The 132,089-nt window shown below is 40.7% G+C and overlaps 3 protein-coding genes, 1 long non-coding RNA gene and 1 pseudogene across 10 annotated transcripts in view; 3 read left to right on the forward strand and 2 right to left on the reverse strand.

Annotated features, from left to right (window-relative positions):
* Positions 1-24,127: 24,127 nt before the first annotated feature.
* On the forward strand, positions 24,128-37,383 carry LOC143862292 (tRNA (met) cytidine acetyltransferase, putative (DUF616)). Of its 2 annotated transcripts, XM_077373312.1 has the most exons (11): positions 24,128-24,902; positions 26,543-26,647; positions 26,726-26,836; positions 26,934-27,147; positions 27,279-27,388; positions 27,481-27,680; positions 30,008-30,111; positions 30,203-30,268; positions 35,865-36,052; positions 36,174-36,373; positions 36,954-37,383. In XM_077373312.1, exons 1-11 carry the CDS (start codon positions 24,653-24,655, stop codon positions 37,158-37,160), a joined length of 1,755 nt encoding a protein of 584 aa, XP_077229427.1. In that variant the 5' UTR covers positions 24,128-24,652; the 3' UTR covers positions 37,161-37,383. The 2 variants fall into 2 exon arrangements, with proteins under 2 accessions (XP_077229427.1, XP_077229428.1); XM_077373313.1 differs by lacking the exon at positions 30,203-30,268 and having other exon boundaries at positions 24,132-24,902.
* Positions 37,384-40,030: 2,647 nt separating this feature from the next.
* LOC143862114 (uncharacterized) lies at positions 40,031-43,238 on the reverse strand. Its single transcript, XR_013240167.1, has 3 exons — positions 43,083-43,238; positions 40,906-40,953; positions 40,031-40,346 (listed from the first exon to the last, which is right to left on the reverse strand). It is a non-coding gene; the product is annotated as an uncharacterized LOC143862114 (long non-coding RNA).
* A 6,554-nt stretch (positions 43,239-49,792) lies between these two features.
* Positions 49,793-101,336, reverse strand: NSF (AAA-type ATPase family protein). 2 transcript variants are annotated; one of them, XM_077373613.1, is made up of 22 exons: positions 100,991-101,336; positions 97,598-97,693; positions 97,413-97,494; positions 97,114-97,164; positions 95,999-96,169; positions 95,669-95,823; positions 95,451-95,559; positions 94,872-94,971; positions 94,741-94,796; positions 93,328-93,393; positions 93,140-93,222; positions 61,306-61,439; positions 59,116-59,326; positions 57,641-57,772; positions 57,493-57,553; positions 57,351-57,410; positions 56,712-56,770; positions 56,529-56,616; positions 55,230-55,352; positions 51,589-51,657; positions 50,135-50,339; positions 49,793-49,985 (listed from the first exon to the last, which is right to left on the reverse strand). In XM_077373613.1, the coding sequence occupies exons 1-21, from the start codon at positions 101,179-101,181 to the stop codon at positions 50,172-50,174; spliced, it is 2,265 nt and encodes a 754-aa protein (XP_077229728.1). In that variant the 5' UTR covers positions 101,182-101,336; the 3' UTR covers positions 49,793-49,985; positions 50,135-50,171. The 2 variants fall into 2 exon arrangements, with proteins under 2 accessions (XP_077229728.1, XP_077229727.1); XM_077373612.1 differs by lacking the exon at positions 49,793-49,985 and having other exon boundaries at positions 49,989-50,339.
* A 6,652-nt stretch (positions 101,337-107,988) lies between these two features.
* On the forward strand, positions 107,989-120,710 carry LOC143860355 (large ribosomal subunit protein bL21m-like; annotated as a pseudogene).
* A 9,248-nt stretch (positions 120,711-129,958) lies between these two features.
* LOC143862505 (putative ubiquitin-conjugating enzyme E2 24) overlaps positions 129,959-132,089 on the forward strand; it is an 11,293-nt gene continuing 9,162 nt past the window's right edge. For all 5 annotated transcript variants that reach the window (XM_077373561.1, XM_077373563.1, XM_077373564.1 and 2 more), the window contains exons 1-2: positions 129,959-130,266; positions 131,631-132,089. The exon at positions 131,631-132,089 is cut by the window's right edge. The gene's annotated coding sequence lies outside the window, so the exon portion shown is untranslated. The remainder of the gene's footprint in view (positions 130,267-131,630) is intronic.

A 132,089-nucleotide genomic window follows, 5' to 3' on the forward strand; every position in this document is an offset into this window, starting at 1 on the left:
TTTAGCCTATAAATTCTGCCCATTTCAGCCCCTGAATCTGTCCCTTTTGTCTCGCCCAGTTAAGCACTTAAACCTGTCCCAGTTCTGCCCCTATTTGGCAGACATATTTCATCCCCTGTTTCAGCACAGTGCTGCCTTGTTTTAACACATTTCACTCTCATGTTTAAGCACAATTTTTGCCTTAAATGCTCATACATTCTACTGTCATAATCTTGAACGTGTGCGTGAATTGAAATGATCACAGATTTTTGTGTGAGTGTACATGAGCTGAAAGGATCACGGATTTTTGTGTGAGTGTACATGAGCTGAAATGATCGCAGATTTTTGTGTGAGTGTACATGAACTGAAATGAACATAGATTTGTGTGCGCAGGTTTTTGTGTGAACAAGGTTATATTTGATTTAGTTTGGAATGATTCTATAGGGTGAATGCTCGTGAATTATCAGGTTGTCGCGCTTTAAATGTCTTGATTCATTTATATCTTTATTATGTTCATATAGTGATTATGAAGAAATGTTGACATTATAACCAATCATATGTTGTAGATGCGTGTGCTCTTTGTGTTTACCTTCTTTGCTAATAGCAGGTAGAGGTCCTTTTATGTACTTTATAAGAAATAATATCAGCAATGTGCAGTACTTTAACCTCTCGTTTGTTCATTTTAAAAATGATATCAGTCTTGCCATGATCTTTGTTGTTATATGGATATTTGCTGTCCATTGGGGGATAATTGCTGTCCCATCGTTTCATTACTCTGCAATTGTAATAGTTGGGTTTAAAAGAGTATCCACTGTTCATCTTAGTGGTGGGGTTTAAAAGCGCATCTGCTGTCCTATAATTGCATTGCTTTGAAATTGCAATTTTAGTTGAGCTAAAAGCACATATCTGATACCATCAATCCATAGCTGCTGTTCTATAGTCTCTAATGCTTTATATAATTGTTATTTTAGGTGAGTTAGAAAGCATATCTTTACTGCCCAATAATGCATAGCTGCTGTCCTACAACTTTGTGTTTTATAATCGTGATTTTAGTTAAGCTAAAATGCATATCTACTATCCATCAATGCACAATTACTGTCCTGCAAGTTTATAGTCTTTGTAATTGTAATTTAGTTAAGTTTTTAGGCTACCCAGCGGCTGGTCTGGGCTAATTAATTTTATTTTAAATAAATTGATTAATAGGAAGGAGGAAATCAGATGACTACTCTATTCGATATTATCGACATGAGTACTGTCTGATTTCAAGGCGGTTTGTAGGAATATTATATGTGTATTGAAATCAGATGATTACTTTGGCATCATCTGATTTCGCTGAGTCCCCGTATTGGGGTTTGTGGTTGGCTTTGAAGTGTCTGAGTGTTTGATATTGTTTTTACTTCATTAGGCTACATGCTATGATTGCTATTATTACAGGTTGTGCACTCTTTAGTCGTAAATCATATCTTGCTAACACTTGATTTGTTTATATAAGGATTGAATGGAAATTTGAGTTTGTCTAGTAGCTCTTTTCTGCTCTCTTGGTGGACTGTCCAAGTCTTTTAGACACCTTTAGATAGATCCTTTCCTTCGTTTAGAGGACCATTGTGGTCTCATTAGTAAGGTCCTTCATAAGGAGACGCGCTTCGTCTCGTTAGGCAGCTCCCATCGAGGAGCAAGCCTCGTTGCTTAGAGCCCGCCTTTTCCCATTGGAGGCATATAATGCCTCATTTAGGGAGCATCCATGGTTTGTCTTTTTTTTGAGCTAAAAGACATGTTATGTCTTATTTGTCCCCTTTTTTTAGAGTATGAGAAAGTCTCTGAATCGTTTATTTTTTTTAGTGGCGGTATTAGAGAGTCTTTGACTCATTCTTCCTTTAAGTGTAGTATTAGAGAGCCTTTGGCTCACTCGTCCTTTAGGTAGCGCTGTTAGGGAGTCTTTGATTCATTCATCCTTTAGATGGTGTTATTAGAGTGCGCCGTTTGGTTTTGGAAGAACACCCTACTCGGCTTGGCTTCATACCCCTACCCTTATGGGTATTGGGTTGCACATTTGTTGCACCCTGATGGCTAGGTAGCTGTCCGGCCCGGTTGGGTGTTTTACCTTTGCCAAATGTGCACAAGGTCTCTTATTCTTTTTGCTTGTGAGTCTCTCCTTATTCGGTAGTCCTTTCGCATAGGAGTCAGCCCTTGATTAGAGAGTCTTTGACTCATTCGCCTTTTAGGTGGTGTTATTAGGAGAGTCTTTGACTCATTTGTCTTTAATGTAGTGTTATTAGAGAGTCTTTGACTCATTTATCCTTTAATTAGCATTAGTGGAGTCTTTGACTCGTGTTTCCATCTCTTAGAGAGTCTTTGACTCGTATATCCTTTAGTTGTTGTCAATGGAGTCCTTGACTCGTGTTTTCGTCTCTCTTAGAGAGTCTTTGAATCGTGTTTCCATTTCTTTCAGAGAATCTTTGGTTCATTTATTCCTTTGGTGATGTTATTAGAGAGTCTTTGACTCATTTATCTCTTTCGCAGTTTTTCTAGAGAGTCTTCGACTCATTTTGTTCTTTCAGTTGGATTTATTGGAGAGTCTTTGACTCGCCTTTCCTTTTGCAGTATCTTTAGAGAGTTTTTGACTCTTTTATCCTCTAGTTGCTTTTATTAGAGAGTCTTCGACTCGGTTGCTTCCTTTGTGTTGTTATTAGTAGAGTCTTTGACTCGTGTTTCATTCTCTTTCTTGCTAGTCTTTGACTCATTCGTCTTTGACGCTTTCATCTCTTAGTTGGTGTTATTAGGAGTCTTTGACTCATTTGTTCTTGTTAGGGAGTCTTTAACTCATTTGTCTTCTTTGGAGAGCTGTGCTCGCTTGTGATCTTAGATCATTCCTTCGCCTTTGGCGTTAATTTACTTGGTTTAGGGGTTTCCCCTGTTGGCTCTAGGGTTTGGCCCTAGGGTTTTGCTTTGTGTATTCCCTTAGGTCTTTGACCAAAAGGGTGGAAAACTCTTTAAATTCCAAAAACATTGGAAAAAGTTTTAAAATCCAAAAGCATTGAATATTTTAAAAATTCAAAAACATTAAAAATTTAAAACATCAAAAACATCTGAAAAAACCTTAAAAAGCCTAAAGTGTTGAGTGTTTTAAAATTAGTAATTAGAGAGTTCGTTTCGAACTACGTTGGCTTGATCCTCTTCCACGAGGTACGTAGTGCAGCTTGGGATTTATATCCCAAGTCCAGCCAAACTTTTGTAGATAGCATTTTAAATCTTTTCGAATAAGCAGCTTTTAAAACCTTCATTTTCAAAAGATCTTCCTCTAGAGTTAGGAGTTTCTCCTAGATAGAGAGTTTTAGAGTTAGGTTGTGTCTTTTTATAGGTTGTTTGTTTGTTTGTTTGTTTGTTGTGTGCTTGTTTTTAGAGTTAGGGGTCTGTCCTAGAGTTATAGGAGCGCCTCCGTCCGGTCAGTCGGCGATCCACATCGCTGAGTGATGACTAGAGTAGGATACGCTAGTCCACCCTTGGTTTTCCTTAGGAAATACAGCCTAGTTACACATAGGTTGTAGGAACCACCTGCATTAGCCTAGGGCTAATCTGCATTTAGTTAGGGCATATAGGGTGTCCTAAAAATCCACAATTCACTGGAATTTAAATAATTGTACAATAAACTTTAATAATTGGTCTGGTCTTTTAGATCGAGTTTAGGATAGAGGGCTAGGTGTCTTAGGCATCATAGCTTAGAATAGGCGCGAAGAACTACGTTGCCTTGATTCTCGTGGAGGCGGGGATACGTAGGCTTCTTTGGATGAATACCAGACCATCCGAGGACTCGGGCTAATAATTTAGAGTCTTAGGATTTATTATGTTGTTATTATATGTTTTGATGTGTTTTCTTACTTTCTCGTACTGATCCTATACCTTTTGCTGTGGCTTGCATGTGTTTGCACATCAGAACTTAGACACCCTTTAGGTTTGTCACTCATAACCTAGCTGTGCTTAGGTGGCACATTTTTCATTTTATTTTATGTGTTTATTATCTTTATCCTCAGGAAATGCATGCTTAGGTAGACGATTCTTGAGGATTGTTCCCATTTCAGATGATTTTTATCCAAACTTCTTTGAAGTTAATAATAAATGGCATAAGAGACCAAGTGCTTGCACTCGGACGAATCGGGGGTGCTCTCAGACCTTCCCCATTCGTAGCCAGGCACGAACCCATATATATTTCTGGTTATCCATTGCACAGAGGATTTGATTTTAGGGTTCCATGGCATATCCATGGATGGCGACTCTGAGTTTATTTCAGGTATGTCTCGGTTTCGAACCTCGGTTCCGGATCGAGACATATCTCTTTCTTTTATATCGCTACTCGTGCTATGCTATGAGGGTGGCATCCGTTTTGAGAGTTCCTTGGTAGAGCTCTCCTTCACACGTGGATGATCCGGATGGTGTTAGGGACCCGTTCCCTCGCACGCCTATCCCGGATCGGGGTCCACACAGGTCCTCCACTTCCCGTTGGACTTTTTTACCATTACCACATTCGCGAGCCAGTCCGGATACTGGATCTCACGAATGAAATCGGCCTTCAAAAGCCTCTCCACCTCTTCTCTGATGGCTCTCCGTCTCTCCGGTGCAAAGTGTCTACGCTTCTGCTTCACGGGCTTGCAGGTCTGATCGACACCGAGCTCGTGGGTGCTAATCGACGGGTCAATGCCGGGCATGTCTGAAGGAGTCCAGGCAAAGACATCTGCATTGGCCCTGAGGAACTGAGCGAGATCCTGCTGCGCGGCCTCTGGCAGGGCAGAGCCGATCTGGACAACCCTCTGTTCATCATCGATGTTCAATTGAATAGAGATGAGGTCCTCTGCGGGCTGGTTGACTGTGACCTGCGCTTCGTCTCTCAGATCGTACAGCTCGATTGGAAGAGACTCAGACGCATTCTTCCCTCTCAGTGCTGCCGCATAGCATTGTCTTGATTGGGGCTGATCCCCTCTGACTTCACCTACGCCTCCTGGCGTAATGAACTTCATCTTCTGGTGATAAGCGGAGGGAATCGCTCGGAGGAGGTTCTGGCCGGGGCGTCCTAGAATGGCGTTATAGGCCGACTTGGCCTTAACCACCAGGAAGGTCACCATTGCGAAGGACTGGCGGGGCGGCTCCCCGATCAGAACTGGAAGCTCAATCTGCCCTTCGACCTTGACAACTTCTCCCGAGAACCCGAACAGATCTGAGTTGGCCGGCTTCAGACGGTCAGCTCCGATCATCATCTGTTCGAAGGCGTGGTAGTAGAGGATGTCGGCGGAGCTCCCGTTGTCGACCAGGATCTTCTTCATTTCCCAGTTCGCCACTAGCATTGTGACGACCAGGGCATCATCGTGCAGGAGGATCAGACCGTCAAGATCTGCCTCCGAAAAGGATATCTCATTTTCTGGCTCGGCCCTCTTGCTGCAGGCATGGACGGCGTTGACCTGCCGGGCATAGGTTCTGCGGGCCGATGAAGAGGTCCCTCCCGCGGTCGGCCCTCCTGAAATGGTACCAATAACACCATGAGGTTGGAGTTGAGGTTGAGGTACCTGAGGAGGGAGAACGGCCGGGGCTGGAGCCTGGATGCGGTCGCCCAGGGGTTGGGCGTCTCGAGGACTTCTGTCTCTGGGTCTCGGGTTGTCCTGGCGCTCCCTTCTGTTGTCGTTATTTTTTAAGTACCTCCCGAGGTACCCTCTGCTTATCAGCTGCTCGATTTCCTCCTTGAGATGAATGCAGGCGTTGGTGTCGTGGCCGTGGCTCTTATGGAACCGGCAATACCTGGACATGTCTTGGGTGCCTGCCTCCGACGTCTGCTTCTTCGGCCACCGGATGAAGTCTTCTTTCCAGATGGCTGCCAAAATTTGAGCCCTAGACGCGGTGAGGGGCGTGTAGCGCTCCCTCGTTGGGGGGCTCCTCTCCTTTCGAGGCCGGGGGGAGCTCCTTTCCTTCCGGGACGGACTGCTCTCCTTCCTCTGGGGTCTGTCATCCCTACGCTGCTTGGCGGGGTTCTTCTCCTCTGGTCTTCTCTTGCTGACGGAATCCAGGGCAGCGAGAGTCTCCTCGACGGAGATGTACTCTTCCGCCCCGGTCATCAGATCTGCCAAGGACTGCGGATTTCGCCGGGCGACTGCTCTTCGGAAGTCGGTGGACCGGGCTCCGGCCAGAAGAGCATTCGTTGCCGCGGAGGGATCCAGGTTGGGTACCTGAAGGGCCTCCCTGTTGAACCGGCCAACGAACGCTTTTAAGGCCTCACCGTCTTCCTGCCTCAGGGCCATCAGTGAAGCCGTCGTCTTTCGAGGCCTTCTGCTGCTCATGAAATGCCGGGCCAAGTCGTCCCCGAAGTCGTCGAAATTGTCAACGGACTTGGGCTTGAGCCGTGAGTACCAATCTCTCGCGGCTCCGGTTAATGTGGTGGGGAGTGCCCTGCAAAGGAACCCGTCCGACGCCCCGTGGAGAAGCATCGTGGTCCTGAAGGTCTGCAGATGATCCACGGGATCGGTGGTCCCATCATACTGCAGGATCTGCGGCATCTTGAAGCCCAAGGGGACTGCCGCACCGAGTACCCGATCTGTGAAAGGGGGATTGCTACTAAAGATCCTTGAAGCAGGGCGGCCATGATCTCTAGCCAGCTCCTCGATTCTGTTATCGATCTTCTGGATTCTTAGCAACATCGGATCATCCCTCTGTTCGGCCAGACGGGCAGGTCTACTCCTTACGGCTGATGGGCTCCTTGCGGATCCGGACTGGCTGAGGGGACTCCTTCGCCGGTGCCGCGATCCCTCTCCGTGCATAGGGTCTCTCTTGCTGCCCCGCTTCTGCACGGAGGGAGATCGTGACCGGTGATGCTGTCGACGAGTGTGGTACCCTGATCCCGCGAGAGGGGTGTGGGGCGCGAGCCGCCGCGCGCTCTCTCTTTTGGTCTCTCGTATCCACGCGATTGGCGTGTGCATTTTAATGTTGATTTGAATTAATCTTTCCTGTGAACTTGGGATCACTAAGGCAATCCGAATTCCACACGAAAGAGACTGACAGAGTCGCCACCTAGATGTGGGATCTAGGACCCGTAATTAACCAGAAATCTAGACTCGCTACCTGGTTACGAGAATGGAAGGTATGGGGAGTTATCCGCCACATGCACCATTCCTGCCCGATAATCGGTCTTCGATTCCAAAAGCTAACTCTTTTAAATTTATTTTAAATGGCTCATTCAACTCTATGTTAATGTGCGAACTAAGTGACATGCATCCTAGAATCTAATTTCAATGTGAATCCTAGATGTGTATCTTGATTTATTAATTTGTCTGGATTCAATCTAAGTGACAGTTCTCCTAGAATTCTAATTTCATGGAAAATCCTAAGTGATTTGATTAAGCATTTACAAGAAAATTAATATACAAAACACCACAATTTGTTTGTGGTGCCGACTCGCGGGTGGTATGCCATCAGACATCCAAGCTGCCTACGTACCCAAGCCTCACTGGGATCAGAGTCGACGTAGTTCGGTGCACCTAAGCTAAGCTACTTATGCCTAACTCAACTAGGACACCGACCTAGACGGGATTGACTGTTTCAACAGTTTTAGGAGAAGTTATTTAATTCAAGTTGAGGATTTTATTATCTTAAGATTTCATCTAAGATGCTATATGATTCTCATCTAAATGCAAATGGTCCCTTAGACTAATGCAGGTTTGCCTACATCCTAGTTTACTAGGCTTGTCCTAGGGAAAGATTGGGTGACTAGTGTAACTAGACCTATGGCACGGTTGCTATACATAGCAAACGTCCGTGATGAGGCTGGACTCCTAACTCTAGGACTCCCTAAAACCTAAGACTCCCTAAAACTTAGGACACGACACGACACCGGTGTTCCTAAATTGGGCTCTAAGGGTTCCTAAAGGAATTTTGAATCCACCGGCTCTTGGAAATCTCGAATTCTTTTGGGCTTGTGGAAACTTTTAGAGTTTTCTTGAAGCTTTTATTATCTGAAGGTATTTAGTGTGTTTGGTAGCTTTTAAAGTTGTTTATTTAGAAGGTTTTAGTTTCACTTGAAATTTTTAGTGGTCTTTTGGTTAATGGCTTTTAACGGATTTTTATCAGTGGATTTTAAATGGGTGAATTTTAGTTTTGTTAATTTTAGGTTGGATGTACTTTAGATTAATGTCTTTCGATTTTGGTTTGGAAAATGACGTTAACACAACCAAGTTTTGACAATTGCACAAATTCGACAAACCATTGACCATTAAAAGATCTAACAAATGCAGCCCACTAAAACTGTCGTAACTCTTTAACCGCTTGGCCAAATTCAACGTACGAACATGCGTTGGAAAGATCTTTTATAGGGCTACAACTTTTTAGTTCTCCATTGTTTGTAAATCTGTGATTTAGAGGTTCGAATTTGTGTTGCAAACAAAAGGACAGCAACATTAAACTGGAAATGCCTAAAGGTGTGCCGCAACCATTTTGGACTTAACTTTTTAACCACTCGCCGTCTGATCTAGCACGAATACTCGTTGGAAACGGCACGAAAATATCTACGACTTTGTAGTTAACCATTTCCCACGATTCTGTTGTTTAGAGGTCGAAAAATCTGTTTAAAGTCTAACAGCTAGCACTATGACGGGAATGATATTGGCACCCCCATGTTTTCTTTTGATAGTTCTTATTTTTTTTAGTGATTAAAAGACGGTGAATATGAAAAATGGCTTGAATGGGCCTGAGATTAGATTCAAATGGGATGTTTGAAAAAGGGGTTGTTTTTATCTACTTGACAAGGTGGGGTATGGATATTGGGTTCTTGAGATTGAGTGGGGGCTGTTGTTATCAAATTGGAGTGGGGGCTGTTGTTATCAATTGAAAGATGGAGATTTTGTAAGCCAAATTAAATGGGTTTTGATAATTCACGTAAAATTCAAGTTTTCTTTCTTGTAAATGTTCAAAATTTTTAATGAATTGTTTTCCCAAAAGAAATCTAAATTCCCTAACAAGCCAATGATTTCAACATCCATTGCAAATAGGTTCTAATGACCCTAACACATTAATCATATTTAGCATAAGTGAGAACATGACCAAGGCCAAACTAGTACAAAATTAAACATGACATCAACCAAAATATACGCAAAACAACACTCAATCCTACAAATATAGAAAAGAAAATAAAATTCCAAAAGACATACCTTTTTGTAGACGATATTCCATGCAAACTTATGGAGAAGAGGGATTTGGTCTAGAGAGAGGGCTTGAATTTTCTAAGAGAGGGGTTCTCTCCTCTTTTCTTTTTTTTCCTTCCCTTTCTTTGGTGAGATGAGAGGGTATTTATAGGAGAATGGGATAGGAGGTTAGGTGAGGTTAGGTGAGGTTAGGTAAGGTTAGGTGAGGTTAGGTGATGTTAGGTGAGGTTAGGTGAGGTTAGGTGAGGTTTGGATGGTTATGATGGGAGGAGAGGTTAGGTGAGGTTAGGTGAGGTTTGAATGGTTAGGATGAGAGGAGAGGTTAGGTGGTTTTGGATGGTTAGACCTAGGTCATGATCTGCCATTGATCTAACGATTTACGGAAATCGGGTCTCGGAATGGAATCAGGGTCCGGGCTATGAAGTGACCCTAGCTTATTTTGTCCCGATTGATGATCCGTAAAGTCAGATCAAGATATTAATGACCTAAAACATATAAATCAATGATAGAGGGGGTTCTCACATGGATTTAACACACTAATTTATTTGTTGATTAAAACAAAACAAAATGGGGTGTCTACAGATGCCCCTCTTTGGTAGAGATGACGTAGTCATTGAATACCAAAGTTAAAAATGACAGAACCATTTTGCGTAGTTTTAATCGACAAAGGACTCTCTAGACACAACGCACCTTAACATAATGCAAAACCTTAGATGAAACCCTAGAACTTGAATAATAATAAAAACTCGATGCGGCGCCGTTCACAAACGGGCAATTAGAGAATGAGATATCATTTTCGAATGGATTCTGAAGGGAAAGGACAAAGATCGCTCTCAAACAGTTTTTAGAAGGAGATGAGACGCCGCTCACAAGCGGGTTCAACGAGGATAAGAAGCATTCCCAAATGGACTTGGATAATGAGGCACCGTTCACAAACGGCCTCAAGGAGGATAGAAAACCATTCACAAATGGACTCGAGAAAAGAGGCACCGTTCACAAACGGGCTCAAGGAGAAGACAAGACCATTCACAAATGGACTCGAGAAATGAGGCACCGTTCACAAACGGGCTCAAGGAGGACGATACCATTCACAAATGGATTCGAGAAAAGAGGCACCGTTCACAAACGGGCTCAAGGAGAAGACAAGACCATTCACAAATGGACTCGAGAAATGAGGCACCGTTCACAAACGGGCTCAAGGAGGACGATACCATTCACAAATGGATTCGAGAAAAGAGGCACCATTCACAAACGGGCTCAAGGATAAGACAAGACCATTCACAAATGGACTCGAGAAATGAGGCACCATTCACAAACAGGCTCAAGGAGAAGACGAGACCATTCACAAATGGACTCGAGAAATGAGGCACCGTTCACAAACGGGCTCAAGGAGAAGACGAGACCATTCACAAATGGATTCGAGAAATGAGGCACCGTTCACAAACGGGCTCAAGGAGAAGACAAGACTATTCACAAATGGACTCGAGAAATGAGGCACCGTTCACAAACGGGCTCAAAGAGGACACGAGACCATTCACAAATGGGTTCGAAGAGAAGACGAGACCATTCACAAATGGACTCGAGAAATGAGGCACCGTTCACAAACGGGCTCGAAGAATTTAGGGATTTTTTTATGAACTTGAATTTGACGTAGGAATGGATTTTTATTTTTATTTTTTAATTAAGGATTTGGATTTGATAAATTTTTTTATTTTTGGAAAATGAGGTACCGTCCGCAAACGGGCTCAAGGAGAAGATGAGACCATTCACAAATGGCCTCGAGAAAAGAGGCACCGTTCACAAACGGGCTCAAAGAGGACATGAGACCATTCACAAATGGACTCAGAGAATGAGAAACATGTTCACAAACGGGTTCAAGGAGAAGACGAGACCATCCCCAAATGGCCTCGAGAAAAGAGGCACCGTTCACAAACGGGCTCAAAGAGGGCATGAGATTTTTCATGAACTTGAATTTGACGTAAGATTGGATTTGTTTGAATCGGGGATTGGTTTTGATGAATTTTTTTATTTTTGGGAAATGAGGTACCGTCCGCAAACGGGCTCAAGGAGAAGACGAGACCATTCACAAACGGCCTCGAGAAATGAGGCACCTTTCACAGAAGGGCTCAAAGAGGACATGAGATTTTTCATGAACTTGAATTTGACGTAAGATTGGATTTGTTTGAATCGGGGATTGGATTTGATGAATTTTTATTTTTGGGAAATGAGGTACCGTCCGCAAACGGGCTCAAAGAGAAGACGAGACCATTCACAAATGGGCTCGAGAAATGAGGCACCGTTCACAAACGGGCTCGACGACACAAGATAGCTTTGATTGATGAATTCAACAATGAAAAATTTAGAGATTTTTATGAATTTGAATTTGACGTAGGATTGGATTTTTTGAATTGGGGATTGGATTTGATGAATTTTTGATTTTTTGAGAAATGAGGCACCGTCCACAAACGGGCTCAAGGAGGACATGAGACCATTCATAAATGAACTCAGAAAATGAGGCACCGTTCACAAATGGGCTCAAGGAGAAGACGAAACCATTCACAAATGGACTCGAGAGATGAGGCACCGTTCACAAACGGGCTCAAGGAGAAGACGAGGCCATTTGCAAATGGGCTCGAGAAAAGAGGTACCGTTCACAAACGGGCTCGAAGAATTTAGAGATTTTCCATGAACTTGAATTTGACGTAAGATTGGATTTGATGAATTTTTTATTTTTTTGAACTCAATGAAATCGGGGATATTATGGATCGTGCCCGACAAAGATGTTGGAAACTAGGACTTTGACGAATGATGAAACGGCAAACCTTTGGAACGAAGAACCATTACTAGCAAGAATGGATTAGGAACATTTTTATGAAACTTCAACAAGATTTTTCTCAAAGAGACTGTTGGTCTTGTCTTCTGGGGATTTTGATAACTGAAACCTTGAACAAGATACTTGAAATTGGTAATTTAGAACAACGGCTCTCTAACATGGAAAAGCGGGATCTGTTTTTTGACAGGTGCTTAGATGAACATTTCTTGACCAGGATAGTATTTAACTAACCGGAAGGAAATTCTGAATTTTAATGGTTCATCTTTCTGAGAAATTGGCTCAACCACCATTGCATCTGGGGCTCTTCCAAGCTTAAGGTGCCTTCCTGGGGTATGATCTTTTTACGGAAGCTGGGCTTTCTGATGTTTCTACTTCTGAACTCTTCTGAGTTGATCTTCTTTGAAATGTAGCTGTTTGACTAGATTCTCGAACCCTTTCAGGTATAATTGCAGGGAGCTGCCTAGGCCGGGCCTCCTTCACCAAGACAGTTACATCATTTGGACATAGGAACGACGATTGACTCTTTCTAAAGAGAAAACTTAGATGAAAGGCACTACTCAAAGGATTGAGCAGCCCTGAAGGAGTGAACTTAGAATAACAAAGATTGACTGACTATACTGACAAACACAGTGATGCTTCTGACTTAGTTAATATTTTGTTTGGTAAGTCTATCCTTTCGAGGAATAGTTTTTCAATTGGTAAACACTGGACTTTTTCCTTAAAACAGTAATGCCTCAAGGATTTAATTACGCCCCCTAAGATTGCTTAGCTTCAATGCCCCCAGTTTTGAGGATATCACTTGAATTTGCTTGAACTTCAGTTGATCTTCAGTCTTGATACCAGCTGTAGCCTTCTTGTAATGATTCTCTTACCGTGACCAAGTCACCTCTTCGGGGTTTTTAACTTGGCGGACCGCGCTAACCTTAACTTTTGCCTGAACCACCTTTCTAGGTTTTCGATCCAGCAGGCTATCCCCTTAGCTTTTGCCTAAGCCGCCCTTTCGGGTTTTCAACTTAGCAGGGGAATGATCTTAAATTTTGCCTAGACCGCCCTTTCAGGTTTTCAGTCTAGCAGATCTTCAAACTCCGTTATTTTTCTTATTCATCATCATTTCATTTTTTTATTGTATCTCAGGACCTAGCTCATTAGTTCTGAACACCAGAAGGACTTTTATAGGTAGGATAGGGCTTTTCAAAGAATGGCTTAAGGCTCAACAAAGATTTCGACCGAACCTGTGAACAGGTCGCCTACATATCCCAAGGTAGGAATCAGGTCGTGTGTAGTTCAGGGCGAATGCCCCTAGTTTGAAGATAAATTGTTTGATTTTTTTTTCCTTTTTTCTTTTCTTTCTGGAACAATTAACTTCTCTTCTTTTGGAACTTGTCCCTCCCTTTTTTTTTTTTTGAAAGGATTGAATTTCTTTTCCTTTTTGAATCGACCGAACTCGGTTCAACCGAGTTGCCTACGTACCCCAGTATAGGGATCAGGTCTCGCGTAGTTCGGGGGAATGCCCCAAGTTTGATGGGTTTTCAAGAAAATTTGATTTAGGCTCGAAGGGTTTGCAAATCGGTATTCCTTTGACATTGGGCTTTGATTTTGGGATTTAATCGGCCAAAGGAGGCCTTTCGATGTTCAGATTGGGAATCGATCTAGGTTACTAGAGTCCCTCTGGTACTGATTTTTTTTTTTTTCTCTTTTGTTTTTTTTTTTCGCGGAGTTTGACGGCATTTCCAGGTAAGAGATAATGGATCTTCTTCTTTCAAGATTCTAATACGTGCTTTTGACTTTCATAGAGCGAAACTTGTTCTTTGACATCCTCCATCTATGGATTCGTACTCTCGATATCTGATGATCACTTTTCATTGTTTGCTCTTGAACTTTTCATCTTGAATTTGTTGGCTTTATGAATTTGAGAACCAAGGTCATTGATTGGAAATATGAAAGTTGTTTCCACTCTATGCCCCTTGTATAGCATATATCTTCTCACTTTCTTCATTTTCTTTGAGCTTTCCATCTATGTCTTGCCCCTGGTATCGGTTGTAGCTTTTCTAGACAATCTTCTTATTCTTGAAATAATTTTATCAATTCTTCACACTCTTTAGAGGGTAATGTATTTTCAATCGGCATTCACTGAATCAAAGTTTCAGTGCCAGTGTTTATCATTTCAATTTCATCTTTGAAAGGTTGGGATTGGCGCTCCTCCTCTCGTTCAAGTAATTGCTGTGACTCAAGTGGAGTTTCGTCAATTTTGTCCTCATTTGAGGAGGGAGTCTTATTTTAAGATCAGAAGCACACTTAAGAACAGACACAAGTGAACTTTTTGGAACTGACTGAAATTTTATTTAAAGAAAAGCTATTACATCAGACGACCTATCCTGAACATGCTCACGATTCACAACTCTAAATAAGAAAGAGAAACAGAAGATAACTTGCCTGGACTAGGCATTGACCTTTAACTGTAAGACCGGACTCAACAATTATACTGACCATGATGACTGACTCAACATAAAATAGTAAGTGACTAAAACTTTAACTGCTGCAACTGTTTGGCGTTGAAGGCTCGGCGAAGGCTGGTTCGTTCTGAACATCATCATGGCTGATACTTTCAATTTTGGACAATGATGACTGATTCGCATAGGGAAATGCCCCTAGCTCAATGATTCTGAGAGTGAACTCTGAAGGACTTAGCAAAATAATCTTGAAAAAGGTAGCCCCTAGAGGAGGAACAGACCAGGGGTACAAGCAAGATTGGATTATCTGGACCAGGCATGATCAGATCATGAGAACGCATAATCGAAAGATTGTGAGATTCTGCATCTGCCAGTTAGGGGATGGCATGAAGATACGATCGAATCGTATGACAGAAGAACGAAAGACGCACGATCAAAAGATTAGATGAGATAGCATAAGATTGCTTTCAACGGATAGATCATGAATGACTAATCCTATGAGATCTTTGAAAATTATGGGATTTATATCCTAACCCAAAGGGAAATTTTTTTTTTTTTTTTTTTTCACATTTTATCAGTGTTACCTGAAGGCATCAACCCTAATCCTAATCTATCGGAGTGGAGAGAGAATCTCGACTCATGACTTTGTTCGTGTATCTAAGGACCGATCGTGACCATTGGAAGATGGACCACGGCCTAATCTAGACACCAATGGGTAGGATATCCTAAACTAGGCTCACACACATGATGCACATGTGTTCGTATACTACATGCATGTGTGGGTTAATCTAGGGGTAAGGCCAAGAGTTCCCTTAGCGCGAATCCCTGTTCGATATACTGTACCAGTGTCCGGCGTATCAGTACGTGAACAAGAGATCCGTTTACGTACCATAAAGGTACTAGGCTAAGGGTGGAATGCTTCTCTAGCACAGAGGCACCAGGTGATGAAATCCCAGTCAACCATGCTAGATAACACTCCGGGTTCCTAAAATAGGACGTGTGTGCACGTGAGATGCAAGAGTTTAGATGCAAGTGATGTAAGTGTGTGCAATATGTTTGCGCAATCTATGATGCCCTCAGGTTTTGTTAGGTTAAGTTCGAGTAAAATGTGATGAGAAAATAAAACAAGACAAACTAATCTAACAAGTATAGAGTTTTTATGAGCCAGTTAAATTAAATTCAAATGAATTATCTTTTGAAATTTTAATGAAGTTAGGTGGTCCCCAGCAGAGTCGCCAAACTGTGGTACCCTGATCCCGCGAGAGGGGTGTGGGGCGCGAGCCGCCGCGCGCTCTCTCTTTTGGTCTCTCGTATCCACGCGATTGGCGTGTGCATTTTAATGTTGATTTGAATTAATCTTTCCTGTGAACTTGGGATCACTAAGGCAATCCGAATTCCACACGAAAGAGACTGACAGAGTCGCCACCTAGATGTGGGATCTAGGACCCGTAATTAACCAGAAATCTAGACTCGCTACCTGGTTACGAGAATGGAAGGTATGGGGAGTTATCCGCCACATGCACCATTCCTGCCCGATAATCGGTCTTCGATTCCAAAAGCTAACTCTTTTAAATTTATTTTAAATGGCTCATTCAACTCTATGTTAATGTGCGAACTAAGTGACATGCATCCTAGAATCTAATTTCAATGTGAATCCTAGATGTGTATCTTGATTTATTAATTTGTCTGGATTCAATCTAAGTGACAGTTCTCCTAGAATTCTAATTTCATGGAAAATCCTAAGTGATTTGATTAAGCATTTACAAGAAAATTAATATACAAAACACCACAATTTGTTTGTGGTGCCGACTCGCGGGTGGTATGCCATCAGACATCCAAGCTGCCTACGTACCCAAGCCTCACTGGGATCAGAGTCGACGTAGTTCGGTGCACCTAAGCTAAGCTACTTATGCCTAACTCAACTAGGACACCGACCTAGACGGGATTGACTGTTTCAACAGTTTTAGGAGAAGTTATTTAATTCAAGTTGAGGATTTTATTATCTTAAGATTTCATCTAAGATGCTATATGATTCTCATCTAAATGCAAATGGTCCCTTAGACTAATGCAGGTTTGCCTACATCCTAGTTTACTAGGCTTGTCCTAGGGAAAGATTGGGTGACTAGTGTAACTAGACCTATGGCACGGTTGCTATACATAGCAAACGTCCGTGATGAGGCTGGACTCCTAACTCTAGGACTCCCTAAAACCTAAGACTCCCTAAAACTTAGGACACGACACGACACCGGTGTTCCTAAATTGGGCTCTAAGGGTTCCTAAAGGAATTTTGAATCCACCGGCTCTTGGAAATCTCGAATTCTTTTGGGCTTGTGGAAACTTTTAGAGTTTTCTTGAAGCTTTTATTATCTGAAGGTATTTAGTGTGTTTGGTAGCTTTTAAAGTTGTTTATTTAGAAGGTTTTAGTTTCACTTGAAATTTTTAGTGGTCTTTTGGTTAATGGCTTTTAACGGATTTTTATCAGTGGATTTTAAATGGGTGAATTTTAGTTTTGTTAATTTTAGGTTGGATGTACTTTAGATTAATGTCTTTCGATTTTGGTTTGGAAAATGACGTTAACACAACCAAGTTTTGACAATTGCACAAATTCGACAAACCATTGACCATTAAAAGATCTAACAAATGCAGCCCACTAAAACTGTCGTAACTCTTTAACCGCTTGGCCAAATTCAACGTACGAACATGCGTTGGAAAGATCTTTTATAGGGCTACAACTTTTTAGTTCTCCATTGTTTGTAAATCTGTGATTTAGAGGTTCGAATTTGTGTTGCAAACAAAAGGACAGCAACATTAAACTGGAAATGCCTAAAGGTGTGCCGCAACCATTTTGGACTTAACTTTTTAACCACTCGCCGTCTGATCTAGCACGAATACTCGTTGGAAACGGCACGAAAATATCTACGACTTTGTAGTTAACCATTTCCCACGATTCTGTTGTTTAGAGGTCGAAAAATCTGTTTAAAGTCTAACAGCTAGCACTATGACGGGAATGATATTGGCACCCCCATGTTTTCTTTTGATAGTTCTTATTTTTTTTAGTGATTAAAAGACGGTGAATATGAAAAATGGCTTGAATGGGCCTGAGATTAGATTCAAATGGGATGTTTGAAAAAGGGGTTGTTTTTATCTACTTGACAAGGTGGGGTATGGATATTGGGTTCTTGAGATTGAGTGGGGGCTGTTGTTATCAAATTGGAGTGGGGGCTGTTGTTATCAATTGAAAGATGGAGATTTTGTAAGCCAAATTAAATGGGTTTTGATAATTCACGTAAAATTCAAGTTTTCTTTCTTGTAAATGTTCAAAATTTTTAATGAATTGTTTTCCCAAAAGAAATCTAAATTCCCTAACAAGCCAATGATTTCAACATCCATTGCAAATAGGTTCTAATGACCCTAACACATTAATCATATTTAGCATAAGTGAGAACATGACCAAGGCCAAACTAGTACAAAATTAAACATGACATCAACCAAAATATACGCAAAACAACACTCAATCCTACAAATATAGAAAAGAAAATAAAATTCCAAAAGACATACCTTTTTGTAGACGATATTCCATGCAAACTTATGGAGAAGAGGGATTTGGTCTAGAGAGAGGGCTTGAATTTTCTAAGAGAGGGGTTCTCTCCTCTTTTCTTTTTTTTTCTTCCCTTTCTTTGGTGAGATGAGAGGGTATTTATAGGAGAATGGGATAGGAGGTTAGGTGAGGTTAGGTGAGGTTAGGTAAGGTTAGGTGAGGTTAGGTGATGTTAGGTGAGGTTAGGTGAGGTTAGGTGAGGTTTGGAGGGTTATGATGGGAGGAGAGGTTAGGTGAGGTTAGGTGAGGTTTGAATGGTTAGGATGAGAGGAGAGGTTAGGTGGTTTTGGATGGTTAGACCTAGGTCATGATCTGCCATTGATCTAACGATTTACGGAAATCGGGTCTCGGAATGGAATCAGGGTCCGGGCTATGAAGTGACCCTAGCTTATTTTGTCCCGATTGATGATCCGTAAAGTCAGATCAAGATATTAATGACCTAAAACATATAAATCAATGATAGAGGGGGTTCTCACATGGATTTAACACACTAATTTATTTGTTGATTAAAACAAAACAAAATGGGGTGTCTACAACGAGGCTCAGGACGCACGCTCCTGTCCCGCGACTGGTGGTCTCTTCGGGTGGAGTGACGAGTTTGGTCGCGGGGTGGAGACGCGCGTTCTCTGCGGGAGCTTTCTCCCCTCTGAACAGGTCGAGAAACCTCGACGGGGTGTTGCTGGAGTGCGGGAGCCGCATTCCTGAACTGTGCAACTACCGCGGTCATTTCCTGAAAAAGAGCCCTCATTTCCCTCGGGGTCGGGGTGGGATCTGAACGGTCCGAGTGGGGCGAAGTCCGCTCCACGGCCGCCCCGACCTCCACCTGTGAGGCCAGACGCTCACTTCGTCCTTCACGGGGGGCCGTAGCCCGGGTAGCCCGAGAAGTCGGAGGTGCTCGCTTGCCGGTCTGTCCTACCATTTTTATCTGGGTGAGATTTCGAACAGCTTTTTGTTGCGTGGTCCCACGGATGGCGCCAAATCTGTTAGGCCTAAAATCGGTAACAGGTTATGGTAGGGCTGGGTGGTCCGGGCTAACGAGCCACGGCTGAATGGCTGGTTGAGTCCTGCGCTGCACAGAGTACAGACAAGAAAGAAAAGGGTCAGAGGACCAACCCGGAGTGATACTCCGGACGGGCGCTTCGACACTCAAGTCAGTATGAGCAGGAGTGTAGAGCAATGTCAGAGCAAAAAGCTTAGAGTTTTGGTTCTCAGATTTTCAGGACCCTCACCTTAGCACAAGTGAAGGCTATTTATAGTGATTCTGAGCCACCTGTCTAGGACAGGTGGTAGTTGTGAGCCAGGTGGTGGCCTCTGTATGGACCAGGTTTCATACCTAAGAAGGGCAGGTGGAGGTCCCTGATTGGTCCAGGTGTCACACCTAGTGGAGACAGGTGTTGGCCTTCCAACGGTCCTTGTGAGGGCCACGTGCCAGAAGCTAATTGGATGCTGAGTTTGGACCCCTCAGTGCTGAGTCCAGATTGCTGAGTCCGGATTGCTGAATCCGGATTCCCTCAGTGCTGAGTCCGGACCCTATCAGGGACCATCGCAGAAGGCTTTTTGCGGGCGGGCTGTTGAACGAGAGATCAGCCACCTCTGACGAATTAAGTGTAAGGGTGTCAATTTTGGCTCGGGCTCGAAGCCGAGCCCGATTTAGGCCAGGCTCGGCTCGTTAAGAATTTAATATATTTAAATATATATATTATATATTAATATATACACTAAAAAGGTTGTCCGGAGAGTGAAAGGGGGAGGCAAAATATGTCACTTCATTTTTGCAACCCCATTTGTTACTTGGACCACCCCCCATAGTGTAAAAAAAGTAGTCAAATTACACTAGATAGGGCTGTCGAGGGAAGATGAGGGGTGTGAACTTAATATAACCCGAGCTCGGGAAGGCTCGCGCGGCTCGCGAGCCTGGCCGAGCCTAGTTCGAGCCCGAGCCGAGCTTTTGAGCTTAACGAGCTGAGCCGAGCCTGGCCAAGCTCGGCTCTGCTCGGCTCGTTTACCCCCCTAATTAAGTGAATAGGATGAAATTTTGAGATGAATTAAGTGAATAAGACGAAATTTTGAGCCTATGTGACTAATCTCTAATGCAACAGCCCGTCCGCGAAATCCCGTCTGCGATGGTCCATAGCAGATCCCATATTAATATGAGGAATGATAAATTGAAGGGCGCCCTTGTAAAAACCCTTAGAAAAGGTTGCCCCATTAGATACGCGCATTTCAAGTTATCAAAAAAGACCGGCCCAGCCCAACCCACAAAAGGCAATAGCCCATGGGGGCCCCTCAACCAGGCATGGCTCCCTCACGGGCCGGGCTGGCACGGCTCATGAATTCTGGGGTGGGCATGGCACGGCCCACAACCCACTTGGATCGTGTTGTGCAGGGTAAGGCCGGCCCGCTTTTCTAACTAATTTTTTTTATAAATCATTAATGGTTAATTTGACTCTAAAAATTTTAATAATTAAATTGAGTCCAACAATTTTGACAGTAAAAAGGAGAAAAATAATAAAACTATTATACTTGAGTTATACAGTGTACAAAATTACAAATAAAATCAACTGAGAGGAGATACGACTGGAAGATGATTTCGTGTCCTCGCTTAAGTCTTGTGTGTGTGTGAGAGAGAGAGAGAGAGAGAGAGAGAGAGAGAGAGAGGAGGATACGTTTGGAAAGGAGTCCTGGCTAAAACATGAATTGGAAACAACCCAAGCCCGGCCTGATTTTATTGTAAAAGCTTAACCCGAATTCCTAAAAAATTGGCACGATTTGCACCCCTATTCAGAGAGAGAGACAGAGAGGAGATATGTTTGAGAAGGAGCCCTCTTTAGTGAAGCCTTTGAGAGAAAGGGAAAGAGAGATGGGATATGTTTGGAAAGGAGGTGTTGTTGGGGGTTCCACGTGAAAGCAAAAGATCCTGCATCGGAAGCATTAGTGGATGTCGATGGGCTTATAAGAGAATGGGCACTCTCCCCTTAATAGCTAGCTTTTGAGGGTGAGTTCTGCCCGACGTCCCAACAAAGTGGCATCAGAGTTGGGGCGTGGTTTGTGACTCCAAGGAAAATCCCTTGGGAAAGATCTCGATAACCCAGATATGTCTTCGGGGACGGAAAAAATCCCTTGGGGAAGATCTCGTAGTTCCCACGTTCCTACCGTGTGGAGGGCGAGATTGTCCACGTTGCTTCCACATAGAGCAGGAGACTGTCAGGGGTTCCACGTGAAAGCAAAAAATCCTACATAAAAAATATTAGTGGATCCTATTCCTCCCCTTAACAGCTAGTTTTTGAGGATGAGTTCTACCTGAGGTCCCAAGATGCGTTACATGTAGAGAGAATACGTCGTTTTTGTTTCATTCTTGACTTAGTGGGTTTGGATTTTTAAAATGGGAAATGTTGTCAGCACAACCATTTTTTTATGATCACACTCCTCACATTATTAAAAAGTAAGATATGGCCCGCACCATAGGATGATCCAAACCGTCCACTAGATGGACCACAACCTAAATAGGTTATGCCCCAAAAATCATTTCCATAGGTTGATCCGGATCGAGGGTTAGGATCAACCTAAGGAAATGATTTTTGGGGCACAACCTATTTAGACTGTGACCCATCTAGTGGACGGATTGGATCATCCTATGGTGTGGGTCATCAAGTACTTTTTAATAAAGTGAGGAATGCAATCATCAAAATATGGTAGTGCTGATAACATTTTCCTTTTAAAACACCCGTGCCATGTTGGATGAAAAAACTAAATGGGGGAGAATAAAGCTTATTAGCTTAGAAGTGTGCCAAAAACTGAATTAAAAAAACTGAGAAGTTCCACAATGATGCCATGAACGACAATGACAAAAAAAAGGTTCTTTAATAAACGAAGAGGAATGCTAGACTCACAGGTGCTCTGAGAAAAAAACAGGGAAAGGGCGCCGTCATTGGTCAAAACCAATTTAGGATGCGCAGAAAATCACGGTCATAACTGCCATAAAGCAGTTTTGACCAATGAGGGCACCCTTTCCCTTATTTTTTGCAAGGGCTCCTGTGAGTCTAGCATTCCTCTTAAACTAAAAAAATAATGACAAATGAAAATAAACATGTTTATTTGTTCATACGGAGGGTTCAAATAGTTTTTGGTTTAGATCTTTGAAGAAGGTGGACACTATAAAAAGTGTATATTTTTTTGAAGCAAATCACTTGGGCCCACTCAGTTCAAAGTTCTATACGGTTCATTTATTGGGCCCAGGGTTAATAGGCCTTGGCCATAAAATAATCTCTGTGGGATGATCAAAATCCTCTGATCAGCCTATATATATATATATATATATATATATATATATATATATATATATATATATATATATATTTTTTTTTGTTTTTTTGAGTAAGTCGATCAACCTCTGGTTATCAGTGAGTTATGATCATCCCATTGAGTGTTTTTTGGGGAAAGTCAAATTCACATTAGGGCCTAACAAATGAACTGTCTGGATATTAGAATAAGAGTGGTCCCAATGAATTTTCTAATAAATATGCAATATATTGAGTCTGGATATTAGAATAAGAGGGGTCCCAATGAATTTTCTAATTAATATGTGATATATTGTGTTTGTACGTAGGTCATAATTTTTTTTTAAAAAAAATAGTGGGGCGCACTTGTTGAATGATCTAAACTATTAAATCGTTAGGCCCCGACGTAAATACGTCGTACCGTGACCCTAGCTGTTCGATCCATAGAGATTTTTGTATTGTGTAGTTAATCGGCACATTAGAGGGTTAGTATCATCCAATGGAGATGATTTATGGGGCACGGTCAAACAACATCGGGGCCCATCAAATGAATGGTTTGGAGCTTCAAACAAGGTGGGCTTAATTATATTTTTCCAAACACGGATGCAATATACAGTGTGGCCACCTATGCGTTTACATCATGTAGTGCATATTGTTTTAGAAAATTCATTGGGGCCACTTTGTTCAGAGATCCTAACTGATCATTTGTTGAGGCTCAACATGCTCAACATGAATGGGTCATGCCCCAAAATTCATCTCCATCGGATGATCTTAACCGTCCGATCTAATCCTTTTTTTTAATCATCTAAATCATTCATCCGCTGGCCCCATGCACGGGGAGAGAGAGGGAACCGGTTGTCAAGTTACAAGCGGTACAAGGGGGTTCAATTTATTCTTGAAGGGGCGAATCTCTCACTTATCAGCCCCCTAATGTTATTGATGGGAGGGGCCACCATCTCTATCCTAACCACTGCATTAGGGCAGGGAACACCAATTTAAACATTTTTTTATTGGGTGTGGCTCACAATGTTAGACATCCATGGGCTTGGAATGACTAGCGCCCTTGCAAAAACCGTTGGAAAAGGACTCCTCCGTTTATCAACCTCATTGCCCGTAGGTAATTCGTTGTTTACCTACTTGCCCGTTTTCTAATTTCCAAAATTAGATATGAGTTTTTAAGAATAAAATAAAGGGGTTTCTGCAAAAGAAGTCTTGTATTTTGCTTTATTTGAAGAATGAGTACTCGAGAATTTGCAAATAGAGCATCATGTTTGAGCAAATTTTGCAAATCAGGTCTTGCCATCAATTTTTGGCCAAAATACCCATGTTAGATTTTTGTTGACTTTTGAGAAAACCAAAATATCAAGGGTGTGGGAATATCATTTTTAGATATACTAGCATTCTTATGCATGGGTCCAACCCATCAAAGTAAAGTTGTGGGGCCCACCATGTATATGACTGTACTGTACAACCTACCCCATCAAAGCATGAGGCAACATGGTGGGCCTAGCTTGATGCATGGATTTAAATTGGGTTAGTGGGACCCACCTATCAAATCAAATGAGTGAGCTTCATGGGTATGTTGGTCCTTTTACTAGGTGTCCAGGTAATATTCATCGTTTTATATAGAAGTAATTTTTGGTCTTTTGCGATTGAAAAAGACCATGGGCATTTTGGTCACAAATAGATGGCATGACCTGATTTGCAAAATTTACTCAAAGTGATGGCTCTATTTGCAAATTGTAAAACTACAAGCTCTGTGCAAATAAAACAAAGTTTTTTAAAAACATGCTTTCTACGAATGGGGAGCTATCTCTAAGGCGCCCTTAAGTTTATGATTTATATTATATAGATTAAGCAAATTCATAGAAATCTAGATTCTACAAATTCAGGGGAATTGGGAGTGGGTTACAGGTTTTTTAGGGTTTTATTTTTTGGGGGGCATTTTGGCGGGGGATCTTTGCAGTGAGATCGGGTAGTGGTTTTTGTTAGGTTTTTATTTTTCCCGTTCTGTAGTCCACGTTAGGGCCAGATTTAGGGACATTCATTTGTTTCCGAGGTTTAATTGGGTTTCGCATAGATTGATTTGTGGTAGTTTTGATTTATTTGATTCTCTCGTACTGACTGATTTGAGAAGAGGAATTCTTTTTTGAATCTAGTGAAAATTGCGGGGATAGGTTCTGTGATTTTTGAGTTTAAAGAATAATTCAGTGCTAGTTTTGGTGTAGAGGGATTTCAAATCTTGATTTGGAGGGTCTCAGATTGTGAATTAAGGGGATTGTGAATGAGAGTTTATTGGAGGGGAAAAGGGAAATGAAAGGAAAACGTGTGGCTTTGAAGGGACGATGACTGGAGGGTCATTGGGACTACGTACAGGGAGTTATGGATCATTGCAGAACAATGCTGTTTTACCTATTCAGACAACACCCATTTTTGCGCGTAAGCCCTCAAAAATGCTTCTCTCTGGCTCGAGAGACAAGGAAAAGTTTCTCCCTTGGATCCGCAAAATAGTCGGTCGGAGGAGGGTTGTGTTGAGTTTCTTGCTGCTTTTTCCTGTTGCCGTTTATTTGTTACTTATGTCCGCCATTACTAAAGGTTTGATTTCCCAATCCATTTTTCGTTTCTATTTATAATCATGCTTTGTAGATTGTGCATTCTTTTATCCTAGCTGGTGTTACTGATATGATCATAGAAGATTGCATGACTAAGGTTTTAAATTTTGGTTTCGGTCATTAGTTTAGGTACGGAATTTTGGCTGAAATCTTGTAAAATGAAGGAAACATTTTGGTATGAAATCACGGACGGAATGATTTTTCTTTTAATTTTTTAACTTTTTAGAAATATCTTAAGGCTCTGTTTGGCTGCAGGTAGTTTACCTTGTAGATTAGAGGTATAAGTAGTCATGGGGAGGAGACAAACATTTGATTTACCTAGAATTTACCTCATAGAATAGTGATAAGTAATATTTGGTTGCCAACCTCATAGAGTAGTGGGAGGGGGTGTCATTATATATATGTGTGTGCGTGCGCGCGCAGATAAAGGTTTCAGGGTGAAACCTCAGATAGCTTATCTGAGTAAGGTCATATAAATAGGGTAGGTAGCTATGTTGTTTGGGTTATGTTACATGTTGATTCTATTGGACCTAACATAGATAGGGTGTTCCTAAGAAATCATCTCCATAGGATCATGGCAAGCGTTGATTAGTGGAGGTTTAAAATGGACGTCTAGAAAATGGGTCCATTTTGTGCTTGTACAGATCGAATGGTTAGGATGATTGTATGGAGATGGTTTGTTAGGAACACCCTATTTATGTCAGGTTCTATGGAATGAATGGGTTGGATGTGTCAAACAACATGGGAGATGTTGTATTTATAGTGCACTGCTCAGATAAGCTATCTGAGCTATAGCTCAGAAACCTCGCCCCGATATATATATATATATATATATATATATATATATATATATATAGAGAGAGAGAGAGAGAGAGAGAGAGAGAGAGAGAGAGAGCATCATTCTCCAAGCCAAATTCCACCTATTTTGAGAAATTTGGCTTGAAAGGTATGACGAAGAGACATGGATGCCACGCCACAGATATGCAATAATTACCTATGAAACTTGTCTGGTAGTTTCCAGGGATTTTGATGCTACATTGGCAACAAAGCAAGACATTTTATTGACGTGGCACCCAAATGCAAACCAAAACCCTAAAATATCCTGGTTTTGGTGCAACCGAACATACCCTAAAGGAATCTCGCGGTTTTTCCCTTTTTGCGAGTGGAGTTGATTTTTGTCAATTTTTTTGTCGAAATGTCTCTGTTTTTTTTTATCTGAAAAGTTGTATGTTTCGCATATTTCGACCAAAACATTAATGAAATCTCAAAATTTCGTGCTAAATCTTGAAATTTTGGACGAAATATTGTATTTGTCCGAATCTAAGTGGCCGGAATCAAAATATTTCGGCCGAAACGAAATGTTTTGGCCAAAATTTAAAACCGCGTCATGAAATCTTAAGTTATAGCATTGATAGTCAAGACACAAAACTATTTTGTTATAACCCTTTCTGAATTAACATGGTTCTTAGTGGATCATGCATCAAGGCTTATGTAGATCTAGTGGGGATAAGGAACAAGTGACAGTGAACCATTAATAGCAGTATCTAAGTTTTGAATATCATTTCTTTATTCTACTTTAATTCATTTAAACAAGTATCCCTGTCCATAATGACACATTTTCAGATGTATATGCACCAAGGCCTTCTCGACCTGTCCATACTATCAGGCCCAACTGGACCATGCTGCCGGGCTATGATTTATCTCGGGTGAATCATAGAGAACAAGATAGTAAGTGGGATCATAAGTCTTCTTTATTTAGAATTCACTCAGTAATTGGTAATAATAAAACTCAGCCTCTTCTACCAGTTGTGTTTCCTCCTCCTGTCGTCCGTGCCGGTGCCCTTCCTCCAGGACATCCTTGTAAATCTTTCGCAGTTCCGCCCCCACCTGCTGATAAAAAACGGATTGGCCCACGTTGTAAGTTTGTGTCTTTAAAATGTTCAGATTTTAGACGCTTCAATTATTATAATTTTCTTTTCTGATGGTCTCGATTTATCTTTTTCCTCCCTTTCAGCATGCCCAGTTTGCTACCTTCCTGTTGAGCAGGCCGTAGCACTTATGCCCACTGTCTCATCATTGTCTCCTGTTCTGAAGAATTTAACATATGTTTCGGAGGAAAACCCAATTCCCACTGAGCCATATGGAGGCTCTGCCTTTGGTGGATATCCATCTCTGAAGCAGCGGAATGATTCTTTCGATATTAAAGAATCGATGAATGTGTATTGTGGGTATGATTTATTGATTATTAAAGTTTTTTTCCCTTCATTGTACCAATCCATTATATTATGCAAGTGTTATTTTCTTTGACATTGATGAATGATGATTGTTTTCAACTAATTACACTACCTGTCATATTCAGATTTGTTAAAGGAAATAGACCCGGTCGGCAGACTGGCTTTGACATTGATGATGCCGATCTCTTTGAGATGGAACAATGCCATGGGATAGTTGTTGCATCAGCCATATTTGGTATTGATGAACATTACAACTACTTTTTGTTTATTTTGCTTAGGTTCAAGCAGGTGCATACTTTTATTTCTCACGAATCTGCTGTTGACCAGGAAACTATGATATAATACAACAGCCAAAAAACATTAGTGAGGCTGCGAAAAGAAACATTTGCTTTTATATGTTTGTGGATGAAGATACCGGAGCATATATAAAGAATTCTAGTACTATAGACAGCACAATGAAGTTTGGACTATGGAGAGTAGTTGTTGTTCGCAACCTTCCTTATACCGATGCAAGGCGCAATGGAAAGGTGAGGCATCTTTTAAATGGTTTGGTTTGTTTAGAGTTTAGACTAATGTGGCAAAGAAGCATTGCCATTCAAAAAAATGTGGGAAAGAAGCATTCACATAGTTGTTGGATATAGTAAATAATTAAATCTTTATTTGGAGTTTTTATATGGTGTAAGCCCTTATTGTCTCGTGCTTTTCAAAAAGTACTGTACGGACCACACTATAGGATGATCGAAACCGCCCATGTGATGGGCCACAACGTAAATAGGTTCTCAACTCAACTCAACTCAACAAAGCCTTTGTCCCAAACTAGTTGGGGTCCGCTACATGAATCCTTTAGAAAAATTTCATGAAGAAGGTGAAAGGAATCTATCCGGCTCTAATCCCGGCTCTAGTTGGGTTCTTCTACGTGGATCATTTTCTTCCATTCTATCTTATCCAAGGTCATGTTCTCTGTTATGTTCCTAGCTATCAAGTCTTTCCTCACTGTTTCTACCCAAGTTGTTTTCGGTCTGCCCCTACCTCTTTTTACTCCATCAATTTGGCACGAGTCGCCTCTTCTCACCGGAGCATCCAAAGGCCTACGTTGGATATGTGCCCAAAAAATAATTTCTATTGGATGATCCCAACTCTCCGATCTATAGAGGAACTGCATATTATGGAAACCTCTATAGATCGGAGGGCTAGGATCATCTTGTGGAAATGATTTTTGTGGCACAACCTATTTACGTTGTGTTCCATCACATGGAAGGTTTGGATCATCCTATGATTTGGTCCGTACAGTACTTTATGAAAAATACCGGACTATAAGGGCTTACACCATATAAAATCTCCTTTATTTGATAGAATAACTAAATAAGATAGGATGGGTATGTGGTATACTGGTATGTGCATATACTTGGGGGTCTATTATATTCATGTATGCCTGCAGACACATAAATCGGATTCTATTCACATACTAAAGTACAGGAATAATGTTTATGTTACTGGCCAATACTTACAGATTTGCTGCCGATACCATTTGCAGAATGTAGAAGTCTGGTAGTACTCTAGTAAAACAGTCCCTTTTCCATTGGAATAAAAAATTGCTTAACATCTTGTCTGTGTGGTACTTACTCAATTTGGTGCTCAATGATACTGATAAGGCACCCATACCAATATTTCAAACTATGAAGCATATACATGCATAGAGACAAACAAATACACCCAGCTAACACCTTACAAAGGCACCCCACCAAACTTATGGACCAAAAATCCACCACATTAGATGCTCCTTTCACCTTGGGAATAAAGGCGATGAAAGTCGCACATGTTCCCTTATGTAATTGCAGTCCTTTATGAAATTCTTTGAAAATCTTTTAGATACCCTCCCAAACGAAATCCCAACAGCTCTGAAAGAGGGCTATATCAAAGCCATCCGGACCTGGAGCTCTATCTTTGGCCAAGGCAAAAACTCCCCTTTCTATTTCCTCATCAGAGAACGGAATTTCCATACTATTATTATCCTCCTACCTCAGATGGCTAAATTCCACCTCTTTTGGAATAGGGCGGATGATACTTTCTAATGAGTAAAGTCCTCTATAGAACTCTACTATTGCTTTCATTATTTCTTTTTTACTCCCATTCACTTGCAGCCCGCCAATCTGATATCCATGCCTTCTTGCCCTGGCTATGCCATGGAAATAGGCCGTGTTTTTATCGCCTTCTTTTAGCCACTGCACTCACAATTTTTACCTCCTTGATATTTCCTCCTACAATACCATCTTGTTATACTCCTCTTTTAGGCTTCCCCTTTCTTCCACCTCCTCAACACCGGCTGACCCTCCTCCTCATCTAGCTCTCTCTTCTATTCTTGCTATCAGCCACATCTTCCTTTCTAAACTCAACATTTGTCTTTCTTGATTCCATTCTTTTAGTTTCTTCTTGTCATAACAAAGCTTCTTTCCGATCACCACATCTGCCGGCCCATACACCTTTGGTTCCGCCCACCACACGCCCAATTTCTCCTCCATATGGGGATCCTCTAGCCAAGCTATCTCGAACCTTAATGGAATGTGGCCCCGGGACTCTAATCTCAGGTCCCCACGACTCCAATCTCGACCACCACGCCCCCAATTTCTCCTCCCTTTTTTTACTTAGTAGTGTTATTAGAGATTGATATTGTACATTATAATATCATGTCCATTTAAATTAGGTTTCATAAAATGGACCGAATACATCAATAAATTGCTAATACTCTATTCACACGGTGTCTGCCTTGCAGTTGTTATATATTGGTTTCCTGTTAGAAATGGCTTCCTGAAGCTAGTACATTGGGTGGTTTATAATCTGACATATCGTTTGGCAGGTTCCAAAGCTTTTACTACACAGGATTTTCCCTAATGTGAGGTTTTCGATATGGATTGATGGAAAGCTAGAGCTTGTTGTGGATCCATATCAAATTTTGGAGAGGTACATTTACTGTAGCAGATTTAGTTTTTGTTCCATTGATCTTTCCATAATTTGAATATTTTATACATTGTATTGTATTTTAATGATGTAGAGGGAAAACTTTGATGAGTAGGATCCAAAAGCTTGAGTACTTGATCATATGGTATTTAAAATGCATGTAAGTAATTTTGTACAATTGTAATTGGATTTTATAAGTAGACTTTCCTGTTTGTTTCATGTGAATTGATAAAGACAAATGATGGACTAAAGCAAGAAGTCTTACTGAAAACAGTGTGCCAGTTGCAAACGAAAAGGTCATCACTATATGGGCTTCCTGTGGGAACCTGAAACCACATAACCGGTCTTAATGCTGTTTGAAGTTACAAACTTATAGTGAATGTTAAACTATAAAAGATAAATAACACCTTTCTCCAACAGCTTAAGCTTTTGGAGAAGTCGTTAAGTTAACATGGTATCAGAGCCAAAGGTCTCGAGTTCAAACCTCCCGGATAGCAAAAATTCACATGTGATGGTCGGTCCAAAGTGGGACCACATGTGCCACGTGTTTGCCAAGTGGGCCACACTGAGTGTTAAAGTACAAAAGATAAATAACACCTTTCTCCAACAGCTTAAGCTTTTGGAGAAGTTGGTAAGTTAGCAGTGGAAAACTTTGATTATCCTTTTGTCTGAGATAGATCGCATCACTGTTGATCTGCAGCAGTCCAAATTTGAAATTTCAAGCAACCTTGACAGGCACGGCAACATTCCATGACTGTGTGTGTCATTTTTTCAAGTTTTAGATCAGAAATCAGTTAAATGCTGTTTTTATGCTCACAGATTCATTCCTTGCTGTTGAGTTTCCTTCAACTATCTTCTACTTATCCTACCAGTCACTGGCTTTAACAGATCTATCTATATTTCTCTGTTGCAGAAACGCTAAGAGCTTTCCAATTAAACTAATTATTTTTTGATAAGTAAAGTTTTTTTATTGATTTAGGATGTACATTTAAAGTGCAGAGTGAAAACATAGATTACAAGAGAACTTACAGGAGTACTCCAACCAAGGAGTTACATGAACGTTAAGGAGTCGCTCATAGTATGAGACTACCAAAAGACTTCATATTTTGACCAAGATTCAGTGATCTCTGTTATATTCACATGGTGGCGGTGAAAAGAGATTTGGAGGTCTGTTCGTATGTTTTGATATATCTGATCTGTTCCTAGACACTCATCTTATAGCATTGAGAGAGACCTTCCACTCTTTAGGGGACTATTGAAGTAAGCTGAAGAAACTTTAATTCCCTTTAGAGAAGCATATGATCCTGCCATCTGGGAATTACTGATACATATTTGCTCTGGTTAACCAGTATCATTGTTTCCAATTTGAAAAAAAAAACCAATATCATTGTTCTTGATAAGCCCCAATGCTAACCAAACCTTGGTTGCCCAATGAGCTACAGTCAAAGTTTAATCATATGATTTATCAGGCAACTTCTTCCACCTTCCAACAGCCTTGAAAGACTAGACCTGGTTAGACTGCCATTTCATATCTATAATTAGGCTGTTACTCCTAAACCTTCACATTCCTCACAAGTTTAGTGCCAACAGGTTACATGTCTTCTAGCCTGCTTTCTGACTTTTTTTTAATGGGAAAAAAAATGGACCGATACCTCCTAAACCTTTATATTCCCTACAAGTTTAGTGCCAACGGGTTACATGTCTTCTAGCCTGCTGTCTGACTTCTATAGAGATTTAGCTCATCTTTGAAAGTCTCTCATTCCTTTTTTGAAAGTCTCTCATTCCTCCTTGCACTTACCCGCATGATTGCTAATGGATCGATTCATCAACAGATGCAACCCTTAAGGGGTGAGGCTCTAGACCCTTAAGGCAAATTCTGTGTGTAAACAAGATGAACTAATATTTCTTGACATCCCTACACATTAACTTGGAAATGGGAACTGCTGTGAAGAAATTGATTGCCTGGTGAGTCTTGTCCAAAGTCACGACACAGCTAAAGGTTGCCTCTTTAGGTAAAGCATGGGCAATCTAATGTGGTCGCTATTTTTGGGATCAGCAGCTGTAATTGGGTTATGGGATGCCTCATCCCCCCTCCTATCAGTTATAGCTTCTGTTTTTAATAAATAAAATTGGTACCTTTTTTTTTTTTTTTCAAAAAAAGGGTTTAAGCAGCAAATTTACTACAACTGATCGAATTGGTTGATGCATAACTATATTTGCTTATTGAACATGCATTGTTCTATGGGTTGTCAATTAAACACAGCTGTTAAGTTTTGTTTGAGAATAAATTCTACTTTGTTAACATGCTGGAACGAATCAAGAAATTGCTAAAATATTTCTTGGTTTTTTCCCTGCAACATTAAAGGAATAGAAAGGGACATAGAAAAGTGTTTTAAACTCTATCAGCCGACCGGTCTACGAATCTATTCCAACTATAAAAGAATTCAAAGGTGCGGGCCTTTCTTTTCTCATTTTCACCATCAAGAAGTCCTCAAGGAGGGTATTTGGAGCTCTCCTACTCACCTTTAGGATCCCATGGCGTCCCAAAAACTCTTATTTCAAATTGAACGTTTATCGTTTTATGGATTGCCAATTCAGAACAGCTGTTTAGTTTGGGAATGAATACTTGCTTGTTCAACTGTGACCTGTTGACTATTGTAATATGACAATTATGTACTGTGATTGTCAGGCTATGTCTGAAAATCCAGTTTTTTTTTTTTTTCCAAGAAATGAGGTTCTTGGGAAATTTGGCTGATGCTTCTTGCATGGCCCTTGGGATGAGAGAGTGACAGTGTGGAATTGTGTTGTGAATACATTTTGATCTAGTTTTCTTGTTGAGAGTGTGATGTGTATTCAGCAGACAATCACTTCTATCGATTAATCTTTTCTTTTCCGGGAATTGATTAATCTATTCTTTTCTGCGGGCCCACTTTGGACCAAGCCCTAAATTTTAAGGATGTGTTTAGGTGCTTTAAAGCGGCTTCGTGTCAACGGATTAACTTTATAAAATCAGTGCATATGGGCATGAGAGTGAAAGAGAGATTGGTGGAGATCATATCGCCATTCTTTGTTGCAGTAGAGCCAAGCAACTAAGTACTTGGGATTTGGGAGAGAGGGCGAGGGCGGCTTCCTCTCTGGGAAATTAGACACGTAGTATAAGGAGTGCAAAGAGTAGTAAGTGGTGTGGCAGATTCTTTGGCTAATGTAATAGGGACAGAGTGGGAGTGGGTTCCAGAGCTGGATTTTGGAATGACCCTTGGTGTTGTGATACCTCCCTCAGGGAGTCCTATCCTATCGTTATCTGTTCGAGTGGCTAGTGATGGGGATGCTAAGATGATAAATTCCTATGTGAAGGAGAGAAGAATTTCCTGGAAGCTATCTTTTCAATAGAACTTCCTGGTGTGTTGAATTCCATAATTATCGAGTTTGATAATGGTGATAGAGGGCACATGTAAAAGGAGGGCCAGCATAGGTGATGCAAACCTAGAGTTCACGGATTATTTTTTGGGAACTCTAGGTGATGCAAACCTGGAGTTCGCAGATTGATAGCAACTTACATTCCCAAATCGGAAAAAAATAACACATGATAATCAAAGCAGCTATAATTTTCATAAAGATTGAAAGCTTCAAAATTAATTCAACAGTAGAGTTCAACTCATCCAAGTAAAAGTTCCAGCAATCGATTCCAAATCAAAAGAAAATCACCTAAGCTAGGAAATAATATCTCAATATAAATCTATCAAACAAATCAGATCCGTTAATTAGTTTATCAAGTCTTGAGGTTCCTTTCTCTATTTTTGCCTGGTGGTTGCCTCCTCCCTTGTAATCAAACTAAATTTTGATCGTTCAATTGTTGGATGTTTAGGTTTGGCAAGCATTAGAGGCATAGTAAGGGACCACTAGGGCATTGTTAGGTTGGTTTCTCAAGACTAGTTAGGGAGAAGGATTCTAACGAGGCAGAGTTGATGGCTATGAGATAGGAATCCAAGTTGATCATGTTATTATCTGAAGGCCCATTGAAAGCCAAGGGGGATCCCCTAATGTATATGGACGAATTCTAGGCATGAATATTCATGGAGGTTGGAAAATGTGATTGAGTCGTCCTGGGATCTTTTGTCAAACAGGCAAGGTACCTTTCATCGTGTGGGGGTGGAAGCAAATTTGGAGGTTGATTCACCGGTGCAAGGAGTAACCCGAGCATCCTGGGTTAGCGGTAACTATCCAATTGAGGAGGCTGTATTTAGTACCTCTTCTTCACTTTTTTTGTTTAAATTGCTTCTCATCATCGTTAAAAATAAATCAAAAGGAAAATAGAAAATGATCACTTCTTTCATGTAGTTGGCTAGTCATATGTGCACATAGTTGTGGAGAAATTTATTTATGCCAAGAAGACCATTTATGTTGAGTACATTGTGGTCACTGGTCAGTATGTAGAGTTCTAGATGACTTTTTGAAGGTTGGTGGTTAGGTGGCGGCATAGAGTATTATGTTTTGAGAGAAACTTTGGTTTGGAGATGGAACCTTTTATGTCTACATGAACCTCGCTGAGATTGCACAAGGGTGTTGTCAGGAAAAAAGTTATGTATAAGGGGTATTCATTTGGGATTGCTATGATTGAGTTGGATGGTAGGGTCGTGTGGAACTAGCTTTCCATAGAAATTTAAGAGAGTACGTTGAACTAGCTTTCAGTTTCTCTATCTGCTCTACTCTAGGTATTGTGCCCCACCCAAAGGGTATGTGGGTCTGTCTTATGAAGGATTTGTGATTTTCCTTATTAGATTTTTTTATGACTGCTGGGCTTTTGAAGTTAAATTTCGATGGTTCTAGCTTTGACAATCCGGGGCCGCTGGAATTGGAGGTGTAAGGGATTCATCAGGGGAGGTTTTATGGGCCTTATGCTTTTGGACAAGGTAAGAATGAACCAAACTATTGTGGAAGGGGACTCTCTCAATGTCATTAGGTAGCTTAAGGGCTCCTTGGTCCCTCCTTGGAGATTTGCTCATTTTTTTGGCTAGATAAAGAACAAATCAGCAGGCTCCTCCATTGTTTTTGTGCACGTGTGGAGATCTGCAAATGGGATTGCTGACAAGCTTGCTAGAGATGGAGTTCATAAGCAGGATTTAAATTTGTTTGATTTCTTGCCCCCGTGATAGGTCTTCCCTTTTTCTTTAATGAAATCTATTACCATTTCCAAATTTTTTTTTTATGACTGCTGCATTGTCCCAAAAAAAATAAAAATGATGACTGCTGAAACTGGACACCACCATGACACTGAGATGTCTCCACATCTAAGTGATAAATTACCCAAGCTAGACCGGTGCAACTCGTACTCAAAACTTAATTTTGTCTTGTAGTTTTGGTATACCTATGCATTTTATCAACATACTAACTGAATTCTGACAGTTTAAAACCCGGAAGGCTTGCATGATGTAAACAAGTACCAATGAATTTAACAGACAATGCTGGCCCCTTTAGCAATGTACACTGTCTGTCTAGGTTATGTGTCCTGACTAAGGGGTACTAACTCCGAGTTACCGTTTTCCTAGTTGAAACTTTAAACCATTATTACAATTACGGGAGGAGTCATATTGTCTATCAACATTGTCATTCAAGTGTGATATTCTGCTTCATGTTAATGCACCTGATTATTAACCCTTACATGCAGAGTTTTGCCACCTCATCAACATAAGCATTTGTATGCTATTGTTTAGCAGAGTTGGTATTGGGTATTTTAAATTATTCCATCTATTTTGCAGATTCTTGTGGCGGAAGAATGCCAATTTTGCAATCTCCAGGCATTACCGACGTTTTGATGTTTTTGAGGAAGCAGAAGCTAATAAAGCTGCTGGAAAGTACGAAAATGCCTCCATTGATCACCAAGTAGAGTTTTATAAGAGGGAGGGGTTGGCACCATATTCTTCTGCTAAGCTTCCTATTACTAGCGGTGAGTGCAATGTGCTTCTTTCTGTTGTTGTTGTTTTTGTTTTTTGTTTTTTTTTCCTTAATTTTGGCTTCTCTGTTTCATCAGGAGTTAAATCTGTGTTTATATTTTTTTGGTACTGCAGATGTTCCTGAAGGTTGTGTGATCATAAGGGAACACATTCCCATTACCAACCTCTTCACCTGTCTCTGGTTCAACGAAGTTGACCGATTCACGTCTAGAGACCAAATCAGTTTTTCTACTGTAAGGGACAAAATAATGTCTAAAGTAGACTGGAATGTATACATGTTTATGGATTGTGAAAGGCGCAATTTTGTTGTTCAGGTAATCATCTCTTAATCTTATTTACATTTCCAATTGGAAATTGTTAAATAACCAACTTCTCCAAAAGCTTAAGCTGTTGGAGAAAGGCGTTATTTATCTTTTATACTTTAACACTCCCCCGCACGTGTGACCCACTTGGCAAACATGTGGCACATGTGGTCCCACTTTGGGCCGACCATCGCATGTGGATTTTGCTATCGGGGAGGTTTGAACTCGAGACCTTTGGCTCTGATACCATGTTAACTAACCAACTTCTCCAAAAGCTTAAGCTGTTGGAGAAAGGCATTATTTATCTTCTGTACTTTAACAGAAATTAACAAGAAGAAAAGTTAATCTTCATTTGAGAGAACCCAATTTTTTTTCCTGAATGTGCATCATCTTTTTGAGATTTCTGCTTAAGAATTCATCATGTTGACTGGAGTGAATGTTTGGTTCTTATAAATCTATCTCTTAGTTACCATAATTTATTGAAATGAGTATACATTGACTAATGTTGATAGTCGTATCTAGACATACAGGTGCATGGTGTTCTTTTTAAGGATTCTTTCTTTCATATGAATTCATTTTCGGCATTGTGCAGGCCTACCATAGAGATTTATTAGAGTATATGAACATGATGGCCACCGCGATTCATCCACCACCAGCTTTGAGTAATGAAATGCCTCGGAAAGTATCACCGAGAACTCCAATCAAGAAGATGCCTGCGAAGCGTGGGCGAGAGAAGAAATCGGGTTCAAGACGCCGTCGCCTTAGACCTGGTATTAGTAGGGAAACCAATTCATTTTAATTGTTTAGATCAATTTTTTTTCTTCTTTGATTTAAAAATTATTCATTTCATAAGAAGAAGAGGATCTGGGCAGCTGAGTGTCGTAGGTTTGATTTAGAGATGACAGTGGCTCTTATTTTTTTGTCTGGAATTTTGTTGATATCTGTTATTTTTTGCTGTAAATATATATATATATATATATTTTTCCAAAATAAATATCAAATGAGTTGATGCCCTTCTCCCACTACTGCTGTCTTTCAACTTGGGTCACTATTTGTTATTTGGTTGGTTGCCAAAATAAGTCGAAGTTCTACCATAACTGGATGAAATGTTTTATTTCAGTTTCAAGCCTGTGATTGTAGAAATGGATGATGATCTATGTATATGATGTTTAGAATATTGTAATCATGTATCTACTTTCTGTGTATTCTATTAAATGATGGTATCTTTTAGTTTAGATATCATTTATTACTTGGAATATGGTTATATTGTTTCATTTTATATCTCTTATGCCATGTTTGGATTGCATGAATTCTCTGGAAAAGTTTGAAAAGGAAAATTATCATTAAGATTTCCTACTTTTGTACACACTAAAAAAAGATAACTTGAACCCACCTTATTCGTTTTGTATTTAGACAGACCTTCATTTTGTATATAGAGAGACCTTCAATTTAGGATGATATCCCTCTAAATTAACTATAACCATATTATTTCCATTCAAATTGTGGGAAGAAAAAAAATTTCAGAAAAAAATTCTGTCATAAATGTTTTTCTTGCAATCCTAACAGGGCATAACGAATATTGGTTGGCTAAATCAGTTGACCCAACCTGATTCTAAACAGATAGACATGAGGAAGACTGTGACTCCATTTTGTTGTCTCTATAGCATGAAGTGTGAGTGATCAAAATGTGGTGATGATGATTCTAAACCTCAAGATTTTGATAAGAAAGGGGTGCCAATATTAAAAGTTCATGATCTTCTTCCATTCTCGCTATGTTTCTTTCAACTCTTTGGGGCGTTCTAATCCAAATAGAAGGCTTACCAGTTTCCTTGGTTGCAGAAATTGTAGCATTTCTTACGATTCTTGAAAAGATGTCACAGGCCACTTAAAAGAGAACAGATAATCTGAATTTGTCCAATTATAAAAGCATTGTTGTGCCAATATCATTAGCCTTTGGCATGTTTAGAAGAACTTTAGGCTTCCTCCCCCATTATTTCTGACCGAGATTAGCTGCTTTCTGGGTAACTTTTGGAAGGCCTTATGGTCGGTAATGGATAGTAAGTTGAAGCACAGCACTGCCTTTGACTCACAAGGTCGTGAACAAAACAATGGTGCATCTATGTCCAACCAGACAAAAACTTGGGATAAAAATCTCTGTTATTCTCCATTTGCATACAATAGGCAGGGAGAATTTATATGATAGGTGGCCGTGAAAACACGTGAAGTCTGGAAAGTATGGTACGGCCCACTCCATATGATGATCCAAACCGTCCATCTGTTAGGCCAGAACTTAACTAGGTTGTGCCCTAAAAATTATTTCCATAGGATGATTCTAACCCTCTAATATGTAGAAGATTCCATAAATGATCCTATGGAAATGATTTATTGAGTGTTTGGGATCAGAAAAGTTCATATGTAGAACAGTAGAAGCTCAATTACATTGATCTCAACAGAAGTATTATAAGGATTGACATACTTAGCACGCGGGTTGAATGTGATTTTAAAGAACACGAACTTGTTTTGCTACTACTAAGAAAGATTGGAAGGTGAAGGAACGGAGATCAAACCTATTAGGCTAAAGCTCTCTCAAAATTTTGAAGAGGGTTGTGCTTGAGAAGCTTCTGGCCCAGTAGGCCCGTCAAACTCACTAGGAGAGAGAATACATTTTAGCTCAATTTGCCACTGTATAAGGATTAAGGTCATTAGACCCAGACAGTCTAATGGACCATTTGAATCAGAGCAGGCGGTCTAACGGACCATTCGAATCCGAACTTAAATGGATGGGACGAACACACATTTTCAAGACCCTATCATAGAATCTGAAATTCTTACCGATCGGATCCAGACAACTAGCAAAAGCCCATGGGACAGTCCTAATCCGATTTTATTATAATATTTTACAGAAATACCCTAGTTTTTTAAAGTATTATATTAGGTGTAATTTAGTAAAAATAAGCTATTTGCATTTTCATTTTCCGAACGAGTCCCATCTCTCTCAATTCTCGAGTCCCCCTCTTCTCTTCCTTCTCTAACCATTGACCCTAAGTTCCAACCCCATAGCGATGCCGCCACTGCGACTCAACCTCACAGCTACCGGTCATGCTCGCGTTCGCCCTCTCCATCCCCCTCTTTTGAAAATTTTAACAGTAAAATGTAAATAGGACCTACTAGGACACTTCGATGGATGGTCCAATTTGAAATGGATTGTGACTGAGACATAGGTAGTAGGATCCGAAGAACACTCCAAATTCGACCCGTTTGATAAGAGATTTGAATGGATGTGACTAAGACATAGGTGGATCCGATCCGAAGGGGATCCGTTGACACGCTATTTAGGGATTTGCTATGGAATTTCGTAGAAAGGCATTCCGCCACGTCAGACGAATTAAAAGAATAAAGACAACCTACTGAAAAGTGAGCCTGTGTGCTGTTTAAAGAATAAACACTATAAATGAGACTGAAAAATCTTAATCCAATGGCCATGATAATTTTGGTAGAAATGGTATAAGTACACAAATAGGAATATTGCAGATTTGCATTCTAGTGGAGTTGTAAATTTGAACTCTACAAGGCAGGGGCAATTGAGCAAATCCAGTTTTCTCAATACAAGTGGTGGGTTCAATTCGAGAATAAGTGGTATCCCAAACAGATCAAACAAAACAAAAGAACTGCATAATACAACCAGGTTATATTAATAGAAGTCCATTAAACAGCAGAAATAGTAAAGATTATTACAGAACCACAAGGAAAAGCCAGGCGTGGCTAAACCCAACACAGACACAGAACACACAAACAGAAGCTGACCAGCTTATTCACCATAATCACACCATTATTACATATTTTTTTTTCCTGACCCCAATCTTTTATATTACTTGTCCAAGATGCTTAATGGCCACAGGTACAGTCCACACAAGTGCAGCCCGCTCCGCACTTGCACTTTCCGTCATTCTCGGCCCCCTGAACCTCCACCACATTGTCATAGTAGCTGCAAACATATCACTAGTGAGTACCATGGCTGCTTTTAAACATAGTTTTTGAAAGGGAAGTGATATATTCATCCCTCTTTTTCTTCTGCAGATCACCCCCTCTACTGTATTTATGACTACTTTTTTTACACTATAAGTGCGTGGCCTAGGAAGTGAAGGGGTCAAATATATCATTTCCCTTTTAAAAAACTCGCCGATCGACAGTCGACTTTGTTTTTACGAGTTTTGTCCTATTAAATTGATCAGAAACTCCTTTGACTCGGCCGAGTTAATAAAAAGTTAACCACACGTACAAGTCAACTCCTTTTTATCTTGGCCGATCGAGTTTTCGTCTTAGCCCGGGTTTCTGAACACTGGTTCATACTCTTATATCAAGAGCCATGCTTTAGTTTTCAAATGGTCAAGGAGGCTTCATTTAAGTCCCTATTGTAAACCTTATGAGACATGACCGCATGAGTAAACAACTTTGATACCCTTTGAAGTTTGAAGGGCATTTACTAGAAGAGGGACAATGGCCAAGGTCTATTTTGGTATTTTAAAAATATGGAGAGGGAGTACCTTTTCTCGGTCTCAATGATCTCGATGCCATAGCTGTTTCCTTTCTTCCTGAAATTATACCCCAAAAAATTAAAAAACAGCCTATTACGAAATCCCTTGAAGCTAAGAGATAAACAAAATGAGAGAGATTTGCTTTAACTAGTCTAGCCAGAATAAAACACTGGAGAAATACCTATTTTAATAAAAATTGCATAAATAACAGGAAAGAAATCGAATAAAATAACATAACAATTAAGCTGGTATCAAAGAATTAATGTTAAAGATCACTTGTGAGGTGGAGTTTGGTTGCAAAAATGAGCTAAAACCCCAAAAGACTACTCACTCACTACTCTACCTATCAGTCACTTGTCTACTGAGGTTGTTTTTTGGTAGTAGAGTTGTGGGGTCTCTCTCTCTAGGGGTGCAACTTGGGTCGTCTTTTAGGAATTCAAGTTGAGCATTTACAATAAAATCGGATCGGTTCAGGTTGATTCCAATTCATTTTTTTGCCAAAATCTTACCCGACCCGACCCAAGTTGCACCCTTACTTCTCTCTACTTTACAAGGAGTCTATTAACCTACCCTTGATAGCCAAACATGCCATGGGGTTCACCACCACTTGACTACTTACCCATTACTCTGTTAGGACACCTTGGTGCATCCAAATAGACCTGAGCAATGAAATGTTTCTTTTCTTTTACTTAGAAACAACTTCATTCAACTAAGCTTATCCCATATCAATCTACCACACCAAATTTAACAAACCCATCTCTTGAAAAATAAAATGTAAATGACACAAAAGAGAGAGAAAGCATCCAACACAAGGCATGCAAACGTAAAACACGAGGCAAAGAAAGATAATCAGAAAACACAAGTTTCATACTTGTTAGTCCAAACAAGCAAGCACGGGTTTATCATTTTACCTATGGACAGACTTGCTATCCCCGGTTCATGTATGCCTCTTCAACAATCACTATTGCTCTGTTTGGATGCCATTAATTCTTTGGGAGATCTATATCCCAGCGGTCAAAGGGGAGATTAAAGGGGAGATCTAAAGCAGATCAGTCAACGGGGAGATTAAGGGTGGAAGAAAGAAACATTGTTTGGTTTGTCTTGCAAATATTGGGCGGGGTTTGGGATAAGGGCAAAAAGATCTCCCCAAGATCTTCTCCACAAATTTCTTTGATTTGAAGAAATTTGGAGAGAAGATCTCGAGCGCACCACATCACCCGACCGTCGCCCGACAGTGCTAGTGGTCAAAGACCTTAAAAGGCAACCAAACAATCTCGAGAAGATCTCAAGAAGATGTTCTCCCCTCAATCTCCTTAAAAATAGCCAACCAAACAGTAGAAACATAGGCCCCTCTCCAATAATCACTATAGAGGACTCTAGTGGTGTTCTTTATACTCATTGTAATATTTTTCTTCATTAAATTCTGGCAGGGGTCATGCCTAACCCCAGCTTGCCCATCAAAAAAAAGAAAGAAAGAAAAAAGATAGAAAGAAAGATGAAGAAGAAGAAACTTAGGCCCCATTCGTTTCAGATTATAATATGATAACCGATCGTGAGTGCCAAACAGATCATCGGACTCAAAATTACGTTTAAATTTGAGTCCAATAATCGGTTTAGCACTCACAATCAGTTGTCATAATCTTACAAGAACAGGGCCTAAGGTTTTACCGGTCGTGGCCGGGTGGTCATGCCGCCGGTATATGAAGAAGAAACTGGGATTTTCCCTAATTTCCGAATAATTACAAAGAACAATCAATTGGTGCTTTTATAGAGCACATACATGATAAACATAGAAATAAATCATACAACTATGGAAAGAGAGAATCTTAATCAAATCTACTTTCCTAATCTCTCTTGCTTGACTCTTCTAATCAACTTGCCTAATTTATCTAGTTGCCTCATTAAGCCAAATTACCACATTTAACATTTTAACAACCAACATGCCTAATCTACCACCAAGATGATCCAACGGTGAATCTCAACCCAATACAACCGTTGGATCTAACATATTCTAACAGTATAAGCCATATTATCCGTCGGAATAATTTATACCGGTAGATTACCCGCGGTGCCTATCCGCCACTAGATGTACTCATGATTTAAAGATTAAATTATCCGAGGATTTCAACCCAAAAGAGAATGAAAAAGTAAACATAAGGCCTTTGAGGAGTTTATAAAATACTTACACACACTGGCTCTTGTCAGCACAGTCACAGTTGTCACAGGTCGACATGGTGATGAAGGATGAGAAGAAAAGAGAGAAAAGTTCAAGAGATTAGTAAAGCTTCTTTGTTTGTAGTAATGAAAAGCTCGATATGATTCAGTTGAATTGGGCTCGGTATTTATAGACTACGGTGGTTCGAGCCAAGTGGGGTAAGAGGCTACACGTGAATGGCACACGATTCTAGAGGAAACCTCCAAAGGAATCTCAATAATGGAGGGAGAGGCAGCCATTTCCTCACCTTTCGTGTCAAATCCTCTTTCAACTGTTTTTGGCCACCACACAAAACCAAACCCATTCCCATACGCATTCAATCGAAGTATAGTGACCCTTCATCTATGTCTATGCCTATCTTCTAAATCTTTTCAGATGATGGTGATTGATCGGCACAGCCCAATATCTAGAAGACACCTATGCCATTCAAATATACTTGATCTACAAAGTATTTCTTAATAAATCATTGAAAATTATGAAGTTGCACTAAAAAATATTTTACTTTTTAGGATTGGGGTTCTTCATCTGTAAATCCTTAATATATATAAGTAAAATGTATGCCAATTATTCATCAAGAATCATGATTATGGTCTCTTTTAATGCCACCAAACTGGGTCTTTAGTTGTAAATAAGAATATTTTAATTTAATCTTATTTGCAAACGGGACATTGTGGCATCTTTGAAAACCATTAACTATGGGCGTGTTCGGTAAAGCTTCTCATTCTCTCTCTCAGAAAATCGGGCAGAAACGGGATAATAAGAATATTCCGAAGTAACTTTGAGTCACTAAAGAAAATCTCATTTTCCGCATTTTATGGCATACGCTCACTAAAGAGAGCACTGCTTAAGATGGTTTGGACATATCCAATGTAGGCCTTTGGATGCTCCGGTGAGAAGAGGAGACTCGTGCCAAATTGATGGAGTAAAAAGAGGTAGGGGCAGACCGAAAACAACTTGGGTAGAAATAGTGAGGAAAGACTTGATGCTAGAAACATAACAGAGAACATGACCTTGGATAGGATAGAATGGAAGAAAATGATCCACGTAGAAGAATCCAACTAGAACCAGGATTAGAGCCTGGTGGATTCCTTTTACCTTCTTCATGAATTTTTTCTAAAGGATTCATTTAGCTGACCCCAACTAGTTTGGGACAAAGGCTTTGTTGAGTTGAGTTGAGTTTTTATGGCCTATGTCATGCGGAAAAGCGAGAATCATGCTGCTCAAATATAGTTGTAGTTGTAGGACTGCATCTTCTAGATCATAGTTACCAGAAGCTTCCTAGTAGGGTGAGAAGCTCACTTCATAAGCTAAATTCTTTTCCCTTTCCAAATTTAAGGGAAGTACGCTTCCCACACACTTCCTCTTAATTAAGAGTATACGCTTTCTATTTGGGTGATTATGTTTTTCCTAAAGGGCTTGTTCAGTTGCGCCTCAGAAATGGAAAGGAAACGGAAAAGGAGGGTATTTTCCGTGGAAATGAGCTAAAATGCCCGTTTTGTTGGTAGGATAAGGAAAGCGCTCGGAAAGCGCAAGTCCGACGTGGAATCCGACTTATCCCACCTGTGAAAGCCCTTTCCCCCATTTCGAATCCGTGAGATTTAGTCAGATTTTGGTTATTTTCCGAGACTTCCGTCACGAGAATAGCGTTAAACCCATTTTCTACGCCCTAAACCCACATGCGACTTTCGTCTTCAACACAGCAGCCCTAAACCCATTTTCGTCTTCAACATAGCAGCCCTAAACCCATCTTCAACGTAGCAATACCATTTATCTTTTCATTTCTAAGCTTGTTTTGCATTTATATGATGGGGTTACCATGGATGGTCAGAACCAAAAAATGGAACCCACAGATCAGATATCTGTCGATTCTGATTCTCATGGTATAAAGGGGACAGAAACGGGGGGATCAGAATTGCCTGAAGTAAGTCGACCAAGTTTTGAAAAAAAGAAGAGTTGGAAATTTGATTCTTTCTTTCTATTTTGATGGGTTTGGAGAATTGGGTATTTGTGGAACATGTTTTTTCAGTTTTCGGAAAAAGGTTGCCCAACAAAACCTTCGAGAGTCCAAAAACAAAAAGGAAGAAGAAAAGAATTGGTTAATGTGTGGACCTTCAAAATGAAATTAAAGTTCACAGACCATATATATATGACTACAACTTGTTAGGATCTTTCCTAATGGACAATTTTTTGGGCCCCATTGTAAAAGTGATGGAATTTTGGGGGCCCCTAATGGGACAATTTTGTGGAGAATACTTTGATCAGATGATCTTAGCCCTTTGATTGATTAAAGTCCTGTTAGGCATGGGATGTCAATTTGGCATGGAACAAGACCCAACAGGATCAAGGGCTATGATTACACATTATGTCCCCATCGAAGACATAAATATGGACCATTAGCATTGATCTTGATGGGGACAGTCCGCCTCATCATTTTAATTAATATAGATATATGTGAGAAATTGTGAAAACCTAACCACAAGGGAGTCCCATTGGATGCAAATCATCCAACAACATTTATCATCTCTTCAATTTTACATTTTCAATGCAATCTGAAATGCGGTTAATCCGGATCTAACGGGGTGCCCTTGCGGCTGGGTTTTTTGGAAGGGTAACCTTTAGATCTATAGGGCACTCATAATGGGGTCCACTTAGGGGTGTGATTTGGGTTAGGTTGAGTTGAGCTTTTGCTAAAAAATGAATTGGAGTCAACTTGAACCCGACCCAATTTTATGGTAAAAGCTCAACCCAATTTGCCAAACATTGACCCGAGTTGCACCCCTAGGACCACTCTCGTGTCTTCAATGCGATCTAAATTGGGTGCTCCCATGCCTATTATGGTAATTATCATGTGGGTGGTCCCACCCAAAATTTGTGTTTTATCAAATATCTCATGGGATCATTTTCCTTGCTTTTTTAACAAAGTAAAATGTGCTCATGGCACATAAATGAGATCACATATTTTTACTAAGAAGTCACCAACCATGCTTGTGAGTTTTCAAATACTACCTTGAATTAAAAAAATAGAGGGGGAATTATAACAAATAGGGAAAAATACACTTAGACCCCCTGTGGTTTCTGACACATTCAACTTAACCCGTAATGTTTAAAAAGTTACAAGTAGACCCCCTGTGGTTTCAATTTGAGTATTTTTTTGTATTAGTGGACTATTTGGTAGGCTTAGGGGGCATAACTTGCTTAATATGTGGTAAAGAACATATTCTGTGATGTTTCTTTTCCGTTTCCTGGCAACTGAATGCGCACTCTTACTGCTTTCTTAGCAATTTCTTTTCCTTTCCGTTTCCTTCTGCCACGTCATTTCCTTTTCCTTTCCGTTTCCTGCACGCAACTGAACAGGCCCAAAGGGATATTTTCTCCTTTTGATAACACCGAAGGAGTGTCTTTAGAACATAAAGTCATCTTAAATTTCAAACAAAATTTATTTGAATCTTTTTCTAAAATCCTAAAATTAAAACTACATGAATAAAATACGTAAAACTAAAATTCCAAAACTTAATAATTCTAATCACCCATTAAGTCATAATTGATATTAACTCTTCCTACCTAACTTATTATAACCCTATCTCTTACTATATGTTTCTTGTTCGCTTCAAATGATGCTTATTACGTTCTTCATGTTTACTTTCCATGAAGTTTTGTACATGTTTCCACATTATGTTCCTTGGAGATTTTTCGCTTCTCACAATTTCTCTTTTCTTGATCCTTTTCTTCCCTCTTTTGCTTCTCTATTAGCTTCTAATGCATGCTTCCCATTTTGGCAACTATTTTCTAGATTTATCATTCTTCGTAGCAGAAAATCTGCATAATTCCATTTGTGAATGGCTGCTGAACACATTTCTAAAACTATTATAATCATTATTTACAAATAATCATATCTATACTTCAAACCAGTTGCATATAAGATTATATGAGAATAGTTTAATTTTTTTGAATTATTTTCAATGTCCATAAAATGCTGCGTATGTTAACATACAAACATTAGAAAAACTTGTTTTTTGAAAAAAATTCCTTCAGAGGAACTCCCCTATTTCATTAACAACAAAGAGGATTGTTCCGATGTATAAAATAAAAATTCCAATAGCTTTTGCTAATATGACGTTCCAACCACCATATTTTATTTCTTCCATGCTTTTCACCTCAAAATAAGAAATTACACCCATGTTCTAAATAAGATAAGATAAATAGTAAATAGGTATAAAAATCACTTTGTTTTTGAAATGGTGAAAATTTATTAAATAGTCAAGGACACACAGAGACAGTCATAGGTTTTAGAAATATTTCTGAAGGATTTTGGCTTATGAGTCCCTAATTTTTGAAGTATTTTCTGATTAGTTGTTGAGAACTATGAAATGACCAAAAGGAATAATGTTTTGAAACATATTTCTAAAGCATCCTAAATGCTATATTAAACCCTTTTTTTTTCTTCATGACACTGGCATTCAATACATTTTAACAATTTAACTCGTGATTTTCTGCCCTTGGACTTTTGCTCCTAATGTTTTTCAGAGTAGAAAGGGAGTTTTTATATGGTGTAAGCCCTTATAGTCTCGTATTATTCAAAAAGTACTGTACCGACCACACTATAGGATGATCCAAACCGTCCATGTGATGGGCCACAACGTAAACAAGTTGTGCGCCAAAAATCATTTGGATAGGATGATCCTATCCCTCCGATCTATAGAGGTTTTTATAATATGCAGTTCCTCTTTAGATCGGAGGGCTAGGATCATCATATGGAAATGATTTTTGGGGCACAAACTATTTACGTTGTGGCCCATCACATGGACGGTTTGGATCATCCTGTAGTGAGGATCGTACAGTAAATTTTTTTAAAAATGGGGCTTTAAGGGCTTACACCATATAAAATCTCGTAGAAAGGATTGCAGTTTTCAGAGGAATAAAAACACCCATTTTTCAGAAAGAAAAATAAGACTTGCTTTTAGTTTTAGTCCAAAAAAACAACGAAGCCTCTTGCCCTCTAGGGACTTATTCGAACTATATTTTAAACTTTCACTAAATCATGATTTTCCATAGCTAATTGAAATGAGGCGGAGGCCCAATCAGAGTGGGCTTTTGCAAGCCCAATCAGAGTGGCTGATCAAATGAGGCAGAGGAGTGTGCAGCCCATCAAGGTGTAAAGATTTGCTGATTATTTTGAAGAGATCAAGGACTTAGTGGCAGGGTTATCAGTCTCATTTAAGCCATTGGAAGATCGGCAAATGGAATAGCAGATGAACTTGCTAAGTACTTGAGCGCCTCTAAGCAATTTGACTTTATACCTCAATCAGAGTGGCTGATCAAATGAGGCAGAGGAGTGTGCAGCCCATCAAGGTGTAAAGATTTGCTGATTATTTTGAAGAGATCAAGGACTTAGTGGCAGGGTTATCAGTCTCATTTAAGCCATTGGAAGATCGGCAAATGGAATAGCAGATGAACTTGCTAAGTACTTGAGCGCCTCTAAGCAATTTGACTTTATACCTCCATGAGGGTTTTATTTTTGGGAGATGATATTTTCACCCCCCCCCCATTACGTGTGAAAAGTGGGCAACTTTATGTCAAATCACATTATAATGGTGTGTGCAAGTACTGCCGGGGGGGGGGGGTGTGTGAAAATATCATCACCCCTATTTTCCCCTTATGTTTCCTTGGCATTTCCACCGTACTTATTGATCATCTCGGTCCTTATCAATGAAATTTTAGCCATTAAAAAAATGATTTTCCATAGCTAATTGAAATATATTTTACAGATTAGAAATTTATTTAAAAATCTGTTTATTATTATTTTTTTTGGAGATGAGGATGTGTAGACTGTAGATTGCTGACTATTTGAGTGACGAAATCCATATATCAATTATCTAGATTCCTTTTTATCTTACACGGATGTTGCTTTCCCTTATAGGCAACCCTTTCGTACTCATATGTCATATCTTTCCCTTTTAAACCACAGCCTTATCCTGTCTCTCTCACTTTTTATCTCTAGATATGTGGCTGTACTCTTCACCAATGGTGCTTCCAACATATCTTTTGGGTCATTGAGAAGGTGAGCTGAGTTGACTCAGAAAGCCAACCCAAGACTTTTATCATCTCTAACTAATCAAACCCATATGTAACCATGGTTAGTGCAATGGGTCTCATAGTCATCGTGCTGTAGGTGGAGGGTCCCATTGGAAAAGTTGCATGCAAACTGACTAGGTGACTGCGAGATGAGCCATTGATGTGAGAACCAAACTCCACCGTACACCTGGCTAACTTAAGATAATCTAGACCTTCAACAGGTGGGCCACAAGCTGATTATCACCGTAAGATCATCCGAGCAAATCAAGACCCAGCGAAGATGGATGGATGAAAAAGAAAGAAAGAGGGGGTGTCAACAACCAATGAGAAGCACATTAATTGGATTGTTAGGATTGTTTGATCACAACAATTTTAGGGCTGTAACCCTTCGACAGAGCGATCTGACAAGATTAACGTTGAGAACGTACTCCCTTCTCCATCTCCAAAACAACACAACACCCATTCCAAAACCATAATCACAAGCAACCAATTTTTCTAAGAAAATGTACGAAGTTTTCTAAACCCTTACATTTGCCTTTGTCTGGAACTTTTACCTACTCAATACCCAACAAATAGGACCATTCAAAAAAAAAACCCCAACAAATGGGGTCAAAGAGAAATAGATGCTATAATTCACATTCAATAGCCAAAATATCCACATAAGAGATGGTTAGGATCATCCAAAGATATTGATTAGATCTATAGTAGGGTCAAACACATGGATGGTTCAGACCAAGCAAGGTGGTCCAAAATATCCATTTAAAGCCTATATTTTTTCCATGATTTCTTTTCCACCAAAAGCCTGGAACACCATAAACATATCATGAGGCTATATAGAAAAATAATATATCAGCCAATACACACCAACCACAAACACAGAAATCGCAATGCTAAAAAAATTGAACAACAACCATTAAAACCAATACAAAAAACTGTGAGGCCAAAACTTACTACTGATTTCCAGATCATCAGCATTCTAAGAGCAAGATCAGAAGAAATCAGCGACGGGGCGGTGTGAGGATACAATGTCAGCAAGGCAAGCAAGAAAATGGTTTATGTCAATCTTCTCTTTGCCCGAGAAAATAGCTTCAGAACTCCCTCCCTTTGCTCCATGGGCAGCTGACCTCACCAGCATATATAACCTCTTGATTGGCATCTAAGAAATCACAAGGAATATTACCAATGTGAATAAAACCAATTTGTAAAGTGAATTCTAAGTCAGTAATTACTATTTCAGCACAGCTTTTCTCTACATCAAATTAACTGGGATTAGCCACTCCTAAGGTTATGCATTGCCAATCATATCAGTTGTCTATTTAAATTGCTTTCACCTTGTTCACAGCAAAATGACATCCGCATTGTCTTTTTTCACTATGGGAAACCATATATTATTAAAAACCTTTCTGGACTCAGTTGAAAAGACGGATGATGAAGAGAGTGAAGAGGACACTAGATCAGAGGACTACTTTGACCTTGAAGAGGTTTCCTCATTTGAATCCTCCTCAGAAAAGGAGGACGATCAAATAGGTCCCAAAGAATCTCCAAAAAAGAATGTATCCTGGGCGATTGAACGTAATCAAGTTTACTTGATTCCAGTCGAGCATGAGGATAGTGGTGAAGAAGAGACTCCAGAACTTGAGGAATCAAAGGAAGCATGGCAGGAAGTTTACAAGAAAATTTGGCCAAGAAGCTCACAAAGAGCCCAATATACCCCTTCCAAATTAGCTGATTATGTAATTCACAAGTATTGAGCATTTTGATCTCTTAGGCTTAGTGTTTGTCTCTCATATGTGTTGAGCCTTGGTTCTCCCTCTCTCTCATGTTCCGAGTTAGGGTTGGTTGTTTGTGCTTTTATTGTATCATCTTTCTCTTTATCAAATAAATCGTTAGGGGTCTCCGCTAAACCCCAGCTTACCCATAAAAAAAAAAAACCTTTCTGATTGGTTCTCAATAGTTTTTAGCAAAGTACAAATAGCTAACTAAAAAAGTGCAAAAGAGAAGAGTGCAATTATCAAGACAAGATGGGCGCATACCTAACTTAAAGGGTGGAAAAAATCAGCACATAAAACTAAGGGCCTCTTTGGAAGCCACGACAATTGGTCCTTGTTTGCAAATAAGATTTTTTTTGTTTTGAAATGATGCAAATAAGATTATTTTAATTTAAGCTTATTTGCAAATGGGGAATATTAAGTCCTCTTCGGAAGCCATTAGCCACACCATTTTTAAAACTTCTATGACCATGATGTGCAAATAATCATATTTAACATCAAAACCACCAGAATATAAAACTATATTTTAATGGACACACCTTGATGTTAAATATGATTATTTGCAAATCATATTTAGCATGCAGAGAAAAAAAGAAAGAATAGATGTTCTGAAGAAGAATAAAATTTAGAACATACATCATCGTCCAACGCTTGAGCAGCTATATCAATATCGCCTTCAGCTAGCACATTAAGCTGCTTCAAGACCTGGGGAAAAAAAAAGAGTTGCCATAAATCAGAACTTCAAAGAGAAAATTACCAATAATCCAATTTGACAATTTTGAAAATTAAGGAGTGCATCAATCAATTTTCCAAAGAGTACCTCGGGTAAGGGACCAAACTGAACGATCTACTCTTGTTGTGAGGATCTACTTTTGTTATCGGGCAAAGTTGGCACTGGCTGATTGATTGGAAGAGAGAAAACCTAATTGGGACCTAACTCAAAACCCCAACAGTGTGCTTTTTTGAGGGGATCGTTCAGTTCGGTCCCTCACACGAGGGACCTCCCTTTACTCACTTAAGAGCTGCGTTAATGTCCTTCCAAACCGATGCTGACAAGGGTCTTACGGAAATGAATGACAAACCACAATGGATGTGTTTTAGACAAGGATCATGGTGATACAAGTTTATGCACCTTGAAAGACAAACCTAGATGAATTCATGAAAGACGTGTTTCTGTCTCAGATGAGAAATAAAGGATTTCTCAATTTCTGTAAAATAACTAGGCCTACCAAGTGAATTATATTTCTCTTCACCAAATTGTAGAGATGTCCTTAGGGGATATCAGCTTTTGCCCTTGTATACATATGGATTCACGTGCATATGTATATATAGAATGCACATACATATAGACAGCTACACCAGTAGGAAAATTTTCACCATAACTCCATAGCTGAAAGAAGCTTATACCTCACCTCCTTAAAGCTAATGTCGAGAATGCTCTTGACTAGTATTCGGAATAGTTGCAAATCGTTTATATGGACATGGACGCTAGAAAGAAGACAATTTTTCCCTTTCACTAAACATGAAATCAAGACTCAAGAGTACCACTTCCTGAAATTGTCAGTCACCAGTGGTCCCAGAATGACACCTCAATGGCAATGGTCACCCATGTCTCTTTCTAGTTGTTGAGCTTTAAGGCTCTATAAACTTTAAGATGAAACATAGAAAATGGTTCCTAGCTACCATGACTAGTATGAGCCATCGTACCAGTCAACTTTCTTCAATGGATTTTTTGGACACTAAACTTGGTTCCTTGCATGCCTACTATTTTCTGCTTTTTTTTACGGATCATGATCAAACAGTTAGGATCGCCTAATCATAACAATTTTTGGGTAGTAAACCTTCAAAGGTGAGGCCTACCACAAGAATGTTTTACACCAATCATGGTTGCTCTAACACATGTAGTAGAAACTAGGAAGTGTCATAGTATAATGTGTGTGTAGAAACTATAAATATAAATATATAGATAGATAGATAGATAGATAGATAGATAGATAGACAGATAGACACACATTGTTTTGAAAATCTTACGATGTACAATTTGACTTTACGATTCAAATCAAATCTTATGCATAACGATTTGAATCCCATGGTTGAATCTTAATTTGTATGAATCTTACGATTCGATTGTAAAGCTTCCGAATTATGCGATTTATCCAAATTAAGTTTTGTATAAAAGAAAATATGACTTTTTTCGAAAGACCTCATTTCCTTTCTACATTACAAGATGCCTTCAAAATCCCTCTCATTATAAGGAAGAAGACAGAGGAGTAGGAGTTCGAACGAATCGGACCAGTCAAGCAGAGTGTATGAGCTTCAAAGCATTACTTACATCGACGTGGGAGACGATTATAACGAGGACAACACTGGCGACTCCTGTCTTTTTTTTTTATGATATTTGTAATTTGATGTTTAAGACTTTGAGAATTGATATGATCTTGTGCCTTTTTTTAAAAAGAATTATAGATGATTAGTATGTGTCAAATCTGTTCGCAAACAATTCATATTACGATATTGAATGGCTAATCATGGTAGTTTCTATTTGAATTTAATGAATTTGGATGAAAAATGAATAATTGGCTATTTTTTATTCTTTTACTTGTTTATAATTTTTTATTATATGCATTTCTGAATGAATCTTACGATTTACGATCAAATACAATTCGACCCATATTACGATTTATGATTTGATTATGATTTTCAAAACATTATATATATATATAGAGGAATAAGATTGTGCGGTCGACCGCACCTAAGCTTAGGTGCAGTCGAGGGCCCAAACACATGGGTCCCACATTTTTTGTGCTGATCAAAACCATTCATTTGCAAGGCCCATCATAGATAGGGTGTGTACAAAAAACCAGGTCCATTGGATCATCCTAACCCCTCCAAAAGTGGAGGGCAAAAATTGGCATATTTGTGGCAAACGGTGTCTGTCCATTTTGCCCTCCACTTTTGGATGGGTTAGGATGATCCTATGGAGCTGATTTTTTGTACATACCCCATCTATGTAAGGGCCTTTCAAATGACTGCTTTGGATCATCCCAACAGAGTGGGCCCACATGAGTTTGGGGCCCTTGACCGCACCTAAGCTTGGTGCGGTCGACCGCACACTCCTTTTACTCATATATATAGGCGATGTTTCTAGTCGGCCGACTAGAGAACCTTCTCTAGTCTGCCGCCCAAAAACACAGTGGGCCCACATTGTTTGGATGATCCAAAGCACTCATTTGATAGGCCCTAACATAGATAGGGTGTGCCCAAAAAATCAGCTTTATTGGAACATCCTAACCCTTTGATTTGTGGAGCTAAAAAATTGGACAGATTTGTGAAATTTTATACCCGTCCATTTTAACCTCTACAAATTGTAGGGTTGGGATGATCCTCTGGAGCTGATTTTTTAGGCACACCCTATCCATGTCAGGGCCTATCAAATGACTTCTTAGGATCACCCAAACAATGTGGCCCCCACTGTTTTTATGGCTGACGGACTAGATAACTTTTCTAGTCGGCCGACTAGAAACACTTCTCATATATATATATATATGAGAAAAGGGTTTCTGCGCTCGAGTGCATGAAACGGGGGTGGGGCACTGGGGCCACATTAGGGTGGGGGTGGGTGGGGGGGGGGGGGGGGGTGATCCTAAGCATTCATTTGGAAGGCCTATTCCCATTCCTACAAAACACATACAGAAACCAAAGCGCATACCAAACCAAATTCGTAATTGTATTAGTAGTATATTATATCAGTATGTATTAGATAATTATACCTGTATTAATTGCTTGTGAAATGTGGTATATGTATTATGCATAAATTTTTAAAAGAATTACACGTAAAATGTGGTACGTATTGAATTATAAGACGTTCGATGTTGTTAGAACTTAGAACATTACGGATGGTTTTCTTTCTCATGTGATGGTTTCTAGTGTGTATGTGTGTTATTCCAAAATTTCCCGAAGTTTCATCTCAACATTTTATCATTTGCATAGGCTTATATTCGTTTCTGTGATTTTATAAGATTTCCACCAAATTTCCAACCGAAACCGAAAAGGTTCCAATGCCGTGATGACCAAAACCGAAATTTAAAGGCTTACATGTGTGTGTGTGTGTGTACATGGATATATAACCATGGAGCATTAAAAAAATGCTGGTCCACTTTAGAGCCTAATTAAATCACGTGTGGGTACACAAGTCTAATTATCACTATCTTTTCTTGTCCTTGTTCACTCTTATTGTGTTCATAATCTCTATATAGGCTTGCACTTTTATTCTTTACCTTTCTAGCATCTTCAGTGTGCAACGTTGGAACATTATAAGTCACAGCGAAAGCCTCGCAGATACCAAGCGACTGCAGGAAGCCAACCGCACTAGTTGTACCAATCACCAGCATGTTTTTACCCTGGGAGCAAAATGAAATAAAATCATCTTTTCTTCAGTTCCATGACAGTAAAATAGATTTTGGTTGAATCCACAAGGTTAGGATGCGCAAAATAGTGCATCTTATAAGAATTTAAACATCCAATGCTCAAAATATCAGGCATAATCAAATATGTCTCACTGATAAGTGCCGGATCAGCCAATTGGTGAAATGGTAGAGAGGTGCCAATCAAATAATATACACTCACGATATCACCATTACGGTCAATGCAGCACGATATATTGAATACAAGAAAGAATAAAACTTAATGATGTGTTTGAAAAGGGGAGTAATGCTACTCACAGGAGCCCTTGCAAAAAATAAGGGAAAGGGCGCCCTCATTGGTCAAAACCAATTTAGGATGCGCAGAAAATCACGGTCATAACTGCCATAAAGCAGTTTTGACCAATGAGGGCACCATTTCCCTGGTTTTTTGCAAGGGCTTCTGTGAGTCTAGCATTCCTCTTTAAAAGGGAGAACCATAACCGTTTACTAATTTTTGGAGTAAGACGGGGGATCAATGGGACTGCTTTGAGGGAAAACTTGCTATATTTTCACCTTTGCAAAAGCAATATTTGAATTTCTGGTTCTGCCTCATGCGACTTTTATGATCACTATCACTTAAGGGCACATATGCAATTTGATATATGAGGTCATTATATATACATGTGTGTGTATGTATACGGATTAAGGAGAGAGAGAGAGAGAGAGAGAGAGAGAGAGAGAGAGAGAGAGTGTAATTTTATCAATAGCTACAAAGATTATAAACAGACACACAATCTGTGTGAGGCTACACAGATAATGTAATTTTATCAATAGCTACACAGATTATATATACATGTGTGTGTGTGTTTCTGTTGGCCCACACAATCTGTGTGAGGCATTCCGCCGAATATTTTCATGAACCAGAACCCTTTAGAGATTTACACATTATGTCAAAACAGTTTCCTCTGATAACAAACTACGCCGAAAAGTCTTAAAACTGCTTGGGTGAAGAGATTGACGTAGAAGCAGGAAGGGATTTACACATTATAGGAAAAATTTGCTTCCTGCTAAACAATGAATATGGTTCTTATTACTAGCGTGCCGCAGAAAAATGCATCTGTCCACAGTTTTTATGTGTCACTAGGACTGCGAAAAGTTGGCACAAGAGAAAACCTTTGGAGGAAGTCGATTGAGAAGAACCAGCAATGTCTGTGCAACCAAATTCGAAAAACGAGGTCCAATTGGAACAAAATCCAATAACCTGAACAAGAGATTTTTTATTAACAATATATCAATAAAAAAAGATAAACATTTGACATGACTAAAAATATTGGCAAAATTCAAATTAAGAGCTACCTTTCAATGTCATCAAGGATAACAACACTCAACTGAGATTTGTAAGCATCCTCAAAAATCTGTCCAAAAAACCTTTATCATAAGCAAGGTTTTAAATTTCGACCGAAATCGAAATTGGGCTTAATCGAAACGTTACAAAATTTCGATCGAAATTTTGAATTTCGTTTTTCCTGAGGGATAACTCCAAAAAAATCTGTTTTTAATTTATTATTTGATATTATCCCGAAATTTCAGCCAAAATTACCGAAATTTCGTACGGGATAAAATATTAGCTAAATTTATTTCGATAGATTTCGACAAAATTTCTTTCGGCTGAAATTTCGGTTTTGGTGAGGACCGAAATGCATTTCAAAACTGAAATTTAAAACCTTGATCATAAGTCATTCTAAGGATTTCACTCAAACAAGTTGCATGGAAGCGGCCACGGCTGGCCAACTCAAACACATAAAATTAGGAAAACCTGACAGCCTATCAATGACTCAATTTTGGATAAGAAGATAGCAATAATACATATAATTTTTTTTTGAGAAAGAGACCTGCAGGTTAGATATGTCTTCATTCACAACTAAGACCAGAGACCAGGTTTTGGTCATATTCGACTACAAATAATGGACACAAAAAATTAAGGCAGTTTCAAACCTTGATAATATGGCCACATTTGTTGCTTTCGCTAAAACCAACCATTGTTTCTGCTGACACCTATATGAAAAAAATGTAATCTGTTAAGAGGGACCACTTCAAAGGGCAACAGTAATATTTTAAAATGGGTAAAGGTTCTTACTATCTTCACATATGGAAAGTCACTGTCTATACCAATTGTAGCTGCCATTGCCGTCTTACCACTGCCAAGACAGCAAGTATTATAAGAATTTATAATGAAAAAAAAAAAACAAATAATACATCAAGAGAAAAGATGAATAGAAGTCTACCTGCCACGTGGACCTTCAAGAAGGCAAGTAACCAAAGGGCTTCCTTTGTCAACTTTAACTTGCTCCACTAATAGCATACCTCTTTCATAGATGCGCTTATGTCTCGGACCACAGTCAACGATGCCATGGAGTCTGCAAGTTACAGGATTTATTACATGGAGATCAATATGTATATGAATAGGATAAAAAAAAAACTTGCACTGAGAATGACCGCAATGCTAGGAGGTCTGCAAGGTACAAGTATTTATTAACTAAGTGGGATCAATTTGCTAGGACATCGAATTCTTGCGTCAAAAAACTATGAAGAAACTTGCATAGCTGGACTTTGGTTTTCTGCCTTCAACAAATAGCTGATTCCAAATTGAGCTGAATCAAACAACAGATCTTGGCTCGGCTCGGGCTCGGCTCGGCCTAGCCTATTTAGCCAAAAAGGGTCTCTAGTGTGGTTAGTTCAGTAGAAGACTGACACCTCAGCCATTCTCACCTGAGCCCCTGCTACAGCCAGATCCACAACCAGTCCATCTCCGAGGCTTCGCAGGTAGGGGAAATAGGTGGCACCCATCACATCACTGATGGTACAAATAACATTAGTTCATTTCTTCCATATTGGGGTTAATCTTGCTTTAACATGGGTGATGGATCTTCCCTTCGCATCATGGTTTTTAGTTTCCTCTGAAACCGACACGAAATGACCAAAATGTTTCCGTTTCAATCCCTACTAAAATGCATACAAACTGAAACGCACACCGAAGCCAAAACTGTAAGAATATTAGTGGTATACTATACCAATATGTGTTACATAATTATATTTATATGAATTGCATGTGAAATGTGGTGTATTTATAATGTATAAACATTTATATAACGACCAAGCCTGACATTTATCGTGACAAACAGAGCCCTGCCTATTAACATTAGCATGACATTTCAATCTCCTTGGAGCCTACTTTTGGGTCACAATTGACCACTCTTATTTTCCCAAATCAGCTTTGCCAAATTATGGGCTTTTCATAAATTTTGTTTCCATCAAGTACAAAGTACCCATACCATATTACTAGGTTCTTATGGTTGTGAACCGGTGTAAATTGTAAAAAATGTTTCAAGTAGACTATCATGAGATACTTAATCTTTTCATAAAGCAAAGAATGATAAAATATTTTACTTTCAGTCCCTTATATTAAAATGGATACCGGCCTGACCAGGTGTAGAAAAGTACGAACAATAGATAGCTAAAACATCTATGTTTCCCTAATTTCCTATAAACTCAGAAAACTAAGGCCTAAACAGAAAGCTTCACAAACTATTTTGAGTTACACGATGCTAATGCAGTTTAAAAATAAGATAGAGCAGTGTAAGTCTGAGCATAACATTATTCGAGCACAGACTAGTTTGAAAATTAAACATAGATGTATCGCCATGTCAACAACTTTTAATTCATTTTGTACTAATAGCTGAGAATAGCAATTTGAATCTACCTGCATCGTTCAAGGTCATCGGTGGAGGCTCCAAAAGCCGGAATAATTTCTTGGAGGGCATGCAAAAAATCATTCATGGTAATTTTTATGCTCTCTTCATCTAAAGGTTTGGTAAGATCATCTAAGCTTATTTGCCGATTCAAGGCAAATGATACAGCACTTTTTACAACACCTTCAAGTTCAGCTCCGCTATAATTCTTTGTCCGTGCAGCTGCACCCAAAATAGGATTTGTCTCAGTCAATGATTAATTAATTATACAAACCAACAATTTATGACATCTCATGATAAATAAATTTCCAAGAATTCACGGATGCATTCCCTCATATATCATGAGAAGAGTAGTCCATCTAAACTTTCTTGCATCAACAACTGTCCCACGTGTAATTTTCTTTTTTTCTTTTTTTGAAAAAGGTGACATTTTATTGCAGAGATAAAGATACAAGGGGACAATCCGTCCCCCGATACAAGAAAAACAAGATCCTACCAGAGAGGATCCAAGGTAAGATAGTTACAGCTAAGATTCCAGATTGCCGTGTATGATTACATTTACAGAGATATCCTCCCGGTCAACACTCTCCTTCGCTAGGGAATCAGCCCATCCGTTCGCCGATCGCCGCCTATGTTGAAGGGATGGATGGATGATAGAAATCAGGTCCCTGGTCCCTGATCTCATCGATAAACGCCTATCGCCATGGTCCACAGATTTTGTTCGAGGCCCATGAGATGGTGTCGGAGGAATCACCTTCTACAATTAAGGGGCCCAAGTTGTGTTTCTCGTGCCATTGTAATCCAAACAAGAGTGTCGAAACCTCAGCTTCATTGGCATCGCATATCCCAGCCGGCCCAGAAAAGGACATGAGAAGGTTACCCGAATGGTCGCAGATAACCCCACCAATACCCGCTTGACCTAGATTTCCACAGAAGCTCCCATCGAAATTAAGTTTCAACCAACCTTCGGTAGGAGGACACCATCACGGTAAGGCGGATGATCTAGATTTCTTTTCAGCCACCACCGTGGTCCAGTTCCTGAGAATGTTACCAACAGGATACTGAATGCCGCTCTTGGATTTGGCCCATTTGATGATAGATAACTTAACGGCGAGGATGACATTCGAACAGCTCTGCTCCCGACCCCCAAAAATCCAGCTGTTTCACTACCCCCCATATATGTCAGAATATAGAGTATGGAATAGAAAGCCACATGTCCCACGTGTAATTATCAATGACTGAAATAGTTAGCTAGTGGCACCCACAATGTAGGGGGGCTGCAAAACTTCAACAATAGGATGATTCCCAATGTGCTTAGATGGATAAGAGTGGGTACTGCTTCTCCTTGGAGATTTGTGGATCGTACAAAGGTTATTCAATAGGCGATCGAGGAGAACGATAATGAGGTTCAGCACATAGGGGAGTCAGCTAATGGCGAGGCAGTTCAGATTGCTATATCAGGGATTTTTTTTTTGATGGGTCTTTAGTTGAGTTGAGTTTAGATCAGGGTTGATAGGGAGGTTTTTTTTATTTTTGACTTCCACCTTGAGGTTCTTGCCTTGTTTTTTGTTCGGGTGGGACTATTGTGTGCGGGTACTCCTTTACTGATGTAAAGAAGTCCTAAACTAACCTCGTGGTACCAGACTATGAGGTCACTTCAATCTTGTGACAGTTTTGGGACCTTTTTTTTCTGAATGGCCAGTTTTGGAACCTTGTGCCATTTAATTGATGCTAAGATCAAACTTACGACAACACGAAAGTAACATTTCGACACCTACGCGCAATAGTGCTTATCTATGGAACCAATGATGGCAGTACCAGGATCTGCACCATATCATGTCAGCTTGATGCCATCACTATCCACCAATCAGATGGATTCAAGAATGGAAAAATCTAATATGGAAAAGTTTATTTCCGAAATTCAATCTTCTGTAACTTTTAACTATAAGTTCTGGCAAAAGACATAAAAAGTAATCTTGTATCTAGGTAAACTTTACTCGCCTCTATTCTGAGCCAATAAAAAAAAACCTGGGTAAACTCTGCTTGCCTCATTTCTAGATATTCTGAGACAATAACTTCTCAATGATTACTTAAATCTTCTACATTCAAAAAAAAAAAAAAACAATAGATAAAGGGACATCATTGCATCTAACAATCTCACAAAGAAAAGCTAGCATGCAAAACTATTCAAAAGCACCTACCAAGCTCTAGAAGGCTCACATCTGCAGCAAGGAAAGAACTTTCCTTCATCTTGTTTGTATGTATATGAAGAATTTGCAAACGACCATTTTCATCAGGAAGGCTTATCTCAACATGGACTTCCAAGCGCCCAGGTCTACAAATAGAACAGAATCAATATTATCTGCATCCATGAGATGGAATTTCTCGAGGGAAAATGCAAGTATCAGAACTTCCTTTGAAATCGACAGGTTGGCGTCTAATTGTATAGATGGTAAGAAAAGAACATCAGCAACAACATTAAAAATCACTTCAAAGACATTGAAGCACTTACGATTACATAACCATCAAATGATTTTGTGTTTTCCACATCTTCCCCTGTTTTCAAGTTTCAACAAGTAAATAATTGTATCTCTTACTTGAAACATGCAATTTTCATATTTTAGTTTGGGCTCGTCAGCTTAAGATCCATACAGGCAACAATCTCCAACCACTAAATAATACTGATTTTCTATTTAATATTTGATTCGACATTTTTTCTAAGAAAGAGGTTAAGGTTTGAATTTTCTAAGTGGTTAGGGTTGGGACTTTATACACCTTACAAAAAGTGTCAAAGGGTAAAGAGACGATTCTCATGAGACTCATTGATAAACATGTTGAGAGCATATTCCAAGCACCCTTGGCATGGCGTGATCTCACGATGCCATGTTGACATGTTGATAAGGTGATGTTTGAGCATTGCTACAGTGAAGATCTAGCGTTAAAAAGGTGTCAGTGAGTGATGAGGCACTGTTGAGACAATCGATGGGCATCAAATAACATTCTGGGAGTCCCCTTCCACCACCACATTTACTAAGGAATCTATGGAGGAGTTTGATTCTCTGATAAACAACTCCAACCTCCACCTCACTGGAATCAGCTACAAATATTTGATCTTATCATCACAACATCAGGATTATCGCAATTTGTAAATATATACGATCGAATTGGCATCATGGCTTGCCTTTTTTGACACCTTCTTCCCAGCATAAGATTTATGGCTCGTTTGTTGAATGGAGTGTTAATGGCATTAGTGCCATCCTAGTTTGTCACGCCTCTCTATCACATTCACAACTATGACCGGAGATGAGGAAACAGAAGTAGGACCTTTTGTCATTATATGGTCATCTATGACGCCAGACTGAAAAAAGGCTCTATTCTTGGCATTAGAAGTTAACAGTAGGAGAGTTTAGAAAACGTGACAATAATCAGAGGTTTTTTTTATTAGAAAGTTCACTAACAACCAATGTTATAAATTTCGTTTCGTTTCGTTTCGGTTTCGTTCTGAAAACGGAACGAAATCCCCAAAATTTCGTTTCGGTGGAAATTCGGTTAATTTCGGTCATTTCGTCTGAAATTTTCTGAAATTTCGGATTTTGTCCGAAATGGACGAAATTTTGAATTTCGTTCGAAAAAGGCTATAACGGCTAATTTGACTGAAATTCGCAGAAATTGCCTCAATGCCCCTGCAACGGTTCTTTTGGGTTTTTGACCATTTTTGCCTCAAAATGTGACCGTTTATAGTTGTTGGGAAGGGTATTTTAGTCAATTTTACTTGCACAATCAATAAAAAAAACTCTATAAATAGCCTTTTCCCTACCTTCTTCTCCTCCACCTGCACATAAGTGATTCTCCTTCTCTTCTCTACTTTCACTTGCACTATTTATTCTACTAAATTTCCTACAAGTCTACACTCTTCTTCAACTCAATCCAAGTCCATTTTGGAGCAAAGGGAAGGCCTACCTTCAACTTACAACTACAAGAGTCAAGAACTATTTCCAAAGGCTTACAAATTATAATTTACACTACAAATTTCAAGTGAAGGCTTACAAGTTACACTACAAATTTCAAGTGAGTGAAGGCTAATATTATCTTATTCTCTTCAACTCAAGTTCAACCTCAAGGTTCTCTTTATTTCTTTCCATTTCCTTTCTTTCATTTCAATGTTATTTCTTACTTCATTTGTCCCCTTCTACTTCATTTCTTTTGTAATTTGTTTCCATTTCCTTTCTTCTAATTCATTTTCCCCCTTCTTCTACTTCATTTCAGAATGAGTGGGTCGAGATCGGGACCTTCTGCAGGAGCATCCTCTATTGGTTCGGCACTCGCTAGATCGGATGACCCGGCATGGGCTTCGGTAGATTGGTTCCGGGTCAAAAAAAAAAAAAGTAACTTGCATATTCTGTGGCAAAGTCATATAGGGTGGAGGTATAATACCGCTTGAAAGAACATTTAGCGGCTGTTCCTGGTGAGGTAGCATCATACAAAAAAGTGACTGAAGATGTAAAATACCGAATGAAGCAACTTCTAGATGCAAAGAGAAAAGAAAGGGCTAGGATGAGCGTATCCAGAGCAGAGGTTTGAGGTTTTTATGGCACACCAGACGAAGAAGAAGAGCAGGATGATGAAGAAGATATTGGCATTACAACATTGCCTCAGCGAAAGGGTAAGGAAGTTCTTGTAGAACCGAGTGGTACAAAAAGGAAGAAGAAAGGAATCACAGGAGGGATCAGGAATTTCTTTGCACCACAAACAATCCCGGGAGCCCAGCCAAGTATTAAAAGTGCTTTGGCTACCAAAGAAACAGTGGATAGAGCAGACATGGCGGTTGGCATGCTTTGCTACGATGCCAATCTCATTTTCAACGTTGCCAATTCATCTTTCTGGCAACCTATGTTTGATGCTGTGAATGCCGTGGGTTCAGGTTATAAGGCACCTACTTATCATGTTATAAGGGGTTCCATTTTGAAGAATATAGTGGATGGGGTAAACAACTACTCGGAGGACATTAAGATGTCATGGAGATACACTAGCTATAGCATTATGGCCGATGGATGGACAGACACCAAACAACGTTCCCTAATCAACTTTTTGGTGTACTGCCCTAAAGAAGTCATATTCCTCAAATCTGTTGATGCAACTGGCATAGTGAAGAATGCCGATGAATTATTCAATATCTTTGAAGAGATTGTGGCAGAGGTGAATCCGGAATATGTGGTGCAGTTAGTAACTGACAGTGAGCCAAGTTATAAAGCTGCTGGGAAAAGACTAGAAGCAGCGTATGGTACATTCTTTTAGACTCCGTGCGCAGCCCATTGCTTAGATCTCATCTTGGAGCATCTGTGCAAACCAAGTGTATTTCCTCATATAGCAACCACAATTGAGAGGGCTCGGACGATTACAAAGTTCATCTACAACCACGGAGGTCTCTTGAATTTGATGAGGAAGAAGTTCACAGGTGGGAAGGAGTTGTGCCGTCCTGCTTCAACCAGATTTGCTACAAATTTCATTAGCATACAAAGTCTGGTGTTGAATCGGAAAGCACTTCAGCAGATGTTCGTGCCTGACGAGTATAGTACTAGTAGGTTTGTCCAACACCCACTGAGTGAAGGGGTAGTTAGTACTGTGTTGGACAAATCTTTTTGGGACCAATGCAAGTACATTCTAAACATCAGCGAGCCTTTAGTGAGAGTGCTACGTTTGGTAGATCGGCAGGACAAACCGGCGTTGGGTTACCTATATGAGGCCATGGATAGGGCTAAAGAGAACATCAAGGGGAGGTTGAAGAAAAAATCAGATTACATGCCCATCTAGAGGATCATCGACCAAAGATGGGATAGGCAATTCCACAGTCCCCTCCATGCAGCAGGATATTTTCTCAACCCTGCTCTGTTTTTCACTCACCTTCTCTAGGCACAGTGAAGTAACCAGAGGCTTGCTGGCATGCATCACTCGACTGGTACTTCATGAAGGTACACAAGACCTCATCACCAATCAAATTGGGGATTATCGAGAGGTTAAGGGTATGTTTGGAATGAGCTTGCAATCCGCAATCGAACGAAGTTGGGACCAGGTATATTTGAGTTGTTTGTTTAATTAAGTATAATTCATTTTAACTTTCAGTTTCTCAGTAAATAATGCTTTACTATTTGTTACTTTACAGTTGCATGGTGGAATCAATTCGGAGGTGACGTGGAAGAATTACAGAGCTTTGCGATCAGAATCCTCAGACAGACCTGCAGTGCGACTGGGTGTGAAAGGAACTGGAGCACCTTCGAACACATTCACTCCGCAAAGAGAAATAGGTTGGAGTACTAGAGATTGGATGACTTGGTGTTTGTCCATTACAACCTTAAGTTTCGGCAAAGGTATACAACGTAATATAATATTTTCAACTCTCACCTCATCACTTTAAGCTTTTAAGTTTAACCTTTGACATTAAATTTAATGTTTTCCTTTTCAGGGACTTGTTGAGGTAATCATCTACCACTAGTGACCCTTTGAGCATAGACCATCTGGATGTCATGATGGATTGGGTTGCGGAAGAAGAAGATGTCATTTTCACGCCGGAAGACACTGGGTGGGAAAATCTTGAAGCACCTACCGTTGTGGTTGGGGCTGGGGCCAGGGATGACGACGACGACTTTGCCATGCCTCTTGAAGAAGTTGTCCCTACTGGGTCCAGGTGGTGGCGGCGACGGCGACGACAACGACGAAGACGACATTGAGTATGATCATCCGGGTTATGATGACTGAAAGTTGTTGCTACTAGCTATTGTCTATGTTTCACTTTCATATATCTTTTTTTTATGTTCTTCCATGTATCAGGCTATCAGTTGGACTTGTGCAAGACTTTAAGTGTTTAAGTAATGAATATGCCTTTTGGGACACATATTTTGGACTATTTATTAGTTTTTTTTATCCTTTTCTATTCTATTGATTTTTTTTTATTTTTTGGGATTTTTCTCATATTTTTTAATATTTTTTTGTGTGACCGAAAAGTTTCGACCGAAACAAAATTTACAACTATGCTAACAACGGATAGGGCCAGCCAGCTGTACCCATAATCAACTAACATAAATTAATGAAATATAAAAGACCCCGAGAGGAAATTGTCATTTTTTTAATGGTAAGAATGAAAATTGAAAATTTGTCATTTTCATTGCGTGCACATTTTATCTTCTTTTCATGTCACACACCGATTTGTTCGCACGATAGGGCTTCTTGTTTGAATAGGTTTCATACTTTTATTAATATAGATGAAGAGTTGAGAATAATTTGATTAGACTATAGGGATTTAAGAAGGGAAATGTCAAAAAGACGGGTTGTTATGCTCCTTAGGTCCTTCCTAAGTCCTAACTACAACTTATTGGGCCCTTCTTGTGCCACGTGTTTGTGATCAGTTTCGTTGATTCGACCAGAGACCAAATGTCTGGCCAAATTCTGTTGAGAATACCTTGATCAGATGATCCTAGGCCCTTGATCCATTAAGTTCGTTTAGGGTTCCACCAAAAAAAGCTAAATCATTGAATTTTGTAGTTCTTAATCTTACATATGGAATGTCTACTCGACATGGGATCAAGACCATGCGGGTTGCATCATAATGTCATATAAGATCAGCAATCTCACTTGCACATACATGTCCCCATGTGCAACCCAAAAATTGGTCGTTAGCAATGATCCGAAAGTGATTGTTTACCTATCATTTTCCTCTAAAAAATTCCATAAGCTTGTTTTCAGGGAATTGGGAGCAGCTTTTACAAATTATTATAGAGACAGATATTATGGCGCAATTTTACTAATGTTTTTAAAACAGTGATGGCGCCCAAAATCCGACTGCACATACTAGCTGGGTCAAGCCTGTGATACTGCGCTCACAAAGAAAGCATTAGTGGGCCCGGAGTTGTGGCTCCGGGCGGCCACTTCGACACTCGAGTCAGAAATGGGCAACACAGACAATGGACGATGAGTAAGGGGGAGGGCCAAGACAAGTTACCAGACAGATGGGAGAAATTGGATTCCATCCCTTGGGTTGAGTGCGTAGTCGCCCTTTTATAGGGGAGGAGATCCACAATGTCCATGACGCCAGTCATGCCCTTGATTTTGTCCACGTGGGGCGTAATGAGCGGCAGTTACAATCGTGGGGGAGTGATTTCCTGGATTTCTAAACGGAGATGGGGGGTGGTAGCCTTGGTGGGACTCTTTGAATTCGTGTGGGGCGTATTTGACGTAACGGTTATCCGGATTGATCGCTTGATGGCGGGATTTTCGCAATCGTGTCTGGTTCTTTTTGAGAGTCGGTGCCGATGTTAGGGAGAGCAGTCTTGGTGGCGCGTGACACAAGATTGGTGGAAGGGTCAACTCGGTACTGATGGTTCCTTTACACGAGTTTATATTGAACTGGTTTTGTGATTGGGGTTGACGTGAGGGTCGGTAGCGAGTATACTGATTTTACCCCTAACAAACTGCCCCCCTACTTCCTTGTCCCGTTATGTGGGTCGAGCAAGTAGTCAAACTTTTTAAGAGTTTATCTGGTACCGTCCCTGTTTTATTAACTGCTTGGCGATAGATAAAGTTGAAGCGTTCTTGGAGGGAACTTGGGATTTGAATGTGAAGCTGAAGGTCGAGACGGTTGATGGTTCGTAGATTCCCGATGGGGTTGTTCATAATGAAGCGTGATTTCCCAATCGATCCTTCATTAATTTTCCACTGTTAAATTTCAAAAACCGGCGAACCATTAAATTCCCACCTGGTTTTCCCGCTGTGGATTTTCGAAAATCGGCGGGATCATTAAATCCTGCCTAGTTTTCCCACCCCGTATCTAGCTATTAAAGAGGTGGGGGGAAAGGCCATTTCTCGTCGTATTCTTTTCTTTTTCTTTCTTCCTTCCTCTTTAACTTTCTCATTTCGCCAGTCCTGTCTCAAGAACCAGCTATCGGAAACCAATCGGCGTCGAACATTCTGGTGGTAGAGGTGACCTCTCCATCGGAGGAGGAAAGAAGGCATTACGATTACGCCGGAGAATTGGTGGCTAAACGGACATGAGGGGCTCAGAAAGGGAAGAAGGTGGTGATGGCGAGAACTGGTTCGCCAAAGATTGTGGTTCCGGTTGCGACGATTCCGGTATTGGTGCCGTCGGTGCCGGAAAAGAGAAGGGGCGCGGATCCCGGAGCGAAAAGAAGAGGAAGGTTGAATCATGAAGTCGTTTGGATTCTCCGGTTCCCAAGAGCGGCGTTTCCCCCGACAGCATCCCCAGTTTCGCCGCCAACTACAAGCGGTCGTTGAAGCACGCAAAGGAGAGGGGGTATGGCTTGGCTAATAAACTCCTCCAGTTTGGTGCGGAGGTTCTTCAACTTCGTGTGAGGATGGAGGAGTTGGAGGGGGAGAATGGAGCTCTAACGGCTCGGCTACAAGGGACGTCTAAAGGCGCAACGAGGGTCGGTGCCGCGTACCCTCGGCAGGAGGCTCTCCCAGAAGAAGATCCGTCGGAAGAAGATCCTGAAGAGGATCCAATCGGGTGATTATGCCATCGTTATCAGCCATAATCCTGATAACGGCACCATAAGGATCAAGCTTCCTTCCGGAGCAAAGAAGATTGTGCCACCGTGGCATGATGGAGCGGGATGGCGATGGATAGAGTCCATCATTTCTTGTAGCTCGATAGAGCCTCAATCGTATAGGTCTTCCTTTGTCCTTTGTAATTGGCCTAGAAGCCCTCTTGTAAACATTTTCCCATACGTGAATGAATAAAAAATAGACTTCTTATGTAATTTGTACTGTTTTTATTGTAATCTTTGTGTTGGTCTGCACCAAGCGATGTGAGGTCTCCGATGTAGTTGCATAATTGTTAGGTACCAAGCGATGCGAGAGTTTACACAACTGCTTTCTCGAAGCGTTTCTTCTCACTTCTCAGTCGGTACCGAATCATGGACAAGGTCTTCATGACTTTTGTAATGCATAATGTGGAGACTATCGGTACCGAGTCAGCAATATGATGAATGGCGTTCTCTTGGCTAAGTGTTTTTAAACCACCATCCGTACCAGGAGAGACTGTCTTGCCACGTTGTTGAGTGAAGAATGACGTGTCATCCGGAGATCTTTCGAGGGGACAGGTGGGAGAGTCGTGACGCTTTGATCCTCACGTAACGGCGGTTTAGCGCTTGCGTTGTAATGATGAAACGACGCATTTTTTACTTTGACAAACATGTGCAAGTGAAGAGGTGCCACACGTCGGTTTCTATCAGAGGGGACGCGACCTTTGATTTCCAGCCCAAAACGTCTATAAAACCCATCATTCGTCTCTCTTTTTCGGCGAGTCCTTGGAGCTTTCTGGCGGAAACTTTTCCTTCTCCGCTCGTTTCCTTCGGCCCCTTCTTCGTTTTCTTCTTTTCATCGGCTTTCCTTGAGTTTTTTCTTGATTCGGACAAATTTATTTGTCGACAATAAATTTCACGCAAATTCACTAACACGAAAATTCGAGGACAAATTACAAAGAAATTGTAATTACAAGAAAATGTGGTACAACTTTCTAGAATTCTCTGATTAACGATCAATAGAAGAAGACAATGATCGGTGTGGTGAAGAAGAGGGCTTTCGCAGCATGATTCTCATTCTTCGGTGTTTGAAGACGCGAGAACTTCACTCCGGAATTCGCGCTTTATCGGCTGTGAAGATGTTTAGATTTCCTCCGATGAAGGGCCTTTTGTGGTGGCTTGATCTTCGTGGGAAAGAATTCTTCAAGTACTTAATTGCTTTTGCTGAGGGAGAGCTTTTCTTGATTGTCTTGTCGAGGGAGAGCTTTTTTTCTCTTGAAGTAGTTCACTCTGGATCCTTCTCCATTTTCCTCTTGCTTTGCTTTTTTTTGTTAACTCTCTTTGATTGCTTTTTGCTATCCCCTTGAAAGAGAGGAAAAATCATTATATACTACTCCCACATGCAATAACTACCCACAACCACTTGCATAGTGGTGTAAGTGGTTGTGGGACCCACTACCTCTTTGTTTCGGTTTTGGTGGTAGTGAGTTGTACTTGAAATGGTGGCCCTTGGCCTTGCCACTTAGTGGGCCTCCCATTTGGGCTCAAGTGAGACCACCTACATTTAGACCTCTTTATAGGGTGTAGATCCCACTTAAGAGAATTGGGGCGATTTTGTAATTTTGCACGGACAATTTTTTTATGTCCACAAATGTTCCCCAAGGGTGCTATGGCAAACCGTGTACGTAAAGGGTTTTGTTGTCACATCCTTGCTTCCTTTGAGTTGGATGTATGGGTGGGAGCGCCACTAATCCTGAATAGTCCAGGTATATGAGTGACAATCACCAACCCTGAGTGGTATGTTGATGTCTTCTATTTTGGAAGTGAATCGGCGTCGTAACGAACTAATATGCAAGTCGTGGACTCCCCACGAGGTGGGCTGTCGACTCTTCACAGGATAAAGAAAGTTGTTGACACTCCAAGTAGTATGTTGCGGACTCTCTAGGAGGCAGGCTGGATGTGGACTCTCCACGAGGTAGGCTGGCTATGGAGTCTCCATGGAGATGGCCATAGACATCTCACGAAGTAGGCTGTGGACTCTCCACGAGGCAGGATGTGGACTCTTGACAAGGCATGCGAAATGTGGACTCTCCATGGTCGTGGAAACTCCACGAAGAAGGCAATGGACTCTCCACGACGCAGGCGGGCTGTGGACTCTCCACGGAGAAGGTTGTTGACACTCCACGAAGTAGGTTGTGGACTCTCCACGAGGCAGGAGGGCTGTGGACTCTCCACAGAGATAATCGTGGGCACTCCACGGTGATGGTTGTGGACTCCCCACGGAGTAGGCTATAGACTCTCCACGGAGATGGTTGTGGACTCCCTACGAGAGAGGTCGTGGACTCTCCACGAGGTTGGCTGGCCGTGGACACTCCACGAAGTAAGGTAGTGGACTCCCCATGGGGCTAGCTGTGGACTCTCTACGAGGTAAGGTTGACTGTCTACACTCCACGAAGTAGGTTGTAGACTCCCCACAAGGCAGGACATGGGCAGGACATAGACTCTCCACGGAGATGGCTGTGGACACTACATGAAGTAGGATGTGGACTTCCCACGGGGTCGGTCGTGGACCCTCCACGGGGCAGCATGGATTCTCCACGGGAGACTGCTATCACCTTTTTTTTTTTTTGGCAACCCACGGGATGTCGTGGACTCCCCACGAGGTACGCCGACAAAGAGTCCTTCGGATTTGACGTGATTGTCACCAAATTGGCTTTACCAAGAAATTGTCATTGCAATTCTCGATTTTTTTATGGCTCGTTGGTAGCCTTGTCTTCCCATCATTGTGTTCTTCCACATTGTCATCTACCAGTGTCGACAGCGACCGCCGCATGAAAGAAGGGAGGGAACAATATATCCTAGCCCACAACAAGAGTTTCTTCCCTTCTGGTGCATCCGACACTTCTCTCAACAAGAGCCCTTCTTTTTACCACCACGGTCAGAGCATCTGATCTCTCACCTTCGCATGCTCGTGCGATCCACGAATCTTCTCTCGAAGTCGCATTTGAAACCACTCGATTCTTTAATATCAAGACTGTTTTTGGTGTTCATTTTTTTTTTTTGGGATTTTGATGATGGTTTCAAATATACCACCATGACCCATCTTCCGTAGAGCAGCCCCTAAACATTCCAGTGGTGTTTAATCTTTACGCCACCTCCCCATCCATGAAAACGACAATGAAGCCAGCCTTGACTTCATCTAACTTCTCCTTGATCACATAGTTAACTACATCCTGGAGGGCGAGATCCAATGGTGTTTAATCCATACTCCATGACAATTGCAACATCTCTAGCCGTAGTTGCATGTATGGTTGACTGGCCTTTGTCAGTCCATGAGATGGCGCAGACTTCACAAGCATAGGTCCCTAAGTAAATCAAAGGTGAGTTACAGTGCGGGCTCATCTTGTGCATGAGGCCACCCATAGAGGTGGCTGCCATGGATCACCCTTGGAAGTCAAACACTACGCACCCAACCATTTCTTATGAGTAGGGGCTGATTGGAGACCGTTCATTTGCAAGGCTTTGTCAATCATCACCATAGCTACAGCACCGGCACTGCAGGTGTGTGTTTCTTGTAATCGAACATTGTAGTATTGTCTTTGGCCGGCAAGCCGAGAAGAGCGGAACGCTTGGCAACAAATGCAGGCAGCAGATGACAAGTTGTTTGGCCTCTCCGTGCCGTTGAGGAAAAAACTTTGAATCCTCATCGATGCCTTAATGTACACAAAGTGCCGATCCTCCTCCCATCTTTTTCTTATTATTTTACTCTTCACGACAAGGGGAGCTAATCTCTCCGAGAGGAAGATTGATAGACATAAGGAGAGAGAGAGAGAGCCGTGAGTGGTGCTTGGGAAGAGAGAAAGACGTGGAGAGATAGGGAGCGTTTGTGGAGAGAGATCGACATGAGGGATATGGAGACTTGGAGAGAGAGGAGAGAGTGAAAAGGAGATAGAGAGAGACATTGGTCGTGGACTCTCCACGCTTAAAAGAGAGAAGTCGTGGAGATCAGCGAACATCCCTTTTTTTTGTCTTTTTCTCGTGGATAACCCACACTAGAGAGAGAGGGGGTCTGGACTCTCCACACTTTTTTTTCTTAATCAAGTGAAGTCGTGGCATCTCCACGTCCAAAGAGAGTGAGAAAGAGTCTGACTTGTGGACTTCACACGGCTCAAGTTTTGTCTAGTTTAGTTTAGTTTAGTTGTGTTTTGATTTTATTTACCTTTATTTTTTTAAAGAAGCCGTGGCCTCTCCACGCGCCAAGAGAGAGAAGGGACTGGAGAGACGTGTGAGAGGGAGAGTTGTGAAAAAGAGTCGAGAGAGACGTGTGTCAATAAGAGAGAGAGAATCATGTTCCCTCTTCACCCGTTAACCACCTTCTGATCTTTTGCTTCTTTTTTTTCAAAATGGCAAAACTACCCTCTTGTCGCATGTGGCAATTTTTTGTTGGATTCCACTCTTGGATAAGCAACCGGTCTTCATAGTGGTACTCCCTCATTTGATAATGACACCCTTGCTCTTTATTTTGTTTTGAAGTTTAAATTTTAGACTTCAGTTCAACTCCAAGGCCATGGAGAGACGTGAGAGAGAGGGAGACTTTGTGGGAGACCTGAGAGGATCGGAAGCTTAGGGAGAGAGGCACTTGTTCCCACGGCTCGTTTTTTTTTTAAAATACCATGCATTCCTTTGTTCGCTTAAGGCCAATGATATACTAAAGCAACAAAATGGGATAAACATGAATAAGGATTTTGTGGATAGAGATTCATGCGTAGATATTCGAGCCAATCTTTCGAGCAAGTCATGACTCGTGTTCAGAGATTTGAAGGAGCGTGGGCCCTCGTGATTCACAATGACGAATCCACCCATTCCAAGTCCGTCATTTAAATTCTCATCCAAGAGCCCAAAAATCTGGCCTTAATTTATTCTAATCCATCTTCCTTTCATCAGGAATGGAGAAAAAGCAAAGCTGAGAACAAGTCCTCTTTGGGGCTAGTTCGGCCATGTACTGCACCCATTTCATCCACATGCCTTGGCGGCTCTAAAGGATTTTCTTGGGCATGATCACCCATTTCCAAGGTTGGAGATGGCCAAGTTCGAGAGGGCCATTGCTTGCACTCCAAGAGACCATCTTGGGTCTGTATGGGGCTGCCTTTGTTTTCTTTTGCATATACACCATCCAACCGGCAATTCGGTGGGTCATTCGCCCAGACCCAGAAGCTTTTGTGTTCGGATTGGTGATACCCAACGGACTACTGAGCTTGTCTTTGATGGAGAAGTTAGATGTCTAGGCTGTTGCTGCCCCTCTGTTTCGTCATGACGACATCAGTAGTTTGAGGACCAAATGTATATTTACTTAAAGATCCCTTGACTTGGTTTTTTTATTTTATTAATGGTGATCGTCTTGGCACCTGCAGAGAAGGTGGTCGGAACGATGGCTGTTGCATTTTCCCACAAGATGTCCTTGTAGGAAGGCTTCAGGCTTGGAATGCTCGTGAACACAAAAGGCCTCGTTGAAATGATAGTCCTTGACATTGGAACCAAAAGGTATTTCACTCTTCATTGGTAAAAACACTATTTTTTTTGTCTCACATGTGGCCAGACACATCCTAATAAATTTCTTCTAAACATGTTGCTGTAGCTCTCCTTCTTAAATTGAATGACTTGAATCTTGTACCATGATGGAGGTGGTGACTGGCCAGGATGCCTCGTGCACGTCCCCGGGGTTACAACAACTTCTTGCTGTTAACAAGGATGGGAGCTTCATCTTTGGGGTCTTCCATATAATCAACCGGAGTCCTTGCATGTCCCTTCTTGGAAAAGATATGGGAGGTTGTGGCTGCAACGTGAGATGATGTGCAGAGATGGATCATCACAGAATGTCGTGGTGGGGGCATGTTGTGTCAATAGAGAGCACACACCGTCACCACTACTGAGGATGCTTCAGATTGGAAGAAGCAAATAGAGTTTCTTGTCACCGATTTGGAGGAGGTCCTGAGAATCGAGCTTGAAGAGGTGATTTCCGAGGAGATGGAGGAAACAAGAAGGAAGCTTCCCCTTGCAAAAGAGTAGCGGCATGAGATCGAGTCGAGTGATTGGAGATGTTAGAGATAGATAGGACATCGATATGTATTCCCATTACTTTCTTATTTCCCCTTTCATCATGACACCATTGTACACACTTTTTTAATGACATCATTTGCTTCTTTTTGCTTCATAATTTTGATAAAAATCATGAACAAATGTAAAACATTTTTTTGTTTTTTTAGTGTTTAGCCGTTCACAGTTTATACTCATGCGTGCCAGGAGTAGTACACTGAATAAAGTATTCATTTATTTATGTTGTTCACAATTTAGGCTCATGTGGGCCAACAACATCATGCAGTTTAGGCTCGTGCGACATGGAGCGTCATATGCTCCTAGGGATAGTATCTTTTGAGGTACTTTCTGTTGATGGGTCAAAGGAGAAGCTTGTCGAGAGTGATGAGGAGGTAGGCACCACTATTGTAGACTTCCTTCACTACATATGGTCCATCCCACTTTGGGTCGAACTTCTTGCCTGAGCGTCGGGAAAGAATGATGGGCCGTCGTACTGCGAGGACCAACTCTTCTTTTTGAAACGTTCTTGGTCAGACTCTCTTGTTGAAGGCTCGAGACAAGCGTGCTTGGTAGCAATCAATCCTTTTCTGTGCTTGCAACCTCTTCTCGTCCAATGCCTCAAGTTCAGTGAGTCGTAACTTAACGTTGTCATCTTCAGTGAAACCCTCTTGGATGGCAATCCGTAGAGATGGGATTTGGAGTTCCAATGGAAGAACCCCTTCAAATCCATACACTAAAGAGTAGGGTGTGAACCCCGGGGCATTTCGACATGAAGTGCGATATGCCCATAGTGATTCATCAATTCGCTCATGCCAGTCCCTCTTTGACTCAGAAACAACCTTCTCAAGCAACTTGCAAAGGGTCTTGTTGAATGCCTCCGCCAGGCCGTTGGCAGGTGCATTGTACATGGTGGAGTACCTTGTCTTGAATCTGAATTTAAGGCAGAGCTGGTTCATCAAGCTGTTCTTGAAAGCTTTCCCATTATCAGTGGTGATGAAGCGAGGAATGCCATATCGGAAGATGATGTGAATCTTGATGAACTAGACAACAGTCTCCTTCTTTACCTCCTTAAGAGGGACGGCTTTGGCCCATTTGAAGAAGTAGTCAGTAGCCGCCAAGATGTAAAGATGTTGCTCCGAAGAGTTAGGCAATGGACCAACCACGTCGAGGCCCCAGTTGTCGAATGGCCACGATGCCATTGTTGGATGGAGCGGCTCAGGGGGTTGTCATATGTAGTTCCCGTGAAACTGACAAGGCTTGCATCTCTTAGCGAACTCCATTGCATCTTTTACCATCGTGGGCCAATAGTACGCCATTCTCTTTACTTGCTCATGAAGCTTTGGTCCTGACTGATGACCTCCACATACACCGGAGTGAGCTTGCTGCAAGACTTCATCAACTTCTCCTTCTGCAATACATGTCAAGAAGGTTCCATTGAATGAGCGTCGGTAGAGCTGGTCCTTGTGATAGAAGAATCGAGGAGCACAATGAATTTCTGTCTTGTGCTTGGGGTCTTCTGGAAGCTTTCCGTGTTCTAAGAAGTCAATGAGGGGTTGTCTCCAATCTTCAATTTCAGTGACACTCTCTATTTGTTCGTCAGACTCGATAGGGGGAGGATGCGTCGACATGGCCCATCGTTGACATACAGGAACCATCTTCGTCTCATCTAAAGGTAAGGCCATTGTGGCGGCCAAGCTAGCGGGAGCGTCGGCTTGTTTGTTCTCATGTCTTGGAATGTGCTTAATCGTGATGTCGTCGTACTGTCCCATTAGTTGTGTAGCACGACAATGGTAAGGCACGAGGTGTACCTTGCGCACATCATACTTCGTCAAGAGTTGCTTTGACAAGCTTGGAATCCCCATATACTAAGTTGAGGGAGCTTCATCTCTAGACCCATCTCCAAAGCGAAGATGAGGGCTTCGTATTCGGCAACATTGTTTGAGCAATTATGAGTGAGGACGAACGAGAAAGGCAAAATGTCCTTTTGTGGAGTGACAAAGACGGCACCTGCACCGTCTCTTCGAGCAGCCCCGTCAAAGAAGACTTTCCATGATGGCAGAAGGTCGACAACAAAGACTTCTTCATCCGGGAGATCCTCATGTAACTCCCAATCGGCTGGAATCGGGTGATCTGGTAAGAAGTTTGCCAGTGCTTGTCCTTTGATGGCCTTTTGTGGGATGTAAATGATGTCAAACTCTGAGAGAAGCAGCTCCCATTTAGCTAGCCTCCCTGACAGTACTGGCCTTGACATGATGTACTTCAAGGGGATCGGCTCTCGAGATAAGGTGGACTGTGTGAGCCATCATGTAATGACGTAGCTTCTTTGTCGTGAAGATGAGAGCGAGGCACATCTTCTCGATTGGAGTGTAGTTCAACTCGGCTCCACCATGGTTCGGCTAAGGTAGTAGAGAGCATTTTCCTTCCCCTCATCATTGGTTTGAGCAAAAAGAGCACCTAGGGATCTGTCTTGTGCTGCAATATAGAGGATCAACGGCTTCCTTGGGATTGGTGCGGCTAAGACAGGAGGCTTGAGGAGGTATTCCTTGATGCTACAGAAGGCATTCTCACAAGCTTCGTCCCACTCGAATGGCACACCTTTATTCATCAGCCTGGTAAAGGGGTGACACCGTCCTGCGAGGTTAGAGATAAACCTTCGGATACATGCAAGCCGACCTTGGAGGCTCTTCAAGTCATGAATAGATCGAGGCTCTGGCATATTTTGAATGGCAACGATCTTTGCTTGATCTATTTCGATACCCCGATTACGAACGATGAATCCAAGGAACTTTCCCGAGGTAACTTTGAATGCACACCTCAATGGGTTCATCTTTAACTGGTACCTCCTTAGTCTGTCAAAGATAAAACGAAGATCCCTCAAGTGGTCCGCTCTCTTTTTAGTTTTTACCACGACGTCATCAACGTAGCACTCAACGGTTTTGTGGAGAATGTCGTCGAAGATCTTCTGCATGGCACGCTGATATGTGGCACCAGCGTTCTTGAGTCCAAAGGGCATGACCTTGTAACAGTAGATTTCTTTTGGAGGGCGAAAAAAAGTGAGCTCCTCATCCTTAGGTGCCATCCGGATTTGGTTGTAACCAGAGAAGCCATCCATGAAGGAAAGAGCCTCGTGCCCTGTAGTCGCGTGACTCGCGTCCACCATAAGCTCTGTAATCGGCAAAGGAAAGTCGTCTTTGGGACATGCCTGATTCAAGTCACGGTAGTCAACGCAAACCTGGATTTGTCCATTCTTCTTCTTAACTGGGACCACGTTTGCAATCCATGTGGGATATTTCACTTCTCAAATGAAGCCAGCTTCTTCAAGCTTATTGACTTCATCCTCGATATGTAATACTAACTCTGGCCGATATCGATGTTGAGCTAGCTTGATTGGGCGGACACCATGATTGACAGCCAAGTGGTGCATGCACTGGGATCTTTGAATTGAGTCCGGGCATCTCCTTGTAACTCCAAGCGAAAACATCCCTGTACTCGAATAGAAGCTTCATGTATTCGGCTCCTTCTTCTGGTGTTAGTAAGGCACTGACGAAGATAGGCTTTGGGACTTCTTCGGTACTAAGATTGGCTTGTTTGAGTTTGTCCACTGTGGCTTGCCCCCCTTCTTCAAAGGTGGGCGGTGCATCTTGAAGCCCTTCTGAGTCTTCGTCGTCAGAGGCCTCCTTGACTGTATTATGATGGACTTTAGCAACATCTCCATCCTCAGATGACTCAACATCCTTGACCACAATGCCTGAAAGTTGGTTTCTGTGGACGATGGTGTGATTTCTTGCTATCAAAGCGCCATCCATGGAAGCCTCCAAGATAGCTTGGTGATTCATCCTTGAAGGGACGATGCTCTGTGGATCATTCTTGGATTTTTGGGCGATGGATCTCGTCCTTTGTCCACGTCGCCTTCTCTTTATCTTCTGTGAGTCTGATCTTTCCTTGCCATTGCGGAGGCATAGACGATCGCATACCCGGGTACAGGAGGACGAAGCAGGGTGGGCCGCCGTGGTGATGTTCTGTTTACCCAAACAATCAAACACCTAAGTACGATGTGGTTGTTCTCCAATACGATCGAAGACAAAAGCGCGAGTTTGGGTGGAGGTATCCACCTGAGAGTCTTCGACAACCTCGATCGTGATATGTTGGACACAAGGTTGCCAGAGCGGGAATCGAAGGCTCCCAGGAAAGAATCCCGCTCAAGGTTGCCAGAGCGGGAATCGAAAGCGGGAATCGAAGGCTTCCAGGGAAGAATCCTGCTTCCTAGGTTGGACATACGCTTTCTTATCTCGTTTCAAGGCTCGAATAGGAATTGACATACTATTACCGATACCGGCCTTGGACGGGGATATTTCTTCGCCAGCTCACAAGATCTAGTTGTGTCTTAGTAAGGCAGTAAAGCTCTTGATCCGATGGGAGATCTCCAAGCTGTTTTGGCTCTCTCTTTCCATATCCAGCTGGCTGGAATAACTTCTCTAGCTTGGGATCAATCCATGCCATCTTGTCTTGTCGATTAGGCGTTGACTTATTGATTGGCATCTTTGACGTAGAAGTCTCGACTTCTTGTCGGAAGGCTGGTGCAAGTTTGAGAAGAGGTTGTTGGATAACCTTGGTGTCAGTGAGTTTGGTGACTGGGAGGTTAAATTCCTGGTGAAGTGTGTTGACATCCACTTTGGAGAGGACCCGATCAACTTTAGGAGTTAAGATGAATCGAGCTTGCCCTTCCTTACATTGGAATTGTGGGACGTAACGGAAGACAAGACTAGGGGACGCCACGGATGCCGCAATTGAATTCAGAGTTAATGGAGGTTCAAGGTCCTTTGTTGGCTGAGAAAAGGAAGGAGACTGTGTTGCCTATTTTGCTTCCACCTTTGGCTAATCCTTTGGTTCGTTGGTCATGGGTACAGAGGGGCTGGCAAAGCTTCGACAACCGTCTCATTCTCCAAGTAGAACTTGGCATCAGCATAGTGGACTTCCGCCTTGGTGAATGGATGCTCCTCTGCAACAACTCTTTTTAGAATCCCCGTCTTGGCTATACTTGAAGAATTGGTGCCATGAAGATGGTACTATTCCGGCTTCATGCAACCATGGTCGGCCAAGTAGGAGGTGAAAAGATGTCTTGGCCTTGATCACATGGAACAGCGTTGTCGAGGATAGCTCACCAATTGTGAACTTGAGGCGAATCATGCCAAGCGCTCGTTGCGATCCGTTGTTAAAGCCTTGAATCACCAATTTGCTTCGAGTCAGGTCATTGATAGAGAGATCAATTCCTTCTAATGTCTCCAAAGGCATGATGTTAACGGTCGAGCAACAATCAACAAAAAGGGGTCGGACTCTGCTCTTCCACGTATCCAGTGATATAGACAGGCCTGTTGTGAGGATGAAAGCCTAATCGGAGATCTTCGTCAGTGAAGGTGATGGTGGCCAAGCAAAAAGTACAAGCCATAGACTCCTCGTCTGTGGGTACCCTTCCTTCATAGTGCTCCGAATTAGCTAAAGCGTGAGCTAAAGCTCCCCCTTGGGCAGTTGCAAGGCACTGGAAAGGTTGAGGTGAGACGGAACTTCATCAAGATGTTTGGCCATCTTATTGGCTTCAAGTAGCAGCTCCTCTCTCTTAGGGCTTGGAGTAGTCTCACTTTGAGGAGTTTCGCTTTGAGGATTGTAATTTGGAGAAGCGTCTTGGGTTGCATTCTCGTAAGAAACAGCATAGCAGGTAACAACGTTAACTGCTACACATCCTTCTTGAAGAAATTCCTTAGGCATGAACTCCAACAGGGTGACTGGCCTACGAGGAGGCTGCTGGAAGATCTCTTATGGGTCGACAGGTGGCACTCAAGGCACCCCATTGTTTCTTGTTGTCCTTCTCTTCCTCGGCCTCATGTTGGGTAGAGTCCTCACTCGAGTCCGCCTTGGCGTCGATGAGGCATGACAGGTTGTCGAGGAGGAAGGCGTCTTCGACGAGTGACGACCATGCACCCTTCATCATCCACGGGTACATGTTGTTGTGGTAGTGGATGACGCCCCCAGTTGGGGAAGGTTGTTCACTTGAGGAATAGGGAAGAGCTTGCCCCCTGTTCAATAGTCTTGACGCTGAAGTTGATGACGTCCCTATACTTCGATGGGTAGTTCCAAATTCGGAGGTGGCACCAGAAGATGGGTTGGATCAAAAGACCCAAAGACAACCGTTGTCATGTTGGTGGCGGCTACATCATCTAAGCCGAGGTCGATCTTCCCATCGCGAGCCAGCTCCATTATCTTTTCCTTCAAGATGAAGCACTTCTCGATCGGGTGACTGACTACTCGATGGTAGCGACAATACTTAGGATCATTGACCCGTCCTGCTTCCTCGGGTCGCTTCGATGGCCGTAGCTCTATCAATTTGTGTTGAAGGAGTTCATCGAGCATTCCCGAGACTTTAGAGTCTTGGAAGGGGTACTGCTCTGCTTCTGCTCCAGCTCCTTAAGGCTCATCTTGGCCTTCCCATTGTCTTGATTTGGAGCGGGTTCGACTTTCTCCTTCTTTTTGCCAATCTTGATCAGATTGGTGGTAGTACTCATAGCCTCGTTTGTTTTTTAGGTTTTTACTTCTTTCTTTATTTCTTTCTTATCTTTGTCTTTACGAGGATCCACAGGACGGAGGTCTCCATGAGTGGCGATGCTAAGCTCCATGTCATGAGCCCGGGTGGCCAACTCTTCACTTAATCCCCTGGAGGATGTAAAGAAGCCCCCAGTACATACCTTGTATGCACACGTCAATTGCCGATTGTTCGGCGAGACGGTCTTTATTGTCAAGGGCTAGGTTTCTCCATCGTTCGATGTACTCAACGACGGGCTCATCCTTCCTCTGTCGAGTAGAGTCGAGCAACACCATGCTCACGGTCCTGCGAGTGTTGTAGAAGCGGTAAAGGAACTCGTGCTCGAGTTGGTCCCAACTGTCAATGGAACCGGGTTCAAGGTCTGTGTACTACTCGAACGCGTTGCCACGAAGGGAACGAACAAATTGTTTGACCATGTAATCGCCAAATGTACCGGCATTGTTGCATGTCTCTACGAAGTGGGCGACGTGTTGCTTCGGGTTACCCCTCCCTTCAAACTATTGGAATTTGGGAGGTTGGTATCCGGCGGGCATGCGTAACTTCTCGATGTGCTGTGAGTAAGGTTTAGTGTAAACCAAGGAAGATTGAGGAACTCCTCCATACTGGGCACGAATGGTGTCTACTATCATGTTGTGAAGTTGTTGAACCGATAGCGAGGCCACGGAGGCCTGGGGAACATTTAGTGTAGGAGTGTTCATAGCAGGGTAGCGTGCGCTCGCCTGCTGTTATTGTCGTATGGCACTAGAGGCCTCCACTTGCGGGGTGAATCCCAGCGGGTGGGATGGGTCTACGCTTGATTCTTGGTGATGGTTCGACTTGAGCCTGTTCATGAGTCCGGCGATTTGAAGATCTTTCTCCTCGACCGCCTTGTTGAGTCGTTCGAGTTGCTCGGCCATGCGGATGACATGCTCGTCGAGGGTGGTGGCGTCAACCATCATCGCGTGTCGGACAGAGATGGGAGAGCTTCCTCGAGATAGAGAGAACGCAGGTGTAGATCTGGTCCCGGCACTTGACCCCGAACTTGTGGAGAATCCAGAGAGATCGGACTTGGTCCTCAAACTAGAGACAACTCTCATCACCAGTCGCCCTTTGACGTAGTCGACAGGCTCCATGAGTTGGGAGAGTCCCGCTGTCGTCTTCGCACGCGTTATGGGGCCAACAAGAGTGTTGGTGGAGGAAGACGAGCTAAGTGCATTAATCTTCTTGGCCCCGGCGGTAGTCAGTGGTGTAGAAGCGTCTCCGTTCTTTCCGGCCATTTGAGTGTTGTTTAGAGTAGGTGAAGGTTGATTTGATTGAAAGATGAGAGGAAAAAGGTGTCCTACCGGGCGTGCCAGAAATTTGTCGACAACAAATTTCACGCAAATTCACTAACACGAAAATTCGATGACAAATTACAAAGAAATTGTGTACAAGAAAATGTGGTACAACTTTCTAGAATTCTCTAATTAACGATCAATTGAAGAAGACACTGATCGGTGTGGTGAAGACGAGGGCTTTCGTAGCGTGATTCTCGTTCTTCGGTGTTTGAAGACGCGCGAACTTCACTCTGGGCTTCGCGCTTTATCGGCTGTGAAGATGTTTAGATTTCCCCCGATGAAGGGCCTTTTGTGGTGACTTGATCTTCGTGGGGGAGAATTCTTCAAGTACTAAATTGCTTTTGTTGAGGGAGAGCTTTTCTTGATTGTCTTGTCGAGGGAGAGCACTCTTGAAGTAGTTTTCTCTCTGGATCCTTCTCCATTTTCCTCTTGCTTTGCTTTTTTGTTTTCTCTCTTTGATTGCTTTTTGCTATCCCCTTGAAAAAGAGAGGAAAAATCATTATATACTAATCCCACATGCAATAACTACCCACAGCCACTTGCATAGTGGTGTAAGTGGTAGTGGGACCCACTACCTCTTTGTTTGGGTTTTGGTTGTAGTGGGTTGTACTTGAAATGGTGGCCCTTGGGCTTGCCACTTAGTGGGCCTCCCATTTGGGCTCAAGTGAGACCACCTACATATATACCTCTTTTTAGGGTGTAGGGACAACTTAAGAAAATTGAGGCAATTTTGTAATTTTGCATGGACAAATTTTTGATGTCCACAAATGCCCCCCAAGGGTGCGATGGAAAACCATGTACGTAAAGGGTTTTGTTTTCGCATCCTTGCTTCCTTTGTGTTGGATGTATGAGTGGGAGCGCCACTAACCCTGAATAGTCCAAGTATATGAGTGACAGTCACCAACCCAGAGTGGTATGTAGATGTCTTCTATTTTGGAAGTGTATCGGCGCCGTAACGAACTAATATGCAGGTCGTGGACTCCCCATGAGGTGGGCTGTCGACTTTTCACAGCGTAAGGAAAGCTGTTGACACTCCAAGTAGTATGCTGCGGCATTGTTTAAAAACTCGTCGACTCGGCTCGGAACTCGGCCGAGTCGACGCGGAATGGTGATGGCCGCGTTCGGGAGTCACGGACTCGGCGAGTCCAGGCCAAGTCGGGCTGAGTTTGGCCAAATCAAAGACTTATCTCGAGTAAATGCAATCTGACTTGTTTTACACGTGTAAGATGTGGAGAAAGAATAGTGTACTTAAAGCTAAGTAGGAAGAATAGGTGGGGTAAAACTGCATGCTTTATCACATCCTCTCTCTCACCTACCATCATTAACCTATTAGGAAGTGACATATTCACCCCTTTTCTTTCCTAGGCCAGCTCTCCATAGGAGCAGTTATGAACGGCTCTCTCTCTCTGGCATTTATGAATGGCTCTCCCTCTCTCACGAACATCTTTAGGAGGTTAAATATTATTTGGAAGTGGTATATTCACCCCCTTTTCTTTCCTGGGCCAGACCCCTCGAGTATTTATGGCTATCCGTTTACACTACAAGGGGGTGGACCAAAGAAGGAAAGGGGCCAAATGTATCATTTCCCTAAATCTTTTAGGCCACTGATAATGACTCATCTTGTGTTTTATTAATTAACAGATGTCAAAATGTTATTAGATTTCCAAAAAACTCTCCCAAGCAAATTAAAAAAGAAAAGTCAAACTGGGTTAGTGCCATTATCAAAACCGTCCATTGATTTGATAGACTTATTTATCTTTGGGTCTCCTGACACATTGGAAAATAACCCCAAACATACAATCGTAGTACCCAATAATGTGTAATATTTTGCGGTTCAATGTTTAACATTGCCTATATTTTTTTTTCACCGTCCATGATAAAAATAGAGAAATGATATATCCGCCCCCGTTTCTTCCTTGAATGTATCATGTCCCTAAATGTTTTTTTTTTTTTGCAGAAATATATGATTCATATCACTAAAGATTTAGTTTATGATGATAATTATAAATGTTGTTTCTTTAATAATTATTTTTTTCATTATTTTTATAGATATTTTTTTGTATTTTTTCATATATATTTTTTATAAAAATTACGACTCATCTGACGTGGTCGCGTCAACCGCGTTCTTGGCCGCGTCCGCACCGAGTCAAAAAGGATTTTCCTCGGCCGCGTTCCGCGTCGTATCCGTGTTTTTAAACACTGTGCTGCGGACTCTCCAGGAGGCAGGCTGGATGTGGACTCTCCACGAGGTAGGCTGGCTATGGAGTCTCCATGGAGATGGCCATGGACACCTCACGAAGTAGGTTGTGGACTCTCCACAAGGCATGCTGTGGACTCTTGACGAGGCATGCGAGCTGTGGACTCTCCATGGTCCTGGAAACTCCACGGAGAAGGCTATGGAGTCTCCACGAGGCAGGCGGGCTGTGGGCTCTCCACGGAGATGGCCGTTGACACTCCACAAAGTAGGTTGTGGACTCTCCACGAGGCAGACGGGCTTTGGACTCTCCACGGAGATAATCGTGGGCACTCCACGGTAATCGTTGTGGACTCCCCACGGAGTAGGCTGTAGACTCTCCACAGAGATGGTTGTGGCCTCCCCACGAGGGAGGCCGTGGACTCTCCACGAGGTTGGCTGGCCGTGGACACTCCACGAAGCAGGTAGTGGACTCCCCATGGGGCTAGCTGTGGACGACTCTCTACGAGGTAAGGCTGGCCGTGGACACTCCACGAAGTAGGTTGTGGATTCCCCACAAGGCAGGACGTGGGCAGGACGTAGACTCTCCACGGAGATGGCCATGGACACTCCATGAAGTAGGATGTGGACTTCCCACGGGGCAGGTCGTGGACCCTCCACGGGGCAGCATGGATTCCCCACAGGAGACTGCTATCACCTTTCTTTTCTTTCTTTTTCCTTTTTTTTTGTGGGACCCCACGGGATGTCGTTGACTCCCCACGAGGTACGCCAGCAAAGAGTCCTTCGGATTTGACGTGATTGTCACCAAATTGGCTTTATCAAGAAATTGTCATTGCAATTCTCGATTTTTTTATGGTTCGTTGGTAGCCTTGGCTGCCCGTCATTGTATTCTTCCACATTGTCATCTACCAGTGTCGACAACGACCGCCGCATGGAAGAAGAGAGGGAACAATATATCGTAGCCCACAACAAGAGTTTCTCCCCTTCTGGTGCATCCGGCACTTCTCTCAACAGGAGCCCATCTTTTTTACCACCACGGTTAGAGCATCCGATCTCTCACCTTCGCATGCTGGTGCGATCCACTAATCTTCTCTCGGAGTCGCATTTGAAACCGCTGGATTCTTTTATATCAAGACTATGTTTTTCCTGTACAAATGTGGCTCTTTGGCTTAAGTCTTGGGTATGCTCCCCAGAGACGAGAGTTTGAATCCCCCTGGGCTTGCCTGATGCGCGTGGTTTACGAGTGATTGCGCGCATCCGGAGGAATTAGTCACACTCTACAAAGGGGTGGGGACACCCAACGTCATAAAAAAAAGACTGTTTTTCGTGTTGGTTTTATTATTTGTTTGGGGATTTTGATGATGGGTTTCACGTATACCACCATGACCCATTTCCGTAGACCAGCCCCTAAACATTCCAGTGGTGTTTAATCTTTACGCCACCTCCCCATCCATGAAAACGGCAATGAAGCCAGCCTTGACTTCATCTAACCTCTCTTGATCACATAGTTAACTACATCCTGGAGGGCGAGATCCAATGGTGTTTAATCCGTACTCCATGACAACTGCAACATCTCTAGCCTTAGTTGCATGTATGGTTGACTGGCCTTTGTCAGTGCATGAGATGGCACAAACTTCACAAGCATAGGTCCCTAAATAAATCAAAGGTGAGTTACAGTGCGGCTGCTCATCTTGTGCATGAGGCTACCCATAGAGGTGGCTGCCACGGATCACCCTTGGAAGTCAAACACTACGCACCCAAACATTTCTTATGAGTAGGGGCTGATTGGAGACCGTTCATTTGCTAGGCTTTGTTAATCATCACCATAGCTACAGCACCGGCACTGCATGTGTGTGCAGGGATCTTGTAATCGAACATCGTAGTATTGTCTTTGGCCGGCAAGCCAAGAAGAGCGGAACGCTTGGCACCCAGTACTGGAGTATCGGATCTTCTTTACGATCTTGGGGGAGGGTACTGTTCCTCAAATACTGGAGTATCGGATCCATCCAGCTAAGTTCTTCTACAATTTGTAGGACTTCTTCTTTTTCGATGCTTGGTCAGGGGAGGATTTTAGTGTGTGGACATTGCCTGGCTCGATGACTCCTGATGATGCCATCTTGGAGAGGGCATCAGCCCGGGGATTCATGGTTCTGGGGATTTGGACGATTTGAAATTCTGTGAACGTAGAGATTTCGCTACCCACTTATTCCAAGTACTTCAACATCCGGGTTTCCTTGGCCTCATAGAGACCGTTGACATGTCCAACGATGAGCTGAAGTCACTGTGTACCTGTAGTCGGTCAGCACGTAGCTCTGTGGTGAGTGTGATTCCGGCGAGGAAAGCTTCGTACTTCGCTTCATTATCGGATGCCTTGAAATCCAATTTTATGGCGTATTCTACTAGAAGATTATCGGGCCCTGATAATACCAAGCCGGCGCCACTGCCTCAGCATTGGCTGAGCCATCCACATAGAGCATCCAGGGATGTCCCGGGGCCGGCGGTGATGGGGCTGATTCTTCGGTTGAGATGTCATGGTCTTCAAGACCTTCTATCGGCATCGAGCATTCCACTATGAAATCCACGAGGACCTGGGATTTGATGGCGGGTCGGGGCTTTACTTGGATAACGAATTGTACCAGCTCGATAGCCCAGTAGATCAATCACTCTGAAGTGTCCGGTTTCTGCAGTATCTTTCAGAGAGGTTGATCGGTAAGGACGGTGATCGGATGCGCCCGGAAGTATGGGAGGAGTTTCCTGGCTGAGATGATGACTGCAAAGGCGAACTTTTCTATCTCCTGGTACCTAGTCTCCGCATCATGGAGCACTCTACTAACGTAGTAGATGGGTTGTTCCATTTTGCCCTCCTAACGGACAAGCACTGAACTTACTGCAGCTGGACCCATGGCAAGATTGAGGTATCGATTACCCGGTACTGACTACTTGGAGAGTAAAGGAGGGGCCTGAAGGTACACTTTCAATTGTTCAAAGGCCGTTTGACAGTCGCTTGTCCACTGGAAATCTTTGACATTTCTGAGGGTTTTGAAGAAAGGCAAACATCGCTCGGCGGATTTAGACATGAATCGACTAAGAGCAGCAATCCTGCCCGTGAGTCTCTAGACCTCCCTGACTCCATTTGGGGGGGTCATTTCTAAGAGCGCCTTGATTTTCTAGGGGTTGGCTTCAATTCCCCACTGACTGACCATGAAGCCTAAGAACTTGCCGGAGGTAACTCCAAATGCGCATTTTGAGGGGTTTAACTTCATTCGGTTCTGATAGAGTACGGTGAAGGCTTCTTCAAGGTCAGATATATGGTTCTGGGCCTCAAGGCTTTTCACTAGCATATCATCCACATAAACTTCCATGTTTCTTCCGATCTGGTTAGCGAAAATCTTGTTGACAAGACGTTGATACGTGGCTCCCGCATTTTTGAGGCCAAAGGGCATGACCTCATATCAAAACAATCATTGGTCGGTGATGAATGATGTCTTTGGAGTGTCGGGACCGAACATCTGGATATGGTTGTAGCCGGAGAAGGCGTCCATGAAGCTCAACATTTCTTACCCCGCAGTTGCGTCGATGGGGTGGTCAATCCTGGGGAGTGGGTTACAGTCCTTTGGACAGGCCTTGTTGAGGTCGGTGAAGTCGATACAAATACGCCACTTCCCATTTGACTTTTTGACCATTACGACGTTGGCGAGCCACTCCGAGTATCGGATTTCCTTGATGAACCCGGCACTGAGTAGTTTGTCTACCTCTTCCTTGATATGTTTGTCTTTCTACGGTGAAATTGCGTTTTTTCTGTTTGATTGGCTTGAAGTTCGGATCCACATTTAGTTTGTGAACCGCAACATCGGAGGAGATTCCCTGCATGTCTGAAGCGAACTAAGCAAAAACATCCGAGTTAGCCTTCTAAAATTCTCCAAGATCGGCCCTGGTCTTACCTGATAGGAGGGACCCGATTTGGACTGTCTGTTCTTCCGATCCGGGAAAAAGGAGAATCTTGGAGAGTTCCTCGACTGGTTCTCCCCCCGTCAGCTCGATATGATGGTCGGTCCCGCCTATGGAGAAAGTTTCTTTGGCGGCCTTCTTCTTTTTTACCAGGCTGGCGTAGCACACTCGGGCCTTCTCTTGATCGCCTCAGACTTCCCCAATACCGCGTCTTGTTGGAAATTTTATTTTTAGATGCGCAGTGGTCTCCACTGCCCCCAGTTCATTTAGTGCGGGTCTTCCGATGATCGCATTGTAGGTCGAAGGCACGTGTACCACCAGGAAAGTCTGCATGATAGTTCTCTGGGCGGGGTAAGTCCCGAACGTCACCGGTACCTTGATCTTTCCTCGCACTTTGATTTCTCCTCCGAAAAATCCAAAGATGGACTAGTCGACAGGTTCTAAGCGGTCCTTGTCAATATGCATCTTATCGAAGGCACTTTGATGGAGTACGTTGACGGAGCTTCCGGTGTCCACCAGGATTCTGCCTACATTGAAGTTGGCAATGGCGAGGCGGACGACTACAGCGTCGACATGAGGACGTTGTATATCTCCGTAATTCTTTTCAGTGAAGGTGATGGGCAAATCCTCTGTTAGTTCTGGCTGTGGTTTCTTCGATGAAATTTCCACGGAGTTGATTTGTCCGGCGTAAATCGCACATCCTTCCTCAGTCGGTCCCCCGGAGGCGAGGCCGCCTTCGATGGTGTCAATATTGTCGGTTATCTTTGGTGCTTCAGTCCCTTGGTCTGGTGACCTTTGGCAACTGTTTTTTGCTTTATGTTCGGGAGAGCGCCTGCGACTGGGGGAGCGTTGTTCGTCTGAGGGTCGGCGGACTCAGATTAGGGTTGGTGGCTTCTGGGTGGATTCTGAAGATAGCTATCGATTCGTCCGAGCCCCGCGAGTCTTTCGATCTCGTTCTTGAGGTGATAGCAACTGTCGGTGGTGTGACCGTGGTCCCGGTGGTAATGACAGTATTTGCTAGTGTTCTTTTTACCGGTGTTCCTCATTTTTTCCGGCCATCGTATAGGCTCCCTGTCTCGGATTTCGTATAGAATGTTGGACACTGTGGTGTTCAAAGGGGTGTAGTTGACTTTCTAAAAGGGTGGGACCGGGGCTCGATGACTCGGTCGATCACTGTGCCGCACCTGCTTATAGTTCGGACCCGCTCCTGACTCGTCTTTTCGTTTTTCTCCCCCTCGAGCGATTGCTAGTTCTCTCTCCATGGCAAACGATTCTTCATTGTTGATGTAACGGTCGACAGTGGCCATGAATTCTTGGAGGTCGCGCGGGGGGTTAACATTCAAGGAAACTTTCATATCGCGGTCCCGAATGGCGTGTTGGAGGGCGACACGGACCATATCGAAGTTTGGTTCCTTGATTTGGTGAAGTTATGAGCGGAATCGGCTGATGAACCTTCGGAGGGTTTCATCACGCCCTTGTCTCAAGGCCAAGAGGGTGTCTGCTGGTTTCTGTAGGGGCCGACTGTTCACAAAATACGTGGCGAATTCTTTCCCGAGTTCATGAAACGTCTCGATGGAATTGGGCTTTAGTCGGCTATACCAGTTGCTTGCATCCTTTTTTAGGTACGCAGAAAAGGCTTTGCACATTGTTGCATCGGTTGTGTTTCGGAGCACCATCGCCCGGCAATAGGTTCGGAGAAACTCTAGCAAATCGGTTGCCCCGTTGTACAGATCCAGTCGAGACATGTCAAAGTTTGTAGAGATGGCAGTGTCGGCGATCCTCGGGACAAAAGGGGAGGCAACTTCGCTGTCCCATTCAGCCAGAAGATCTGGGTCGCATGGCTCCTTCATTTGTTGTTGGAGCTCTATTACTTGGCGTTGTAGGTCGACGACAATGGCAGAGTTTTCTAACTGGTGGTCATCCCTGGGCGGAGTTTTCTTGGGAGGGTGAAGCTCTTGACGAGTGAAATTCGCAAGCGTAGGTTCCGCTGGTTCGGTCTCTTTGGAGGGTTCGCTTGGCAGAGGTTCAGCGGTGGGCCTGTGATTGACGCTGACCCGATGACGACAGTGAGATCTCCTGTTCCGAGGGTTGCGGCCTTCAGAGGATCTGTGCTCCTCTGCAACATCAGGGGGAGGGACATCATCGATGTGAGGAGCAGTGGTTGGAGGTGGGGCCGCGGCCGAAGGAGGGAGTCTTTGTAACACTTGGTGGAGGGCATTAGCAACGTCCCCAAATTGTTAAGCAAATTGGTTGAACACCGTCATGGTGACCAGAGTGTCACTAGAGACAACCATTTCTCCAGTTTCCACAGGTTGGTCTGTCTGGTTTGTTTGACTTCTCGTCGTTACTCTATCGTTGGGTTGAGTTTGAGAATGAGCCTTCGAGGCTTTTGACTTTGGCATCGAGGGTCCCACGGATGGCACCAATCTGATGGTGCCCAAAATCCGACAGCACGTACTAGCTAGGTCAAGCCTGTGATCCTGTGCTCACAAAGAAAGCGTCAGTGGGCCCGGATTTGTGGCTCTGGGCGGCCACTTCGACACTCATGTCAGAGATGGGCAACACAGACAATGGACGATGAGTAACGGGGAAGGCCAAGACAAGTTACCAGACAGATGGTGAGAAATTGGATTCCATCCCCCAGCTTGAGTGCGTAGGCGCCCTTTTATAGGGGAGGAGACCCACCATGTCCATGACGCCAGTCATGCCCTTGATTTTGTCCACGTGGGGGGTAATGGGCGGCGATTACAATCGTGGGGGCGTGATTTCCTGGTATTCTGGGCGGAGATGGGGGGTGGTAGCCTTGGCGGGAATCTTTGCATTCTTGTGGGGCGTATTTGACATAACGGTTATCCGGATTGGTCGCTTGATGGCGGGATTTTAGCAATCGCGTCTGGTTCTCTTTGAGAGTCGGTGCCGATGTTAGGGAGAGCAGTCTTGGTGGCGCATGTGACACGGGATTGGTGGAAGGGTCAACTTGGTACCGATGGTTCCTTTACACGAGTTTATATTGAACTGAGTTTGTGATTGGGGTTGACGTGAGGTCGGTAGCAGGTATACCGATTTTACCCCTAACAAACGGTAACACTCGATTTTTATTGATGCAATTCCAATCCCATTTTCCTTTATTCCCTATTTTTATTTTGGTAATTTATAGTTGAACCCCCATTTGTATTTATTATTGCTTTCCATGTATCAAGAAGTTTTGTGCTATTTAGGTGGGGGGAAATGAGAAAATAGACACATCAAGAGCATCCATTCTTAACTAGTTGTTCAAAGGACAATATTAGTGAGATGCGAGTGGCGTCGACTCATGCGATTCAATGATTGAAACATCCAAGTTTTCATTAACTCAGAGCAACTCAAAGATGATTTTGATTGACTTGGTAGGGCAAATCTAAGACTTGGACGAGAACTCTCTAGAGGTAAAACCGAGTCAGCTCGGGTGAATTGATGATTGACTCGGGAAGTTTTTAAATAGTTGTCCAAGGGGCATTGTAATCCCCACAGTCGAGGTGGCAACTAAGGATGGCACCAAGCTAGTTAATGATTAAAGTAGTCAACTTTTCATATAACTTGAGACGTCAAAGGTGATTTTGATTGACTTGGTAAGGCAAAACTAAAGACTTGACGAGAACTCGCCCAAGGTGAAGCCGAGTCTGATCGGGTGAGTCAATGATTGAATCAGAGTTTTTAAACTGTGGTTTAAGGGACACTATGAACCCCATGGTCGAGGTGACAATCAAAAGGATGGCATCAAGCTGGTTGGGTACCAACGAGCAGCACTATGCATGCGGGTTGGGCCCTGGGGTGCAGGCTGATTATGAATGAATCAAAGAGCATCAACGTTCAGTGCCAGCGGGGCAACAAGGTTGATGTGCGGCCAGCATGGATGTTCCTTGCAAGCTAAAGGATATCAATCAAATTGGGCAAGGCCAAAGGGCTTCCATGTTAACTTGTGATACTGAGGTGGTCACAAGGTTGGATGTTGGTCTACTCTTGGACTTGAGGCAAAAGTTGGGATCTCATCTAAAAAATCAGATGAGGCAAAGGGGACTAGTGGACGTGAGGTGCTAAAAAGATCGAAGGAGTGCACTGTGATGACTTCGGGCCCCCAAAGGATTTTCTTTTTACTGTTTGGCATACCACTTTTGAGTAAAACCGATTACTTTGAGATATAGTTTCTAACGAAATGCTTGAATTGTTTCTATAAAATGGAATGATTCTCTATTGGAATAAATTTATCAAATAGTACAAATAACGGCATGTGCTTGAGCATGTGTTTACATTTGTGTGCATTTGTGTGCTATGTGTGCGAGAGAGAGAGAGAGAGAGAGAGAGAGAGAGAGAGAGATTCACCTCAAAAGGGCTTCATCAATCAGATCCTTTCGGTTTGTCATTCCAATCAGCAAAACATTATTCAAAGACTCGACACCGTCTATCTAAAATGCAAAAGGTTGTTTAATTGAGTAGTGGCAAAGAGAAAGAAAATGGATGGGAATTTTCCTCAATAATGCTATCAGCAACATGAACACTTTAAAACACACCTTTGTGAGAAGCTGGTTCACGATGCTGTCATGTACCCCAGTTCCATCTCTAGTCGATCCTCTTGCCTATAAACAGAAAACAAGCATACATTGTGTAATCAAACTAAAACAATAAGTGAAATCTTAAATCATCAATGGAAAATCTTGGAGAAATTCCATCTATAGCTGTCAAAATGTACAGATGAATGAATTAATAGCCATTAAACAGTCGTCACAATATCTGGGCATTTCATTCAGAATAACTTATACCATGATGCATCGAGAATTCAAATAACTTAACTGTTACATTTGGAAGATAAGTTTTAAAGCATACAAATTGTAGGGGCATTGAAAAGAGAACTAATGTTGAATCAGTAAAATGCATTGCAAACCAAACTACAAATGCTCGGTGCCACAGTTCTGATGGGATTTAAAATGTAAAAAAAGGGACACATTACTACATTAATCATTTCTAAAGATAGCTTCACAAATTTATGATTAGCTATGAAAACATTTGTTGCGACTCAAGATGCCTTGCACATGTGAAGTACAGACCTTTTGGGAAGACTAAAGGTGTGACCAATTTCCAAGCAAGTACAAATATTATAGAAGTATGTATGATAAGGCATTGATTAGTGAAATAATTTGTAGTAGATTATACACACGCAAGCAGAAGCAACTTAATAATCAATTCCATAAAGATAATCTTGAACAAAAACAACGAATATCCCAGACACATTATGCATCATAAGTCATGCAATCATGCACTTAGGAAACTAAGGCATAAACATGATTTAGCTTTCACAGAATGCTTACACCAAATCCAACAATTCAAAGAAACAAAATAAAGACGGATTCTGCCCTAAACGAAATTCTGGGCAGCCCATTTATCACATGCTCACGGACCTTTTGGGAAGACTAAAGGTGTGACCAATTTCCAAGCAAGTACAAACATTATACAAGTATGTATGGTAAGGCATTTATTAGTGAAATAATTTGTAGTAGATCATACACACGAGGCAGAAGCAACTTAATAATCAATACCATAAAGATAATCTTGAACAAAAACAACGAATATCCCAGACACATGATGGATCATAAGTCATGCAATCATGCACTTAGGAAACTAAGGCATAAACATGATTTAGCTTTCACATAATGCTTACACCAAATCCAACAATCCAAAGAAACAAAATACATAAGAACCATTAAAAATGTCAACCTCATCCAAAGTCATTTCAAACACCGCATCACACCAAATTAATAAGCATGTGCAGCTGAACCAAATGAATGGTACATGAATCAAATATAGCTGAGGCTGAAATGCTATTACTATTGCAATTTATCAATTTCAAATGCGCTATTCTTGTTCAAAATTTTCATGAAGAATAAGTTGATATATATTAAGAAAGAATCGTGTAGCAAGGTACTTACCTTACAAATAGCATCAATTTCATCAAAAATGATAATATGCAAGTCGCTTTCATCACCTAAGGAGAAGAGGAGAACACATTACCTACGTCACAAAAACCTTCCCATGAAAGAGGACAAGGAAAAGTACTCACCTTTAGTTCTTTGGTCATTCTCAGCATCAGCAAACAGATCCCTTATGTTCTTTTCAGTTTCTCCAACAAATTTGCTAAGGACTTCAGGCCCATTAACAATCTGATGTTTATAGAGGAACTTATGGTCAATAATAGCTAGAATAGGTGATAGTCTCTACTCTAACATAGAATAACAATAGCACATAAGTACTAGCGAAATTTTTTCAATCGGTTCCCTTGATCAGGGTTCCTTAAACTAACAAATATAAGTGGCAAATCAGTTCTTATGAAAGAAAAGACAATGTCAGTGACAATTTTGAACCTGGGTCATTCGGAAAAATGTTAAAATATAGCTATTGACCTATTGTGATTGCATTCTTTTTGAGAAGTATACCAGCTTTTATACGCGATTCTATATTTAAATAGAATAGTAAATAGTTTTCCAGGAATTCAAGTCAGATTTTTTGCAGTATAAGGAATGTTCTGTGAACATAATCGTCGAGTTCAGCATAACCCAGAGAAAAACATACAAAATTTTTCAATTATCTTTTTTTGAATGGTAGAGAGAACCTTAATAAAATGCTGTAGTCATCTGCATACCTTTGGATCCCTTCCATTTAAATATTTTCCTATCTGGCGAGCCAAAAGAGTCTTGCCAGTACCAGGAGGTCCATAAAGAAGCATCCCCTTGACATGCTTGATACCCAACCTGCAACAAACAGAATAAAAAAGCTTCTAATTAGGGTCAAAGAACATAGTCTATCCAAGCAATAAATCATTAAATTTCAACCAGTCAGATTAAGTTTAGATGGCATTACTTATTGGTAACGTGTGCTGGGAAAACACGGGAAGCAAACGCTCTTCGAAATATATCTACGAATTCTGCATTCAGTCCACCTACTCCTAGCTTCTCAAGATTGAAGTCCTTCTGCTTAAAGATGCGGCTATTTGCAGCTTCACGCTGATTGACTATCTGCATAACTCATTATTCAGATATCCCAATTTTAAATGGCAAAATAATTTATGATCAATTTAAGATACTAAAAATCATTCTGCTAAATTAGTAAATGAAACATGGTAGAGGTGCAAATAACCTAATACAAAAAGGCAAAATACTGATAGAAATGACCAGGAAAAATAGAAAGGACCTTAATTCCTGAGCTTGGAGATGTTTCAAACACAAAATACGTGTCACTGGCCACCATTCCTCTATCTATGGTTTCAGAATCTTCTTGGCCTTCTACCACAGCCTGATTAACTGTGAAGATATAGTTGGTTCCACAGTATTCAAATGATACCCTCTGGCCTGCTGTCATAACCTGTATATCATCAGCCATGTTTTAGCCTATCTATTCAACATAAATCCTTGCAAACATTCCAAAGAGATGAATCAATAAATAGGGACTGAAGCAAGTTCAAGAAAGCAATAAACGGAAAGGTGTAAACAAAGTAGGCTTTCCAATTCTGGATTCTAAGGGTGAAAACCATTTTAAGCTCCATCGACTCTTAAACTCCTTAACCAACATCAGACAGCTGTTGCAAAAAATTGGCATAACTTACGATTCTCAGTAATACAACTTAACATGCAGTAAGCTTAGAAATATCATCAACAAGCGATACCTCAGCTGACATAACAAATCATTGTTATTTTATCAATGATATGCAAAATCAAGTTATCTGAAATAGAGAATCTAGGACTTTAAAATCCTTCCTTTTGGTGATAACTATTCTATTATGACATAGCTCCAATAGCTAGGACTTGATAGTCAAGGCACTACAATGCGTAAATCGCTTTGGTAATAACTATTCTGTTTTCACATAGCTCCAATAGCCAGGAGTTGATAGTCGTAGCAATCCAACGTGTAAATCACAATGATCATTTGGTAATATATTGGTAGCCCTTAAATCAGACTGCATCTCATAAAATCAAGTAGGTAAAACAAGAATTCATCTAGTAGGATAATCGTAGATTGCAAAAAATAAGGACTGAAGCAAGTTCAAGCAAACAATAATCAGAAAGATGCGAACAAAACAGATTAAGTGATGATTCCAATCCCAATTAAACAGCTGCTACCAAAATACAAATAAGTGATGAGCCCAATAAATACAAGACTAATACAACCGAAAATCAAGCCTAATATGCAATATGATTTATACAAAATTATCAACAAGCAAATAATAATAATTAAAGCAAATTATTATTATTATTATTAATGCTAAGACCGACGTCAAGTTAAGCAACTGAAAATCAAGAAAGAAGTACCTGGTCAATGAATCTTTTTCGGAGTTGTTGAGCAAGAATAACAGCATCAATCTACGGAGAGAACATCATATAGATGTCAGTCAACTCATACTACAAACAAAACTTCAGGATCATGAAAGACTCCTGCACATGTCCTTTTACACGAAACCAAGTAAACAACTCGAAACCAACCAAACTTATAAGCAGTTACTAATATTAAATTGTATCAGTTACGATATATGTGTGTGTGTGTACGTGTGAGCGTGTGTGCGCGTGTGTGTGTGCGTGTGTGGAGTGAAAACTGTTGGGAAAAGCCTTACCTGTTCATTTTTACCCTTTGCTTTAACAAATTCCAACTCCAAGGTAAGCACCGCCAACTTGAAATTATCAGGTGGAACAAATCTAAATACAATATAACCAAACAACAATTACAGAACTGGAAAATGTAGGCGAAGAACCATCTGAAGTATGACTATTTAAAATCAAAGGGTTGAAATTGTCAAACCTGGAAACAGACACGGTGTCCCCTGTAGAAACTTTAGTATGCCGACGTTGGATGGCATTCAAGGCAATATAACCGTCACGTATGCTTTCATGAGAAGTATTATTTTGTTAAGGATGTACAAAAGTAAAATATAAGATTATAAGCACAATCTCATAGTCGGAGAATACCAAACAGAAAAGTTCTATTAGTTAATAAAATTGTCACAACTCACAAGAAAACCTATGATAAGGATACAAAAAATTCATCCGAAATGGTAATAAATGACTTAAACCTCTTTTAAATAATTTGATCCAGCCATCGTTGTAGTTCAATTGTTTTGTTTTGTTTTTTTATGAGGCACATCATTAGTTAGGATATATTTCTATTTCTTTTATGCAATTACATGCTATCCTAGATTTGGGGAATGTCTACATCACATATGACCTTTATTTTCTCTTCCTTTTTCCCAAGCCCAGACCATGGCCCACCATCATTTAAACATAAGTCCAAAAGCCTATAACATGACCCACCATCACTCAAGCTAAGTCATATTATGTTATATCCCATTGAAGACTTTAGGGAGACCCATCACTTAACCCAACACCCCACTATTATAAAAAAAACCTTAACACACACACCCTCCCCCCGTACTCTAATCACGTTTGGAAGATTGCAAGGAGCTTTTCTCTCTCCCTTTCTCAGCCACAAGTCCTCTCACTCTAGTTTCCCCTACGGCTGCAGCAAAACAGCCGCCTCTTATCCGCTGCCCTTCTTTCCTATTCCCCTCATTGTTCTTCTCTTTTTTTCTCAGCTAACTGCTGCTGGGAAGCACTTACTTTTCCTCCCTTTTCTTCATTATTGATTCTGTTACAGCAGCCCCTTCATTCTCTTTTCTTACCAGCTGCAACAGATGACAACCCATCTTCCTACCCTCTAATTTCCCTTCTCTCCCCCACTCTCTTATCATTCCCTCTCTCCCCATACTCTCTCTTGGGTTGAAAACAGCCTCTTGACTGATCGTGGCTGCAGCTATCGATCCAGCAGCTCTTGGAGGCTCAAACATTACAAGGTACAAGGCCGAAGCCTACACGACCAAGGTAAGGACTTCCCCGAATACCCCGTTTCATCATATATCGTTTCACTACCGCCTTTGAGTCCCATCTTTGGATCTACAGCCCTGTTTGCCATGGACAACCCCTCCCACCTTACCATATCACCATAATGTTTTGACTACACCAATACACTCCACTCCTAGTTTCTTTGAGCCATAGTGAGCCATTTCTTTATTATATCAGTTTATGCACAGATTGTTAGGCCCATATTATTTATTGGTTATGCATCTGATTTCTTTGGTTTCACTACATTGTCAGCAAACTATTTAGTTGAATTTGTTCCTATTAATGAATTATTTCAAAGGCTAGGAATCTTTGTGAATACCAGCTTGCCTTTTGACTACTATTGGCTGTTTGTTCTGTAATTTGAACATGTGATGTTGTTTTACTGAAGTTTTAACCTTTTACACTCCAAAAGCTCCCAATAAATTACTTGAAAATACTAGGCTTGCACCACAAATCTACCTGCTTTGTGTTAGAAAGGCACAACTTCATTACTCTCATAATAATTATCAATTTCATACTAGGAAAATAAGGGAATTGCTAGCGTCCATCGCAAAAGGCATTTTGTGGCTGGTCTGTTGCATTTCAGACCAGCCACCTCGTGAATGAAGGCGACAGCTGTTGTCTTGATTCACGAGGTGGCTAGTCTGAAATGCAACAGACCAGCCGCGAAATGTCTTTTGTGATGGACCCTAGCAAATCCCGGAAAATAAATAAGTATGCACCTATGCAGGACAGTAGATTTAAAGAAAGGAAAAATATGTGGGCTAGCAAGAAGAATAAAAGAATAAAAGAACAAACATGAACTTACATTCATATACAAATAAGTGGCAAGGAATGGAAGAGATAGAAATCTAGGACGTCCTAGGGATAGCAGGGAGGTGGTATGACAGAGGCTACAATGTTCTGTTTTCACCAATTACTGATAAAAAAATAGAGGTGACATGATTCTAAGGATAGAGGCGCAATTAGTACATTAGAGACTGAATGAAGACAATGAAAACTGGTGACAACTGACAACAATTGAAAGGTGCATACAATGAATGTAGGCATACACATAGTCGACTATAACTCATAATGAGTGAGAGGAGATGGGGTCGTTTAGGCATTCCTATTACTATACATATTCGAATTTGAACCAACGCATCTGAATATAACACATCTCGGAGAGCAAGCTGAAAGAGGAAGAGTTTGGGTGGGCGCAGATGGCAGCGATGTACCTCGATGATGATGCAAAGCTACTGCTGTTCAATCCGGTCATGGCAGATGATGACAACTTTCAAGTCAACCTCACAGCCAGAAAGAGAAATCATGGAAGGTTCACAATGAAAGATGATGACAGGCCACATGAAAAAGTTATTGCCACAGAACAGGATACCCAATCATGATGAACGGTGGCCATACAAAATGGAATCTAGTAAATAAAAAACATAGAGAAAGGCAAGCACGAATAAGTGGCAAGGAATGGAACAAAAAAGAAAATGAAAAGACAGAAATGCAGGTGCCTCGGAAGGCTATGTCACCCACATGGGGGAAGCGATAAAATCAATCACACCAGATGGGGAAAATATTGCAAAATCTTTCTACGTAAAAAGGCAGATCTCAAGTTCCACGCTGAGACAGTGGAACTATATCCCTCTATCCAGCTTTTCATATGTAGGCTAAGTAAAATGTTCTCACATGTTGCTTCCAGTGGTAACAAATGCAACCATAAGCCATGAAGCGGTGGAGGATTGTTCAAATAGGTATTGGATGTACAGAATTATAAAAGTTAGCCAAATGTTTTTTTTTTAAATGGCGTCCACACCAACACTGAATCAACAAGTTCCCTCTCTCTTTTCATGTTGGGTTCCAATATAAAGAAGAAATCTAATGGCAAGTCTTTGACCAAAACCTGTGAAATTTTCGATGGAAAAAAGAGACGCCCAAATTCATGTTCCATGTAAAATTAAACATCCAAACGTCTGTGTCTAGTGGCTTCATTAAGTTCCAATGATAGTCCTATGACGCAATTTTTCAAAATGAGCTAACATTCTAATCAACACAGCAAGTAAAAAGAAAAACATAATTTCTGTCTTCTAATTTGTATCTTCAATGCATTATCAGCATTCCGATAGAAAATGCTAACATTCTAATCATCGTTAATATATCAACAAATTGCATAATACCAGATCCAAACCCTCACGATTTCCATTACAAACATTAATTAGAAATAGAGAGATCACAGTACAGTCCATGGCGTAGAATTTATAAGCACATCAATTGAAAAAAATATAGAGATTAATGTGTTAAAGGATATCGAAGAGAAAGAACCACGCAATTTCCGACCTCCGCGAAAATTAGCTTCGATCCAGAACTCGAGAACTTGCGAAGATCTCCGGCGGAGAGATAAGCGCAATTGGTGATGACGAGATCTGAGGAGGGCGTGTTCGTGACAATCATTTCAGAGGGCGTGGCCGAAGAAGAACCAAACCCAAACCTCCCGGCCATTGACGAAGATAGTAATCGATCGATGACTTTCGTAGGGTTTGAACAGAGCGATTGCGAGATCGAGGACGAATGGGAAAATTCGAATGCAGAGGAAATGGTTTTCCTTCGCTATTAAGAAAGCGTGGAATATGGGACTCGTTCGATCGTTTTTTCCTTTCTCCACCGTCTGCTCTCCTATTTATGCAAAATGTGACGGTGCGTAATGCGCACTCTTAGTCACGTGATTTCGCGCTCGGACAACGGATACCGCACGTGAGCATTTTGTCTGGTCCGAGCGAGTTATAAAGACTTCCAAGTAGGGGTGCAACTTGGGTTGGGTTGAACCCGAACCCGACGGGTTGAACCCGAATTTGGGTTGGGTTGGGTTGGGTTTTTTTCAAAATCGGGTTGGGTTGGGTTGGGAAATATCAACCCGAATTGGAAATCGGGTTGGGTCGGGTTGGGGTGTCTGGCAACCCGACCCGACCCGAAACCCGATTTCCAATTCCAATATATGCTTAAAACCCGATTTCAACTGAACACATTTCCCATTGAAGCTAGAAATGTGCTTAAATTTCAACATAAATTTATCCTTCAGTTCAGTTACAGAGGTTTTATATGGTGGATGCCTCTGTGGGAATGTGAGCAAAAAAAAAAAACAGTAGGGCCCACAAAAAACATGTGCATAAATTGAAAATCGGGTTGGGTCGGGTTGACCCAATTGCAAATTGGGTTGGGTCGGGTTGGGTCCAGCCGGGTTAGAAATCGGGTTGGGTCGGGTCGGGTTGGCAAAATGGGTTCCTCGGGTTGGGTCGGGTTGGCCTCAACCCGACCCAACCCGACCCGAGTTGCACCCCTACTTCCAAGGTGTTGAGTTGAAAAATAAAAGATGAAAAAACGCGTTTCTTGGGAATTGTGGGTCCCAGCCCGATGGGCCATGCCCCAGAAAAATCCATGGTCAGATGATGGCAACCGTTGGATCGATGGGCACCTTTTTCGTTGAATATAGACAGTTCAGTAGTTTTCCGTTTGGTTGCCGGTTAAATTTTTGTCCCAGGAAGTTTTAGTCAAATTTTGATCCCATCCCATGTATGGTTGCCTTTTAGCACTAGGCTTTTTTTAATCCCACTCTTGTAATGATTGCTTGTGTGGTGAATTTTTTAATCCCACTTTTGTAATGACTAGTAAAAATGCGCATTGCACGTGCGTGAACAAAGGATTATCAGTAAAATAGTGGACAGTTTGGATAATCCTATGGTGTAGCCCGTAAAATCATCAGTAAATTTTTTCCTTTTTTGATACGTAAGTTGGGGTTTTGCGTGGACCCCTACCGGCTTATTAAAAAATACTTCACTACATGGGCTTACACCATATATATTCTAACAAGAATTTTGTGACAAAGCCTGTAAACCAAAAACATATTTCTTACACTCCCTATTAAAAAAAAACAATACTGTATAACTTACACCATAGGATGATCCAAACCGTCCAATTGATGGGCCACATCGTAAATAGGGTGTTCCAAAAAAAAAAAAACATTTCCATGCGATGATCCTAGCCCTGCAGTCTATAGAGGAACAGCACATTTAGGAAACATTTATTAGTTGGAGGGTTGTAATTATGCTATGGAAATGAATTTTGGCACACAACCTACTTAGTACTTACATTGTGGCCCATGAAATGGACGATTTGGATCATCCTACGATGTAGCCATACAATACTTTTTCAAAAAAAAATACTCACTATCAGGACTTACACTATATAAAAACTCTCAATAATCACATCATTTCCTTCTAAATCATGGGGAAATAGGTCAAACGGGGCGGGTAAAAATCACCCGGAAATGGACGGTTTGGATCATTAAATGGACGGTTTGGATCATCCTATGGTGTAGGCCGTAAAATATTCAGTACAAGTTTTTATTTTTTATAGGTAAGTTGGGGTTTTACGGGGACCCCTACCGGCTTATTAAAAAATATTTCACTACATGGGCTTTGCACCATATATATTCTAACAAGAATTTTGTGACAAATCCTGCAAAGCAAAAACATATTTCTTAGACTCCCTATTCAAAGAAAACAGTATTGTATAACTTACACCATAGGATGATCCAAACCATCCAAGGGTGTTCCCAAAAAACACATTTCCATGCGATGATCCTAGCCCTGCAGTCTATAGAGGAATTAACGTCATATTTAGGAAACATTTATTGGTTGGAGGGTTGCAATTATCCTATGGAAATGAATTTTGGCACACAACCTACTTACATTGTGGCCCATGAAATGGACGGTTTGGATAATCCTACGATGTAAGCCATACAGTCCTTTTTAAAAAAAAATACTCACTATCAGGACTTACACTATATAAAAGATAAAATGTTAACCACTCTTCCCTGCAAATGTATTCAATAAGATAGAAATATACTTGGCATTTTTTATAAGAGGAATTAGATCTCAGCAGATCGGAGGGTGAGTGTAATAACCGGTAATATATATATATATATATATATATATATATATATATATATATATATATATATACAAATAAATAAAAATGGCCTCATAGGTGGGTAATCATCGGCCATTACTCTCTTTTTTCCGAGTTAATCGGGCATGAGGACATCTGGCATAATGGGGCGTACGCGATTCGAACCCAACGCTGAGCGAGGATTGAACGGCTTCCTACCACTAAATCACTGCCCCAGATGTCAACTAAAAATGAGTAGATACTTACACATATTAAAAATTACCAATAGTCACTATTCATAATTACTATTCACAATAGTCACTATGCAGAAATACTACGTAAGATTACTATGCAGAAATACTATGCAAGTTCACTATTGAGATAAACAATTCAAAATTACTATTCACAGTAGGACCCACCGAGTACTATTCACAAGCGGGTCCCACCAACAGTGGGTCCCGCATCAGCGGCCCCACACAAGCGGGTCCTACCACTAGTGGGATCCACAACAAGCAGGACCCACAAATAGAGGGACCCAACGCCAGCGGGACCCATCACTAGTGGGAACCACTACCAGAAGGACACACCGCAACCACTTTCATTAACTCATTGGTTAAGCTGGTCACTCCACAACCACTATCATTAATGAGTAGTTGCGCTTCACCGACGAAAATAATAATTAAATAATATTAATCATCCTGTTACTATTCAAGCAGCCTTTACTATTCATTTATTTATACCTTTACTATTCCTATATTTTTGTAAAAGCATTTAAGAGAGTAGTTGTGAATTTAAGACTGTAGTTGAAAAAAAAATACATATAAATAGAGGAAGAGAAGAAGAAGAAAAAAAAAAGAGAAAGAGAAAAGAGAACGAGAGAGAAGAAAGAGTAAGAGAGAGAGGGAAAAAGAGAGAGAGGAGAAGGAAAAGGAAATCCACTTCATCACTACCAAGGTAAGTCTTTCATATAGATAGTTAAAGTATTTATTATGGGTAATATGGTTGGTTCTACCACCTATGTAAATATTAGGATAAAGCATGCATAAGAGGCGATAACTCGCTATAGATTATGCAAGTTTTATCATCTTATTTGAACGGTGAAATGCTAGCATAGTAACCGTAAAGTAAACTTTAATCAAAGAAAGGCGAACTGCTGAGCATAGTAGCCCATCTTATTTGAACGGTGAAATGCTAGCATAGTAACCGTAAAGTAAACGTTAATCAAAGAAAGACGAACTGCTAAGCATAGTAGCCAAGAAATAAACTAAATCAAAGAATGATGAACTGCTGAGCATAGTAACCTGTGGGGTCCACATGAATAGTAACATGTGGGGTCCATATGAATAGTGCATGTTGGGCCCCATGATCTTAAAAATTTAATAGAAAGAACACTGGACACAGGGAACATTATTTTGGACATAGATGGACATTACCTGGACAGAAAGGACACTGCCTTAAAACATGAATTTGATAAAATTAGAATATATTTACAGGTTATCCACTCGAAGGTGTAAGCTCAAACAAACCTGTGACCGGAAAACTATATGTAAGGGTTTTCTTCCATTGATTCTCTTTTGCTATATGTAAGGGTTTTCTTCCATTGATTCTCTTTTGCTATATGTAAGGGTTTTCTTCCATTGATTCTCTTTTGCTATATGTAAGGGTTTTCTTCCATTGATTCTCTTTTGCTAAATATAAGGGTTTTCTTCCACTGATTCTCTTTTGCTATACTGGATGTGAATATTTCATATTCTTTGATTCTCTTTATACGCAATTGCTATAAGAGTTTCTATCCTTCTAAGATCCACAACTGATGAGAAACTTGATTTTACTGATAAAGTTATAATTCTATTTTGTATCCTCGAAACTTGTTTCCGTGAGATATGTTTATGTTTATAGTTTATCTTGTGATACCCTAATTCTGAATATGGACTGAGTTATGATATGATGACGGGTGGACGCGTTATAGTCCTCCATGTGCACGTGGGTAAAGACGACTCTAGAGAGTGTAAATCTAGAGGATTATGAGCCGAGGTATGGCTATGAATGGGCCGAGATATGGCTATGAATGAAAGCATCTATGCTTAATGAAGTCTATATATATAATTATATATATATAATTCTTGATATCAAGTTCTGTAAGTTTTCTCTATACGTTTGGAAAGTATGTTGTGTTTATTCTTTCTTTCCATGTTTATAATGTGAGATTTCCTATCTGCAAAATATCATGTTCTTATGAGCTTGACAATTCTACATCACTTATTGTTTATACCCTACTGGGCTATTTGAGCTCACCCTTCTTTTCTTTTTTTCCTTGTTTTATTGTTCCAACCCCCAGGTGAAGTATAGATGAAAGATGAGGAATGCTAGAGTTGAATCCAGAATTGTTCTGAAGGACAAATATGTTTTAAATATGTATCAACTATGTCTTGAATTAAGATGTAATAAATTAGACCTAATTTTTGTAAACCCTCTAAACGTAGTTGTTGTATTTGAGATCTTGGGAATAATGAAAGTTTTTGAGAAAGATGATGTAATATTCTTCTACGCACCGAGTTGGTATTTCCAAAAATCCGGGGCGTTACAGTGAGGATTAGCCTATGAAGAAGATTTTCAAGGCACAGCCTATTTACTCCGGGGTCCAACAAATGAACGGTTTAGATCACCCAAACAATGCAAGCGCCACTGTTTTTGTGGGGCTGCATGGGCCACCATGTACATAGGCTGTGCCGCAAAAATCATTTCCCTAGGATGATCCCAACCGTCAGGTAATTTGACGGGTCATTGGGTTTGGACGCACACCCGGCCCTCACGGGTCGGGTCGACCCATGGGCCATGCAGATTTTTTACGCTTTTTTGTTGCATAGCTTTATCCATGTTAGGCGCCCCCCCTGCCACGGAAATAATTGGCGACAATGCCTGATTATGTGCCATTGGTTAGTTGACTCGCTAGGCTCAACTCAACTCGGATATTGAAGTAATGTTTGGTTGTGTGCATAGTAAGCAAAACTCCGGTTTTTATTAAAACACATTTTTTGGTTTGCCGTTTAAAACTAATGCAATGGCACCATGCATAAATAGCCGCAAAAGGGCCCTTGATTGGATCCACATCATTAAGTGGCACTGGATTTACTTTCTCGACTGATTTTAAATGGCTACTGAAAATGTCGTGGATCAAATCAAGGGCTCTTTTCCGGCTCTTTATGCAAGGATGCCCTTGCATCTATCATTCCTCAAATTTTAAATGCATTTTTTTATGTTTATGTTTTTATACTACGTTTTTTTTAAGGGATTTGCTAAGGTCCATCGCAAAAGACTTTTTGTGGCTGGTCTATTGCATGTCAGATCAGCTAACTCGTGAATGGAGCCAAAAGCTATTGTATTCATTCAAGAAGTGGCAGGTCTGACGTGCGATAGACCAGCCGTGGAAACCCTTTTGCGATGGACTCTAGCAATTCCCTTTTTTTAACCAATACCGTATTAAACTTGAAATTTTCCGGTTGGAATAACATTTTGCTAACCATGGTTGTACTTGTGGGGCATGGATTTGGAGAATCAGAGAATAAGTAGGGGTGTCATTAACAATATAGAGAATACAGAAAAAGAGAGAAAGGAAACAAAGCAAATTTCCAATGATTCCCTGATCGGTCTATATTTTGTAGAACGATAAGTGATGGGTGGCCCAAAAATTAGGATAGTACCCGCGGGCCACCAACTCACAACCCTAATCAAGTAATCAGAAACCCAAACCTGGCCGAAGCCATGGCCAACAAGCAATGCATCGATGCCCTAACTCACCATTCTCAATCTCTTCTCTTTTTTAAAGCACTTAAAAATTCCAAAACCCCACCACCTCTTCACGCCCTCTATAAAATCAATTCTCTTATACTGGTAAAACCCTCCCCAAATCTGTTTACAGTCCTAAGTGGGGGCCCACGTAGGTATAGGACTGGGTGGGACCCAGTCTGGTATGGGACAGGTTTAAAGGGCCTTGCCTAACGCGTTCCATCAACTCTAGAGCTTTTGGCCTATCGGTAAGGTACCTAACATTTGGTATCAAAGCAACTACCACGGCCCGTGTTCGAGTCACAGAAGGGGCGACCTGCGAAGAGGACTATCTGGAAGGGGCTACCTAGTAAAAAAAAGCTAGAGTGAAAGCCGCTAAAGTGAAGTTGCCATAGAGTGGGCCACCGCGGAAGGGGCGACCTGTGGAAAGGGCTACCTAGAAAAAAGGCCAGAGTGAAAGCTTTCACAGAGTGGACCGCCGAGGACGACAGGTGCGGAAGCGTGGTGGTATGTTATGGTCCTAAGTGGGGGCCTGCCTAGGTATGGGACTGGGTGGGACCCAGCCTGGTATGTGACATGTTTAAAGGGCCTTGCCTAACGTGTTCTATTAGCTCTGAAGCTTCTGGCGTATCAGTAAGGTACTTAACATTTGGTATCAGAGCAACCACCACAGTCCGTGTTCGAGTCACGAAAGGGACGACCTGCGGAGAAGACTACCTGGAAAGGGCTACATAGTAAAAAAAAGCTAGAGTGAAAGCCGCTAGAGTGATGGGCGTTAGAGTGAAGTTGCCACAGAGTGGGCTGCCGCGGAAGGGGCGACCTGTGGAAACAGCTACATGAGAAAAAGGCCAGAGTGAAAGCCGTCATAGAGTGTGCCGCCGAGGACAGCAGGTACGGAAGCGTGGTGGTATGTTACAGTCCTAAGTGGGGGCCCGCCTAGGTATGGGACTGGGTGGGACCCAACCTGGTATGGGACAGGCTCAGGAGGCCTTGCCTAACGCGTTCCATCAGCTCTGGAGCTTTTGGCGTATTGGTAAGGTACCCAATATTTGGTATTAGAGCAACCACCACGGCCTGTGTTCGAGTCACGGAAGGGGCGACTTGCGGAGAGGACTACCTGGAAAGGACTACCTAGTAAAAAAAGCTAGAGTGAAAGCCGCCAGAGTGAAGTTACCACATAGTTGACCGCCGAGGAAAGCAGTCACAGAGTGGGCCGCCGAGGATGCAGGTGCGGAAGCGTGGTGGTATGTAACAGTACTAAGTGGGGGCCCACCTAGGTATGGAACTGGGTGGGACCGAGCCTGGCATGGGACAGGTTTAAACTTTAAAGGGCCTTGCCTAACGCGTTCCATCAACTCAACAGCTTTCGGCGTATCGGTAAGGTACGTAACAAAATCCCCCTCACTTTCTACGTGAATTCAATTCCCTCAATTGCATTCGATCAAAACCCTTTCGAATCTTTTCTTCCCCGAGTAGAAATCCACACAGCAAATCAGACGACGAAGAAGAGGAAGATGATGATGATGATGATGATGGTGATGACAATGTTTCTACATCGAATTGTGTTGTTCGTAGAGCGGATTCGTTGGTGGAGAAAGAGGAAGAAGCGGCTATGATCGGTTATAAAGTGATTGGGGCTCTCGATCCTTCTGATCGTCCCTAGCTTTGAGTAGTACGAGCCAGTTTTCGCCGTTGTTCACTTGTTCAGGTACGTTATAATCTCTGATTCCTTAGTTGATAGAAATGTATGTTTTTTATGGGTGCGACTGTTGAATTGACGGATATTCTTTAGTCTTAGATTGGTTCTCATCAGTTCAAGTTCAGTAACGGGGATTTGATTTACACGGAGAAACTGAAACACTGTGAAGTTAATGACAAGATATGAGATGTTAATGATTCTTTTTTTTTCCTGTCATGGATGTCTTTACGCATTGAAATATTAGGGAAATCTATTATTTGAACTTTTGGCAATGATGGAATACACATTATTTGGTTCGCAATAATGGGTCTAAACAGATTTTCAGATCACGCCTTCGAACAAAAACCAATATATAAATGAAAAAATTGCAGCGAGATTAGCCTGCTATGCCTGAAGTCACGAAATTCCTTCATCTCATTGTGTAACCCTTTGATCAAATGTAAGGCACAGTGCGTGTAGTTTGGCTACAAAGCTATTGGTTCACCATGGTCCATGGGATTGGATACTTCTCCAATGGCATTCTTCCCACCTCTATTTCTCTCTATGCACATGTATTTATCTTCGCAAAGTTTTATCTTTAGGGGAATTATTTTCTGCTTTCAATTTCATTCGGGCCTATATAGAGGTCTTTTGTCCACTGTTTGTCATCTTATCCTGCCGAAAATTTGTGTATAGAAACCACCTATGGTTGTTGTTAAGCCTTTGCACTCAAGTGGTCTGCTTCATCGCAATACCCTGGATGAATGAGAACTGACAAAGTGGCATCCTTGATCATGATGGTGGTCAGATGCGTGTTCCACCATAATCATTAAATGCCTGTGCTCGTGGTAGCTGATCACAATAGTGCTATTTGTGTATTAGAATGACTGTGAATCAAATTTCTTTTTGAATGGTGGAAATTTTATTAAAGGGAGAGAGAGAGAGAGAGAGAGAGAGAGAGAGAGAGAGAGAGAGAGGAGGAGGAGCCCCCAGCGAGTCAAAAGTTAGGCGTGCGTTATCTCTTTTTTGATTTCTCATTGCTAGGAGGGGCACGATATGTCTAAGAGTTAAATGCTAAAGGCAAGCTGTGTGCAATATGGTATTTATGCAGTTATACCAATGTAGTTGATGGGAGACTGTAGGTGTCGAACAGTTAGTGTATCTCCAGTTGCCTTCATATACACATAGTCCTTCACTTCGGGGCATGAAGCAGATAATGTGAAGGCTGACAAGACTAAATTACGATGGGGCACATGTCTTGTTGGGATCTTCACTTTTGATGGATTTTGGTAATGAGAGCATCCACTCAATGCATGAACAGTGCAATAGAGTGGCAATATGGGTGACATCCGTTTACCTAGTTGGGTTTTGTCAGGAGGTGGGCTCAGCAAAGGGGAAGTTCTGATGAGGCACGGTCTTTAGCATAGAAAGGAGGGACCTGGCTAGGATAGTTCTGATGAGGCGCTAAGAAAGTGACTCAGCTAGGTCAGTTGGCGACAACTGACCTGGCTAAATTGGGTAGTTGTAGTTTAACTTTGTGAACTAAATGAATCTCTTATTTTTTTGATAATGCTGTAACAGTATTCAGAAACTTGAAAGAAAAGGAAGCTAGCACTAATGCAACGCCATTCCAAAGAAAAGGAAACTAGCATTAATGCATCGCCATTCCATTGTTATGACCGATTCAACTAAAAATTCTGTACATTCTGAGAATGATGTATTAATTACCTTTTTTCATATATAAACAGTAAAAAAATTGTTTTATGTAAATTAGCTATACATATACTTTAAACTCTGGCTAAATCCATAGTTGAGAGCTAAAAGTACCATTTAAACAAAGTGGAGCCTGGCATTCAAAAAATAAAAACACAAAGTGGAGCCAAAGATTATCTCAACTGTAACATGTCGAGAGTGAACAATTTTCTCTGTGTCTTTTCTAAGTCGGCACTTGTGCTCATATGTTCTGCGCATGAAAGGATCTTCCAATCAGTTTTCTTTCATTTGTACTTCACGGCTGGTTATTAAATCTCTCGAGCATTGGATATACTTTTATATTTTGAGGTTTTCCTGTTATCTCAACTGTAACATGTCGAGAGTGAACAATTTTCTCTGTGTCTTTTCTAAGTCGGCACTTGTGCTCATATGTTCTGCGCATGAAAGGATCTTCCAATCAGTTTTCTTTCATTTTATACCTCACGGCTGGTTATTAAATCTCTCGAGCATTGGATATACTTTTATATTTTGAGGTTTTCCTGTTCCTTTTTTCGCATTTGTGGGTTCATGTTTGCAATCTTGTTTTTTTTTTTTTTGTATTAATAAAAGCAAAAATCAATGAACTTCAATTTTAACCACTCAGCATTTGTCACTAGAACATGTGTTGCATGATATCTCTAAAGATCCATTAGCAGCATGAGCTAAGATGTCCATGCAAGCTTATTGTTACTTAGCCCAAATTTTTAATTTTTTTTTCAACTCCGTCCTAGCATATTTCACCAATCAGTAGTCGCTTCATGGACATTCGATATTGGATACTGGATACAACCAATTCACCCTCACTTTATTGGAAGTCATCAATATATCCGGGCCAATACAAATCATATTTTCTAAAGTTGGTGGTGTTGATTCTCCTCGAAATTATCAAATGAACAAGCCTGGCAGGCTCCATCTACACAAGAGTCATATATCGCTTCGGCATTCTGTGACAAGTCATCTTAGAAAAGGGACACTCTTAAAAAAAATTGAGTTGTATAATTGGCATCACCAAGAGTTGTAATCCTAAGTTCGATCACTGGGGAAGGCACTATCTAAATCTGAATAAAAGAGTTAGAAACATTAGCCGAATCCTGCTTAAAATCCAACAAAACATATCATGTACATACGACTGCGTTATTCAACAAAGGGTAAAAAGACAATTGTTTAAGAAAAAAGGCAATTTTGGTCGTATCTCATTTTGATTTCGTAGAAAGTTCAACAAAAAACATAGAAAATACCATACATAATCAAGAAGGTATTTACAAGAGACCGTATCCTTTCTTCAATCACGGGGCATTTAATGAAATTATTTCATGTCACAAGGAATATTCTCCTTGTTGCACGAAACTAAATTGCAAGAATTTTTTTCCTCACATGAGGATAAAATACCTTTTTGTACAGGGCTAAACTGCAAGGAATATTCTCTTTATCGCACGAGACTAAACCGCAAGAAATATTTTACTCACCAAATGATGATAAAATAGAAAGGAATATTCTCCTTAACACACAATTTAGAACAATGAGAAATATCCTCCTCAAGCGAACAACAGCTTGTTATTAAATATGAAGCCAGTTAATACTTTCAACGGAAGAATTTGAATAAGGTTACTTCGAGTTGTAATTTCTCAAACGACATTAATGGAAAGTGATTTAAAGCACCTAATGTTTCACCGTTTATTATAGAAGGCTTCGGTCTATATAAAAGAATTGGTGTGGGGCATAAGTTTAGACTAGAAAAATTCACTATGTTGGATTCAAGATGATGAAAATATCCAAGTCGTATGCTTGCAATCTTTAAGTCCGATACTTGGTGAACAAAAAAGGATGCAATGCCAGATACTTGCGACAAAAAAATTCAAAGATAACCTCACCCGAACTATTTGAAAAAGATGTTCACTAAGTGATTCTCTACGGTGTCAAGTTTTTCTAAATCAAACACTAAATTAGACATGACCATCGGATGCATGTCAATGGCCTCACAAAGAAGATAAGCAAGCTTACATGAAGATGAAAAGGTTCAACTTGGTAAAGGAACTTCCTTACAATATCTCCGAACGGAAGACACACCTCTTTTATAGCAGGCCAACAGAAGAGAAGAATACAAGAGTCTTATAAGTGGCCAAATTTTGTGAGATCAATAATGCTTGAGCTGATGATGAAACCAAACAAGAGCTCCTGATCACTCACTATGCCGCTCCTTGTGATGTGGAGTTGGCAGATTGGAGAAAATTGCTTGACACAACCAACCCAAATCATAAGAGAAAATGTGGAGATCCATCGTGGAACCTCTCAATTCATCATAGTACTATGCTTATAATACAACGAAGCCAATTTAAGTGCAATAAGGCCTTGAAGCTTGTCAGGCTCATATGAAGAACTCATCCAATGTGAAGTTCAAGCTATGTTCCTTCAAAAGAGAAGACATGATTTTAACTTGTAGACAATCATCGATTGTCATACCATGTCGATCTAAAAATTAAGTCCGAATGAAAGGGACCCTATATTTCACCCTCAAGAAAGCTATGTCATATTCTAAGGGCAACATCTCTCAAGTCTTGTGGTTATTCAAATAAGGCAAAACAAACACAATCCATGTATGGAATATTTATTTTTAGCTTCTTAATCATCACATTGGAGAAGCTGATCAAAGACATCTCTAGATCATCACCAAAGATGTTTACGGCTTGTGATGAACTTTTCAAACTTCAAAATTTCAAATCCTTTCATGGCGCAGGCCTCCCATGGCACGAAAGAATCTGAAGTGGGTCCCATGGCATGAAAATCTAAAGTGAGTTTCATTGCACATGACTCTTATCGTATAAAATATAAATGATACCACTAAGGTGCAAAGAAACATGAATGGCAGAAGCATAAGAGAATGTCTCCAATAGAAGTTAACATCAAACACGGAGAGTGAACATTGAATAGAAATCGATGATGGATCTAGTGAAATTTTCTCATCTAAGCTTGCGCCTCATGCTAATTCTTTTATCTAGACTGAAGCCTTCTATAATAAGTGGTGAAATATTAGTGCTTTTGACTTTTTTTTATTGATGTCCATTGAGAAATTACTACTTGATGTAATCTCCTCGTTCAAATTCCTCCATTGAGAGCTTTAATAGGCTTGATATTTAATGACAAGTTATTGTCTGTGAGATATCTTATAAAAGGAATTAGAAGCATTGTCAGATGTCATGTGTATAACCACTACTTCACTTAACATAAATAACGCCTTGTTTCGATTTCTTTCAAGACATATTAAAAAAAGGGTGGCCTAGTACACGAGGCTCCTGCCATTGCGGGGTCGGGGGATGGCTAGTTCTTTCGAGAAATATTATTTCAGTCAATTTCACTTCTTGATTTGAATTTAAGGAGCATGACCAAAGTCTCTGAAAAATATCGAACTCCTTTATTGTGTTGGCTTGTTATAGATGCTTGTGAAATGTTATATGAACCAGAAATATATTGCTCATCCCATCTTCAGTGGCTCATATCCGCAGTTACTGAACCTCATTGTTGGCATTGTGAGAGCATACGAATAAGAGGATATGAGAGGAGTCGCCAACCTCTTTTTCTTGTAGTAACAGATTTTTAACCCTTAATAGGAACTGAGAAATGTCAGGCTTGCTGGTATTGTTATCACCATATCCTCATTTCAATTCCAAATGTAGGTTTAATGTTTGATTTCTCTCAATTTGTAGTGCAACTATTGTTTTTGTGGTTGTTGCAGATATTGTGATTACAAGTGCGATAAGTATTGATGTAACTGGTATTGCTACAACTGTTTCTTGTGGCGTTGCACTCTCTTTCACGGCAACAATATAAAATAGTCGTAGCTATTACAACTTGAAGTTGCTAAGAAAAACCAAGAAGGGGCCATCACGAGCGGATTTTAATCCATATTTCTCAATAGCAGCTTTTTCGTTGAAGGTGTCATGACAAAGTGGATTATATATATAACCAATAAAATGACAATTTTCTCTTGATTCATGGCTTGTAAATAATCTAATACTAAAATTTCACCCTTAACTGGTTATGAAATACTACTTTTTTCTTGTACTCATCCCTTGCATCCAAGGGATCTATATTTGCATTTAAAACATTAGTATCAATAAAGCTTGGGGTATGCAAGGCTACGATAGCATGATTCACCATTGTTTGTCTCCATAATAGATGAGGAGATGAATTGGATAATTAGCCTTCAAATCTAGATATTCCTCTCAGCATGTTCAAACAATGAAGTTGTTTATCAAGCTTGATTTCCTTGACAAATAGCAATTTTTTTCTTGATCCTTTATTTTCACCGGTAACTTGAGTAATTTTGTTGTGTGTGAAGACTTCATAGGAATAACTGCCTTTGATATTCCTTCAAATTATTATTTTTTCAGTAGCCATTATTTTTCCCATCAAAATTCAACAAGTAGAACTGAAATGGTAACGTCTTCCTCATCCTTCGAGTTCGCAGCTCTATTATCTGAACCTCGTGCGGTAAAGGGGGTATTATTATTTAGCCTAGCCTCATCGAATATGGAGGACATCTCTCATGGTTTAGCCTCATATAGTAAGGAGAATATATATATATATATATATATATATATATATATATATATATATATATATATATATATATATATATATATATATATATAGAGGAATATGTTCGTGCGCTCAAGCTCTAATAAGGAATGGTGCGCTTGAGTGCACCAATCACATGGGTCCCACAATATGAATAAAGTTCCTAAGGTGCCACCTCATATAGCTTATATGAGGTGGTGCTCACAAAACATAAGGGGCCCACATTTTTTGGGTGATCGAAACCACTCATTTGAAAGGCCCTTAGATGGATATGGTGCCTACAAAAAATCAGGTCCATAGGATCATCCTAACCCTTCCATTTATGGAGGTTAAAAATGGGCAGATTTATGGAGGTTTATACCCATTTCAACCTCCACAAATGGAAGGGTTAGGATGATCCTATGAAGTTCATTTTTTGGGCACACCCTATCTATGTAAGGGCCTATCATATGAATGGTTTGGATCATCCAAACAAAGTGGGCCCCTTAATCAGAATTGATAGCCACCATTTATTATACCATGGCGAGAAATTTCCGATCAAATATGCATCCAATAAAGGTCATTTTGGGGGCCTCTGATCATGCTTTAATGTGGTGGGGCCGATTGGCCATTTATTTATTTTTAAATAAAATTTCGATGCCAATAGCGATCGAGATTGTTGGATTAAGATTTAGGTATTGATGCGTTTAGGACTGTTATGGGTTAGAAGGGATTGATACCATTCACTGTCAAAGGGTAGGATGACGTAAAAGTTAATAGGATAGGGTATGTTTTGGTTCATTGTAGGTATAGGACTAGTTAAAATTTTACAGATTATGTAGCCCAAGAAAGTGACTAACTTCACTGATTGGTTGTCGACTTGTAGGTGGGTTACAAGTTGTTAGGTGTATGGGATTATGGAAAGAGACGTTCTGAGTAAGGTTTTAGGAACTTATCAGCTCTGTTATAGGTCTGTAATAGGTTTGGTTCTGGTCTGATTAAATCAGGCTTCAGAATAAGGTGCAAGAAATTTGCAGGCTTTCCAACAGTTGTTAAAGATCTGTTAAAGAAAACTGTAAAATCTGAATCAGAAATTTAGAACAAACCTGGAGTAGACCTATAATAACAGGTGTAGAAATTCTATAACAGATCTATGGTAAAACCTGTTAAGGAAAAAAAAACTGTAATGAGGTTTAGGATATTCTTAAGGTTAAATGTTATAAAGGGATCTTTAACAGGGTTCTGATGTGATTCAATAAAAGTAAGCGTGAAGATATGGCTGTTAATCAAATGCAGGATAATGGGTTCTTGAAAGTGAAGTATGTTAAATTTTGGGGAGATTAGGGTTTAGGGCAATTAGCTAACTAGGTTTCTAGAGGTTAGGAAGGTGTGAAGAGTTGGTCGACTTGAAGAAGAAGAAGAAGACTTAATTGCCCTACTACCAGTAGACTAATAGATTTGTTCTACTACCAATAGACTAATAGATCTCATTAAGTTGTAAGGGTGGTTCCTTCGCTTAAATTTAAATGATTAATTACAAATGACATACTTGCCCTTATCACTTAAGATTTCCGTAATACACTTGTGGGCCCTATTTTAAACCCCTACAACTTAAAGAAACTAAGTGATATTGATGGTAAAAGACCCCAGTACCTTACTATAGCTTAAAGGGCCTAAAAATACCTAAATGACACTTAAAATTAAAATATGCGGCCTATGATGGTCCCCATCATAGTCTGCTGTATTTGCAACCTATTATCCGGTTCAAGATGGGATTGGTAAGACTTACTAAGGAGACCTAATAACAATGATAGGTTGTGAATTTTGCTATCTTTAAGGTTTCTTCTAAGTCTAATGACCCAATCGATTGATCCATCCTTCTTTATCTCTCTCGCCCTTCTATCAGCCACTAAAAGATATAGATCGAGGTAAGCATGGCGTAACAAGGACTCTCCTAACCATAAATCCTCCCAAAACCTAATGCCCTTCCTTCTTCCCTCATCATTACCGCCATTGTTGACATTAAACTTATCACACATATTTTTTTGGACGATAGTCCAATAAGTCTTCTAGATTGCCGCTGAGATTGGAACTTAGATTGATATTATCACTGACTAGGTTTCGTTAGTCCTTTGACCCTATCTGGTTCCACTTGTACGCCCCTTTCTACCTGGTTGTTTAGCTACATTTCCTTGACCTCCGTGTAAGCCATCAAGTTTTTCACCAGCTAACGTACAAGCTTCTTTTCCTACCAATCGTGGATCTTGTCCTCTAAAAAGTTACAATCCACATTGATTGGAGTGCATTATGCATCCTTTTCATTACATTCCTGTGTATTTAAGGAATGCAGTCTCATATTTTATTGAACAAAGAGGAGCTTGGTCCTACTCATCGATGCCAATTTATTTCTTATATTTGTATGACTTCCTCCCATGACTTAATTAATAGCAGGTCTAGTTGTATACTCTCATTTCAATGTTTCAGGGGCAATTCCACCGTAGTTTGTCCGCCAGTTAGCTGAAAAGTGTAGTTAAGCCACACGCTGAAAAGTGTAGTTAAGCCACACGCAGCTCGATCAAAATTAGAAACTATTAAGTATAGAGACTCTTAGTAACTAAATAAGCAATCTCATGATTTACAGCACACATGAAATGCCTAGTAATGCTTTTGTTTTTTCCTAAAGGATTCATTTAGCTTGCCCAACTAGTTTGGGACAAAGGCTTTGTTGAGTTGAGTTGAGTGGAGTATAAAATGCCTAGTAATGCTTTATTGATTGCATTATTTGTAACTTCTCACAAGCCCCGACAAGTAGTTATTTGTAACTTTTCAATCCGTCATACTAGGGATCTTACATAAATTCAAATTTTAGTTCACATATATAGAATTCATGTATTCAATTCACATTTAGAAAAGTAGTTATTTCTTACTGGTTTGTCCATGTCTGTCTCCAATCAAAGTATGTCATTCTTCAAACCAAGTCATATTTCTTCATCATCATGGAATTATGGAAATGCTTACTATAGATAGACAATTGGTGGGTTGAGCTATAGAAGTTAACCAAAGGTGCAATGCGCGTGATTATGCTTCCTGTGTTTGCCTAGAAGGAAGAATTCTTGCCTCAACCTTTTCTACTTCCATGCCAATTTATCTTTGCTCGAATCTGGTTATGCATTTTTATTTTTTTTGAAACGGATCAATCTGGCTACACATTGGTGTATCCAGTTTAGCCAACACTTTTAATTTTCAGCAGAAACGTGTCGGCACTCATTTCGACACTTGTAAACATACTGATTGAACTTTTAGGCTTAATGTGGGCATGATGAGATGTTATTGTACTGTGTCAGGTGAAATATTATTTATTATCTAATATTGTGTTTACCTTTTCTTTTATCACTAATTCTTATTTTACTAACTGCTCTTTAACTAATATTTGTCGTTACCCCATCCCTTAAACCTAAAACACTAAACAAATGCTCTTCAAATATCATATTCATTGTATTATATTGGTCTCTCTTTCTCGATGCATATTAGAGACTTAAGGTAACTAGATTAGATTGATGAATGCACTGTTATTTGGGCATCTCATGTTTCTTTGAGATTTACAGTTGCTTAATCCTAAGATGTATTAGTTTTAAAATTGAATACTACATTTATTATTTTGTTGCAAATTATGATTAGTAATCAGCAATTTTATATGTAAGTTCCCGTACGGTCATGTCCCCATTTCTAGATTTTTAGGAGTCGTCGTGTCAAGCACCTCATATCTGTGTCAACACGCAACACAAGAATCCATGTCCATGGATCATAGCTGTTTTTACAGATTACTTATTCCTTTTTTTGCTTTACCTGTTCTGCTCGAGCTAGCGTGGAATAATAGCCCCTTCCTAGCGAAGTCTTTGCTTTGTCTGAATTAAAGTTGCATGTTCGGCTAGAGGCTAACATGCACATCAGCTTAGGCGAATTATTACCTATTTACCTATTCATTTTTCCAATTTTGACCGTAATCTTGTATTTGCTTACTGTTTTACATTTATCTATTGATACTCTCCACAGTTGCCTATCCACAGTATTTGCATGTATTTGCCTATCCACAGTTGATTTTGAACAGGGTTCTTATGCTTGGGTCAAGAACTCAGATCATCATTAGCAGGCCAACCCTGCTCAATGCAGCTGTGCATGCAGTCGTTGAAGAGCATGTAAGAGACCTTGATCTGTTTCCCTACCCCTTGCTTTTCTCATAGTTGGAAGGAGATGTGTTTGGTGATAATTGTTCTAGATCAATGTGTTTTGGGAAATTATTTGATTAAATTTTCATAAAATAAGTATGCCCTTCAAGCACTTAAAATGGCCAAAAATAAATCCAATATAATTATTTCCTCTCAATTACTGGGATCTTCCATCCTACTATTTGAGGGTTTTTTTTTGGTTGTTGTTGTTGTTGTATGGTTTTACAACATAAATAAGGTTGAGGGCGAGCCTTTGCGCAACCGGAATGTTGCTTCATTGTGACCTGGTGGTCACGGGTTCGAGTCATGGAAACAGCCTCTCTACAAAGCAGGGGTAAGGCTGCATACATCTAGCCCTCCCCAGACCCCGCAATGGCGGGAGCCTGTGCATTGGGCTGCCCTTTTACTTATGTTGTATGGTTTTCTTTCTCTTTCTTTCAGTCAGAACTTCATATCAGCAGCATGTTTTTCTCACTCTGGGTATTGTTTCTTCCAAAGAAAAAGATTTGATTGCATATATTTTCCTATTATGCTTTGAAGATAAGAAAAAATAATTGAGATTTGTTACCGCTATTGATCCTCCCAAAAAATCTAGTGGTTGTCTTAAAAAAATACTAAAGGGGGTGCCATGGTCTTTATGAGCCTCTGTGTTAATTTTATGGCCCTACTGACCTATTAAAAATGTAAAAATCTCCTTATTTCAGGCGTTGGATGCCAAAGTTAGGGCAATGATATTTTCACTCCCCCTACAGTACGCATTCGCTCCCCTTTTAACTTGATTTGACGTCAAAAAGCATTAATAAGGGGAGCGAATGCGTACTGCAGGGGGAGTGAAAATATCATCGCCCCAAAGTTATTATATTTAAGAAAAAGAGAAGAAAAAACTATCGTCGGACCAAGGGGCACCGCCAGGTACTCTCAGAATAGAGAATTAGTTTATTCGTTGTTTTGTTATTTGCTTCTGTTACGTACATATATTTCATCTCTTTCAGGAGCTTACTAAGCTGAGAATCACTGATATTCAAGGAATAGAGAAGCCACAAAAGGGCATTCATTACTGCTTAGAAGTCGCCATTGTTCTTCATTAATCAGCTGAAACTGTCACTGTTATATTCTTCCATTGTGATTTGAAATGCTGAGTCAGCAAATCCTTTTGCATGCCTACTTGCTCGATTATTTGAAGAATGGGTCAGCCAAGGAACCCTCCTGTGAGGTATGTGCTATAAATGTGCATGGCTTGGGCCGCGGACTGTTTGCAACGCTCTTAATCAGTGATTTCGTTTATAAAAGAAATTTCTGAGGGAAATGGATGGTGGTATACTTCATACTAAATGGAATTGGAATTTCTCATGGAAGCATCATTGGTTTTGAGGTCATCCTTTTTACTGCCTGATTTATGAAATATGGCTTCATTTTGAGCCATTCTTTTGTGTACATTTTCTGGTTGTGACCCACAGTTGCTTAGCTATCCTTTGGGCATCAATATGCCTCCATTGGTGTAAAATTGGGAATTGCTTCTACCATTCAAAAATTTAATAAAATAAAATTGGGAATCACTTCTATTTTTGACATGAATCCATGATGACTTGCTAAACCTTCTATGTGAAATGGTTTACTTCTGCATGAGCTGCTGGTAGGATTGCTGGTTCAAGTCATTCTACATTGAAGTGCTGATATTCCGAAGCATATATTGTCTATCAAAACTGAGGAACATGTGAGACTGGCTTTTCATCAAATCTGAAAGTGCAGGTTTTCAAGTTTTTAGTCCTCTTTTGATTTGAGGATGTTACTTAAAAATGGGTCCAGTTTTTTATTTTTATTTTTATGCATAGCCAAGTTTCTTGCACACGAGGATTAACTTGCAGTACGGAGTAGCTTGTGAACTTTACTAGTTGCAAGCTAAGCATCACAGGAATGTTACCAGTTCTGAGTTGTTATGATGCAAGCTCCTTGGTGTACATTCTGCAAATAAGTTCCACATGTTTTATCCATGTGCATTAAATTGAACTCTTATCTATTTTTGGGATTTTTTTAGGCGGCACTTAATTCTACTTATCCTTCTATTTCTACTCCTCCCCGTTCATGTTGAACATTTAAAAGTTCTTAAGAACTTTTTTTTTTCACCTTCTTGGCTAACTATTTGTACTGCTAGTTCCTATTGAAGTCTCTTTCTGGCTTGAGTAACCATGTTTCATGTACTTCAGCTTCCTTGCGTATTAAATGTAAAGGGTGGGTAAACAAGTTTTAGTCTGCATTTTCTTGAACATATATGTGGAGGATCCAGTTGCATGGATTTTTTTCACAATTTATTCTTATATTCTCAAATGTGGCCATGTAATCTGGTTCGTTGTTAAGGCTATGTTTGGCAACCATGAAAATGTTTTCCATGAAATATTAGTTTACAAAGGCCATGTTTGGAAGTCATGAAAGTTTTTCCATGGAATATTAGTTTATCAAGTGGTGGGTAAGAGGCAAAGAGAGTGGGAGGGGGATGGAATTGAGATGCCATGAGTGAAGAGAAGGTGATAAGTGTCTGAAAAACAGGGGAAAGAAATACCCTCTCCCACTCCACATTTGACAACCTATGAGAAAACATTTCATGGTTGTCAAACATGGCCCGGGTGTATTATGTAAATAGCTTGTTTTGCTGGGTTTTGCTCGATCATATCTGTTCTTCAACGTTTTTCATACCTTTATTTCTGGAACAAATTAAGAAGAATTCCACCGATGTCTATATTTATGTCAGCTTCCATTCTGGTTGCTTCTCACTGGTGCTTCATGTTCTCACCATTCTTGGTCTCATAGACGCCATCCAACGTGACATGTTGCCACCATTGTCACCTACAAGTTACACGTCTGAGGTGATCAGAGCCCAATCCATAACATAGAAAAGCAGTATAATGCATGAGTGATTTTGCATGGAAAATGATATTTCCACCTCCATTTTTTTTTTTTTTTTGACTGATGTTTTTTCCTCAAAGTAAAGCCATTCTCTAGAAGAGACAGGGCACGCAGTCTGTTTGGCAACCATGAATTTTCTTTTCATGGAATATTAGCTTGCCAAGTGTTCAGAGAGGGGTGCATGAGTGAGGAGATAGAGTGAAATGTCTGAAAAATAAGGAAAACAAAAATTCTATTTCGAGTAGAGTTTTTCTTTTCCCTATGTTCCCTCCTAACTCTCTCTCCCCGTGTCTGCCCCTCTCTCACCACTTGATAAACTAATATTCTATGGAAAAAAAATTCATGGCTGCAAAAAATGGCCTGCAAAATGGATAGGATAGAAGCATTTTCTGCCCTTAAAAAGTTGTAAGCGTCTCCTTTGGTTTTAAGCTTGGTCATCAATTTGATACTAGTTTTTCTCATTTCACATCTTCACCTACTCTCCAACATATCTATTGTTGGTTGTGATGGGCACAAGGGTTATCTCGATTGGTGAAGTTGGATCCCTCTTTTTTACTTTTGGAATCCAACTTCCACGTTTTTTCTTTGAGGAACATTTCAAATCCAACTTATGCATTACACGTTGGTCCCTCAAATCAATCAGTTGGACACTTGGACAAGATCCATATTTATCTCGTAAGGCCCTATTTGGATCGCAAGGAAAACATTTTTTGATGAAAAAAAAATTCTCGATTTAAAACAATCTGTTAGAGTAATTAGGTCAAGCAAGAGGTTGCTTGAAGCATTACATCCAAGGTATCTAGTTTGGAATACCAAGTTTGTTGCCTCCAGCCCCTATATATAGAGATACACTAGGGTTTTAATAGGTTAGTGGGCTCTAGCCCAAATAAGCCCACTACACCGGTCCATTATCTTATTGGGCTTATATTAGAACATACATGGGTTATTTTATATACCCAACAATCTCCTCATATGTTCTACATATGGCACAATCCAATAGATAGTTAATGTGATGTCGAAACAAAATTATTGAATCATCCATATCACAATATCAATAAAGATCTGTAATCCAACTGAAAATAAAAATACTTTAAAGAATAACCAAGAGTTTTAGAAATAATCTAAACTCAAACATAAGCAGTTTCACATGTAGGTGAACTATTGAATCAACTGAAAAGAAAATAATAGTTCCCACTGCTCTATAAGGATTCACTCATCAAATAAGTCATATTTATCTCGTAAGGCCCTGTTTGGATCGTAAGGAAAACATTTTTTGATGAGATTTTTTTTTCTCTTTCCATGATTTAAAACAATCTGTGCATATAAGTTATAAGCAAATAATTTTTAGAGGTATCCATAGAGGCTCTTAGTCACCACACCATCAAGTATATAAAAAACCCCAGTGTTGCTCTGCAACCCACATTGTGCCATTTCTTTTGAAGAAAAAAAAAAACATCTCAGTGGAGAGAGATCATGGCCACTATGGCACTGACGAGGTATTTCCACGAAATGTCATTTCCTTGCCCACTTTTTCTAGTTTGGTCATGTTTCCTTTTTTTTTTATATTGGAGATGACTGTTGGGTTGTGGATCTGTATTGGGTCACATCCCTTGGAAGTGCACTCCTTTGTCTTTCTGCCCCTCTTTCTGCATGACAACTTTTCCTACTATAAAAAATGCATTTCCTAAAGCTTTTGAGTGATTTGAGTGCTCTCACTTTGGTTTAAATACTTGGGATAATGGTAATCATACTCATAGGGACTTTCGCTTTCCCAGACAATATCTCAGCAACTCAGTCACCCACTTCACCCACTTAATCCTCAGTCGTTATATGGTGAACAAAAAGTATTTACTGTTTACAAAAACAAATGATTTACTAATTTCTTAGTCACCGCCCTTTCATTAAATAGCAAACAATGTAACCTGTTAGCGGCACTCTTCTCTTTTGCCAGTAATCGAAAGAGAGAGTGAATTTAAGAAAGTGAGGGGTGCTATTGTTAAAACAAGGTAGTGCAGGTATCATTTCCTTATTACCTTTTATATGAAAAAATTCACTACAATTAGAAGTTCTTATACTATGACGGCCATGTGGGCACGTACAGCAAACAATATATAGTTGGGCTCATATAAAATTGGGCGATCTAAAGGAAAGAGACTTTTCAATGTTAAGGAGAGTGAAAAGAAAACTTGAGAGAGAGACTCTTCCCATTTCCATTTTTTTTATTCAAAAGACCTTTTAAAAAGTTTATAATGGAACTTTTCTTAATTAATTAAGTTATAAAGTTTCATTGAAACAAAAAGCAGGCATATTTGGAAACCATAAACAAAAATATTCCGTAGAATATTCCGCAGGGCCGAGTGAGTGAGAGACTTGTGGGAGTGTGAGAAATCCCAAAAAATTATGGAAAATTAAAATAACTCTCGACTAGGTGGATCCGGATCGTGACGCAAACATAGGTGGATCCAATCCGAATTGGGGAGATCCCTAAAAAAGAACGGAAAACGGGCAGCCACGGCAATTGTTAATATTAATAATATTCTATAGTAATCTCAATAATGCAATAAAGAGGTTTTATTAGTGGAGTATTGTGAATATTAATTTATTAATATCTACTGGTCATATGACATCCCTTTTAGAATTTTTTGTACCACTACTAATTTAAATAACTTATTAGGTATATAGTGGGGCAGAATTTTCTCCCATTATAAGCCCAAGGTGAAACATTTTCCTTGTTTTCAAGGAAAATTTAAACCTACTTGACCCTGAAAATTTATTTTATCTTTCTAATAGATGAGTCAGGAATATTGAACTCATGAAGAATGAATAAGGCAATTAAATAGGATCAGTAGTAGGGGTGGCAAAATTGGCCGAACCGAACCGAACCGAGCCGAAACCGAACCGAAAATTCGGTTTCGGTTTGGTTAAACCAAACCGATTCAAATTTCGGTTTGGTTCGGTTTGGGTATCAAACCGAACCGAAACCGAATATTTGCAATTATTATGAGTAAAGGGTGGCAAAATTGGCGGAACCGAACCGAAACCGAACCGAAAATTCAGTTTTGGTTTGGTAAAACCAAACCGATTCAAATTTCGGTTCGGATCGGTTTGGGGGTCAAACCGAACCGAAACCGGACCATTGCCACCCCTAATCAGTAGGGTGAATCAGGTTTTAAAAGCGGATTAATCTAATACAAGCTTTGATAGCTTTGTTTAACACTAGATGTGAATCAAGATAATTTTGACTACAACTTGACCCATCAATATATTATATACTGGGTTTCAGACTTTCAGTTTATAAAATACACAAGCCAAGATGCCAAAATTAGATAATGGCAACTGGTTGACTTGATTTAACAGATGAATCAAATGTGGGCCCACTTGATCTCACTACTCTAAATAGTCAATTCCATTTCTCACTCATCCCTCAAGGGCGTCGTTGCAAAAATCAGCTGAGAGGGCGCCTTCATTGGCTGCACGTCACTAATGCACATTTTTAATGACTGCAAGTACTCCAATGCGGCACCTTTCAGCTAATTTTTGTAAAGGCGCCCTTGAGTCTAGCATATCTCAACTACTAACTTTTCACGGATGAAATTTATTTTCCTTCACAGTGCATTTTTTTTTTTTTCCTGTAGGTGGGTAAGCTGGGATTGAGCCCATCAAATAAAAAGCTAGGATTGAACCTACGACCTCAAGGTCGAGAACAAAGCCTTTGACCAACGAGCAGGTGTATTTTGTAGTCGGGTGTCTTGTCGGATATATCTCCAAAGAAAGGGAGATGACTCTTTCATCCCTGTAGGATAATGCGCTCCGCTGGTAAAGTGAATTGGGGGCGGACTTTGACGGTTTTTGACGTCAAATCACCTTAAAAGGGGCGCATTATCCTAGGGGGGGGTGAAAAATCGTGTCTCCCAAGAAATTATAATCTCCGGTACATATTTAAAGAAAACGACTAAAATAGCCCTGGGGTCACATGAAATCGTGATTTTTCTTTTTCTTTTTTTATTCCAATTTAATAAGGAGAAAAGCAAAAAGCATCCTTTCAGTTTCCACCATAGACGGTTAGGCTCCCTTAAGAATATTCCTACGCCGATTCCGCATCCAGTCCCGATCAATTTCAGTATAAATCGAAAGATAAAAAACGTTCGGAAAATACCAAAGTACCCCAATTTATTGTTATTGTGGGTTAGTGATATTCGCACTACCATGTGTTAATAATTGTACAAACTCAGTTTGTCTTTTCTTTTTAAATTTGCTTCTAAGAGCTTTTTGGGAACCGTAATAACTAATAACCTTTGACAGCTGTTTAAAGAAGAAAGGACAACCTGAATTTGTTCAATTATTAAAATATGGTATTGCCAACCTCAGTAGGCTTTACTATTAGGCTCTGTTCACTTACGTTCCCGTGAAAGTAAATCCCTGGAAAACAGCCTCTTTTTTTCCTTGACAAGACAGAATTCTTGTGTTCACTTGCTTTCCCGGGAAAATAGAATTACACATGTGGAATTTCTATAATAAGTCAAAAAATGACATGGAAAAGCCCATTTCCCCCCCTTTAGGCTCTGTTCACTTCTTTTCCCCGGAAAGGAAAGGAAAGGAAAGGTTTTCGTTTTCCTTTCCTTTCCAGGTGACGTGGCAGAAGGAAAAGGAATCCAGGAAAATGTTTCGTTTTACTTGGAAAGCCTCTTTCCGATATATTTAATCGGAAACCAAATCTAGAGTAACAGGGAAAAAGTCAATTTCCACGTCATTTTCAGCTTTTAAATAAGAAATTCCACATCTGATAATATTTTTCCTTGGAAAAAAGTGAACACAGAAATTCTGTCTTGTCAGGGAAAAAAAAGGCTGTTTTCCAAGGAAAAGAAGTGAACATAGCTTTAGGGATTTCATTTCCGACCAACAATACTCGGATTTCGTTTCCCGGGAATACTAGTGCAAAAAGAAGGGCAAGCAATTTCCCTGTAAACCTTTTGTTGCACAAGTGAATAATCCAGAAACAGTCCAGGGAAACCTTTTCCTGCACAGATTCCCTGGATTTCTTTTCCGAATGCCACGTCAGATTCTCGGGAAACTTTTATTTTTTCCTTTCCCAGGAAAACAAGTGAACAGAGCCTTAGGGATTTGCTATGCAATTTTGCAGAAAGCCATTTCTCCGCTCACTTCTGCAAGAGAGAACTGCCACCTCAGATGAATTAAATCAATAAGACAAAATGTCCTAAGAAGTCAACCTTCGTGGCTGTTCTCTTGTGCAAAAGTGAGCCTTGAAATGCCTATCCGTGAAATTTCTTAGCAAATCACACACTAATAACGACATTTCAAGTGGGATTTGCTAGCGTCCATCGCAAAAGGCATTTCGTAGATGGTTTGGCGCATGTTGGAGCAGCCACAAAGTGAATGATGACAAAATTTGCTGAAAAGTGAGCCTCTGTGGCTGCTCTGACATGCGACAGACCATTTGCGAAATGCCTTTTGCGATGTACACTAGCAAATCCCATTTCAAGTTGATAAGTACATGAGAAACTGCTGAAAGGAAAATGTAATAGAGGTGAGACGGCCTCTCTATATACGACCTAACTAATAATTTTCTTTCGGGTGGTCGCACCAAAAATAGGAAAAATCAGAGTAAAAAGACATATTTTCCGGCTCTAAATTTTCCAAATGCAAGCCCATTTTGACTTTCCTCTCAAAATAAAAGGAAAGTAAAGAATCGAGAATATGTTTCCTTTCCTTATTCTATATTACTTACATCCAAATGGATACTTCATTTTTTGAAAATAACATAAAAAACATAAACTTTTAAGAATACAAAATTCCAAAAATCTCCGCCATTTCATGGAAAATGTCGACAAAAAATAAACCGTCTCTATACTCTCGCAGGATATGTGAGGGGCAGTAGTATCATTAGTAGGTGAAATTATATGGCGTGTGAATATGCATATGAAGTGCCGACCCCTGATATTTGATCCAACATCATCTTATAAATTTGGCTATAGTTCAATCAATTATCAAGGGCAACAACACCTTGATTATGAGCATGTATGCCCGATAACCATATAAAAACTCTATATATATATATATATTGTGCCACATATCATAACTTTTTTGGTTGGTAAGCTGGAATGGAACCGTCAGGATGAAGAACAAAGCCTTGACCATTGAGCTAGTCTCAATCCCTGCCATGTGGTACAACTCTTATACGACAAAAACCCCTATTTTTAACCAAATAATAAATAGGAAAACAGTTTGAAAAATAAAAACGGGAGTGACACCACCGTTGATTTGACCCTTTTCAGGGTGTATTTATTGCTTTTATGGGGATTTGTGCCCCTTTTACTTTGTCTTTTAGCGGGCACGGCTCTAATGGTTGACACCCTTTTTTTATTTTCACAAAACGGGATCCGTTTTCCTAGCAAATCTTCAAATCCTGGTGCACACTTCAACATTAGATGGTTGTTTAAGATTGAGCGGAGATCGATTCATTCATTGAAAGGCTTTCAGAGGTGAAGGGAACAAAAAAAAAAAAAAAAACTCTAGCCTATAGGATTGTCCTCGACGAGGGTAGAAATCCTTGGAAAAGCTGTTCCAGAGATTGGCTCCTCCGTTATAATAAATTCATGTCAAATAGGTTCTCCTGCTTGTATTGTGTAGATTATCCATCGGTGAGTTGCGAATAGCAAGCCAATCCAAGGAGACATAAACCCGGACTTGCTATCCCATGGGGAACAACCCCAAAATCAATATGAGGAAAGTGTTTCTAGTCCGGCCGACTAGAGATCATTCTCTAGTCCGCCACCCAAAAACACATGGGTCCCACATATTTTGTGGTGATCTAAAGCATTCATTTGATAGGCCTCATCATAGATAGGATGTCCACAAAAATTCAGCTTCATAGGATCTTCTTAACCCTTCGATTTGTGGAGTTAAAAAATGGACAGATTTGTGGCGGTTTATAGCCGTCCATTTTAAGCTCCACAAATCATAGGGTTGGGATGATCCTATGAAGCTAATTTCTTGTAGACACTGTCTCTATGTCAGGGCCCATCAAATGAATGCTTTGCATCACCCAAATATGTGGGACCCATGTGTTTTTTGGTGGTGGACTAGAGAATGATCTCTAGTCGGCCGGACTAGAAACACTTTCCTCAATCAATATACCAATATCCACATCAAATATGGATATGCAACTCCAACGGAATAATTAGTTCAAACCGATTTTGAATTATGGGTCCCACCTGATGACTTGTTGGGCTCAGATATTCCGTCAAGATGCCCAGATATTCCGTCAACATTCCGTTTATCCTCTCTAAATAAAGAATAAAGAAAAGATAAAAGAAAAATCCGATTTATCAAATTCAAGGGTATTTTGGTAATCATGAACTCATCGACCATGTTATTATAACTAGAGTCTTACTGAACTAGTATGCCATTTGATAAGAGAGCACTCAGTACACTATACCGTTGAAATTTTCTTGCAGAGAGAGAGAGAGAGAGGCTCTGAGAATGCTTTCATGTTTGGGAAATTAAAGACTGTCGTGATGGATGGGATTTGGGGAGGCAATGAGTCTTCTTCTTTCTTCACACCTACCGTATCTTGAAGAAACAGGAAAAAAAAAACGGAGAAAATCGTCTTTTCTAGAAGCCCGTTGAGTTTCGAGGAAAATCTGACTCCATTTTCCGATTCTGCCCTCTCACTCTCGCATTATACCATTCCTCTGCTTTTTAATGAACTTTAAGCGACGACAGGTGCGTGTTTACTTCTCAAACGTTGTGGTTGTGCTGAATTGTGTTTGCTTTCGGAACTTAAATTGGCAATCCTTGATTTTTTCAAGGATTGTAAGATCTAGGTTTTAGCTTATAAAATCGATGTATCCAAACGAACCGTGAAGGTTCAATATTTTTCTTGTGAATTTTGCATAAGGAAATTAATATCTCTAGACTTTTTTTCTTTTTTCTTTTTTTCCCTTCTTGTTTTTTATATGCATCGCTTGATTATTATTTTTCTTTTCAGAGAATTACCAAGGATTTATTGGTCTCTACAGAATATGGAAATTTAAAAAAAAAAAAATTTTTTAAATGAAGTTTTCAAATAGGAATTTATTGTTTATTACTATTCATAATTTGTAATGCTTCAATGTAGAAAATAATAATGAAGTTAGAGTTTGTATTTGGAGTTGATTTTTTTTGGGGGGTCGAACATATTTTTCAGCGAAAATTAGGGTTTTTTTTTTTTTTTTCCAAATGCGTACTTGTTACATATTTTTGTTCTTCATTTTAAAATCCATTATTATAGAAAAAAAAAGAAATTAAAGTTCATATTTGGATTTGATTTTTTTTCTTCATGAGTTAGATATATGTTCTGCATATATTGTGATTTTGTAGAGGGACAGCAAATATATCAATCTTTGGCTGGTTTTGTTCATGATATACAATGTTTATTCATGCATCTCTTATTCAGTGAAATTTAGGGTTTTTTTTTTTTTTTTTTTTTCCAAATGGGTACTTTTTACATATTTTTCTAGAAGAAAAATAAATAAATTAAAGTTCATATTTGGATTTGATTTTTTTCTTCATGACTTAGATATATGTTCTGCATATATTGTGATTTTGTAGCTGGACAAAAAAAAATATCAATCTTTGGCTGGTTTTGTTCATGACATACAATGTTTATTCATGTATCTCTTATTCAGTGAAATTTAGTGAGACCGGTAAATTTTCCTGGATTCCTTGTCCTTTGCTTCATCGACGATTTTTCCACGTTTGACAGGATATTTTTTCATAAATTTTGAACTTCTCCTTAGAGTTCATGTTGCTTATTGGTTTTTCTTTTATTGGGAAACATATATGGCAGAAACTAGAAATTAAATTTTGAAGTTAAACTGTGTGCTCAATTGGATCCTTTTTTTCTCCTGAGCCACGCAAAACTTAAACAAATTGTCCATGCAGGGCATTATTATGGTGAGTTGGGTAAAGTTTAAAACTGTGCCTTTTATTCAATTCACTGAAAAAAGAAAGTCACGTAGAAAAGTAAGAAAGTTGAAAGTTGAGAGTTTACATATTCATATTCCTTGGGGTTTCAAAGAAATTGCTTACTAACACTGTTATTACAGGTCTGATGATTCGATGAATGGGTCAATACTTTTTGAGTTTCGACTACTACGAAGAAATTGTTGACAGCTTCAGCTCGATATCATTGCAGTGACAGCTATTTCAGTACAGCGGATATAACTTTTCATTGCTGTTTCAATAAGGTGGCTTGAATTTGTGTTCTTCACTATCTTAGATAGTATCATTTTGGAACATTTACTCGCAGTTGGGCATTGGTTCTTTGGAAAGCTCTCAAAGATAATTATTCAAGAAAAGTTTGGCTTTGCTGGGCAAGTCTCCTTTGGCAGTAAAAGATTCTTTAGAATGGGCATATCTTCTTTGGCAATGGGTTCTTCAGGAAAATTTGGTTTTATTGGGCAAATCTCTTGGAAATAAGCAATTCAAGAATATTTGGGTTTGTAGGGCACATCTCCTTTGGCAATATGTATGTATTTGAAAATTTGGCTCCATTTGGGCAAATC

The sequence above is a fragment of the Tasmannia lanceolata genome, unplaced genomic scaffold (genome assembly GCF_043159265.1).
Source record: "Tasmannia lanceolata isolate RefF3 unplaced genomic scaffold, GAP_Taslan_0.1 ptg000037l, whole genome shotgun sequence".
NCBI classification, from domain to species: domain Eukaryota; kingdom Viridiplantae; phylum Streptophyta; class Magnoliopsida; order Canellales; family Winteraceae; genus Tasmannia; species Tasmannia lanceolata.

Bases quoted from the DNA above. Each gene is read 5' to 3' on its own strand.
- NSF (XM_077373613.1), bottom strand. From the start codon at position 101,181: ATGGCCGGGAGGTTTGGGTTTGGTTCTTCTTCGGCCACGCCCTCTGAA. The intron at 97,495-97,597 runs GTTTGACAATTT...TATTGTATTTAG, and splicing joins GACACCGTGTCTGTTTCCAG to ATTTGTTCCACCTGATAATT. The intron at 95,824-95,998 runs GTCCTTTCTATT...TGAGTTATGCAG, and splicing joins CTCCAAGCTCAGGAATTAAG to ATAGTCAATCAGCGTGAAGC.
- LOC143862292 (XM_077373312.1), top strand. From the start codon at position 24,653: ATGACTGGAGGGTCATTGGGACTACGTACAGGGAGTTATGGATCATTG. The intron at 26,837-26,933 runs GTAAGTTTGTGT...CCTCCCTTTCAG, and splicing joins AAAACGGATTGGCCCACGTT to CATGCCCAGTTTGCTACCTT. The intron at 30,269-35,864 runs GTAAGTAATTTT...TCTATTTTGCAG, and splicing joins ATATGGTATTTAAAATGCAT to ATTCTTGTGGCGGAAGAATG.